At 41.1% G+C, this 121,896-nt stretch overlaps 1 protein-coding gene across 4 annotated transcripts; it reads left to right on the top strand.

Annotated features, from left to right (window-relative positions):
• The first annotated feature begins 4,226 nt into the window (after positions 1-4,226).
• fam168a (family with sequence similarity 168 member A) lies at positions 4,227-110,023 on the top strand. 4 transcript variants are annotated; one of them, XM_048532270.2, is made up of 8 exons: positions 4,227-4,340; positions 44,962-45,049; positions 64,776-64,856; positions 69,199-69,324; positions 82,254-82,396; positions 86,104-86,278; positions 88,219-88,349; positions 104,267-110,023. In XM_048532270.2, exons 2-7 carry the CDS (start codon positions 44,980-44,982, stop codon positions 88,329-88,331), a joined length of 708 nt encoding a protein of 235 aa, XP_048388227.1. In that variant the 5' UTR covers positions 4,227-4,340; positions 44,962-44,979; the 3' UTR covers positions 88,332-88,349; positions 104,267-110,023. The 4 variants fall into 4 exon arrangements, with proteins under 4 accessions (XP_048388227.1, XP_048388226.1, XP_048388230.1 ...); XM_048532269.2 differs by having other exon boundaries at positions 86,101-86,278; XM_048532273.2 differs by lacking the exon at positions 69,199-69,324.
• Positions 110,024-121,896: the final 11,873 nt, after the last annotated feature.

The following is a 121,896-nucleotide window of genomic DNA, read 5'->3' as shown; positions in this document are numbered from 1 at the left end:
GCAGCAGCTTGTGGTTATAGACTTCCATATTAGCAAGGACAGAAGGTTGGCAGACTGGTAGAAAACAAAAGAATGCATAAATGGATCTTTTTCAGATTGGTATGTGAGGAGTGGAGTCTCACAGGGATCTGTGCTAGGCACTCAATTTTTAATAATTTATCTCAATGATGTGGATGAGAGGATCTAAGGCATAGTGGCTAAGTTTACATAGGACAAAGAGATAGATAAGAAATTATGTTGTAAAAGTGACAAACAAAGATGTGGACCAATACAGATAGATTTTAGCCCATTCAGATGCAATTTAATGTGGGGAAATGTCATTGTTCATTGACAGGTACTTAAATGGAGAACTGCAGAACTCTGAGGTACAGAGAGAAATATGTGCCGTGCTGTAAAACTGACAAAAGTTAGTATGCAGGTACAGCAAGTAATCAAGAAAGCCACTATTGGAATGGTATCCATAGAAGAGTAGTTCTGAACTGAACATAACGTCCTTACCTTTGCATAGGGTATCAGCGAGATCGCAGCTCAAATACTGTGAGCAGCTTTGGTTTCCTTTTTAAGGAAATATGCAAATGCAACAGAGAGGGTTTATTAGATTGGTTTTTTGAATTAATGGATTGTTTTATCAGGAAACATTGGTCAGGCTAGGCTTGTTTCCACTGGAGTTTGGATTTGACTGAAGTGTATAAGATCCTGACAAGGCCTTTGTTGTGCAGTAGTAACATTCCAACGTCTGAGCCAGGAGACCTGGATTCAAGTCCCACCTGCTGCGGGGTAGTTAATAACATCTCTGAACAGGTTAATTTTTTAAAAAAATCATGACACAGTGGACACAGAAAGGATTGTTCCTCTTGAGGTGAGTCCAGAACTAAGGCATGCTTTTAGGAAAGAAATAGAACATAGAACATAGAACAGTACAGCACAGAACAGGCCCTTCAGCCCACAAGGTTGACTCATTTCTCTCAGATAACAAGGTGTACAGCTGGATGAACACAGCAGGCCAAGCAGCATCAGAGGAAAGAAAGAACAGGAAAATTGATGTTTCAGGTCTGGACCCCTCTTCAGAAATTGGGGAGGGGAAGGGGACGCTGAAATAAATAGAGAGTGGGGGGGGAGACGATGATGGAAGGTGGATAAAGGAGCAGATAGGTGGAGAGAAGTCGGGCAGGTCAAGGAGGTGGGGATGGAGCCAATGAAGGTGAGTGTGGGTGGGGAGTTAGGATGGAAGTTGATCAGTTGAGGGAAGACAGACAGGTCAAGGAGGCGGGGATGAGGCTAGTAGGTAGGAGGTGGGGTTGGGGTTGGCCAGTGAGGTGGGAGGAGCGGAAAAGTGGGAGAAAAGACGGACAGGTCAAGGAGGCAGGGATGAGCTGGGCTGATTTTGGGATGAGGTTGGGGGTGGGGAGATTTTGAAGCTTGTGAAGTCCACATTGAGATCATTGGGCTGCAAGGTTCCCAAGAAAAATGTGAGTTGCTGTTCCCGTAGCCTTTGGGTGGCATCATTGTGGCACTAGAGGAGGCCCAGGATGGTATGTCATCCAAGAAGTGGGAGGGGGAGTTGAAGTGGTTTGCAACTGGGAGGTGCAGTCGTTTGTCACAAACCGAGCATAGGCATTTCACAAAGTGGTCTCCAAGCCTCTGCTTCGTTTCCCCAATGTAGAGGAGGCCATATCAGGAACAACAGAATACAATATACCATATTAGCAGATGCGCAGGTGGACATCTGTTTAATGTGGAAGGTTTTCTTGGGGCCTGGGATGGGGGTGAGGAGGGAGGCGTAGGGGCAGGTGTAGCACTTCCTGCAGTGGCAGAGAAAAGTGCCAGGAGTGTTTGAGCTAGTGGGGAGTGTGGAGCAAACAAGGGAGTCACAGAGACAGCGGTCCCCCCAAAAGGCAGATAAGGGTGGGGAGGGGGAAATGTCTTTGGTAGCGGGGTCCGATTTCCGATGGCAGAAGATGAAGTGTTGAATCCAGAGATTGGTGGGGTGATGCGTGAGTATGAGGGGGATTTTGTCTTTGTTGTTATTGTGGGGAGCGGTTGTGAGGGATGAGTTGGGGGAAATGTGAGACATGCGGTCGAACGCATTTTCGATCACTGTAGAGGGGAAATTACGAATCTTGAAAAACGAGGACATCTGAGATGTGTAAGTGGAATGCCTCACCTTGGGAGCAGATATGGCAGAGGCGAAGGAATTGGGAATAGGGGATGGCATTCTTGCAGGAAGGTGGGTGAGAGGCGTATTCCAGTAGTTGTGGGAGCCGGTCGGCCTGAAATAGATATTGGTTTCCAGGTGATTGCCAGAGATGGAAACAGAAAGGTCCAGGAAGGAGAGAGAGATATCAGTGCTGGTCCAGGTGAACTTAAGGTTGGGGTGGAAAGTGTTAGTAAAGTGAATGAACTGTTCGAGCTCCTCATGGGAGCATGAGGCTGCGCTGATACAGTCATCAATATAACGGAGGAAGAGGTGGGAGACGGGGCCAGCTGCGGAAGATGGACTTTTCCATGTGTCCTACAAAGAGGAAGGCATAACTTGGATCCATGCGGGTACCCATGGCCACTCCCTTTGTATGAAGGAAGTGGGAGGAGTTGAAGGAGAAGTTGTTAAGGGTGGGGATGAGTTCGGCTAAGCAGATAAGGGTGTCAGTGGAGGGGGACTGGTCAGGCTTGCGGGAGAGGAAGAAGTAGAGAGTCTTTAGGCCATCTGCATGGGGACTCCTCTGATGCTGCCTGGCCTGCTGTGTTCATGAAGCTCTACACCTTGTTATCTCAGATTCTCCAACATCAGCAGTTCTTACTATCTCACTTCTCTCAATAAGATTTGCACTGCTCTGTTTTAAAAGTTAACAGAGGCAGAAGTAGGTAGATAACATTTCTGCCACTCAAATGCCAGGCAATACCATTTCCAATAAGAGACAATCTAACCACAACCTCTTGACATTCAAAGGCATTACTCTCTCTGACTCCTCCTCTATAAACACCATTGAACAGAAACTTAAGTGGACTTGTCATATAAATAAGTGGCTGCAACAGCAGGCCATTGGCTAGAAGTAATGCAGTGAGGAATGTCCTGATTCCTCAAAGCCTGCCCACCATCTACAAAGCATAAGTCTAGATTACAGTGGAATATTCCCTATTTGCCTGGATGATTGTAGCTCCAATGACATCCTTCACACCACTCAGGATAAAGTGGCCTGTTTGACTGGCAACTCATCCACTCCCTACACCATTGGCACTGAGTAGCATACTACATACAGTACATAGTGTACGGGAAATTTGCCAAAGATCCTTAGCGAGTTCCAAAATGGCAACTACTTCCAACTAGAAAAAGACAAGGATAGCAGCTATACGGGAACACCACCACAGCAAGTCCCCCTCAAAACCACTGAAATATATTAGATAACAAGGTGTAGAGCTGGATGAGCACAGCAGGCCAAGCAACATCAGAGGAGCTGGAAAGCTGACGTTTCTGACAGACCTTATTGAGAGAAACGTCAGCTTTCCTGCTCTTCTGATGCTGCTTGGCCTGCTGTGTTCATCCAGTTCTACACTTTGTTATCTCTGATTCTCCAGCATCTGCAGTTCCTACTATCACTGAAATATATTGCTATTCGTTCCCTTGTCATTGGGATGAAATCGTGGAATTCCCTCCCTTACAGTATTGAGTCAACCGACTGCAGCCGTTCAAGAGGGCCGCTCACCACCACCCACTCAAAGGCAACTAGGGACAGGCAATAAATGTAGGTGCAGCCAGTGATGCCCCTGTCCCAAAACAGAATAAAATCTTACTCACGGGAATCAAAGCTTATCGGGCGAAGGTGAGAATGTGGAATTCGCACCAGCCACGATCTTACTGAATGGTGCAGGAGAACCTGGTGAGCCGAAGGGCCTACTTCAGTTACTGAATCGTGAATTCTGTCTCTACCTGAATACCTACAAAGATTATCCGAAAGGTTTAAAACCGCGGAGTGGCACTCGGAACACAAAGACGATTTTGAGGAAGTTGCCGGGATGTTTAGCGAGAAGCCCAGACAGCAAGTAGCCACATCCTTATCGGACACAACTCCAAAAAGTGAAACCCCCGGAGAGTGTAACGCTCAATCTGTTCACAGTGACTGACAGTTGGAGCTGAGGGGGCGGGGCGTAGCGTAATACGGACTGCGTCATGGCGAGTGGCAAGAGGCTGGGAGCGTGTCGGGCGTGGCGTCATGCCGTTGTCCCCGCCCCTCTCAGCCAGTTGGGTTCGGTTTGTGAAGGAGCCTGAGCGGAACGGAGAGGGAGAGCAATATACACAACAGGCAGGCAGGCAGGGAGGGAGGTGCTCGGTCCGGTACTTACTGGTAAGCAGCACCTTTTATCCCCCTATATACATGTACACACACCAGCTTCAGCACACCTTTATGTTTAAGCATTAAGCTGAAAAGTGTATGTTCATTATGAGGGTTAGGGAGGGGACATGGAGTAGAGGCAGAAATAAAAAGAGGTTTTCTCTTAAGATGGACGTTTTTTTTGTGAGTGAAATCTGCGGCTTGATTGCGGCAGGGCTGATTCCCTCCCCTCCAACTTTAACTAATGAACTATTGGTGGCGGTTGTGGGGGAGGGAAGAGCTGCGGAGATTTATTTGTTTGGGGGAGATGGTGGATTGTTTCTGTGTGGAAGGGAAAAATAGTAATCATAAAAATGGAGGTTTGGCGTTGACTGACTTTTGCTGCTTGGCTTCCCTTGCTCATTGACTCCTATTCCCAGATAAGATGAAGAGTTTTTACTCTCTCTCACCTCAGGAATGCAATGAGGCGCGGAAATAACCGCGATTTAGGAAATAAATTGAAATTTTCAATTTTCATGTTGGAGTCCAATTTTTATGTTTTAATAAAAAAATGTTCGTTTAAACGCATTTCAACTTTTTAAGTTTTTAAAATGTTCTTTCCCTAACACTGCCACTCAGTTCAGGCAGCAGTAATTTCTTTCTCCATTCCGTGCCTTTTCTCCAATCTGTGGCAGGTCCAACTGGAAGGGATAGTTGTTCCTTTTTTTTGTTTTATTTTAAAATGGACGTTGTTAGTTTACTTACAGACGCATGGTTGCATCTAATTGAACTAAAAGCGTCCACCAGTTCAGTGTCGATGAATGACCGTTGATGTATCCAGTCGTTCATTTGGGATTGCTTTCTTAGTCCTCAGTCCTCTTAAAAAAAACTAAAAATGCGAAAATGGTCGCGATCGTTCTGCTGAGACGGAGCTGCAGACGCATAGCCATTTTTTAAAAACTGGTCATATGGTGCGATTTTTAAAATCGGTTTGTACGTGCAGTATAAAATCGTGTGTTTTGAATTTCGAAAAGGTGCTCGCACTTTTAAAATCCTTATTTGTGTTGTGTGGAAGCATGATACGAATGCTCAAAATGGACGGGTTATGGCTGCTGCTTGTAAGAGCTGAAAGGCATTAAAATCATTTTTTTTGGATGAAGGCAACTACATTTCAATGCGTCTGCTATTCGGCGCATTTGGTCTTCCCCCGCTAATTTGTCCCTTTTTGAATATTTAGGATAGGCTTTCATAAACTCACGGGGCAGTTTGCATTGATCTTTCGATTGTCTCTTGAGCCTAAAAATTCCTTCAGTTTTTTTTTCCTTATTCTCTGATGCAAGTGCGTTAACTCTCACGTCAATCCGGATTTTTTTTTGTGTATGTATTTGCATTGAACTGTCAGAAGTTTACCCCGGTTTCTTTTGAGCGGATCCTAGGTCGCTTCAAAAGGAGGAAAATAGTTTGGAATTTTATTTTTAGTTAGAAGGTTTCCAGAAGAGTTCTTGCGCTATAGTGTTGATGTGCTGTCAATCCACAAAGAAAACTATCACCAACTTTATGTTGTGTACAGTATCGCATCTGGGCTTGGCATGTTTGTATTAATTTTTTTTGGGCTTGTGATGTATTTTTCTATGACAAGGCTTCAATAAATGTGTTCACTTGATTCAGTATTTGGGTAATTGGCCAAAATGGTATTTTGTTGATCATGCGTAAAACCGTTTGCTTCATCAAATTAATTTTTTTGCTGCTGGCACTTTTCTTGAATCAAGTTTTAGATTGTATGCAATTTGGAAAAAAAATCTTACTTTCAGCTATTTTGTTTTTAGTCAGCTAGCCTAAATTTGTGCATATCTCTATTAAATATAGAAATCCCAGTAAGAAAATGTAGGTTGCTAGTTCTCAGTCGCTTGCCAGTTTTTTATGATCATTTGATGAGGCATACCCTCTAGAACAGACTAGCTGCTTTCAGGTTAAACCTCACAACCAGCATTCTGAGAGGTATTCACTGTTACAGCATACTAGCTGTAGCAGTAGATACTGCCCATTTTCTCTACTCTTCACCTAACTGATGCAATTTGTATATATGTCAATCTGTAATTTGTCAGAAATTACATTTCCCTTAATCATTTTACATTGAGTTGGCACACAAGAATGCATGTTAGTGAAATATGTGGTAGATTCAAATTTCTTTGCAACGTCAGATTCATTTTTAGACCAAATAGATTTTTACATTTATTGCAGGACTATCTGGGACAATTGAACATGTTGGAAACCTGCCTTATGAATCTAGCACCTTAGCACCACAGGTCTGACAACAATCTAGTTGGTGTTATTTGTAGCACTGGTCTTTAATTGCAAAAGTTGGATTTTGTTTCTTGGCTTGTCCAGGCTCTCTCTCTCTGGCATGGATCTTTCAATTACATGGTTGCAATTTCGTATCAAGAATGGGAGTGTTGAGTTGAATGTCAAGTTTGTGACCTGGAAATGATCTGAACTAGATTTATTGAGAACTGTCGATGTTGTGATTGGTTATGCTGAAATTGGTTAAATGTAATATTGCACCTAATTCTGTGGGCGTGTATGCCTTTCTTTTTTTTTAAACCCTCAATTATGTACATAGGTTTGAAGTCCAAATGCCATTCTAAACTGATCAATATGTAGGAAGATTATTTAAGGACTATAAATCACCAGACTACTTTGCGATTAGAGTATAAGTTAGCATTAGTGTCTGCTTTCATAAATTATGCAAGGTATGTGCAGATTGGTGAAGTTGAATTTGTGTGCTGTGCACACAGCATTATGTAAGCAAACAATTAAATGAGTGACATAACTACTGTGGGTAACAATAATTTCATCTCATTTTATTAAAATGAGAAATTTTAAAATTCACATTTAAATATTTGTGATCTTGCAATAATCCGATGTTGCATAATGAAAGTGCACCTTTGAATTAACTGTCACCCCCACCACCATTCTTCAACCCAAAATTGGCTGACTTGGCTTGGTTTGATGGTGCTGCCCCTGTACGACTTGGTATAGGCCATGTAGCCGAGTTACTGAAGTGAACATAACTCCAATTTACTTATGTAGTGGAGAATATCTCTGTATGCAAAATAAAACAAAAGAACTGCAACAGTTTGAGATCTGAAATGCACAAAAACAGAACCTACTGGAGAAACTCAGCAAGTCTGACAGCTTCTTGGGAGAAATCAAAATTAATGTTTAGAGTCCAGTGTTAACTCTGTTTTCCTACCAGATACTGCTGGGCCAAGTGATTTCTCCAGTTTCCACACAAATTTCTCCAGTAATTTCTCTGTGTTATGGCTCTACACAGTTCTTCTTCAGTGTGTATGCAAATACATGTGAATTGGTGGGCTGATGCTCAGCCACATTAAATTTTATGCAAAGTATTTTGTAACAGTATGCCATATTGTGTGTCGTTATGTTCAACTTGTATTAAAGTGCTGATTGTAAAACTTTTACTTCACCTTTTGTACTCAACCGAGACATGATTGCTAAGATGAGATGTTTTGTTTCAGTATTTTTGGGATGTTTGCTGTCTGATTTAATCTACTCCTTGAACTGAAGGAAGAAAGTGACATAGATTTGAGAAAATAGTTGCATTCTGTAATTCAAGAAGCTCTAAATCAAATAAGCCTAGATTAATGCTTTGGATTCCTTTTGTAATACCCTGCCAGGGAAGCTGCTTTCATTATTTTATATGTGGATCAAACACTACTATTAAAGTTAGATTTTAACATAAAATCCAAGTTTTTCTGTTGGCCAATGAATACATCCAAATGTGTAAGTTTGGGATTGTGTTTCGTGATTTGTGCTGAGTTAACTGTTCCAGGTTAAGGAAGTCATTGCAGCAGACTCTGCATGCCTTTGGCTTGGGAGCAAAGGAGAAATACTCGACAAATTCTTATTTCTGATTTGTTGGAAATTTTAAGTCAGTAGTTATTGTAAATCAAATGACCCATAATAACTATGTACAGAATATAACTTTTTCAGTTATAAAACTGAGAGTGTGCTGATGCAATTAGTTTTGAAAGAAATAGAATAGAAATATTGAAAGGAAATAAGACTTCTTATCTTCTGATCAGTTATTCTTTTGCTAAGACAAACATAAGCAACATAATTATGTCATTTGTAAAAGATAAGTGAATTCTCAAGTGCCAAATACTGAGTGTTACTTAACTGTTGGAATGACAAAAAGGTGCCTTGAGACTTAGGATGACCCTGTCCTCATTTAATGTTAGAACTGCTTCCTTCCATTCTTGTTTATCCATTTGTAACTGGATTATTATGGGCAAAAATTTCTATTCATACCTCTTCGTTGTTCAGTGATATTCCCCGAAGATTGGTCCTTAGCTTTGTTTTCCTCATTTACATGTTATCGTGTGGCAAAGTTGTCTGAAGACACGCGTTCAGCTTTCACAAATGCTGGCAAACCTACCTCTGCCTCTTTTCGCTAACCCACTGACTTTGTGGTTATGTTTCCTGATGCTTGTTATGTGAGCTGCAGTTTTCTCTGGCTAAATTTTGGAATGACTGAAATCATAATCTTCTCTCCTGCCAGAAGTCCTGTATCTTCTTCATGAAATTCAGCCTCTTCTTCCACAGTGTCTAGAATTCTACCAATTTATATTTTCAAACTTGGCGTTCTATTCAAACCTGAACTCAACCTCCATATCCCCAATCACTAACTGAAACCTTTATCTACATGCCTCAGCTCATCTGTTGTTAAAATCCTTGTTCAAAACTTTTACGTCCTACAGACTCCAGCTTAGTGTTCCCCTATGTAGCTTCCCCATCTTTGCCCTTCATAAGTTTAAGCTTATTCTCCATATCTGTGCCACACCAAGATCTGCTTGCCTATTACCTCTGGTCTTTGTTGATCTACATTGACACGGTCCTCTAATGCTGCTGTCTATCAGACACCCTGTGCTCTGAATCCACTCTCCTCTTAACCTATTTCAGACCTCTGGGCAATCATTCCCTTCATGCCACACTGGTGGTTCTTTTATTGATGTCTAGAATATTCCAGCATTCTCTGCAAATTTTTTTTGTTTTCCTATTCCTACTTAATGTCCAAGATTCAAGTAAAAGGTTAAACACTTCAGTTAAAAGCTAAAATATGTGTTTTTTAAAATTACAATACTGAATATACAAAACTGAACAGTTGTGGAATTTAATCGTTGAAGCAGCCAAAAAGGGTCACTAGATATACTCCATGTTGATAATTTTTCTCACTAAAGATGCTGCCAGTCCTGTAGAGTTTCTTTAGCACATTCTTTTTGTTTCAGATTTCCAGGATCTGCAGTTTTTTATTTAGTTTTTGTTTTATTAAATGAAGCTTATTAGAGTGCCGAAATAGCTTCTATGCTGCATAAGCAATCCTGTTATGAAATAAATGTGCCTTGACCCCTCACATGTTCTGCGGTGTTCTCTGTCATCTTCTGTTTTATCAATGTAAACATTTATGGACTGTCAATGGTTTCTACATTTATATAGAAGAGCTTGATCCTACTACCAATATGTGACCATGTGCACTTCCAACAGGGGTGAATAGGTTGTGATGAGGAAATATTGAACCATGACAGTGTGTTTTACTCCTCTTCCTTTCAACTCTGGGAGACTGAAGTCAATTTTTACACCCTTGTCTGAACTAGTTTGCCAGGGGATTGAATGTTAAATTGGGAGGCAACCATAATTCCAAAGACTAAAGGCCAGACATCATCATTGGTAGATTGGAGCAAGTTGCAAATGGAAAGCAATACCAAAAATTGTGAAATAGCACAATTTGATTTTTATAACGATTGATTCTTTCAACAACAGCAGTGTGATTTGGGATATGAGGTTTGCAGTACATTTGAGTAAATAAAGCTATTCACATATTAGGTTTAATTTCAGGAGACATGGAATCTGAGTCAGGATGGAATACTAAATCTGAATAAAGCTTAGCAAGACTAGGTTAGCTGGATTGGTCGTGTTAAATTGTCCCATATTCTCTGGCGGTATGTAGGCTAGATGGATTAGCCATGGTAAATGTGAAACTATGGGGGTGGGTTTGGCAGGTGAAATCCTGGGTGGGATGCTTTTCAGAGCGTTGATGAGGATTCAGATGGCCTCTTTCTGCACTGTCAGGATTCTGTGACAACAGTTGGAGTACTGCATGCCCATGCTGCAATTGCAGTCACAGATTGATGAGACAACTGATGTTGCCTGGAATGAAGAAAACACTAAGGTGATAAGATTTTTAAAATGGGAGCTTTGCAATCAATAGAAAGGGATTGGTTGATTCCATGTTTTTCAAAATATGGACAGATGGGAAAGAATGGATAACAGCAGACAGTTTGGCCTGCTGTGTTCATCCAGCTCCACACTTTGTTACCTTGGATTCTCCAGCATCTGCAGTTCCCATTATCTCTGATTACAGTAAACTAGTGCCTGCCTGTGCTTGGCCCATTTCCCTCCAAACATTTCTTATTCATGTACTTATCCAAATGTCTTTTAAATGTTGTAACTGTACCTGCATCCATAGCCTTCTCTAGTAGTTGATTTCACACACAAACCACACTGTGTTTAAAGAAAAAGTTGCCCATCATGTTCTTTTTGAATCTTTCTTCTCTGAGCTTTAAAAATACACCCCCTAGGAAAAGACCCGTGTCATTCATCTTCTCTATGCTACTCATGATTTCATAAATCTTAAAATGGTCAACCCTTAAACATCCTGCACTCCAGTGAAAACGTCCCAGTATTTTCAGTCTATTTTAAAATCTCAACCCCTTCAGTCTTGGTAACATCCTGCTAAATATTTCCGCAACCCCCTGCAGTTTAATAATATCCTTCCCATAATAGGGCAACCAGAATTGCACACAGTACTCCAGAAGAGGCTTCATCAATGTCCTGTACATTCTCAACATGACATTCCCAAACACTTAAATACCTTCTTAATCACCATGTCTACCTGTGACACAAATTTCAAAGACTTATGTACCTGAACCACTAGGGTGTTCTTTTCTACAACACTACCAGGCCTTACTGTTAATTGCAGACGTCCCGTCCTTGTTTGTATTATCAAAATGCAATACCTTGCATTTATCCAAATTTAACTCCATCTGTCATTCCTCAGCCCATTGACCCAATTGATCAAGAACTCTTTGTAATCTTAGATAACCTGCTTCACTGTCCAGCTTACCACCTATTTTATTCCAGGAAGTTATCCTGACTTTGAATCTCCATTAGCAAATTGTAAAAAGTTATTTAAAATTTAATTTGACTTGTAGTGCCTCCACCCACAAATACAGAAGTGGATTCAAACCGAGCAGCAATTTGTTGTCCCTTGCGCCCCTCTCTGTTGCATTTTGACAGATTAGGGTTTGCACCTCAAGGGAAATTAACGATTCAACCCTTTTGTGAAAGGTGACTAACAGGATATTACCCAGCCCTCAGCCTTCGAAAATTGTGAGATATATATGATGAAACAGTGACAGGTTTGAGAGATTATGTACGTGTTTTAGGATGCAGCTGCATGCCCCCTGTTTTGTCATGATAATGTGAACCTGCAGCCTTTATTGGTGCCTTTCACTTTACAAAAGTTTTGAAGTATCATGTTGATCAGTGCTGTTTTTGACAGGCTATAGTAGTAATGCTATTTGTGTGAGGTTGGAGATAATTACTTTTATACTTTGTCTATGGAGTTCAAACATACTCCATCAAAGCAACTCCAGTGCAAAATCTTAAACTCACATTATTAATAGACCAGAATGTATATGACTAGATTCCATTGACAGGATAGTGCATGTTTATTATTATGTAAACAGTGTATTGGGGTATGAGACATTGTTGTTTTGATATGTAATGTTAACATTGGGCTATCCTTGCCTGAGGCACAAGTTGAGAGACTGCCAACGTTGTGATGATAACAAGCTGTAGAGCTGGGTGAACACAGCAGGCCAAGCAGCATCATAGGAGCAAGAAAGCTGATGTTTCGGGCCTAGACCCTTCATTCGTGCAATTTCTGTAGAGTTAGAAAGAACAGGAGCGTAGAGCAAAGTATGTGTTGTAGTTAGTATAGATATAGCAAAATTGAAATGGGGGTGGTGCAGTTATTGTGGTGAAAGAGACTATTGATTAAGAAAAAGAAATCATTGGATTTGTTAGAAAAGCAATCGTAAAATCTGCACTAGCTGAAACAAAAACAGGTACATGAATAGAAAATGTTTAGAGGGATATGGTTCAAATGCAGGTAATCAGGACTAGGTCAGTTTAGGAAACTTGGTTGGCGTGGATGAGTTGGACCGAAGCGTCTGTTTCTGTGGTGTATGATTTTGTCGATAATTAAACTTCAGTATTGAGAAGTATGCCATATCATTGAACATTTTATAATTCACATCAAAATGGTGAAAACAGTGTCTATAACAATTCCACAGAAAAGACGATCAGACTTGAAAGAAAATGTTTTATTAGCTATATTGTATGGCCTATGTCTTTCAAGATATTTGTGAATCAGTTAGACAGAACCTTCACTTTGTTCTGAAAATAGCCAAATGAAGCGAACAGTCATCTATGTAACCACTGGTGTATCAAAATAAAGATAGCAATTGTTGCCTGTCACCATCTATAACTTAATTTCAATGAATTGGAATTGTTGAATTCTTCAATCTAATCTTTTTTTAATCCCAATCTACAACACGGAATTAGTCCTGGGCAAGTAACTGGGAAGAACGTGCAAAATCTCTTAGATATTGCAGCCTTGTAACAGAAAAGAAAGTGCTTGCAAAGCATTGTTGCTTATTTGTGGAAAGTTTTCATCTGCGCATGGTTTTTGTCTGAAGTTAAAACTCAGGCAGATGGTAACTTTAAACCAATTCAGCTAGCTGTAATTTCCTGTCTTTGAATAGTAGGAGCTAATTAAGAGGAATAATGGTATATATTTCAAATCTGAAGTGAGTCCAAGATGCTAAATGGAAAAGTGCCGCATGTATCTCAACTTTTGTAGAGAAATGATGGATTATTTGGTGAAGGATATGCATCCAAAATTGCCGCTACCTGTTTAAATTAATATCAATATGGGGAATAATGTTATTTCTCGCATTTTCTGGCCTCTTGTCCTATCACAGGCATTTGTTTGTTCAGCTATGTGTAAACATGAATTCCCTCCTTAAAACTATACATCTTTGTGTTTCCTTTCTCTTTCAAAATTCTTTTAAAATTGATCTCATTAACCATGTTGTAGATTGCTCCATTCTAAGATCTTGTGCCTTTTGTTTCTTAATTCTTATTGATTTCACCAATTGTTTTTGTGAAATATGGTTTATTATTGTAAATGTTAATATTAAGGCATAATACAAACAAAAGTTGAGGTAATGAAATAGAAATTTTGTTTGTGACCAATTCTGTGAAATAGTTCATGTGCTTGAGTGGCACTCATGGATTTCTTATTACAGTGTAAGAATTCACAACACCATAAAAGGAAAGCTGTTATGAACATGTCTGCTTTTGGGCTTATAATCAAAGCAGCATTAAGGTTCGAAAATGTCAATTTCATTTTGATTGCAGAATAGTAGAAAGAATATAGATCACTGTTCACCCTTTATAGGTATCAACCTCAGCTTGTAGCAATTGATCCTGGAGACTGGTGGGTAGGAGAGCATTTCTTTAATTTAAGCAGGTAGTCTAGAGTGACACTTCAGTGCAATGCTGATTGCACTTGGAGATTCTAGCTTTCACAGAGGCAACAATTATCCATCATCTGTCACTAAAAATTGATTATTTGGTCATACTTCACATATCTGTAGATGAGAGATTGTGTGTCATGAGGGATAAATGTTGAATAGGACATACAGAAACATACTGAGCCTTGTTCTAATAAATCATTTCTACAGTAATTGTTTTGACACATCAACCTGTTATGGATTTGTGGCTGTTGTGAAGCTTGTGAATGAAAATACCTGTGTGTGTGGGCGTGTTATATACATATGTGCTGAAATTTGAAATTAATGTTTTAAATGTAACTTTTAGCTAAATTTGTTTAACAAGCTTTATGTAATGATCAGATAAACTAAGTTTATTGAGAGCATCTGGTTATTCTGGTAATTTTTAATCCATAAAATTGGCATATTTTAATATATCTAGGCATGTAGAAACCAGTGGAATGTTACTGGACTAGCTCTTAATGTACTTTTTTATTTAACTATATGGCTACTTTTCTGTTAAATCATGTACTTATTACCATCTGAATTGAGTCCCACCTCCATTATTCATTGTAATTTGGCCAGATAGTGGGGAGGCACAGGCACTCTCTGTTTCATAATTAGTCATGTGGTCAAAGATCCTTCTTCAATCTGTTTAAAAGAAATGTTAAAAGAATGTTTTTTTCCCAATATGTTCCCTTTTAAGAACATGGAACAGTACGGCACAGTACAGGCCCTTTGGCCTTTGTGTCAGCCTATTATCCTACTTTAAGATCAAACTACCCTGCATACCTGACATTATACTATTGTCCATGTGTCTATCCAAGACTCAGATACAGTAGGGACATTCAAGTGACCCCACTACCACTGCTGGCAGTGCATTCCAAGCACTCACCACTCTATGTAAAGAACTTACCTCTGACAATTCCCCTATATCATCTTGCAATCATTTTGAAACTATGCCTCCTCGTCATAGTCATTTCCGCCCTGGGAAAACGTCTCTGGCTATCCACTCTTATCTATTCCTCTCATCGTCTTGTACACGGGTGGGGAAAATCAAGAACAAGGAAACAATTTTAACTGGAGCTAAATTCATTAGTACAGCCAGGAAGCATTTTCTTCAAAGGTAGACAAGTAGGAATCTGGAAATGACAGCAGAAGGAATGTTTGGGCAATTAGAATTTACCAGGCAGTTATTTGAAGCAAACAGATCAAGGGAATTGGAGCAGTCTCAGTAATGCACAGTTGGGATGCTAATCAAGCATAATATCATTGACTGAGTTAGAGTTAGATTGAGACTGGTCTGCTTCTAAGTTTTTGGTAGTCTTTTGACGGTGTCACACTTCTATTTTTGAATGGAATGTGGATTGTACCTTGATTATGGGAAATGGAAGAATAATAGATCTATCTTAGGAAACATCTGAGAGAAAGGTGGGGTGGAGAAATTGAGAGGGAGGGTTGATTGTGTGCAATAACTGAGATGTGAGTAGTTTGAAGGAGGAATGATGTAACTATGGAAGATAATTGGGAATGCCTCTGCACAGTTGCAGCAGTGGGAGCCTCATGCTGGGACAGAGAGCAGGAAACCAGTCTTGAAACTGTGTTATAATTTATGCAGCTTTGTGTAGCTCATACACATTTTTTTGCCTCCATTTTAGAAGGTTACATAGTCTCAGGAGGTGAAATGAGAGAACACACAGCAATAGGCCTTGGTACAGGCATCACACAGAGCTTGTCAAACATATCTGTCTTTATAAAGGCCTAGCAGGATGTTGACATTTGAACACTGATTTATAATTCAGCATTTCTTTTTGCTTAATAAGTGCCTAGGCAGATTAAAAAAAAAGAGTTGAAACGTAGCCTTTTGTACATAGAGAATAATTTTGAACTTTGAGATAACAATTTGGTTTTAAGCTACAGTATATTTTGTATATAGCCTATTTTTAAATTCACTGTACTTCATACAACTTAGAAGCAATAGTAAAGCAAAAATTTGAAGATTAGCCATTTTGGTCTGGAAAGGATAATGGAATCTGGTGGTTCTTCCATGGGTTCAAATGCAGAGATGAATAAATAAATCCCTTGTATTTATATAACCTTCTTTGAATACTAAGGCAGTGAATGTGCTAATGACCATGTAAATTTTTTTGGCAGTGTAGACAATAGGGGAAGCCTGGCAGTCAATTTGCACAAACAAGGATCAGAAAAGCAACTAATAATCTGTTTATAACATTAGTTGAGGATAAATATTTGGTATGTTAATAGAAGAATTCCACAGCTTTTCAGGTAATTCAGTGGAATTTCTTTAGGTTCACATGAGAGGCAGACAGCTCCTGGGTTTGCTGCTTCATCTGAAAGTTGCCACTTACAGTGGTACAGCATACAACCACAATTTGTATTTGAATAGCATCTTTAATTTTATAAGACCGACTCGGTGAGGAGTAAAATGGAAATCTCATGGGAGACAGGCCAAAGGATAGGTTTTCTAAACAGGCTCTGTAGTCTGGTAGATCCCATTCTTAATACCCGTGAATGGTTGCAGAGCTGTAATAAGCTACATCATGTTTTCTCTGGTCTGGCAGCATCTGTGGAGGAGAAAACAGAGTTAACGTTTTGGGCCCGGTGACCCTTCCTCAGAATTGGAAGTTCTCCAGTTCTGAGGAAGGGTCACTAAACCCGAAACGTTAACTCTGTTTTCTCCTCCACAGATGCTGCCAGACCTGCTAGCATTTCCAGCAACTTTGTTTTTCTTCCTGATTTACAGCATCCACAGTTCTTTTGGTTTTTAATCATGTTTCCTCTACAATGTTCTTCTTGTTAGGTTGGAGGTTGGCTGCCCCAGTTGTATATGATCTTGGCTCAGTGGTTAGCTCTGCTGCCTCACAGCACCAGGGTCACGGGTTTGATTCCACACTCTGGTGACTGTCTGTGTGGAGTTTGCACGTTCTCCCCCTGTCTGCATGGGTTTCCTCCAGGTGCTCCTGTTTCTGCCCACAGCCCAAAGATGTGCAGGGTAGGTGGATTGGCTGAATTGCCCATTGTGTCCAGGGATGCTTAGGTTAGGTTACTGCTTAGGGTTTGACATGGGAAATGCAGGGGTAGGGGAATGGGAATGGGCGGGATGCTCTTCAGAGGGGAGGTGTGGACTTGTTGGGCTGAATGGCCTGTTTCCACACTGTAGGGACTCTATGAACTATGAACATACAAAGTGTGTTATCATGAGTGCATTAAAGCAATATATTACACCAAACCACAGGCGATACAGTGGGTGTCCAAAAATATGATCAGGAGCAGGTTTCGAGGTTTTATGCAACATTTTAAAGGAGGCGGAGAAGTTTGTGGGTGGGGCTGTCTGTAATTTCATAGTATGGGGCTAGGCAACTGAGAGCAAGCCTCCTGATGGTGGAGTGAATAAGATTTTCCCCCTTGCCCCATACTCTCAGAATGCATTCCCTTTCAATAGTTGCATTCCATGTAAAATCCTGAACCAATCTAATGTGCAGACAGTATGCCTGCATTGGTCTCAGCAAGTGCAGCCATTTAAAAAAAATCTATCAACCTCTATTTCAACTGGGATGTGACTCTTCTAGTTGTAGCATCAGCTGGGGTTATAACAGTTGACATAGGCAGTCTTAATGTGAGTGGTATATGTGGTTGAAAACTCATCCTGAGTTCATTCAGTGAAACTGAGATTAGGAACAATCTGGTTCAGTCTTCGACATCTGAGAGAGGTGAAACCTTTGGCTATTGAGTGACATTTGTGATGGAGTTGCTGAAGTGCCTTGTCTTCATAGTATTTGATTGGAGGAAATTTCTGCTTGTCCAGTACTGATTCGGGCAAGAACCAGCAGAGACAGTCAAAAGAGATGGTGGTGAGGTAGATCCAAATGTTGTCGATTATGTATGGAAGCTAACATGTTACTTTCTTATTGTGCTGGAGTATCAACCAAGAATATGTGCTTAATTCTTCAGTGTGAAGTTTTGAGCTTCTGACTTTTTGCCTGAAATGAAAGTGAGCCAAGGCTAACTGAATATTTAATTCAAGCCAGAACTGCATAGTGCATTGTTCAGGCTGCACTTTGAGCTGAATGCAATATTCAAAGCACAACATCCGTGGTGCAGAAGAAGGCTGTGAGATTGATTCCATAATGTCAGAATCTAATGAAGTGTTAGAAAAATCAAAGCTGATTTGGTCTTAATAGAAACATTTAAAAGATATCAGTAGAATAGAAATCCAGAATGGCCATAGTCATAGAGCCGTACAAAATGGAAACAGACCCTTTGTTCCAACTCTTCTTTGCTGACCACATTCATAAACTAAACTCATCCCACTGGCCTATGTCCTTTCAAACCTTTCCTATTCACGCATTTATCCAAGTCTCTTTAAATGTTGCAACTGAAGTTGCATCCACCACCTCTTCTGGCAATTCATTCCACATGTGAGCCATTCTGTTTTCAAAAAAAAAATTGCACTTCATGTCCTTTTTAAAACTTTCTCCTCTTAGCTTAAAAATGTGTCCCCTAGTTTTGAAAGAGAAAAGGGCTTTGCTATTCACCTTCTCCGTGCCCTTCATGATTTTAGAAACCTCAATAAGGTCACCCTTCAACCTCCTGAACTCCATTTGGAAAGACGTCCCAACCTATCCAGCTTGTTTTTATAACTTTTTTATAATGCATTTCCAGCAAAATCCTGAAATCCTTTCTGAACCCTCTCCAATTTAATGACATTCTTCCTATAGCAGGGCAACCAGAACTGTACACAATACTCCAGAATAGGCCTTCCCAACATTCTGTACTGTTCCAATGCCTAGACTCAAATGTCTGAGCAATGCAGGCAAGTGTGTTAACCACCCTGTTTGCATGTGATGCAAATTTCACAGAATTATGTACTTCAACCCCTAGTTCTTTGTTCTGCAACACTACCCAGGGCCTTACTATTAATTGTATAAGTCCAGGCCCTTTTTCAAAACCAAAATGCAAAACCTTGCACTTTTCCAAATTAAACTTCATCTGCCACTCCTAAGCCCATTGACCCAATCAATCAAGATCTCTTGGTAAATTTACATAACCATCTTCACTGTACCCTATTACACCAATTTTGGTATCATGCGCAGACATACTAACCATGTCTCCTGAATTCTCATCCAAGTCATTCTCAACGCAATTGTGTTGAGCTACAAATGGAGGATAAGATTATTTGGATGCAAATTAGAAAATGAAGTTTCGGATTAATGTCTTAAAACATTTGCCTGAAATTATCTATTTGTGGAATCATTTGAAGAGCAGGTTTGATGCTGTTGTGATACTGTACGAATGAGTTCTAGTTATTCTTTATAAATTAAGTGTTGTGAAGTGCTCCCATTCACAACAGAAATCCCATTCACTCCTGTGATAGACAGTTGGTAATCATCTTTCATGTTCTCCTAAAATGAGACAAAAAAAGTCATGGGTGGGTGGGGTCAGGGCTCACATAGCCCGGGAAGGCTTTTAGTTTTGCTCATTTAAGGGAGGGTTTATGCTTCGGACAAGAGGCTTCCTCTTAAAAATCAAAAGGAGCAGATTGTTTCTTTCTTCGGGACTGGAGAGAGACAGCATCTCAGAACTGCACTGTTTTGCTGAATTATACCTTTTTTGTCAAAGGCAGTGTTCATGAGATGTTCATTTTAACTATATTGTAAGAATGAATTGTTTTGATTAAAGCCTAGTGGTGGACCAACTGAATCTCAACTGAAACACATCATCTTATACTTGCCCTAAATGTGTTTGGGTCTTGGCCAACTCCTTGCAATACCTTGGAGGATAATATTGAGTTAATGGCACAGTTCTAAAGAGTGCACTTTTGGAGGGCCGTTACAGATTTTTGTTATGCCCCAATGTATTGCAAGGTCATCCGTCAGCCTCTGATGCTCTAGGGAAAATACCCCCAGCCTATTCGGCCTCTCTCTAGCTCAAACCCTCCAAGCCTGGCAACATCCTTTATAAATCTTTTCTAAATCCTTTCAAGTTTCACAGCATCCTTCCTGTAGCAGGGAGACCAGAATTGCATATGTTATTACCATAATGCCCTAAATGACACCCTGTACAGCTGCAACATGACCTCCTAACTGTTATATTTAATGCACTGACCATTAAGGCAAGCATACCAAATGCCACCTTCACTATCCTATTTAGCTGTGACTCCACTTCAAGAAGCTATGAACTTGCATTGCAAGGTCTCTGTTCAGCAATTTTGCCGCAGGACCTTGATATTTAGTGTATAAACCCTGCCCTGATTTGCCTTTCCAAAATGCAGCACCTCACATTTGTCTAAATTAAACTCCATCTGCCAATCCTCGGCCCATCTGATCAAGATTCTGTTGTGTTTTGTACTCTGTTGTACTTCTTCGCTGCCTGCTACACCTCAGTTTTGGTATCACCTGCAAACTTACCAAGCATACCTCCTCTTTTCACATCCAAATCATTTACATAAATGACAGATGCTTGTGGCATACTGCTGGTCACCACCGATGTCTGGCTCACTAGCCTGTAGTTCCCTGGCTTTTCTGTGGCACCATGTTAGCCAACCTCCACTCTTTTGATACCTCGCCTGTGGCTAACGATGTTATAAATATCTCAGCCAGGGGCCCAGCAATCTTTTTCCCTAGCTTTCCTCGAGTTCTAGGGTACACCTGATCATGTTCCAGAGATTTGTCCACCTTTGTGTTTTAAGATGCCCAGCACCTCCACCTCTGTAATGTGTACAATTTTCAAGATGTTGCCGTTTATCTTCCCATGTTCTCTGTCTTCCATGTTATCCACAGTAAACACTGCAAAATAATTGTTTAGTATCTTACCCCCGCTCCATCTGCAGTTCCATACATAGGTGGCCCTGCTGATCTTTAAGGGGCCCTATTCTTCCACTAGTTACCCTTTTATTCTTAATGTATTTGTAGAATCCCTTTGGATTCTCCTTAACCATATTTTCCAAAGCTGCCTCATGACTCCTTTTTGCCTTCCTGATTTTCAACTTAAGTATACTCCGATAGCTTTTATACTCTTTTAGGGAATCACTTGATTTCTGTTGTCTGTACCTGACATGTGTTTCCTCTGTATTCTAGGTGAAAACCTCAATTTTCTAGTCATCTAGCATTCCCTACGCCTACCAGCCTTGTCCTTCACCCTAACAGGAACATACTGTCTCTGGGCTATCGTTATCTTAGTTTTGAAGCCTTCCCATTTTCCAGCAGTCCCTTTACCTGTGAATATCTGCCGCAACAACCACCAAATCAATTTTTGAACGTTCTTTTCTAATACTATCAAAATTGGCCGCCTTCTAATTTGAACTTTATATCCAGAGTACCTTTCTCTGTCACTATTTTAAAACCAGTAGAATTATGGTCACTGGCTCCAAAGTCCTACTGACACCTCCGTCACTTGCCCAGCCTTATTTCCCAAATCTAGGTCAAGTTTCGCACCTTCTCTAGTAGGTACATCTGCGTTTTCTTGTATGCACTTAACAAATTCCTCTCCATCTAAGCCCTTAACTCTATGGCAGTCTCAGTCTATGTTTAGGAAGTTAAAATCCCCTACCATAACCACCCTATTATTCTTACGGGTAGCAGATCTCAATTTCCTAACTATTGGTGGGGCCTGTATTATAACCCCACTAAGGTGATCATTCCTGTCTTATTTCTTATATTCCAATGTTCCCTGGATTCTGTTAAGGTGCCAATGGATTGGTTACATGCCAGGGTTACACCCTTATTCAAAAAAGGAGATAGGCAAAAGTGGGAAACTAGACCAGTTAGTTTGACATCTGTAGTGGGGAATTTGCTGCAGTCAGTCATAAAGGAGGAGATAACTGAACACCTGGAGAAACCAAAGCTCAATTCACCAGTGTTTGCACAGTTTCATGAAGGGCAAGTTGTGCTTGACAAACTTGCTGGAGTTCTTTGAGGATGTAACTAACAAAGTGGAGAATGGGGATCCAATGGATCCGGTATCTACACTTCTCAAAGGCATTTGACAATGCCTCAACTACAATCTATAAATGATCTGCAAGCAGGAACAGTGTGCAATATGGCAAAATTCGATTAAGTTAAATTCAGTGAGAAAGGAGGCTGTGATGAGAAAAAGTTTACAGGTGGATATAGATAAACTAGGAGAATGTGCCAGAACTGGAGGGATGAAGTTTAATGCGGGTAAGTGTGAGGTCATCCACTTTGGCTGGGAAAATAAAGGGGCAAATTATTTAAATGGAAAGCAGATTTGAAGTGCCTCAGGATAGAGGGATCTGGGTGTCCTTGTCTATGAATTGCATGTAGGTGCAATGTATAATAAAGGCAAATTGAATCTTGGCATTTATTGCAAAAGCACTGGATTATAATATTATTATAGAAATGTTACAATTATTTAAAACATTAGTGAGACCATGCCTGGAGCACTGTGACCCATTTTTGGTCTCCTTACTTGAAGGACATGGTGGCACTGGGGGCAGTTCAGAGGAGATTCATCAGATTGATTCCAGGGATGAAAGGGCTGTCATATGAGAAGCGGTTGAGTAACTTGGGCTTGTACTCGCTGGTGTTCAGAAGAATAAGGGGCATCTGATTGAGATATGTAAGATGTTAACGGGGATTGATAAGGTGGATGTTGAACAGATGGTTCCCCTTGTTGAACAGTCAAGAACAAGTGATCACAGCTATAGAGTGAGAGGGTAGTTTAATATTGAGACGAGGAGAAACAACTTCTCTCAGGTCATTGTGAATCTTTGAAACTCATGGCTGTAGAATGCAGTGGAGGCAGAATCAATGATCAGATTCAAGTTTCTGATGAAAAGTTGACTGGAAGCTCTGGGGACCAGACAGGAAAGTGGAATTGAGACCAGAATAAGATCAGCCATGATCATGTTAAATGGTGGAGTAGGCTCAAAGAGCTGAATCTCCTATTCCTACTCCTAATTTCTGCCCTATGAGTACCATAGGGGTCAGTGGTGAGACCTGGATCCTTTATATAAATGATTTGGATGAAGGGATCAACGGTATGGTAGACAAGCTTGCTGATGATCCAAGTTACATAGGAAAGTAAGTTATGAAGAGGACTAGGGAGCTGACAGAGATACATATAGGTTAAGTGAGTGGGGAAAGATCTGGCAAATGGAGTACAGCGTGCAAAAATGTGAAATTGTTGATTTCTGGCAGAAAGAGTAAAAAGCATACCTAAATGGTGCGAGGTTGCAGAGCTCTGAGATGCAGAGAGATCTGGGTGTTTTATTGCATTAATCACAGAACAGTAGTATCGTGGTACAGAAAGGAGCCAGGAAAGCGCTCAGTATTTTGGTTTATTGCGATGGGAATTGAATGCAAGAGGTTTATGCTTCAGTTATATGGTGCATTGTTGAGACTGTCAAGAGTCGTGTTGCTGTAATTAATGGAGGGATGGTCATGTGTTGGAAGCGGTTCAGAGAAGATTTACTAGACTAATGCCTCGAATGAGCAAGTTGCCTTATGAGGAAATGCTAGTCAGGCTAGGCCTATATCCTCTGGGGTTTAGAGTCAGATGAGTTAGTTGAAACGTAATATCTTGAAGAGACTCGACCGGAGGATGTTGAAAGATGTTTCCTCTTGTAGGGGAATCTAGAGCTCAGGGTCATGGTTTAAGATTAAGGGTGTGCATATTTAAAACAGAACTGAGGAAGCATTTTTTTTCTGTAAGGGTTGAGAGTCTGGAATTCCCTTCCTCAAAAGGCAATCGATGGAGAATCTTTAGTTTTAATGCAGTCCCATTGATAGATCCTTGATTATCAAAGGATGAAAGGTTATCAAGGATATGCAGGAGTATAGACTTGAAGTTTAAATCAGTTCAGCCATGATCTTAAATGGTGGAGCAGGATCCGAAGACGAGTGGCTTATTTTGCTCCTTACTCCCCTTCAAAGCGTGGGAATCTCTTGCCCAAGGCTGTCCGAATTGGAGGAGAAGCCTCTGAGAGAGTTGCAAAAACTTGAGCATTACAGCTAACCATCTATTCAAAAACCGTCAAGCTCCCCAGGAGCAGATGGAGCATTACATTGTTTGGTCACCTCAGTACCAACAGCTCTGAGTGGAAGAATGTCTCCCTCCTTGAGGTATGCCAAAGGAGACAAGTATAGTTGCATTAATGAGATGTTTCATGAATGTATGAAGCAGATTAAAGTTAAAAGGGTATACTGAAAGAAATAAATGAAGTAAGCGTCAAGAAAGCATGAATGGACTGTAAGCACTTTGTTGACTGGTTAGGCCAAAGGGCCTTTTTTTCCTATATATTCTGTATAACTGAAATTTTAAAGATTGAGATCAGAAAGAATTGTTACGCAAGGGCATAAAGGAATGTAGACCAAAGATGGTTAGATGGAATTTCACTATTAAAAAAACTCTGCACTTTCTGATCACCTGATTTCCCAAAACCGTTTCCATTTAATGCACAGGCGAGGATAATATTTTTGGTAGTGAATGTGTGAAATTCTTACTGCAGAGATCTGGTGAAACTTTTTTAAAATATATCCAAGGCTAAGGTAGTCAGATTTCGAATCAGTAAGGAAATCAAAGGCTGTTGAACAAAGCAAGGAAATGGAATTGTTCTGAAGAAGAGTCATTTGGGACTCAAAACGTTAACTGTTTCTCTCCACAGCTTCTGCCAGATCTGCTGAGCTCGTGTAGCATTCTGTTTGTTTCATATTTCCAGTCTGTGCAATATTTTGCTTTTATTTAAAGTTTGGCCATGATCTCCTTCAATGGCAGAGTGGACTTGATGGTTTGAATGACCTACTTCTGCTCTGGGCTCCTATGGATTTTTTTTTAGCCTTCTACAGCCAAACTTTCTGAAGTGCAGTCACTGTTACAAAGGTGGAAACTTGCAGCTATTTTTGCATGCACACGCTCAAAACAGCAATGTGGTAATCTCTCTGTGATGTTGATTGAACGACAAATATTAGCCAGCCACTCCCTCACTCTTCAAAATTGTGCTAAGTGTCTTTTATATCTGTCTGAGAGAACAGATGAGCTCTTGACTTAATCTCTTATTTGAAAGATTGTTTTATTGTTGTCACATTTACCTAAGTATAGTGAAAAGCTTTGCTCTGTGTGCAGCGCTGGCAGATCGTAACGTATTTGGATAGGTCAAGACATACAAGGCTATGGTTGCACAGGAGGTGCACAAAAGCAAGATAAACATTAGATTTGCAATTGGCAGGGTCCATTCAGTAGTCTGACAGTTCAGTGAGTATTCCCTCAGTACAGCACTGGAGTGTCAGCCTGTGTTTTTGTTCTGACGTCTTACAGTGGAATTTGAACTTGGTTACTAACTGCTTTCTTCTGATTGTAACTGTTTCTTTACAAATCACTGCCACATTTAAAATTGCCTCTAAAAATCTGCTGTAATTGCACCTCTATGCTGGTGGTGATGCTGAGTTGGGGAACAGCTCCTGACTCTTTCTCACATTACTGTATGCTTTTCTACTTATTATAAATCTCAAGTATTATATTAATATGAAACAGACTGTTTGACCTTAAAATGGAAATTTAGTATACATATTCAGAGCTTAATGACCTATGTAAAAGAATATCTGTGATGATATGACTCATCTTTCTTTATTTTGAAAAGTATTTGTAATTTTGTTAGGAATTAATTCAAATAATTTTGGAAAGTATTGCAAACCTTGGCCCCCGTTGAAATCCTTGTTTTAATGTAAACTGGATACTATTCAGAAAGGATGATGAAGCCTTTGAGAGGGTATAGTGGAGGTACATTAGAATGGTACTGGTATGAAAAACTTCAGTATGTGAAGAGACCAGAGTAGCTGGAGTTATCCCTAGAGGAGAGAATATTAATAAGCTTGATAGTGGTTCAAGATTACGAAGGGGTTTTGATAGAGTAAATAGGGGCAAACTGTTTATGCTTGGAGAAGAGTTAGAAACCAGAGGCACAAGGGGTTGGGGGCTGGCGTGGATAAAAGATTTGAATTAAGATCTGAAATGCACTGACTGTAAGGGACGTGGAAATTGATTCAGTAACTTTGCAAACTACTTAATGGAAAAAATGAATCTCCTTGTTTCGGGGACCGCGTGAGGGAGTGGGACTAATAGGGTCAAGCATGTGGCCCCTAGCTGAAAGATCCACTCCGTAATTCTGATTGTGTTCAGTTCTGTTTTATGCAAGCTATTGAATGGGTATTGTAAGCTATATTGTATGTAGAATCATAGTGGTTTAACGCACATTAAAAGGCCCTACATTCCATCAAGAGTCTGTGCTGGTCCAAAAAAAATCGAACTTCAGATGCCATTTAACCAGTACTTGGCCCATAGCTTAGTATGCCATGGCATTGCAGTGTACATCTAACTACCTATTAAATGTTTCCAGGGTTTCGGCCTATACTACCTTAATATTTACTATGTCATGGTGTAGCATTGTTTCCATTAATTTATACCTAGCTTGGTTCAATGATACCATTAGAAAAAAATGACAATTTCATATGGCATTATGCTAGTAAGGCAAGTTTTTAATTTTATTTCTTGTCTGAGTTAACTGGTATGAATAAGGTGACAAGGAGGTTCTAGATTGGCTGATTGGAGCAATAAAATTCAGCCTAATTGCACATTTCTTATCACACTGGTCACCGTAGCTAAAATACCCTCATTTCCTAAGAACTTTGTTTATTTCGGACTTTACATGTGGGGAATGCCAGCTGTCCCAGCATTGGCACCTTGAAGGAAGAAGAGCTGGGTAGGTGGTGGAGTGGGAGACCTGATAGTTTTAGACCTTTGCTTTGAAGAATGTGTGCTTAAAGCAGGGAATATCTATTTTTGAATTAGTGTACATTAGAAAGAAAATCTGTGTGGCTTTTCCAGTAGGTGTAGTTAAGCTTACGTTGGATAGATATCCTTGTTGGTCACTAAGCTTAAATTTTAAAGGGCTGTTTCTTAATATCCACTACAAGCATAATATGCAATTACTGCTAATCAGCATTCAACCTTTTGGCTTTACCCATTATTTGCATTTTGCAGGCATTGAAACTTTAATCTCTAGTTTGCAGCTCATAGACTTTTTGGAATTCACTTCAGAGTCTTCATTCTTTAGTTTTTATCTTTAATTTTTATCCTTGCATGATTAACCATATATCCTTTAGCTGTGCTGTGTTTTCTATATTCTGGTCTTCACGTGCAGTGGAGTACTCCTGCTTTTCAACCAAATTTCTCATCCAGCTGCTAAGCAACAACTCTTTCATGTAGCATTGCCCATCCTAATGCAGAAATCTAAAATGGTTGTGTTGTCTTCCACAGTGATGGAATAGAGGGAGAATTGGTCAATAGCTGCCATCCAACTGTTCGATACTGTCCCCAGCACAGTACATTCCCCCAGTAGTCCACCCACCTCAGCTCCTTCCCTCCCATTCATATTGAGAAATATCTATCCAAGAACATTCCATTACACCCTCTTTTTGGCTGCCCCTTCTGTTTTTGACCTCTTTCTCTCCTTTGGCTCTTCTCTTTTGACCCATATTTGACCCTTTTCTGTCTAATTCCAAATATTCCATTACCTTTTACTTTGATTATAAACTTGCACAGTGATCGACAATATTAGTGGGCATGTTCTGACTATTTTTCAAGTGCTGGTTCAAAACTGTGACATCCCTGTTCGCGCAGCACTGCTTCTATAACGGAAACAATTCTGCACTTCGGTGCATTTTGATTGTACTAAAATGTCACCACAGAATGCCCATCTAGAACTGCCTGACAGTTCTAATGTGTTGCAAGATGAATTATTGTTTAATTTCTTGCATTGAGCTTGGATGAATCATCTGAAGTGCTTTTATTTGCTTGTAATCTGAAGTGGTATGCCAACTGCTAAATGCTGTCAGATCTGACAGTAGAGTGGGAGATTGGATGAAAAAAAACAAGTTACTGGAGTTAATTCTCATGGCACATGAAAATCATAACCTTGCATTCAAATAATAAATGTCCTCCTTCAGTGTGAAGAATGTGGCCTTAGGTTTGCAACCTTCGTTTTAAAGGAATATTTGCTGTAAGATTGAGTCTAACTTGTTTGTTTTCAACTGTTTTCTTTGCCATCTTATAGCACTCAGGTCAGCTAGTCTGCGTGCTTGTTAATGGCTTGGGTATTGTAGAATAGTGGTTATATATCGAGCCTAATAATCCTGAGGCATGCTCTGCCTAAGCTTCAATGCTTTTATTCATTTGTGGGATGTTGGTGTTGCTGATTGGACTAGCATTTAGTTGATTTTGAGAAGGTAGTGGTGCATTGCTGTCCCGAACTACTGCAGTGCACGTGCTGTTGATACACATGCATGCCATTAAGGGGGAGTTCTGAAATTTTGTCCCAATAGCAGTGAAGAAATGGAAATATATTTCCAAGTCAGGATGGCGAGGTGCTTCGAGGGGAATTTGCAGGTGCTAGTGTTTCCATGCATGCGCTGCACTGGTATGAATAGAGGATTGGCTGTCTGACAGAAGGCAGAGAATGGGGATAAAATGGTATTTTCAGGATGCCAGCTAGTAACTAGTGAGGTTCTGCATGGTTCAGTGTTAAAACCACAACTATTCACCTTATCTGTTCTCAGCCTGAGCAGAGGAACTGAGGGTTTTGTTGCTAAGTTTCCAGATGACACAGTTAGAGGGACAGGTGGTATTGAGGAAGTGGGAGGGCTGCAGAAGAACTTAAGCTAGGAGAGTGGACAAAGAAATGGTGGTTGGGGGTCAGTGTGGGAAAGTGAAAGGTTATGCACTTCAGTAGGAAGAATAGAGGCGTAGACCGCTTTCTAAATGGGGACAGGCTTCAGAAATCTGAAGCACATAGGGGATTGTTCAGGATTCTGTAAAGGTTAACATGCAGGTTCAGTTGACACTTAGAAAGATAAATGCAGTGTTAGCTTTCATTTCGAGAGGACCGGAATGCAAGAGCAGTGATTGACAGTGAGGCTGTATAAGGCTGTAGTCATAACATATTTGGATTATCGTGAGCAGTTTTGAGCCCCATTTTTAAGGAAGGATGTACTGTTGTTGGACAGGGTCCAGAGGAGTGATCTGGTGGATGAAAGACTTGTGACAGTGTGGTTGATGACTCTGGGTCTACACTTGTTGGAGATTAGAGGATGGGTCGGGGGGAGAAGTCTGATTGAAACTTTCAGAAAACTGAGAGGCCTGGATTGAGTGGATGTGGAGAAGATCTTTCCACTAGTAGGAAAGACTAGGACCCTAGGCCACAGAGCCCAAAGTGAAGGGATGACTCTTTAGAACTGAGATAAGGAGGAATTTCTTCAGGGAGAAGGTGGTGATTCTGTGTGGCAGTAAATGTTACTTGCTGCCTGGATATGGCCCAGTTTGTGCTGCATTTAGACAATGACTGCTTCAGTATCTGATGAGATAAATGGTACTGAACATTGCACAATCATTGAACATCCCCACTTCTGACTTTATGATGGAGGGAAGGTCATTGAAACAAATGCAAGTAGTTGAGCCAAGAGCACTTCCATGAACTTTCTTGCTAGAGAGGAGACTGGGACAATTATTGGCTGGGTTGGATTCAGTGTCATAGAATCATTCAACAGAGAAACAGACCTTTCAGTCCAACGAGTCCATGTTGACCATAATTGCAAAATAAATTAGTCCCACCTGCCTGCACTTAGCCCATATCCCTCCAAACCTTTCCTATTCATGTACTTATCTGTAACTATACCTGCATCTGCCATTTCCTCTGGAAGTTCATTCCACATGTGAATCATCCTCTGTAGAACAATTGCCCAACATTGTCTTTTTAAAATCTTTCTCCTCTCATCTTTTTTAAAAACAAAGACACCTGCGTTCACCTTACCTCAGCTCCACATCATTTTATAAACCTCTATAAGGTCACACCTCAGCCTGCTACACTCCAGTGGAAAAAGTCCCAGCATATCCATTCTGTCCCCTTAACTCAAACCAAACATTCCTGGCAAGATACTGGTAAATCTTTATGAAACGCTGTCCAGCTTTATACTCTTCCAATAACAGGCTGACCAGAACTGGACAACGTACTCTGAAGAGGCCTCACCAATGTCCTGTACAACCTCAACATAGTATTCACAGGGCTGATAGCATTTGCAGAATTCAGTGCCTTAAGCTGCTCTTTGTTGGCTATAGTAAATCGAGTTGGCTGAAGACTGGCATCTGTGATGCTGGGAACTTTTGGAGGCTGAGACAGATCATCCAATTGGCACTTTTGGCTGAAGTTTGTTGCAGATGCTTCACCCTTGTCTTTTGCACTATGTGCTGGGCTCCCCCATCCTTGATCCCTCCAATCATCAATATAAATTTTCTTGCGTCCCTGGCCCCTCCACTACTGCCTTTGAGTATGCCCTATCCCACTGAAAGACCCAGTAGTGGTGGTAGCAAAATGATGTTAGGGAAGAAGTTGCCATGGGAGTCATAATAGTAACTGTACATCAAGAAGCCTCATGGCACCAGGTCAAACATCAGCAAGAAATCTTCCTCCTCACTACCACCTACCACCTACTACCTTTCTTGCCTGACAGTTCAGTACTCCATATTGAGCACAGTTTACAACAGTCACTGAGAATAGCATTGACACAAGAATATATTCTTCTTGAATGCTTCAGTGTCCAATGCTGTTATTTAGAAGTGTCACTATGAACTGAGCTAGCTGAGTACTGAAAGATGTATCTGCCAGACTGGGCCTGTGGCAAAGGGTGAGAGAATCAACAGGTGGGAAAGACCTACCTGACTAGTACTTCACTAGTCTACTTGTCGTAGATTGGGAGGAGTGACCATCTCTGTCCTTTTGGAGACTAAGTCCCATCTTCGTACTGAGAACACATTTCTACATGTGTATCACTATCATCATGCTCAATGACAGAGGTTCAAAATAGATTTAATAGCTCAAAACTGGATATCCATGAGGTACTGAGAATGAACAGCAACAGTGGAACTGTATAATTTACAACATGGCATAATCTTTACTCTATCATTGCTGTGAGGTTGTAGGATCATAGCACTTGGGATTAGGAGTATGCAATATTACACCCATTTTGCTGTTCATTAACACCATGGCTGATCTAGTTGTGGTCTTTACACCATCTTTCCTGCCTCCCTTCATAATCCCTCGATTCCCTTTAAAAATCCACCTTTTAACTCTGCTTTGAATAAATTCAGTGACTCAGTTTCCACTGTGTCCTTGAGAATTTCACAAACCAAGTGCCTTGGAGGCAGAAAAAAGACTCCTCTCTGTCTTAAAATCAAGACCTCTTCCTCTTAAACTGTGACCCTACTTCTATTCTTTCATACCAGGGAAAATATCTTCTGAGACTCAAACCTGTCGATTTCCCTCAGGATCTTTTATGTTTCAATAAGCTCACCTCTTATTTGTCTTAATAGCAATGGTAAAGACCCACTCTGTTCAACCTTCCTTCGTAAGATAAACTCTCCGTCCTAGGAATGAGCCAAGTAAACATTTTCTGCAGGTCGAATGTATTTATATCCCTTTTCAAATAAGTAGGTAGAAATTGTACACAGAATTGCAGATATGGTCTCATCAAAGCCCTGTACACCTGCAATACAATTTCCCAACTCTTCGATTCCATTTTCCTTTTCAGTAAGCACCAACACTTTCTTTTTCTTACAAATTGCATGCAACCTGCAAACAGATTCGTTCTGGACAACTGAGTTCTAGAGTCTCTCCATATTCAAATGCTATCATGCTTTTCTGTTTCTGCCCAAGTAGACAAGTTCACATTTTCACATATTAATATTTAATTTGCCAAATTTTTGCTATCTCCCCCAACCTGTCCATATCCCTTTGAAGGCACTCAACCTCCTTGTGACCACTAGCCTGTCTTGGTGTCACCAGCAAACTTAGATGCCCATACATTTTGTACACGCATCCAAGTCATTGATATAGATTTTGAATAATTGAGGCCTCAGCACCAATCCTTGTGGCACCCTACAAGTTACAGTCTGCCATCTGAAAAGTACCGACTACCCTTCCTAGACATAATGGTAGAATATAGGAACAATGGGGAACTCCAGACTAGCATATACAGAAAGACCACACGTATAGACCAGCAACCACCCTAACACCCATAAACAGAGCTGCATCCGGACGTTAATCAAATGAGCCACAACACACTGCAGCAATCTGGAACTGCACAAAACAGAACAGGAGTACATAAACCCTCTCTGATGAAAGGTCTAGGCCCGAAACGTCAGCTGTTGTGCTCTTGAAATGCTGCTGTGCCTGCTGTGTTCATCCAGCTCCACACTTTGTTATCGTGGATTCTCCAGCATCTGCGTTCCTATTATCACAGGAGTACATAAATGGAATTTTTAAAAGGGAATGGATATCCAAAAAGCATGATCTGCTGTTACCTCCGCGACAGACTACAACAAGGCAACACAACATGGTCAGATACACTAGTCACCCTACCATACATCAGTGATATATATTAGAGATGACCACAGGACTAAAGAGACTCTCGGGTATCAGGGTAGCCCATAAACCAGCAATCACCCTGCAACAGCTACTAATGAACATAAAGGCTGCCATAATACAACCAACAAAACTAACGTAATAATCAAAGTAGCATGTAAGGACTGTGAGAAACATAAGCCAAACTGGAAGAAAACTGACAAAAAGGGTACACGAACACCAACTAGCTAGCAAGAGACATGACCAGTTCTCACTGGTCTCAATACACATGGACAAAGAAGGACACGAATTTGACAGGGGCAACACATCGACAATAGCACAAGCCAAACACAGACATGCCAGGGAATTTCCGGCGGCCTCACATTCCAACCAGAACTCCATCAACAAGCACATTGAACTGGACCTGATATACAAACCGCTGAAAAACAGAACCAGAAGTGATGCTAATCACCCCAGCAAACCGAGGCACATAAATAACAAGTGGGACAGAACACCAACACTTTACCGGAGGTGCACTGGTGATGTTACCTAGCAGGGTGACAAAATCTCTGCAATCAAACACACAGACTTGGTGAGCAAGTGTACAACACCATCCACAACCCAAGCTACAAATCTTTTCAAAGACTTTAAGCTCCAAACCTTTGCCCTTCCCTGAAACATGTTCAGTAACTGCCTCGAGGCTCCTTTACCATGTCATTGATTAATTTTGTGCCATTGCTGATGAAGAGATCTGGAACAGCATGATCCCTAGTTGCGTGTGGAAATAATGCTCTAAGAAATTGATCCAGATGTGCACACTAAGCTTATTTTCTAGGCCCCTTTGCTGATTTGGTTCACCCAATCTGCAAGTTGATCAATATCTGCAGTGATTATTGTTGTACCTTTAAATGCTGCATTTATTTCTTCCTGTACACGTTCTTAATGTAACCATTTGGGGCTATACATTGTTCTCACAAGTGACCTCGTTTATTTCTTCTTTCTACCCAAAGTGATTTTGCATGTTGCTCTTTGAAAATGTGTCAATCTCCCAATACTGTATGTTTAACAGTTATTCTATGATCTTTTCCTGATCTAGTCAAAAATCTGATCAAAGCTCTGTAGTTTTGTGACATAAGGCTGTAAACAGTTCTTGGGAGGAGGTGGCTCAGTGAACTTAATCATCCTCAATGATGGTAGAGTGGTCAACACATGGTGGTGGTAAGCTATCTCTGATCAGAAATGCTAAGTGGATGACCCATCTATGCTACCCACTGAGATGATTCACTCTAATTGTTATTGAGCAAATGAGATACAATCACAGCAATGGGCCCAACAAAATTCTGTCTATACTGCTGACAACTTGTGTTCCAAAGCTAATTGCACATCTTGCTAAGTTTGTGCAATGCAGCCACATTTAAGCCACTTGCATTTATCTGACAAACTGGAAGATTGCCCCGGGTATGTCTTTTCCACAAAGCTACTGTCTCATCAAGTTTACACTCACTCATCAGCAAAATAGTGGGCGCTTAATCTTCAGTATCTTGGACACAGCTGTTACTTTGTTCAGGCCACCCATCTCCAAACCTCATTGCAACCTTGGTCTAAACATGGACCAGAATTTGAGTGCCAGAGGTGAGATTGATTAGTCTGTTACCATCTATGGCACCAACAAGTTTAATAAAATTAAAGTCAGCGGGCATTGGGAAATTGTCCCTCTGGCAGGAATATTACCTAGCTTGATTCCTATGACAGATGGTTGATCCCCACTCACCAGACATTGCAGCAAAGATTCATTGGGGCAGTGATAACAAGGTAATCTGTTTTAATAACTTGGTTGCATATTTCTCAGGGATAGCTCCCTCAATCATTGCTTGTCTGAGTGCAGGTGAAACCTTGGTGTGATGTTTCACCAGAAAGATTACATCTCAAATGTTGCAGCATCACTCCGAATTGGACTTATTAACCTAGATTTTCATATGATAGCCTTTAGAGCGGTGTTTCAACCCAGAAAGTTAAATCAGAGGCAAGAACATTACCAGCTGAGCCATTGACATTTCATCAGACTAGAAGGAGGGAAGTTTGATATTATTTAGAACTAGTGTAGCTCTGCAGACAATGAAACAGTACTTGTCTGCAACATGATTTGGACAATGTCCAGCTTGGGCTATTAAGTGGCTAGAAACATTTGTACCACACAGATGCAAGACAGTGAGTACCTCCAACAAGAATCTAAACAGTCCTTATTGACAGTTTAAGGGATTCTCATTGTTGAATCCTCCGGCACAGGGAGGTAATGGCTTAGTGGTAGTATCGCTGGACTGTTAATGCAGGGACCCTAGATAATGTTCTGGGGACCCAGATTCGAATCCCACCACGGCAGATGAAATTTGAATTCAGTAAAAAGAAATCTGGAATTAAAAATCTAATGATGACCACGAATCCATTGTTGATTGTCAGGAAAAACCCATCTGGTTCACTAATGTCCTTTAGGGAAGAAAACTGCCATCCTTCCCTGGTCTGGTCTACATGTGATTCCAGACCCACAGCAATGTGGTTGATTCTAAACTGCCCTCCGGGTAATTAGTGATGGGCAATGAATGCTGCCTAGTCTGTGCCGCCCTCACCCAGTGAATAAATTTTTAAAAATTCATGTTGAATGTCACCATGGCCCATAATCATAACTGGACCACCCACACACATTGTGGATGCTAGAGAAAATTGATGTTCTACAGCAAAAACTGCCTCGTAACTCCCCAGAGACTTGTGTGTAATCTAAGCTGACATAATTAAATATATCAAGTTATTGACCACATTACTTCCTTTTCTAGTCCCATGTTAGATGATTATGGCTAACAGTTTTACCCTCTCCAGTGATGACCTCTTGTTCAAATATGCTGTCATCACTTCTCTCAAAACAGCTGTCAGTCATGCATCCTTGCAAACGACGGCTCCATCTCCAATCGCTGGAAATCCTTGAATGTGCCATTTTCTCCAAAACCTGTGCCAATCTTCCATGGGACTTGAGGTTAGAATTCCTTGGATCAGGTTTCTGCTCCTCTACAGTACTGAGTTGACTCTTTTAAAAATCACAAAGGTCAACTTTTTGTCTTCCTTGTTCTCAACTTGTCAGTGACCTTTTGTAATTGCCCACACGCTGTCATTGAGTGCCTTTCCAGCATCTTCCAGCTGGGTGGTATTGCATTCAGCTGATTCTAAACAGTTACCTGTAGTGCTGGCTATTTCTGCTTCCACACCACTGCCTCTGGAATCACTCTGGCTTCTTGAGTTGTTTCTCATTTACATTTTGCCTCTTAATGCCATTACCCCCCAAAAAACCAATTTCTACATGTAAGCTGTTCACACTGAGAAAGGAGTTAGTGAAGCCAACCTGTCCAATCTCGGATAAAAGTAAATTGCTAGAGAATCTCAGTAAGTCTGGCACCATCTGTGGAGAGAGGAATGGATTAAATGTTTTGAGTCCCAAGAGCCTCCTATGGTGAGGTTATTGACTCACTTGCTGAGCTGGCTTGTTTTCGTTCAGACGTTTCACCACCGTGCTAGTTAACATCATCAGTGAGGCTTCCAATGAGGTGATGTTGTTCCACTCTGCTTCGAATTTATACTGTCTAAATAACTACTTCACTTTGGTATATTTGGGGAGGGAAGAGGTAAATGGGCATGTTACAATTTCTGCAGTTGACTGGGAAGGTATTGTGAGGGTAAAGTCATCATAGTACTATCAGACTATAGGCTGCATTCATTTGAGAGATATGACTGGTTATGGTTTAACCTGAGCATTACCTTGCCTCAGGGTGAAGGGAGATGTTGAGAAAGGTTCTTTTATGGTAATCTCAGCCAGTGTGGAAATTAAAACTTCATTATTGTTTTCACTCTGCGTTGGAAAACAACTGTCCAACCAACTGATCTTTCCAATTATTTCCCGCTTCCCTTTTATTGCCAAATAACTTACCTCTCCCTAGCAAACTGAATAACATGTTCCTTTCTTCGAAGTGATGGCACAGCCAGGCTGTGATCATTGGAGTTATATAAATAACTCCAATCATGGTGGTACACATCATGCAAGACAGTAGTCCTGATTGTGATAGAAGACTGTGCTCCCTGTTACATAATCAGGAATCAAAACTGTAGAGTGTTTTTTTGTAGTGCACCAAGCTCCTACTGTTTACGAATCTCACAGTTCATAGTAAGTTGACAATGACATGCAGAAAAGCCCGAGCATGTGATATAGCTGCAGTTGGAACTGCTCTTCTGAAGAGGAAACAAATAAGAGTTTTATCTGATCATTTGCCAGCACTGCTGACATTTCATCTTGTTCAGACCCCTCCGTCTGAGAACTTAAGCATATAGACAAAACTCTGAGAGCCAGAGGCTCCTGGAATTTGATCTGTAATTGTCATTTACAGCTCCCCTGGACAATTTTAGGTTGTGGCCTTGCTCCAGTTAGCTGGTGCCATCATGCTTTTCATTTACTTGTTGCTTTCTGTCTTGTCACTGTTTTTCCCGTTTGTTCGTTCCGGTCTTACTGTCTCAACTTTCCTTTTACATAAAAATTGAATATATACAAAGTCATGTGCGGGGCCATGGTCCTCTGTAAAGCAAAATGGATTTAAAATTTGGTATTCTTGCACTAATCCTGATAAGTACAAAGTGAATAGCTTGAATGTCATCTCTCTTTTCTCAGAAGTACTTGGGTTCTACACTACTGAGGGACTGTTTCCTTAAAATGTTAATTCTGTTTCCCTTTGAAGACTTATTTAATATTTCCAGCACCATCTGTTCTGATATTGGCCTGTCCTTTTTAGATGTAGTGAGAGAAAACGGAGTTGAGCGAAATACAGGTTTCTTTCCCTTTGCCTAAGTGGTGAAGTGTGGTCCTTCTCGAATATTGGATTTCAGAGATAGGGATTCAGGTTGTAGGGTGAGGGGCAGGTTCAGATATGCTATTTACACCTAATTCATTTTTAATCTCTTTATCTACTGCATCACAAGTGTGGCTCAGCTTTGCATCAGTTGGTAACACACCTGCCTCTGAATCAGAAGGGTGAGCATTTTAGACCTATCCCCGCTCATGAGTACAACAATTAACATCTCACTCCAGTGGTGATCCTGGTACGTGAATCGCAAGAAATGACTATCCAAGTTCAGGTAATAGGGAAGCCAAACGTAATGCTGTAAAGTCAGAGATCTACAGTGCAGATAATGTCTCTTCAACCCATCATGTCTGTGCTGGTCAACCACCCAACTATTCTAATCCCATTTTCTCGTACTTGGCCCACAGCCTTATCTGCCTTGGCATCACAAGTGCACGTTTTTGGTCTTTACCACCCTTGCAGGCAGTGAGTTCCAGGTTCCCACCAACCTTTGGTTTTTTTTTTAAAAAATTGCCTAACATCTCTAAACCATCTGACCCTTACCTTGAATCTGTGTTCCTTGATGTGGAGGTATCTGTGCCTCTTTTCATTGATCCCTCCATAAAGGGGAAAGGTTTCTTTCTGCCTGTCCAAATGTGCCCCTTATGATTTCATATATCTCAATCATGTCCCCTCTCAATCTCCTCTGCCCAAAGGAAAGCAATCCCTGTCCACCAGTCTCTGTTCACAAGTGAAACTCTCCTGCCCAGGCAACATCGTGGTAAATCTTCCTTGCACTTTCTGCAGTGCTATCACATCTGTTGTATAATGTGAATTTTGGATCATCCCTCAATACTGTAACTGTAGCCTAATCAATGTTTTATGCATTTCCAGCCTGACCACCTCTATGCCTTGACTAACAAAGGCAAGTGTACCACATGCTACCTTAATCACTTTATCTACCTGTCCTGATGCCTTATGGAATTGATAGACAAGTACACCAAGGCTCCTCTGATCCTTGCTGCTTCCCAAAGTTCAACCATTCGTTATGTATTCCCTCACCATGTTTGTCTTACTCGAGTGCATCACTTCACATTTATCTGGATTGAATTAACTTTGCTGCTGCACAACCCATCTATCCACCCTGTCTAATGCTGTTGTAGTTTAAGACTATCTTTCACAAATCACTACTAATTTTTGTATCATCCATGATCTTATGGATCATCCCTCCTGGCATTTAAGTGTCACCCAATCACCTCTGTGATTCCCTTCCTTGCCGCATTTAACAAGTTAGGATATGTTTCATCAGGCTCTCGAGATTTATCTATTACTTGCCTGCCAGACCATTTAAAACCTCTTTGTCAACGCTAATTTCTTCAGTTGTATCACAGACCTTTTCCCTGATTTCTGTACCCATATTGTATATTGAGTGAACTCTGACCGAAAGTATTCATTTAGAACCCTACTTACATCCCTGGCTCCATGTACTACTTACTACTGACTACCGTGGGCCTTAATGGCCCCTACTCTTTCCCTGGTTATCCTTTTTACCCTTAACATACCTGTAAAACAACTTGTATTTTCCTTTATTTTACCTGCCAGTATCCTTTCATATCCCCTTTAGAAGAACTCCCTATTTAAAATTCTCTTGCACATTCTATAATCCTCGAGGGCTTTTGCTGTTTTGAGCACTCTATCTGCCATAAGCCTTTGGCTTCTCTTAATCCAGTGCTGTGTAACTCTTGATATCTAGGGTTCATAGGATTTGAAGCTTACTCCACTCTTTTATTGAAAGATGTTGATCCTGTACTCTTCTTTTTTTGAATACTTCAGTTCTGCAATAGATTTACCTGGAAGTATCTGTTCCCAATCCTCTATGGCCTGATCATATCTGATCTTATTAAAGTCAGCCTTCTCTAGTTCAGAGTTTTGATTTCAGGCCCATCCTTGTCCTTTCCCTTGACAGTCTTGAATCTAATGAAGTTATAACTGCAGTCTGCAAATTGCTATCCCATTGATACTTCAACCAGTTGCCCAGTTTTGTTGCCTAGAATTAAGTCCAGGACTGCCCATCTCCTGTTGGGGCTTCTGTGAACTGGCTTCAAAAGCTCTTCTGGAAGCATTTTAAAAATTCCACTCCCTCCAGATCTTTCAGATAAAGACTACCCCACGTAATGTTGTGGCAGTTGAAATACCCTAGTATCAAGACCCTATTATTTTTACACTTGCCTGAAATTTGCCTATCTATCTGCTCTTCTGTTTCTCTCAAACTGGTACTGAATCTGTTGAACACTCCTAGCCACGAGATTACTCCCTTTTTGGTTTGGAAATTCTAACCATTTAGCTTCATCTGAGGTGACCTCTAAGATGTCACCCCTTCTACTGTTGTGATACATTCGCTGATCAAAATCGTCACAACTCTTCCTGTTTTATGTGCTGTCTTGTCTCACCTGAAGACCCTGTAACCTGGAATATTGAACTGCCAATCCTCCTCCTCCCCCCCCCCCCCCCTCTGCCCCCAACCCTCTGCCATTTCTCAGTAACAGCAATGACATCATGTCCATATGTTTTTAATTTGTGCCCTCAGCTCATTTGCCTTATCTATTTTAATGCTCAGGATCTGATGAATAACATCTAATCTTGTCGTATTCCCTTGTAACTTAACTGGCCTATAATGTTCACATGCTGTCTCTTCTAATTTCAGCCATTCATGTTCACCTGCAGAACATCCTTTCTGGATCACACAACTTGCAAAGTTAGTTTAAACTCTCCCCAAGAGCACTAGCAGATCCCAAGGGTGCTCGTTCCATTCCAGTCCAGGTGTAACTCCTTTTCCTTGTACACATCTCACTGCCCCCAAAAACTGTCAGTGTCCACAAAATCTAACATCCTTTATTTCAAAGAAAATGGAGTATAAAAATAAGAAAGTCTTGCTAAAAGTATATAAGGCATGAGGAAGACCAGAGCTGGAATACTGTGAACTGGAGTGCGTAATCTTCGTCTAAGAGATCACCCGTTTAACACAGATAATGGTTATTTTTTTCCTCTGAGGCTAGTAAATCTACGAAATTCTGTATTGCAGAGGGCTGCCAAGACTGATTGGTTAGATTTTAAGTTGCTATCTTGGTTACAGATTTTTACAGGAATCAAAGGGTTATGCGGAAAAGACAGGACATTGGAGTTGAGGATTTTCAGATCAGCCATGATGCCATTGCATGTTGGAGCAGATCCAATAGGCCAAATCACCTACTTCTCCTCTGACATCTTGTGTTTGATGATATTCTGCCGCACATGATGAAAATGGCAGAGGAAGGTCCTTTGTGGAGATTTGCAGATGAAAATGAAGACCAGGGGAACCCTGTCATTGTTCTTGAAGAGGAAGTGATGCAGGCAGACATATGGGAAATAGTTAAGGACCCCCTCAACTATGGTGGCGGGAGATTTCTTGGTGAGACAAGGGGTGACGTGTTGGAGGCATACCTGAGCAGATGCAACAGAGATGGAGAAACTGGGAAAATGGAATGGAATCCTTACAAGAAACGGAGTGCATTCTTTAACAAGTTGAAAGAAAGAAGTGCTTGCCTGACATCCAATGTCAGGTGGATAGAAATGGCCTACAGCTAAGTATTGGGAATACTGAAGCCATTTTTTCACCACCACCACAAATTTGCTAGCCACTGATCCCAACCTTCTGACAGCTATGTGACTAAATCAGATGTCAGTGTGATATTTGACACTCCTTGTTGAGATCTATAGTGGAATCTGTAAGATAACCAAAACTGACATTTTCAGCCTGATCAACTTACTGCTAAAGCCCTCATTGATGCTTTTGTTATTATCATGGCTTGTCTAGTCCAATGTATTCTGGGTTGGCCTTCCCTGTTCCACCTTTCTTAAACTTGGACTAAACGTTTTCTGCTTGTGTCTGAGCTCTCACCAAGTCCTATTCATCTGCCACTCGTGCAGTTGCTAACTTATGTTGTCTCAAAGTTCAGCAGTGCCTCAAGTTTTCAAATTCTCATCCTTGCTTTTGAATACCTCATTGACCCCACTTCGTAGTTTTGAAATAACAAATGGGTTTGCAGGTAAAATTGACAAATTTAAAATGTCAGTGATTGCCAAGAAGAGCAATGTCTTACAGAAATGACCAACTTAATCAAAAATATGATGTTCAATAGAGACGAAAGAAGCAAAATGGTATTTCACAAGGGTGCAGTCACAATGCTGGGATTGTACTACAAACCTCCCAACTGCTGATGGGCGGTCGGGGAAGAGATATCTAGTCAGATTCTAGAAAGATGTGAAAATAACGGGGTTGATGTGGTGGTGATTTTAACTTCTCCATATTGGCTGGGATTCCCTTAGTGCTGGGGGTTTGGATGGGAACCAGTTTGTTAGTACTGTCCAAGAGGGATTTTTGAAACTGTGTGTGGATAGTGCAATGAGGGAAAGGACCATATTGGACCTGGTATTGAGAAATGAGCCTAGCCAGGTGGATTAAAGTTACAATGGGAGGGCATTTTTGGGAATAGTGATCATAATCATGTAAGTTTTCAGATACTTATTGATAAGGACAAGATTGGACCTTGAATAAAGGTTTTAAATTGGGGGAAGGCCAACTATAACCGAATTGGGCAAGAATTGGAGAATATGGATTGGGAGCAGCTGTTTGAGGGTGAATCTGCATCTTGCAGTTCAGAGACTTTTGAAGACCAGTTGATCAAAGTGCAGGATAGGAAAGGCAGAATTTGGGAACCTTCAAGGGGGAAATTGACCTTAGTCAAAAAGAGATACCATACCTAAGGTGTAGGCAATTAAAAATAGACACAGTCCTTGAAGTATATAGAGAAAGTAGGAAGGAGCCCAAATGAGGAGTTAGGATGACTAAAACGGGCCATGAAATGTCCATGGCCAGCAAGATTTAGGAGAATCCCAAGGCATGTTATACATATGGTAGGGGCAAGAAGTTAGCTATGGAAAGAGCAGGCCCACTCAGTGATAAAGAAGGGAGGTTGTGTGGAGCCAAAGGAAATGGGTGAGACATTAATGAGTACTTTACATCGGTATTCACAAAACAGAGGGACATGAGTGATGTTGAAATTAGGGAAATGTGTGTGAATACTGCTGGACAGGTCCATGTCATGCAGGAAGAAGTGTTGGATGTCTTGAAATGGTAGGCAAATTCCTGGGGCCAGATGGGATCTGTCCTACGATACAGTGGAAGGCACAGGAGGAAATAGCTAGGGTTTTAACATCTTTGCATCCTCTTTGGTCTCAAGCAAAGTTCCAGCGGCCTGGAGAATGGCCAGTTTCATTCCTTTGTTTAAGAAGGGAATCCAAGTATTTACAGGCCAGTGAGCCTGATGACAGTGCTGGGGAAGCTGTTGGAGAATATACTGAGAGACAGGGTTTATTCACATTGCGAAGCGAATGGATAGGCAGTGTGGGTTTGTGCAGGGAATGTCATGTCTCGCCAATTTGATTGAGTTTCTTGAGGTGACAAGAACAGTTGAAGGATGGGCAGTGGATGTTGTCTATGTGGACTTTAGTAAGGCATTTGATAAGATACCTCATGGCAGGCTGGTACAAAAGGTGGAATTTGGGATTTGTTGGCTAGATGGACATAGAACTGACTCAGTGATAAAAGATAGAGAGCAGTGGCAGAAGGATGGTTTTTAGTGGTGCTCTGCAGGGATCAGTGCTAAGACCTTTAGAGGATGTCAAAAGGATACAACAGGATATAATTTGCAGAGAAGTGGCAGATGGAGTTTAATCCAGACAAGTATGAGATGATGCATTTTGGAAGACAAAATTCAGGTGCAAATTATACAATAAGCAGCAGCACCCTGAGGAGCTTTGACCTACAGAGCGATCTGGGCATACCAGTCCATAGATTCCTGAGAGTGGCGACACAGACGGGTAAGGTAGTCAAGAAGTCATATGACATGCCTGCCATCATTGGCTGAGGCATTGAATATAAAAGTTGGCAAGTTATGTTACAGCTCTATAAAATTTTAGGCCTTGGAATTATTGCGTGCAGTTCTGTTCACCACACTGCCAGGGTATGTGGATGCTTTGGAGAGGGAGCAGAGAAAGTTTATCAGAATGTTGCCTGATCTGGAAGATTTTAATTATGTCGACAGGTTGGATAAACTCGGATTGCTTTCACTGGAAAGGTGGAGGCTGTCGGGCGACCTGATGGAGGTCTGCAAAATTTAGAGGTATTGATAGGGTGGATAGTTAGAGCCTTCTTCTAGGGTGGAAAGGTCAACTACAAGAGGGCATAGGTTCAACATGAGAGGGGGAGAGTTTAAGGGAAAAATGGGGGGGGAAAACTTTTGAGAGAGTGATGTGTGCCTGGATTGCACTGCCAGTGGGAGGTGGTAGAAGCAGGCGATGTAACAAGATGCACCATAAAGACCCATGGGTGGGAGGCAAAAAGAGAGATAGAAACTGCATGCGGACAGTAAGTAGCAGGTTGAAATAGGGATTAGGAACTTGTGCAGGCTTGCTTGGCTGAAGAGCATGTAACTGTCCTGTATTGTCTTTTATTATTGTGTTGTAAGACTGTTTATGGGCGGGAATTCTAGCTTGAGTCTGGATGGCTGAAGGCAGCAGTCCCACAAGTGTATAGACTTTGTTTAGTTGGTACATGTTCACTGTTATTTCTGTCAAATTAATGCATAAATGCTAGTGTTCTTCATATGTTGAAATTAATTTGTTTAGAAATTATGTATATTAAAAGAAGTATGCTGTGTTCAACCTGAGTTTTTCATACATTGCTGTGCGTGACTGAATTGAATTAGAGTCTATTTGTACTTTGAATTAGAGTCTAATATTGCCTTATGCTTCAGAATAACCCCATTGCCTACTACCCTGCTATTCTTGTAGCTCCCCAGCAGCCTGTCTCCTCCCTTGCTGTTGCTTTCTAACTCCCAATCCTTATTTGGTTGTTGTAGAGGTTTGCAGCAGAGACAATGACCCTTTGTCCCACCATGTCTGCACCGTTTAAAAGCAACCACCTAACTGTCTCTTCGCATTTTCCAGTACTTGACCATATGCATAAAGTAATTTTTATTCTGGTAACACTAAAATTTGGCTTGATGCCACGCTATACTTGAGCAGAAGATTTGTGCATACCTGTGTGATTCATATTGGACTTTCAGCTGAGCTTTTAAAGGAAAACCTAGTTTGGGCGCAGGCATCTTCCTGTGTAACCCAAAGAATGATATTGGTAATATGGAACAATCGTGTAGATCATCCCTACCAAGGATATTAGACTAATCTGCAGTGGACAAGTATGGAGCTGAACAGTCCAGATGAATTTCTGCTCATGATATAATGGGATCATCATATTTGCTCATGTAATTGAGTTTCATTTCTGGAAATAACTGCATAAGTAGGTTACATGCATATACGTTCCATACTTAAAAGGCAGGATTGTGCGTTTTTGAATGGTTAACCCATTTACTTGTTAGTGCTTTATAGCCTTTTTAAAACAAATTCCTGCATGCCTGTGTTAGTATCCAGGACGTGGCTGATTACTCTTCATAGATACAAATGGAAAACAATTTCTCCAGCACATTAATGATTGCTGTAAACAAAAGTGTATACGAATTTCTGTCAGTTGTCTAAATATTATTCTCTTTTCTCAGAGTTCCTAGTCTTCCATCATGAATCCTGTTTACAGCCCCGTTCAACCTGGGACTCCTTATGGAAATCCTAAAAACATGGCTTACACAGGTAAATCTGCTTTATTTTAGTTGATACTTCTATTTAATTGGAGGAGGCGTCAGCCTTGGACGGCATTCCATTCTGAAAGAAAAACGTTTAAACTAAATAATTAATTTTAGCTTGTGAATAAAATCTTGTAAGAGTGGAGACGAGCAATTTAGTATATGCCCTTTTACTTAGATGTATTATCAATGTTAGTTCTATTGTAGTTCCACCTTAAAAGTACTTTAAGCTGACAATTTGGTTTAGTTCTTAAATCTATTTCATATGTGCTGACTACAGAACATAGAACATTACAGCACAGTACAGGCCCTTCGGCCCTCGATGTTGTGCCGACCTGTCATACCGATCTCAAGCCCATCTAATTTACACTATTCCATCTGCGTCCATATGCTTGTCCAATAACGACCTAAATGTACCTAAAGTTGGTGAATCTACTACCGTTGCAGGCAAAGCGTTCCATTCCCTTACTACTCTGAGTAAAAAAACTACCTCTGACATCTGTCCTATATCTTTCACCCCTCAATTTAAAGCTATGCCCCCTCGTGCTCGCCGTCACCATCCTAGGAAAAAGGCTCTCCCTATCCACCCTATCTAACCCTCTGATTATTTTATATGTTTCAATTAAGTCACCTCTCAACCTTCTTCTCTCTAATGAAAACAGCTTCAAGTCCCTCAGCCTTTCCTCGTAAGACCTCCCCTCCATACCAGGCAACATCCTAGTAAATCTCCTCTGCACCCTTTCCAAAGCTTCCACATCCTTCTTATAATGGGGTGACCAGAACTGGACACAATACTCCAAGTGCGGCCGCACCAGAGTTTTGTACAGCTTCACCATAACCTCTTGGTTCTGGAACTCGATCCCTCTATTAATAAAAGCTAAAACACTGTATGCCGCCTTAACAGCCCTGTCAACCTGGGTGGCAACTTTCAAGGATCTGTGTACGTGGACACCGAGATCTCTCTGCTCATCTACACTACTAAGAATCTTATCATTAGCCCTGTACTTTGCCTTCCAATTACTCCTACCAAAGTGCATCACCTCACACTTGTCTGCATTAAACTCCATTTGCCACCTCTCAGCCCAGCTCTGCAGCTTATCTATGTCTCTCTGCAACCTACAGCATCCTCTGTCACTATCCACAACTCCACCGACCTTAGTGTCGTCTGCAAATTCACTAACCCATCCTTCTACGCCCTCATCCAGGTCATTTATAAAAATGACAAACAGCAGTGGACCTAACACCGACCCTTGCGGTACACCACTAGTAACTGGTCTCCAGGATGAACGTTTCCCATCAACCTCTGTCTTCTTTCAGCAAGCCAATTTCTGATCCAAACTGCTATATCTCCCACAATTCCATTCTTCCGGATTTTGTACAATAGCCTATTGTGGGGAACCTTATTGAACGCCTTGCTGAAATCCTACCATAGAAAGCAATCAAGGACAAACATTATATCCAACTCTTGTTGAAATCGTACAACACATCTGCCTAAAGGGATCAAAGGATATTGAAGGGCGGAGAAAAAAAAGCAGGAACAAGAGTTGGGTGATCAACCATAATCATAATTAATGACAGAGCAGGTTCAAAGGTCGGAATGGCCTACCCCTGCTCCTATTTTCTGTGTTTGTGTGATGGGGATGAGTTAAACTAAGGTATTCAAGGGGGCAGTGGATGCTTACTTTGGACATCAGATGCTTAATTTTGCACACTTATCAACTTAATTATGTAGAAAGGCAAGATAATGGCACTAATTTAAGATGCTCATTTAGAGAACCGATTCAGCATGATGGGCTGAATGGTCGTCTTCTGCACCTGGGAATCTGTATCTACCCTGTAAAGCTGCTTCAGAATAGTATTCAACATGTTTTTTGATTTTGATTTTATTGTCGCATGTACCGAAATACAGTGAAAAGCTTTGTTTATGAACAGGGCAGGCAGATCATAGCAAGCAAAGGTTATATAGATCAAGAAGACTTAGCATACAAGTGATATTGCAGGTAACATTATTTGAGGCTAGAGTCCGTTCTACAGCCTGATAATGGCTGGAGAGAAGCTGTACCTGCCTGTGCTTGTGTTCAGGTTTCTATATCTTCTGCCTGACGAAAAAGGCTATAGGCAGTCATTACCAAGGTGTGACGGGGCTTTGATATTGGCCGCCTTAATGTGGTAGTGGATAATGTAGATAGAATCCATGTTTGGAATGTTGACTTCCATGATGGTCTGGGCTGTATGTGCCACCTTCTGGGCAGAGCAGTTGCCATACCAGGCCGTTAGGCATCCGGACAGTATGCTTTCAATGGTGCATCTGTAGAAGCTGGTGAGGGACATTTTGGATATGCCACATGTTCTAAGCTACCTAAGGAAGAAGAGGTGTAATGCCTTCTTGACTGTCGTATTCACTTAGGAAGTCCAGGACAGGTTGTTGGTTATTGTCACTCTGAGGAACTTAAACACCAAAGAGCACAGACCCCAAATTATTCAATCTGTCACCGCAGGACAACTCCATCATCCCATGAACCAATCTAGTGAATCTTTGTTGTACTGCCTCCAGGATAACTGTAAAAGCAATCTTTACTTTTTTAAACTAAGATAATAGGCATTTGTACTGATTTTAAATCAAGAATTTGTGGAAAATGATGTACTTTTTTAATTTAAAAAAAAAATTGCTGGAATTCATTACTGTTATATCATAATTTATCTTATTAAAATAGTTGGGGGAATGCTAGACACATTGGCTGTGTGGATATGTCTCAGCAGTTTTGCCCAGAAAAAATATCTTGATTAGTTTTCAATTATGACTAGTTGCCTGTGTTCAGGAGCACTCAGCATAATAACTTTTTGACAGATTGCATGGCGAGTGAACATAGCTTTTTGTTGATGGACAATGCTGGAGAACCATCCAGCTTGTATCTTTTTTTTCATGGTTTATTCTGAAAGAAGGTGCCCCTTACACACAGCTTTCCCTCTTCCTTGGTTTAATTTTCCCAGATTTGCTAGGTACTGGGAAGGGCCCATTCGTCCAGAAAGTAGCAATAGACGGGAGATAGGCAGAAAACGGGTAACCACGCGCCAGTTAACTTTATATGTTGTCGTGAAGTAGTTAGAATTGATCCTTCAAGAGTTTATAATTGGGTACTTTGAAAAACTGAAGGATTCTAGTATAAATCTCCTAGGCCTGCTGACCCACAACCCAAGATTAAATGGATTGCTGCAGAGATAATGGATGCATTGGTCTTGTCTTCCAGAACAAATGACCATACTATGCCAGAAAGGAAGAAGTGAGAAAACTAGGATTTGATTTCCCATAAACCTATTTTTAGGAGAGAAAATGCTGCAAATTATTATTTCCCCATGTAACAAGACACTTCAAAAGTCAAATGATTAGGCAGAATCAACACTGCTTTCTGAAAGGGAAATTGCGGTTGACAAATCTGTTGAGTTTTTTGAGGATTTAACTACCAGCTTGGATGAAGAGATGGTTTTGGATTTTCAAAAAGGATTAAGATATCCCATAAGTGGCTGTTACATACAATTAGGATTCACAGGACTGTGTGGTAAGAAATTAGCATGATGGATTTATTTGTAGACAAGAGTTAGGAATAAGCAGGACATTTTGGCATTGGCAAGCTGCAGTTAGAATGCTGATAAGATTGCAAGTCTCAATTTCAGTGACTGGCTTAGATAAGGAACTGAGTACTGTCAAGGTAATACAAAGTTAGGTGGGAGAGTAAGCAGTGCGGAGGAGGGTGCAGAGGAATATAGTCTGGATTGATTGGATGTTTGGGCAAGTTCATCATCGGTGGACTACAACGTAGCCAAGTGTAAAGGCATTCACTTTGGGATGAAAATAAAACGGCAAAATATTTTGACAGAATGAAATGTTTGTATTCAGGGGTACCTCAATCCCCTTATTAACAAATCCTAAACTTAACATGCATATACAAAGTAGTTAGGAAGGCAACTGTCATGTTAGCCTTTGGTAGAAGAGAGGATAAACAGAGATTTCTCAGTCTTTTCACTGAGGGTGGTGGGAATCTGGAACTAGCTGTTTGAAAGGTTAGTTGAGCTAGAAATCCTGTGACATTTACGCAGTATTTAGATATTCACTTCTATTGCCACAGCCATGAGGGCTATGTGCCAAAAGCTGGAAAATGAAGCTTGGACCAGATTGGTTCTTGGGATGAGTTGATTCTTTTGAGAGAAGAGATTAAATCAAATGTACTTTTATAATTTCTGAAATTTAGAAGAGCGGGAACTGATCTAACTGAATCATAAAATACTTAGGGGATTTGACAGAGTAGATGCTGACAAAATATTGCCTCTAGCTGGCGAATCTTGATGTGTGGTCACAAGTGCAGAATGTGGGGTTGACTATTTAGGACCAAGATGGAGAAATTTCTTCACTTAATTTGTTGTGAATTTCTTGAGTTATTTTTAAAGTAATAACTGTGGAGAATCTGATTTTTTTGATGTTAAAGTACAAAATAGTCAAATACTTGAAAACTAACTTTATATTAGCAAAGTATTCAAGGGGTGGGTTGAAGTTTAAGTTTCTGTCCCATTGCACAAAAGTGAGAAGAGTGCTATGCATGTAGAACCTTCACTCCAATGTATAAAACTCTACTGATGAATTTACTTTATCTGATGGCATTCATGGGCACTTGGAATGTGTGGCTGAAGCAGATCTGTTTCCAGTATCTAAAAGTTATTTGTAGCTTGGTGTTAATGTGCTGAGAATGTAAAAAGAGTTTATAAAAAAAAAGTGAATCCAATTGACTTGTTCCTGGGGACTGAGTAATTAGCATTCCGGTGGAGAAGTGGTTACTATGGCAGTAGCTATCAGAAAAATATAGTTGATGCAAGTAAGTCCATATAAAATTGCCGAAGGCAGGGGTAACATGTTTTGAACCTTTGTGCTGAATTTTAATCATCCTTACCTTAACATACATCTTGTAGTGGCTTTAATTTTGTATAGGGGCATTCTGTGTGCATTGCGCACAGGATAAATTTAACAAGAAAAGAATCATTTATTCTGATTTTATGTTGAGAGGAGAATGCAAGACTTTTAGTTTTAGCCATGGATAAGTAGAAACATCCTTTTACACAACACAAATTAAGTTCACGTATCCAAAATGGCTTAGAAACTGCAATACAGCACCAGCAACTTTATCATTGGAAATTCATAGCCTTTGTAAGTGCAAAGGTGCTTAATACCTCAGATGTCTAACATAGCTGCAAAAATATATGCAAGGTGCTAGCATAACTATATGGATGACAGTTGGGCTTTCATAGAAGGAAGCCTGCTATGGATTAGAGTCTGCTGAAAGAAGTCTGAATGAGCCATGGATAAATTAAACAGTGGCTATTGGAAAATTTTGTATTGCAGAAAACTGGAATAGTGTGTAACTGGGTAGAATCTTTTTTGTCTTTGATTCTCCAATTTTGGAGACTAAATAATCAGCTGTAGTGCTCTGGAAATAGTCCAGGATGGATTCTTGATTAAAGGGTCCAAAGCTTACGGGAGAAAGCAGAAGGGGATGGAGTAACATATCATCCATGATCAAATGACAGAGCAGACACAATATTTTATTGGCACTTTGTTACATTCTCTGCAGTCTCAAAAACAATTTTACAATCAGTTGGTTAATTTTGAGGTCCACCCACTCTTGTAAAAGAAAGAAACAACCAATTACGCATAATTCTCACAAGCATCAATGAGACAAACTGTATGATTATTTTGCTGTTGATTTGAGGCATGAATATTGACGAAAAGATGCAAAGCTCTTCTCAGTCTTGAGAAGTGTTCTCAGTGTTCCCAAATCTTTTAATGCCCACCTGATTTAGGGAGATAGAGCCTTATTTAATATTTGATTGGAAGGTAGTGTCACTAACAGTGCATTGCTTTCTTGGTAATAAACTTAGGATCAACCTAGATTACATGTTGAAAGTTCCAAGGCAAGTGTGCTAGAAACTTACCCCAGATAACAGATTAAAATATTTGGTGGCTGGAATGTATTTGGACTTGATATCATCTTCTGTGAATCAGCTGATGCGAAAAGTAATATCCAGGAGGTCTAGAAGATTGGTGGTTCAAGGAAAAGACCAAATTAACCATATCGGTAGAATATCGAATAATCAGGTAGTTTGGATAATTGTAAGATACACGACTGAATCAAATCTTAAATTAATTGTTTGCAGCAATTTGCAGATTTTCTGAAATTGATTATATTCAAATAATATATATGTATTGCAATCAAATATTTATTTAGAATTAGACACTACAGATCCACTAAGGGAATCCACAGATCTAATGAGGAAGGGTCAGTGGACCCGAAACGCTAACACTGTTTTCTCCTTCACAGATGCTGCCAGACCTGCTGAGCCTTTCCAACAACTTTGTTTTTGTACAGATCTACAAACTCTGGTTCACAGAGGTTAGGCTTTAGAATTTTCAATTGAAAGTACTGTCTTTGGGCAATTAGTTAAACCCAAGTAAGTTTAAATTAAGATTTAGTATGAATTTAAGGAGACTGGCCTTGGGTAAATTGAGCAAATGCACCGATAAGGTCTTTAGTTAAGCAATGTTATGAGCATCGAAATCAAGGTAATGCCCAGGAAAGTTGTATACATGATGATTCCTGGCAATTATTTCATTTCTCCAATCAAAATGCAGATGTTATGTACTGATTGTATCTTTGTGAAATCCATTCTATTTAAGAGTGTAATTTGAAAGCATCTTTTTTTACAAAGGATACTGGAAAATCTTTTCTGCCTTTCAAGCACCCCACTACCTTATTCAACAAACTAGGTGCATAGTGAACTGAAATTTAGAGAATGAGATGGATTGATAGAATTTTTGTAAGGTGAAGATATGCACTGATCAAATTTGATGCAGTCAAAAATTTGCATAATCATAGATGGCCTAACTCTGTTTTTGAGAGTTACTTTGCACTGTTCACTTTGAAATAGAATTAAGTAGTTAAGTAAAAACAGTTGCTTGACAATGCAGAGATTTATGTTGCTGAAGCTATTGTCTTGCACTCATCAGGACAAGTTTGCCAATTTGAAATAATCACAGCAATTTATGCTAAAGGAAAAAAGATACTGATTGTTGGGCAAAGTGAGAGCGAAGAGCTGAGGAATGCCAACAGAAAGCAACATAGAACAATACTTGTTCTGAAGAAGGATCACCTGACCTGAAATGTTAACTCTGATTTCTCTCCACAGATGTTGCCAGACTTGCTAAGCTTTTCCAGCAATTTCAGTTTTTGTTTGATTTCCAACATCTGCAGTTCTTTCTGTTTTTATGGAACAATAAGGATTCCCTTGTTCCTGAGTAATGTTTTTAAAAAGCTCAGCATTTGAACTGAGAATGGCTTCCTGCACATGAATGAATGCTTATGGCAAGTATATATGAATCACTTTGAGTTGGACCTATTACACTAACAAATAATTTAAGATAATCAAATTCAACAATTGGGGTAGCTTTTTGTCTGTGGCACAGTGGTAGACCCCCTACCCCTCACCTGGAGGCCTGGGTTCATGGCCCAACTGCTCCAGAAGTGTGTAATAACATCTCTGAACAGGTTGAGAGAAATGTTTGAATAATGCTGTTGGTTCACAGCTTACAGTAGATGCTGTGAGAGATAATGGGAACTGCAGATGCTGGAGATTCCAAGATAATAAAATGTGAGGCTGGATGAACACAGCAGGCCAAGCAGCATCTCAGGAGCACAAAAGCTGACGTTTGGGCCCGAGTAGATGCTGTGATGTGGCTTTTGCAAGTGTGGAGTGGTTGAGCACAGCCTGTTCTCTGTCTTTTTCAAACAATTGTCACTGGCTGTGTAGCCTCCTGTGCTGTAAATGATTCTAAAGATGGATAGAGTTTGATCTTGGGTAATGAAAGGATATGTGGAACAAATAGAGAAGTGGAACTAAGACTGAAAAGTAGTCATGACTGTATTAAATGGTGGTGCAGGCTTGAGGGACTCAATAGTTTACTTCTGCTTTGGTTTCTTACGTTATTAGAGTAGGGTTAAGTGTGCGAATCAATTTAAATTCCCATATAGAGTCATAGAGCTTACAGGACGGAATCAGATCCTTCGGTCCAACTCGTCCATGCTGACCAGATATCCTAAATTAATCTAGTCCCATTTGCCAGCATTTGGTCCATATCCCTCAACCCTTCCTATTCATATACCCATCCAGGTGCCTTTTTAAATGTTATAATTGTAACAGTTTCCACTACTTCCTTTGGCAGCTCATTCCATGCACGCACCACTCCCTGAGCGTGAAAGATTTGTCCCTGAGGTCCCTTTTAAATCTTTCCCCTCTCAATTTAACCCCACACCCTCTAGTTTTGGATTTCCCACCCTGGGGGAAACACCTTATCTATTTACCATATCCATGCCCCTCGTGATTTTATAAACCTCTACAAGGCCATCCCTCAGCCTCTGATGCTTCAAGGAAAATAGCCACAGCCTATTCAGCCTCTCCCTAAAGCTCAAACCCTCCAACCCTGGCAATATCCTTGTAAATCTTTTCTGAACCGTTTCAAGTTTCACAATGTCCTCCCTATAGCAGGAAGACCAGAGTTACACGCAGTATTCCAAAAGTGGCCAAATCAAAGCGCTGTACAGCCACAGCATGACCTCCCAACTCCTATATTCAATGCTTTAACCAATAAAAAAACAAAAATACCAAATGCTTCCTTCACTGTCCATTCTACGTGGGATTCCACTTTCAAGGAATTGTGAACATGCATTCCAAGGTCTCTTTGTTCATCTACACTCCCCAGGACCTTATCGTTTACCAAGTCCTGCCTTGATTTGCCTTTTCAAAATGCAGCACTTTGCATTTATCTAAATTAAACTCCATCTGCCACTCCTCAGCCCATTGACCCATCTGATCAAAGTCCCGTTGCACTCTGAGGTAATCGTCTTCACTGTCAGCTATATCTCCAATTTTTGTGTCACCTTGAACAGCTTCTCTCCAGTGTGAGTGCGCCAGTGAATTTCTAGCTCAGATGGCTAACAGAATCCCTTCTCACAGCTCATTTTCATGGCTTTACACTGTTCTGACTGTGCTGATGCTTTCCCAGCTGCGATAGGTAATTGAATCTTTTCCCACAGTCTGTACATTTCCATGGTTTCATCTCAGTGTAATCACACTTGTGACTCCACAGGCCAGATGATTGGCTCGAGCCTTGATTATGCATAGAACACATGTACAGTTTCTCTGCATTGTTATTGCTGCTTTTCACTTCCATGTTCAAATCTGATGAAATTCAGGTTATGACAGACTGGATGAATCCATGAGAATCTGTGATTTCAGTTTCCACACACTAAATCGTCACTTCCAATACCCTAACCATTGGAAATAAAGTATATTCAAAGGACCCATTGAAGGCCAGTTAGCCTGTTAAATGAAAATTCCAGGGAGAGAGAATCCCTGTAGACATGACAATACGCATAGCTGTCTGGATGTTTGTTTATGAGCAAGAATTACAACAAGCGCTTGAGACCGTAAAGAAATGACAAAATCATATCTGATTGGCTGCTTAAACAAAATAGACTTGTGATGTCACAAGAGCAGGTTGGTAATTCATAAGTATTTTTCTCGTGTCCAAAATACTGCTTAAAAGCTTTATACAATTAATATTTCCATGACTAAATTGCTTTACTTTATAGATGTAAGGGGTCCTGGTTGGTTTCCTGTCACACAGATTTTTCTAGTCTATACGTAAGTAGAAGCAGGGACTGATATTCTGTTTAGTTAAGATTTCGTTGTGCTCAGGCCCATGATTTGCATATTCGACAAGATGTTGGAAATCCTAGCTGCTCTTGGCAGTCTAGGTGACCATGTATACAGGAAGTACCTCTGACTGGAGCAACTCAGGCTCCAGGTTTTGAGACTAAAGCACATCTGGGGACACTACAGTGTGTTCAAGAGGCTCAGAGTTTCATGGAAACCACACTTCAAGATGTGGTCACATGGTAGCTTTGGCAGGATAGGCAGAGAGGGAATAATTGTCCACTGGGAAGATAAAGACGACCTGGCAGGTAAAGAGAGAATCCCTCAAGTGAGCATTGCTGGCAAACTGCTTTTCTTGCCCTTGGAAATTAGTGTAAGTGACAGTTCCTGTTTAGAGGCCAGCCAGTGCCAAGTCTATGGTGCTGTGCGTGGTGCAGCTGTTCAGGAGGGGAGGAAGAAGTGTGGAAGAACAGTAGTGGTTAGGAATCCACTAGTGAGGAGAATGGACAGGTGCCTTTGTGGCTGTAAACATAACTTTAGGATGGTATGTTGCCTCCTGTGTTTCAGGGCCAAGGGTGGCAATGAAAAGATGAAGGGCATTCTGAATTAGAAAGGTGAACTGGCAGGGATGTGGCCCATGTTGGGCCAAATGATACAGGAAGAAAGAAAAATGAAGTATAAATGGGGGTGCGGTATAAATTACATGACTCAACATATCAGTAGAATGGGAACAATCTCTTCGTGAGGTTTGCTAATGGAACCATGACATACAGTTCAGAGGGGAGACAATTTGAGCTGGAATTAGAAGTTAAAATGAAGTAAGTGAATCTAGAAGGCGGAGTTAACGTACACAAGTTAAGGAAGAAGTGACTTCATCAAGGCTATATTAGGTGTATTTGAATATTGACAGCCTGAGGAAGAAGACATTTGAGCAGAAGGCACAAAAGTAGAAATTTCTTACAAATGAAACAAGTTGCTGGAGAAACTCAGCAGGTCTGGCAGCATTGTGGAGAGAAACCAGAGTCATTGTTTCAGGTCCAGTGACCCCCCCCCTCTTAGATAGTCGCAGGTGGGTGCATGGGAGCATGATGGTATAGCTACAGCAGAGATTTGGCAGTTCAGCATTCCTGGTTATATGGTGTTGAGATCATAGACGGGCATAGATGTGGGGAGGACGTTATTGATCAAGGAATGAATTATAGCAGTGAGGAGGGATGATATCTTGGAAGGATTGTCAAGTGAAACCTCTCAATGAAAAGTAAAATACTGTAGATGCTGGAAATCAGAATTTAAATCAAAGTTCTTGATAAACTCAGCAAGTCTGGCAGCATCTGAAGAAAGAGAAATAACGTTAATAGTTTGAGTCTGATGTGACTTCTTCAAAGGTCCTCAATCAAATTGAACCATATATAAACTTGTAAAACAGAAGTACAAACAGGCTATAGATCCCCAAGTGATGAGGGAGACTTGGGATCAAAGATGTAATCAAATTTCAGAGTAGCGTAAGAAAATAAAGCAGCAATAGTAGGGGATTTTAACTACCCAAACATTAACTGGGATGGCTTTGGTATGCAAGTTAGGGAGAGAGCTGATTGCTTAAATTGCTGCCTGGTGATCATATTTTTTAGCTATTACATACAGTGGTAATGTCCCTACCCTAGTCTGAGGGGCCCGGCTTAAAGCCCAACCAGCTCCAGAAATACATAATATCATCTCGGAGACAGGTTGATTAGGAGAATGGGTTAATAAAAAACTATATTTTAAAAAACGCAACAAGGGAGGGGTAAGCACTGGACTTAATCTTCAGAGACAAACCTGGGCAGGTGGAACCCATGTGATTATGGGAGCACTTTGGAAATAGTGATATAACTCAGTTAAATTTAGGATAGTTATGAGAAAAATGGGGCCATAAATAAAGGCTGTCAACTGCGGAAAAGCTAATATTACTAAGATAAAATGTGATTTGACTCAGTGGCCTGGATGTAGCTACTTGCAGATAAAACCATCTAAACATTGAGAAACATTCATGGAAAAACTACCAAGAGTATAGATCAGATACATATCCTGAAAGACAAGGGGTGAGACCAAGACCAGAGAACTCTGGATGTTAAGGATAAAGGGGTATGGATAAAGGATAAGGATATGGGGTAGGTGATGGCATAGTGGTGTTATCACTAGACTATTAATTCAGAAACCCAGCTAATGTTCTGGTTTGGGTTCGAATCCCATCACTGGAGGTGGTGGCATTTGAAATCAATATTTTTTAAAAAGGTCTGAAATTAAGAATCAGTTGATCACCATGAAATCATTGTCGACTGTAGGAAAAATGCATAAGGTTCATTAATGTTTTTCAGGGGAGGAAATCTGTCACCCTCACCTGATCTGGCCTACATGTGACTCCAGACCCACAGTAATGCGGTTAACTCTCAGTTGCCTTCTGAAATTGCCTAACAAGCCACTCAGTTGTACCAATCACTCCAAAGCCTCAGTAATGAAACCAGATCGATCATTTGGTATTGACCTAGGCACCAGAAAAGACAGTGTCAGAAACAGCCCTTTTGACTGTGCACAGTCCTCCTCACTAACCTCTAGGGGCTAGTGCAAAAATTGGGAGAGCTGTCTCACAGACTAGTTAAGCAGCAGCCTGACATAGTCATACTCTGAATCATACCTTACAGATAAAGTCCCGTACACCACCATCACCATCCCTGGATATGTCCTGTCCCATTAGCAGGACAGACCCAGCAGAGGTAGTGGCACTGTGGGATGCAGTCATGAGAGTGTTGCTCTAGGAGTCCTCAGCATTGACTCTGGACCCCATGAAGTCTTGTGGCTTCAGGTTAAACACAGGCAAGGAAACCTGCTGCTGCTTACCACGTACTGTCCTCCCTCAGCTGACGAATCAGTACTGTTCTATGTTGAATAACACTTGGGGAAGCACTGAGGCTGGTAATTGCACAAAATGTACTCTGGGTGGGGGCTTTCAGTGTCCACCACCAAGAGTGGCTCGATAGTAGCAGTACTGATTGAGCTGGTTGGGTCCTAAAGGACATAACTGCTAGAAGAGTCTGCGGCAGATGGGGAGAGAGCCAACAAGAATGGAAAAACATACTTGACCTCTTCTTTACCAGTCTGCCATCAGCAGTTACATCTGTCCATGATGGTATTGGTAAGAGTGATCATCGCACAGTCCTTGTGGAGATAGTCCTGTCTTCACATTGAGAGTAATTGCCATCATGTTGTGTGGTGCTACCACCATGCTAAATGGGACAGACTTTGCACAGATCTAGCACCTCAAGACTGGGCATCCATGAGGTGCTATGGGCCATCAATAGAAGCAGAACTGTACTCCAGCACAATCTGTAACCTCGTGGCTGGGGATATCCCCCACTCAACCATTGCCATCAAGCTAGAGAATCAACCCTGGTTCAATGGGGAGTGCAGGATGGCATGCCAGGCTTACCACCAGACATACCTGAAGATGAGGAATCAACCTGGTGAAACCACCAAACAGGACTACTTGCATAACGAAATGTGAGGCTGGACGAACACAGCAGGCCCAGCAGCATCTCAGGAACACAAAAGCTGACGTTTCGGGCCTAGACCCTTCATCAGAGAGGCGGATGGGGTGAGGGTTCTGGAATAAATAGGGAGAGAGGGGGAGGCGGACCGAAGATGGAGAGAAAAGATGATCGGTGGAGAGGAGAGTATAGGTGGGGAGGTAGGGAGGGGATAGGTCAGTCCAGGGAAGACGGACACGTCAAGGAGGTGGGATGAGGTTAGTAGGTAGGAGATGGAGGTGCGGCTTGGGGTGGGAGGAAGGGATTGGTGAGAGGAAGAACAGGAGGCAGAGACAGGTTGGACTGGTTTTGGAATGCAGTGGGTGGAGGGGAAGAGCTGGGCTGGTTGTGTGGTGCAGTGGAGGGAGGGGATGAACTGGGCTGGTTTTGGGATGTGGTGGGGGAAGGGGAGATTTTGAAGCTGGTGAAGTCCACATTGATACCATTGGGCTGCAGGGTTCCCAAGCGGAATATGAGTTGCTGTTCCTGCCCACGCTACACCACCCACGCCCTCCACCAGAGGAGCTCGAACAGTTTATCCACTTCACCAACACCTTCCACCCCAACCTTCAGTTCACCTGGGCCATCTCCAGCACATCCCTCACCTTCCTGGATCTCTCAGTCTCCATCTCAGGCAACCAGCTTGTAACTAATGTCCATTTCAAGCCCACTGACTCCTACAGCTACCTAGAATACACCTCCTCCCACCCACCCTCCTGCAAAAATTCCATCCCCTATTCCCAATTCCTCCGCCGCATCTGCTCCCACGATGAGGCATTCCACTCCCGCACATCCCAGATGTCCAAGTTCTTCAAGGACCGCAACTTTCCCCCCCACAGTGGTCGAGAACGCCCTTGACCGCATCTCCCGCATTTCCCGCAACACATCCCTCACACCCCGCCCCCGCCACAACCGCCCAAAGAGGATCCCCCTCGTTCTCACACACCACCCCACCAACCTCCGGATACAACGCATCATCCTCCGACACTTCCGCCATCTACAATCCGACCCCACCACACAAGACATTTTTCCATCCCCACCCCTGTCTGCTTTCCGGAGAGACCACTCTCTCCGTGACTCCCTTGTTCGCTCCACACTGCCCTGCAACCCCACCACACCCAGCACCTTCCCCTGCAACCGCAGGAAATGCTACACTTGCCCCCGCACCTCCTCCCTCACCCCTATCCCAGGCCCCAAGATGACATTCCACATTAAGCAGAGGTTCACCTGCACATCTGCCAATGTGGTATACTGCATCCACTGTACCCGGTGTGGCCTCCTCTACATTGGGGAAACCAAGCGGAGGCTTGGGGACCGCTTTGCAGAACACCTGTGCTCATTTCGCAATACACAACTGCACCTCCCAGTCGCAAACCATTTCCACTCCCCCTCCCATTCTTTAGATGACATGTCCATCATGGGCCTCCTGCAGTGCCACAATGATGCCACCCGAAGGTTGCAGGAACAGCAACTCATATTCCGCTTGGGAACCCTGCAGCCCAATGGTATCAATGTGGACTTCACCAGCTTCAAAATCTCCCTTTCCCCCACTGCATCCCAAAACCAGCCCAGCTCTTCCCCTCCACCCACTGCATCCCAAAACCAGTCCAACCTGTCTCTGCCTCCCTAACCTGTTCTTCCTCTGACCCATCCCTTCCTCCCACCCCAAGCCGCACCTCCATCTCCTACCTACTAACCTCATCCCACCTCCTTGACCAGTCCATCTTCCCTGGACTGAGCTATCCCCTCCCCACCTCCCCACCTATACTCTCCTCTCCTCCTATCTTCTTTTCTCCATCTTCGGTCCGCCTTCCCCTCTCTCGCTATTTATTCCAGAATCCTCACCCCATCCCCCTCTCTGATGAAGGGTCTAGGCCTGAAACGTCAGCTTTTGTGCTCCTGAGATGCTGCTGGGCCTGCTGTGTTCGTCCAGCCTCACATTTCGTTACCTTGGATTCTCCAGCATCTGCAGTTCCCATTATCACAGGACTACTTGCTTGCCAAGCAGCAAAAGCAGCATGTGACAGACAGAGCTAAGTGATCCTACAACCAACGGATCAGATCTAAGCTCTGCAATCCTGCCACGTCCAGTCACGAACGGTGGTAGACAATTAAACACCTCATTGAAGGAGGTAGCTCCACAAAAATTCCTATCCTCGATGATGGAAGAGTCCAGCATATCAGTGCAAAAGATAAGGCTGAAGCATTTGCTGAAATCTTCACTGGAAGTGTCAAGTGGATGATTCATCTCTGCCTCTTCTACTGGTCCCCAGCGTTACAGATATTAGTCTTCAGCAAATTCGATTCACTCCACGTGATATCAAGAAACGGTTGATGACACTGGATGCTGCCCTGACATCATTCTGGCAATAGTACAAAAGACTTCTACTCGAGAACTTGCCACTCCCCTAGCCAAGCAGTTCCAGTACAGTTACAACACTGTTATCTACCCGGCAGTGTGGAAAATTGCCTGAACATATCCTGTGTACACAAAGCAGGACAGATCCAACCTGTTCAATTACTGCCCCGTCAGTCCACTGTAAATCATCAGTGAAGCGATAGAAGGTGTTATCAACCAGTACCTGCTCAGTGACTGTGCTCCTGAGATGCTGCTTGGCCTGCTGTGTTCATCCAGCCTCACATTTTATTATCTTGGAATTCTCCAGCATCTGCAGTTCCCATTATCTCTGCTCAGTGACACCCAGTTTGGGTTCTGTCAGGGCCACTGAGCTCCTGACCACATTACAGCTTTGGTTCAAACGTGGACAAAAGAGCTGAATTCCAGAGTTGAGGTGTGAGTGAAAGCCGTGACAGCAAGGCTGCATTTGACAGAGTGTGGCATCAAGGAGCCCCAGTGAAACTGGAATCAATGGGTATCGGGGGCAAACGCTCCGGTGGTTGGAGTCATACCTGACACGTAGCAAGATTGTCATGGTTGTTGGAGGTCAGTCATTCTCAGCTCCTAGACATCTCTGTAGGAATTCGTCAGGCTGTTGGCCTCGGCCCAGCCATCTTCAGCTGCTTCATTAGTGATCTTTCCTCCATCATAATGTCAGAAGTGGGGATGTTTGCACAATGTTCGGCACCTTCTTGACTCCTCAGATACTGCATCAGTCCATGTCAAGACCTTGTTGCATTTGAAGGATATCCAGGCTTGGGCTGACAAGTGGCAAGTGACATTCGTGCCTCTCACGTGCCAGGCTGTGTCCATCACCAATTTAAAAACAATCGAACCACCACCTTGATATTCAAGGTGTTACCATCACTGAATCCTTCATTATCAACATCCTGGGGGCTATCATTGACCAGAAATCAACTGGACTCACTACATAAACAGAGTAGCTGCAAGAGCAGGTCAGAAGTTAGGAATACTGCAGCGAGTAACTCCCCTCCTAACTCCTCAAAGCCTGTCCACCATTTACAAGTCAAAAGTGTGATGGAATATTGCCCACTTGCCAGGATGAGCACAGCCTCAATGACATTTGACATCATCCAGGACAAAGCAGCCCGCTTGATTGGCACTGCATCCACAAGCATCCACTCCCTGCACCACCGCTTAGTAGCAGCAGTGTCTATTGCCTAAATACGCACTGCAGAAATTCACCGAAGATCCTCAGACAGCCTCTTCTAAATCCACGACCGTTTCCATCTAGAAGGACAAGGGCAGCAGATATATTGGAACACAACCACCTCCAAATTCCCCTCGAAGCCACTCACCATCCTGACTTGGTAATGTATCGCTGTTTCATCACTTAGTTGGGTCAAAATGCTGGAATTTCCTCCCTATGCAGGTGGATTGCAGCTGTTCAAGAAGGCAACTCACCACCTTCTCAAGGGCTAATGTGGATGGGCAAGAAATGCTGGCCCAACCGGTGATGCCCACATCCCACAAAAGAACAGAAAAAAAGAGAAACGCATGGCAGATACTGAGGGCTCAATTCAGCAGAGACCCTAGAGACTATGAAAATGCAGGGAGGCATTTGAAAAGAAAATTAGGTAAGGAAAGCATGTGCATGAGAAAGCATTGGCAGGATAGGAGGACTGTGAAATATTAAAAGGAAGTGATAAAAAGAGCAGGTATACAAGTGGGTTTAGCAGCTTTAAAAGTGGATGAATCTGCAAGCTCGCATGACACAGTCTCAGACCAAGGGAAGCAAGAGTTACAATACTAAGGGCCCTGGCAATAATTCTCTAATCCTTTCTAGTTCAAGGTGATGTGCCAGAGGATTGCTTACTTGGCCGCATAATATTTTTTAAAACAAAAGGAGGAAGGTTTCGACCAGAAAATTACATGCCAGTCAGTCTGACCTCGGTATTGCGCAATTATTAGAATTCTGTGGGACACAATATTTGTGCCCTCGGAGGGAGATGGATTAATCAGGGATAGTCAGCGTGGATCAGTTCAAGGAGGGTGTTCCAGAAGTGTTATTGAAAGCAATGCATTTGATGTTGTTTACATGGACATTAGCATTTGATAATTTCTCTAAGTCTGTCGTGAGACCGTAATTACCTGGAGTGGTGAACAGCAAGGAGGATAGCTGTAAATTGCAACAGGATATCAGTGGTTTGGTCAACCAGGCAGAGCAATGACAAATGAAGCTTGACACTGAAAGATAAGGGGTCACGCACTTGGTGTGGTCTAGCCTACACCAGGGATGAAACTGAAAGGTAGGATCCTGGAAGCTACTGAAGACCAGAGGAACCTTGTGTCCACCCACAGATCTCTCTGCATGCAGTTCTGCTCACTGTTAAAGGAAAGATGTGAATGCACAAGAGAGAACATAAGAAATAGGGCAGGAGGAGGACGTTTGGCTTGTCAAGCCTGCCCTGCTATCGAAAAATATCATGGCTGATCTGCCTCAGGCCTCAACTCTTTTTTTTCTGCCAGCACAGCATAGATATTAACCCACTGATATTTCAAAAATTTATTTACCTTGTCTTTAAGTACTTTCAGTGAACTAGCCTTCACCACTCTTGGAGTAAAAAATTCCAGGCATTCACTGCCCTCTGGGAGAAGAAATTCCCTTACATATTCAATTTTAACTGAATGTCCCTTTGTTCTTTGACTCAGCCCCTTAGTTTGAGATTTTTCTACTAGTGGAAACATCAACTTAACATGTACCCTCTCAAGACTGTTAAGTGTTTCATTAAGATCACTCCTGATTCTTGCAAAATGTAATGAATAACTGCCTAACCTGTTTACCTGTTCTTGATAAGTCACCCCTTGAATCCCCAAGAATCAGCCTAGTAAATCTCTTCGAACAGTCTCCAAAGCCAGTATATTGTTTAATTTAAATGCAGAGTGAGCAGAGGAGAGTTATCAGGTTGTGGTCTGGGATGGAAAGCCTGACTGACAAAGGATGATTCAATTGCCTGGCCTCTTTTCCTGAGCAGCGAGGGTTGGAAGGGAACCTGATACATGTATGAGATTGGGTATGGATAGGGTGGACAGGAAAACACTTTTCTATTAGTAGAGGAGTCACTAACCAAGGGGCTTAGATTTAAGCTAAGCGGTAGAAAGCTAAGATTTGAGAAATTTTCTCAGGGTGGTGGAAGTCTAGATGTCAACGCCTGAAAGGGTGGTTGAGTCAGAAACACTCATAATGTTTCCAGAATATTTAGCGGTAACCTATCAACCCCAGGTAAATGGGCCAACTGAGGGACTTTGTTTGGAGAGGTTTTTAAAGTTAAGGAAGTATTTTGTAGGGTAAATCTAGAGAGGATCTTAACACTAATGGGAGAAACCATAGCTAGGGGGCATAATTGAATCCAGTAGAAATTTAGAATAAACTAGTATTCACCTTGAAACCACTTTCTTTGTAACATGGTAGTACAATTAACAATTGAGGTAAAGTGTATGGAGGCATTCAGAGAAGCTGGGATAACACATGAGGAAGGAAATGTTGACAGTATTAAATGAAGGGTGGAAGCGGGCTCGTGGAACATAAAAACACTGGCATCAAATTATTGACCTAAATGGCCTGTTTCATGAAAGTTCATTTCCTATAAGCTGCTATAATACTAAAGGGCTGAGTTTGCATGACACTCATGAGTCACTAATTTAGCTTTTGCAGCATGTTGTTGGCCCTACTCTGAGCAAATTGTAGATGTAAATTTACTACTGGCACCTCTGGAAAATTTATGGATCCAAGAAAGTTCATGCACTTGGAAGAAATGTAGAGTTTCCACTCAATCAGAAATATTGCATGCATGCTTACGATATTGTATGGAAAGCGGATTTGTTAGAATGGCATAACTCTGCAAATTGAGAATTTTTTTTTCAAGTGGAATGTAATCTAATACATGCTTAAGTGATGCATTGTATTTGATTTTGAAAACAGTGTTCCCCTTTTGTCATTTTGTTTGTGTTACCTGTTAGTGGACATTAATCAGTTCTCCTTTCTGTTTCCTTTCCAGGTTATCCAGCAGGTTATCCGACCACTGCTCCTGCCTATACTGCTAATATGTATGCCAGTGGCAGTCCTGGATATCCTCCAGGTAGGCTTTTAAAGCTTATTTTGTTTGCGCTTAATGTTTTTTAAATTGATCTAAACAGATCATTGTGAATTATGTATCTGCATAATGGATTATAATTTCACGACTACTTACTACTTAGCGTATGCAGCTATTTTCTGTTGGACAGAAACTGGTATTTAGGTTTTTAAGTTGGATTCATTGAATAGGAAACGGATAAAGATTTTGGGATAGCAAGGAAAGTAGGAATCCTATGGTAGTAAAACTGAGGGAAGAGGGAAAGACATTTGTTTTAGTACTGAAATTGCTGTGGGTAAGATCCCTGAGCCAAAAGATACAGCAAATATCCGGGAATATTTCAAGCATTGGATTCATTTACATAAGTCTCTACCTTTCAGTTCTCAAAAGAATACAATGGAAGTTACGAAACAAGCAAACTAATATTACCTTCATCCAAAAAGTTAGATGTTTAACCATGACATCTACTTTAGATCTGGGACAACATTTCCTTCTGCTGTGTAAAATGGAATTTTGAAGGAATTGCTCACTGCATGTTTGTACTCTTTAATTTGTCTCCCTTATTAGTTTCTGCACGTTAAGTCACATTTTCCCAGTACCAGCACAGAACCTATATAGTGGCTCAAGCAAAAATGTTTAAGTAACTCTCACATGTGCTGCTGGAACCATAAGCATTAGTCTCTATTGGTTTAATTTCCCCATCTGAAGCTAAGGGCCACAGTGACCAGTTTGAAAACTATAGAAAGATCTGGGATTTAGGAGCAGTTGCCATAGGTTTCATAGGATTCAGATATCATACTGTAATCTTAACAGATTGTCATTACAAGCATATTGAATTTATTCATAAAAACAAAGTGAATGTTAGCTGAGACTCAATAGCTTTCCCAGTTGTGAGTTGCAAGGTTTTGGCTTTGAGTCCAGCTAAGTGCTAAAATCGAGGCTGACGCTGTATTGCAGTATTAAAGGAGTGCTGAATTGTCAGAGCTGCCATCTTTTGGATTAATGGTTACACTGAGACAAAATCTAACTGCAAGTACAAACGTAAAAGATCTCATTGCACTGTTCAAAGATGAACAAGGATGAGATGAGGAAAGGAGAGTTATCTCAGGTGTCTCTTGGGCAATATTATTCCTGAATAAACATATCAAAAAATCTGGTCACATTCACATTGCTGTTTGTGGGAATTTGCTGCGCACACATTGGCTTCTGCAGCCACAGTACAATAGTGATTATGCTTCAAAACCACTCCATTAGCTGTGCAGTGCTTTGAAATATTCAGTGCTTGTGATACAAATAAAATTCTTCCTTTTCTTTCAAGCTATTTGCAGTGCTTGTTGTGCTTCATTTTAGGCTCCAAGTTCTGTTTTAGAAAAAATGCTTTGTAGTGCAATAATTTATAAAAAGTTACTCACGAGAGGCCTAAGAATATATTTAATGTTTAGTTTTATTTTAAAATCCGTGTAAATATTATGGGGTATTTCTAAGGAATAATGATTAAAGCAAAGTATTTAAAATCCTTCATCGTGGTTCATTTGTTACAGATGGGAGTAATTTTAAAAACTTTTTAAAAAATTGCCTTCCCCTAGTGGTAAATAGAAAATTCCAGTGTCGTTAACTGTACGTGAAATTCCTACCTGGTTTACTGTATTCCTGATGTAAATCCAGACTTTTAATTGTGGCTCTGCGTCTGAGTTGGAATCTCCTGCAATTTAAAAAAAAATCTGTCAAATATTTGGCACCATGATAATTTATTTGAAGGTTCCCTGAAGGAGGAGGAAAACTTAAGTGCTGTGATAGATGTGATAGCAGTATTCTAGGCAAAAGGAAGTTGAGAAGACTTTTTTTTTCTTGGATCCTTGCATAACCACATTGTCTTCAGTCAGATATTTGCAAGACTGAACCATTGCTTTCATTCTCCACCCAAATCCTTTCTTTAACTACCAATTCCTATTTCATCTCTGCAGCATCACCAACTTTACATCTGTCTCAGTTCATCTACTAAATGCCTTTCTTTCCTGTAGTCGCCATATTCTAACATCCCTAACTGATCTCCCACATTTCCACGCTCTCCATAAACTTGAGATGATCCAAAACTCTGCTGCCTGTGTCTTAATCCATACCAAGACTCAATTTATCTGTCATCCCTGTGCTCACTGATGTAGTGATCCTGGTGAAGCAAAATGTCTGTTTAAAAGCAACAGTATTATTTTTTGCCTATATCTCATGAATGAATAAAAAGAAGCCAATATTTATTTAACTCCTTTAGTCCCAAGGTTGTTCATTACACCATGCCACACAAGGAGATGTTAGGTCAGAAAACCAAAAGCTTGATCAGAGGTAAGCTTCAAAAAGTGTCTTAAAGGAGAAAAATGAGTTAGGCAGAGATGTCAGGAGAGAATCTTTCCCCATACTTTCAGTTTTCAAGCCCTGGCAACATTTTTGTAAATCCCCATAGTGTGCTCTCTAGTGCAGTCCTGTCCTCCCTGTAATGCAGTGATCAGATTTGTGTATACATCTGCAGTTATGGCCTGATCAGTGTCTTATATAGTTCCAGTATTACATCCTTACAGTTGTGTTCAATATCTCATTCAGTGAAGGAAAGCACCCTGTGTACTGACTTTACCACTTTATCTACCTATATGGATGACGATGGGATTGTGTAGGGGATGGACTTAGATTAGTTCACAGGTTGGCGCAACACGGAGGGCCGAAGGGCCTGTTCTGCGCTGTATTGTTTTATGTTCTAGGTACCTGACCTGCTACCTCTAGGGACCTATGAGCATACTCTCCAAGGCTTTCATTTTCTCTACTCCTCTTAATATTCTCCGTTTTTCTTTGTGTATTGCGTGTTCTAATTGCCATCCCAAAATGGGTTACTCCCTGCTCAAGGTAGCATCATCAGAACTGTTGCAGTGGAGACACAAACTCGGAGAATGGAATGGCATCATTACAGGAAGGAGGGTGTGAGAGTTTGAGCTTTTGTGCTCCTGGGATGCTGCTTGGCCTGCTGTGTTCATCCAGCTTCACACTTTTTGTTGTCTGTGAGAGTTTATAGTTTGGTTAATGGGTTTGTATTAGATATTGGTGGGTAGCCTGTCCGAAGAAATAGAAGCCGATTTCAAGGAAGGGAGGAGTCAGATGGACCAGGTGAAGATGAGCAGGGTGGGAATTGGAAGCAAAATTAATAAATTTTTCAATTCTGAACATTGGGTAAAGCAGCACTAATAATGTTAATGTACTGGAGGAAAAAATTGTGGGAAGAGGTCAGAGTAGGATTGGAACAAAGAATATTCCGTGTCCCACAAAGAAGCAGGCATTCCTGGAGCCCATACTGGTACTCATGGGCACACCTTCGATCTGAAGAAAGTGAGGGGAGTCAGAAGTTAATCAAAATGAGGGTGAGTTTGGTCAGATGAAGAAGGGTGCTGGTGGCAACAGGGGACATTCGGGTCTTCTCTGCAGAAGAGGCAGAGAACCCTGAGACCATCCTGATAGGGAATGATCTGTAAAGGGATTGGATGCCCATGGTGAAGAGGAGGCCCTGGTGCCAGTGAACTGGAAATTCTGAAACTGACAAAAGCGTCAGAAGAATTGTGAACATATGTGGGAAGAGACGGGACAGGGGATAAAAAAAGAAATCGAGCGACACTTTGTCTCCGCAAATGCTGCCAGACCTGCTGAGTTTCTCCAGCAATTTCTGTTACTGTTTCAAATTTCTAAAATTCGCAGTTCTTTGTTTTAATGTAGCTGACCAGATGCTTCTAAATCAGTTTGCAGAACATGCTCATTTTCTTTGGTACAGCAGCATATTTTATGTGATTAACATTTTAAACATTGCTTTTCCAGTTAGTGCTTGAGGACATTAAGACTGTTCTGTAGAGATGATTCAAACCATTTTTGCCTTTACTAAAACGTTGTGTAAAGGTAAACGAAAAAACCCAAATATTTTGTGGGTATCAGATTTTAGCTTTTTAATTGGTTGCTGAATTGAATAATAAAATGAGAAACTATTTTGTTGATACCAGGAGATAATTTATATGTATATGCTGTGTACTCATCCTGTTATTGAAGAAGTAGGGAAATTTCTAGTAGGAGGTGCTCTTCTCCTACTTAAGTTGTGTTTATACTGTACCGTTCAGTAGAACTGTTTGAGAGCTTCGTGCAGTAAAAGAAGTGACTGACACAGCTGCAGGAAAAAAATAGTAGCACTACTAAACTCTTACTGATGAAAATTGTTTCCTGGGGAAGGTAATCTAAATCTTCAGTTCTGTGGGGTCATAAATCATTGCACTGTTAAAAATGTTGAGAACAGCTTGTTTTGTAACACCCTTTTCTGTCTCTGTGCAAGCTTTATTCATGATGAGGCAGAGCTGGCCACAGACATCAACTTCTGGTGCCTCTGAGGGTACTTATGATCTCCCAGTCGATGCTGGCACTGAGAGCAGAACTTTCCAAGCTTCTTCTGCATCATTCAGTAAATAAAACACATTTTTCCCTTTTATACTGTAGAACTTGATTGAACTGATTGATTTTGTGAAGTACAATGTGCAGAAGAGTCCTGGGGAATAATGGGTCAGCCATTTAAGTTTTGACTTCTGTTAAATATTTTCTGACACTGCTTCTGACAAAGCCTTGTATAAATTTGGGTTAGCAAAAGTAAGTTGTGGACGTCATCTTATGAAGATGGAGAGTCACTCTGTAGAGCATATATGAAGGTAGGGCATACTAATGATAAATTGGATGCTGAAACAAGTTAGTACAAGTAATGGATAATTGTAAAATTTATAGTTTTTTAAAAAATATTTCCAAAAAATTAAACTTGGCTGTTACAAAATAAAGGTTAGAACAAAATCCATTTTATGTTGATGAGTTCACCAAAACACGTAAATCTAGATTGTGTGCAATACTTAAGATGAGAGAGTAGTCAAATTTATAAGCTACAGTTCAAAGCTATAGAGGACAAATAATTCTGTATCCTTGCAAGCTTTCCAAGTTGAAGATCTTGCCCAACCTTAGTTAGACCATGTCTCTTCTGCACATATTAGAGATGAGTTTTTTTCACGTGGTAGACACATTATGTTTAAATGCAGTCTTAAGGATGAAAATGACTAAGAATCTCAAACTACTTTCTGTGCTGTGAAGTGCCTAACTGTAAATAGAATCATTGCTTTCTGAAGTAAACCTGGGGTAAAAAACGCAATTCAAATATTAAGTTATTCTTTACCAAACTGAATTTTGTAGTCTACGTTGAATTTTTATAATCATTGTACTGGAGATATTTATTATGTAAAATGTATCAAACCACTTTACAGATGCTACAGTACTAATTGTAGAAAAGCCTTTATACAGTTTGTTATCAGCAAACTGGTACAGTATTTGTTTACTGTTGTGCTCCAATATAATAATGAGACCGCAGCCAAATTTGCCTGTATGGCCTAAATTCCTGTTTACCAGCAATTGCAGAATTTGTTCTTTTCGCCAATGTATGAAAAAGAAGCAGCAGGAAAAGAAGGAATTGCTGGCGAATGCCAACAAAATTGTGAATTTTGAAGTAAATCACCCACCAGTTCACATTCTTGAGTCCTTCATCAAAAGAAGGGCTGCTGTCCAGTTCAATATTTGTAAACTCATTATACAGATTTCACTGCAATGTGATATTTGTAAAACAAAAATTAGGCCCAGACTAATGTGTTCTAGATTGTTTAGATATAAATTCAGATTCAATGTTAGCAGTTGGAAATAGGGACTGCATTTGTTCCAAAGCAAGATTTATGCTAATATCTTCATTACAATGCTCACCTTCACCCAAACCTGGATCTTAAATCTTCGCCTGGTAAGAGATACTTTTGTATTGTTTATCATTTTCATTGTACGTTTCCCCCTTTCCTACCCCTGTTTTCCTTAACCTGAAAAGACTCCTTTCCATTTCATTTTGAAACAGCTCCACTGAACATAGCAGTTCACAGGAATCTCCTTAATATCAGGACACATCTGAGCTGCTGATGGAGGAGCTCTCTCCTTATTATTCATGGAGAGTTTTTACAATGTGAAAACATTCGAAAAATGGAAAGCTTCCAGTTTGAAGGGTCTATTTTTCTCTTTCTTTTCAGAAAACCTAGCTGGAGAAAGCATTTTATAATGTGTCTGATCTAAATTCCATTTTCCCTAATATAATGAAAATTGGGCAGGGCCAAATATTTTAAAATGATTGTAGATTATATTTGTGGACAGGTTGTACTGTACGCATGACTTTTTCCAAAAGGCTGGCCACGTCCAATTTCTCTACGTCAAACAGGTAAGTCCTTTTTAAGAGGCAAGGCAATTTGCATTACCTAGTTAGTTGGGGTATGAATGTGCGTATGCATGCGAGAGAGTTTGGTTATTTTCAATGCAAATTAGCAGATGGACTAGATGCTGAATTATGTTCGGCCAGGGGAGTATAGTGACATTGACCCCAGTGTATAAGTTTTATGTACTGGGTGCAGTACTCTAAGTCTCACTCCAAGAGAAAAGGTTGCTTTCAAGCAGATGTACTGCAGGAAATAAGATTGGAAATATAAAGTAATGTAAAAAATAAAGTATAGGTTTATGATTTATGAGCTTGCAAGTTCTAGTGCACTTGCAAAGAAATTAACATAATTTTGACCTGGTAGTTATTGGCCAGTAGAAATGAGGAAAGCTCCTGGTGTATCTAATCTAGGGCTCTTTATTCTGATATGCAGCAACAGGACGTAGCTTAAACCTGCAGTAACCTGGTTTCTGAGATACAGGTGACAAATTTCTCTTCCCAAAACAGTAGTTTTTTTTTCTAGTTACCTATAATATCATGGTAATTTGTAATGCAGGATTTGGCAACCAGGGTTGGTTTGTCAGTCTCCATTCAATTGTTAGGTTGAACTATAAGAACAATCTTACTAGTACTAAATACCAAACTTAAATGTTTTTAATCTTAGTTCAGACTAGTAGCACTGAAGCATTTTGTGTCTGCGTGCCAAAATCATCATGCACAGCTAATAAGATCAAAACCTATTTATATGTAATGGTAACAGATTATTTTTGTGGACTTTATTGGTTTAAAAAGAAACTCAAAAGCATATCCACATAGTAGGCAAGTACAACAGTTCTTCTTGACGATAGTGTTATATTGTTCTCCCTGTCATTATTTGGAGATGGGATGAAATCCTTGAATTCAAATTGCTTCATCTGTAGAGTGATGTTTCATTTGGAGACAAGCTTATAATGTAGAGTCTCTTTTGACCCTGCTATTGTTCTCCATTCGCATTTCAATCTTTCCATATTTCCCTGGACCACAACTTCTAGCAGCGATAGTCCCTTAGTCTGCTTTCAGACATCTATTAATTGTGCTTTGTAACAAATGGCTGATTAATGTAATTTTCTTTTTTTTAATCCTGGGCTGATGGTGGGGAGAGAAATGTGGCCTCTGTTCATTGCCACATCTGACAGATGCATAACTCCTGAAGTCTGCATCTTTTGCTTTTGAAATTTAGACATTCTAATAATTTTTGTGTAAACCTTTTGACCATTTTTGCACACAGTAAGTAGTTTGAGATGTATGTCATTAAGGGTTATTGCACACCTTTATCGTGAAGATATATAACTTGAAAACTATGCTTGCATAATTAAGTGTAGAATTATCTTGCCTAAAATATACATAAAGCTTTCCCAACGTACAGATTCATAGTCAGTCAAGTGCACAGCTACTCTGTATTAAACATACCATCCCATTATTAAATTATTTCAGCCATAAAATGTTCAGTTATATAGAAGACATGCAGTACACTTTGAATGTAAGATTAAGTAGTAGCCCCACATTTTGAATTGAAATTTCCATTGGTCCAGGTAGTTAGTTATAATCTTAAACAAACTCCACTGAGTTCTAGATTGTACTTGAAACAAGCAATTCTTACAACAGCAAAATATATTACCCATACCACACTTATACCTTGACTGCACAATATGATCTGGTTCTGAGCTTGGTTTTTCATATTTATCCAGCATTTGCTGGGTTAGTAAATGCTAATTTCATGCATACACAAGTTTGATGTGCTGTATAATTTGTGTTGTGAAAATCGATGTCCTGTGGTTGAGTAGCCTTAAAAAATAGGTTTTTCTTCTTTACCTTCTAATGAGTTTCAAGAATTTGTCAAATTTGCATTATTAAAGCACATTAAATACGATCTAGAAAGTTGGGTACCTGTGAAGTTAGGGCCCAATAAATGGCGTGGCCCAATAAATGTCATGCCACTTGGAATGAAAATAAACTATAGATTTTCAATCCTACAAGTTGTAAATTTGTTCTACAGATCCAAAAAAAAATTGTTTTTTTTGCTCATGATCCTAGCTGATGATAATACTGGACAGGTCAGATTCCAACATAAGATCCGGCTTGATATACCATAGCTCCATTGAATTTTGATTGCCATGGCGGTCAGTCCCTGAACATATTCACAAGAGGCTGCCAATGTACTTTTACAAAAGAAGATAAAAATTTATTACACAAAAAACTTATTACACAAAAAACAGACTACTATACACTGTAATAACAATTTGAAATGGTTTCTCTGGAAGTACTGTAAATAAAGGTATAACTCTTTTTAAACCTCAACAACAGCTATACATGTACTTAAATCTCAGTGAAGGGTCACCGTGTTTCCATTTGGCTCATTATTCAATGGGCACAGCTGTTCTTGGTTTCTTTCTGGTAAATCTCTACCTTTACTTGATAGTTTGTCTAATGAATGTCTCTTCGTGAGACCCATAACCAAATTGCTGACTTAATTACCTTATTTCTTAATGTGGGCTCCATAAACTCTACTCCACAGACTTCCATTTCTGGGGTTTTCCTCTTGCTGACATTAACCCACACAGGATTTTTCACCTAAACTGTGTTGGGGACTGGTATGCTAACAGCAGTTTTGCTGTCATACATCTGTTCTCTCTAACAGAAACCGACACAGTGCCTATCTTTCTGAATCGTTGTTCTTTTTTAGCAGGAAATTGTTTCTGTATTTGTCTCCATCTCCCTGTGTCATAATCTCCTTGTTTCTAGGCAGCAACCCAATATTATTCTCCTTATGCTGTTTTTCTTAAGAACAAAAGATTCATGTTAGAAGCTTTTTTTCCACAAAAAAGCTGCCTTTAAATATATGGAAATATATTTCCAGATACACCAGCACTACGCTCAAAACCTAAATTAAACTCTGTGTTTCTCTCCTTAACCTACACAATATAAAAATACAAATCATACTTGGTTAGAACCCAAATTTCCAAATAATAGGAAGATATCATAAACCTTCTTCACACCTCCTTGCCACAAAGAAATGAAAAGATACCTTTAAATGACAGATTTTCCCTCCAATTTTTTTTATGCCACTATACCTACTCTATTTATCAGAGATAATGGGAACTGCAGATGCTGGAGAATCCCCCTTGTCTGCTTTCCGGAGAGACCACTTTCTCCGTGACTCCCTTGTTCGCTCCACACTGCCCTCCAACCCCACCACACCCGGCACCTTCCTCTGCAACCGCAGGAAATGCTACACTTGCACCCACACCACCTCCCTCACCCCTATCCCAGGCCCCAAGATGACTTTCCATATTAAGCAGAGGTTCACCTGCACATCTGCCAATGTGGTATACTGCATCCATTGTACCTGGTGTGGCTTGGGGACCGCTTTGCAGAAGACCTCCGCTCGGTTCGCAATAAACAACTGCGCCTCCCAGTCGCGAACCATTTCCACCCCCCCTCCCATTCTTTAGATGACATGTCCATCACGGGCCTCCTGCAGTGCCACAGTGATGCCACCCGAAGGTTGCAGGAACAGCAACTCATATTCCGCTTGGGAACCCTGCAGTCCAATGGTATCAATGTGGACTTCACCAGCTTCAAAATCTCCCCTTCCCCCACTGCATCCCAAAACCAGCCCAGTTCGTCCCCTCCCCCCACTGCACCACACAACCAGCCCAGCTCTTCCCCTCCACCCACTGCATCCCAAAACCAGCCCAACCTATCCCTGCCTCCCTAACCTGTTCTTCCTCTGACCCATCCCTTCCTCCCACCCCAAGCCGCACCTCCATCCCCTACCTACTAACCTCATCCCACCTCCTTGACCTGTCCGTCTTCCCTGGACTGACCTATCCCCTACCTATCTCCCCACCTATACTCTCCTCTCCTTTTCCCTCCGTCTTCGGTCCGCCTCCCCCTCTCTCCTTATTTATTCCAGAACCCTCACCCCATCCCCCTCTCTGATGAAGGGTCTAGGCCGGAAACGTCAGCTTTTGTGCTCCTGAGATGCTGCTGGGCCTGCTGTGTTCATCCAGCCTCACATTTTATTATCCTACTCTATTTATACCAATTTTACTTTGCCAGGAACAATATTCATCTTAATACACAAGGACTTTCCATAAGACTCATTTTCTACCTCAGTCCATTTTGATCAATGTTTGTTTTTTTCACAAACTAATACAAAGATTGCTACAGAAGGTCAGCAGGTCTAGTAGCCACTGTGGAAAGACAGCAGAGTTAATGTTTCAGGTCCAGTGACCCTTCTTCAGAACTCAAAGTTGTGGACCTGAAATGTTAAATCTGCATTCTCTCCAGAGTTATTGCTCCTGACCTGAGTTTTCCAGCAATCTGTGATGCTGATTTTTATAGCATTCAGGGTTTTTTAAAATCTTATTTGTTATGCATGAAACATATGCTATAATATTGCCTTTTCCAGCCACAGGTATGACTTTAAAACTGTATGGTTGTAGCATTATATTCTGTGGAATAATCTCAACTTGCTGGATTTTTTCAACAAAAATGAGAGGATTCTGATCTGGGCAAACAGCAGTTTGCAGGGTTGTTAGATGTGTAGAATTCAAAATGTTGTAGATACACTGCATCAACACCAACAGCCACTTGACATGGCTGTCATAATATTGTGCAGTTATTAGCGGCCTGGTAGTTAGTGCAGCTTTCAGTTTGTCAAAGGCATTTTGATATTTTTTGGTCCATTCATGTTTCTTGCCTTTCTTTAATGAACTTGTCAAAGGAGCCACTGTATGTTGAAATTTGTAATGAACATTGATAAAAATTCTCTCATGTCAATATATTTCTCAACTTCTTTCTTCGTCTCAGGCACAGAAAATGGTAAGATAGTCCTTATTTTTGCTTCTCTATATGCTCTTTGACCTTGTCCCACAGTGTGGCCCAAATAATTTGCTTTTGCTTTGGCAAGTTCACACTTAGGCAAGTTAATGACCAAATTGACACTGTAATCAATCACATAATTTGTTCAAGGGTTGTAAATGTTCATCCCAAATTTTGCTGAGTGCAACTAAATCAGTTGTGTAGATAACCAGTTGTGGAATCCTTTGATAGGCTTGATGGCTGAATATTGAAAAGTTGCTAGTATGTTTTTCATTCCAAATACCATGACTTTACCTTGATAAAGTACATTCCATGGTACAAAAGTTAATATTGCTTTGGCTGTATCAGTCAGTGGAATTTGCCATTATCTTTTTAACGTTTTTTCATAAAGAATTCTGCTCGTCCAACCATCGTAATAAAGTCTTCCAATTATGGATTGAGAAACGAGATTGCTTTTGTTACTACATTGACTTTTCGATATGTTCACAATAGATCCATCTACTTTCAACACGATCAAATTAAGTAAACTCCAGTTGCTGTGACTTATTATTCAGTGTCAACTTGGTACTTTCTCACACTTGCTACTGTATCATAGAATCATAAAATCCCTACAATGTGGAAACAGGCCCTTTGGCCCAACAAGTCCACACCGACACTCAGAGCATCCCAACCAGACCCATCCCCCTAATCTGCACATCCCTGAACACTGGGCAATTTAGCATAGCCAATCCACCTAGCCTGCATAATAAAATGTGAGGCTGGATGAGCACAGCAGGCCAAGCAGCAACTCAGGAGCACAAAAGCTGACGTTTCGGGCCTAGACCCTTCATCAGAGAGGGGGATGGGGAGAGGGAACTGGAATAAATAGGGAGAGAGGGGGAGGCGGACCGAAGATGGAGAGTAAAGAAGATAGGTGGAGAGAGGGTAGGTGGGGAGGTAGGGAGGGGATAGGTCAGTCCAGGGAAGACGGACAGGTCAAGGAGGTGGGATGAGGTTAGTAGGTAGCTGGGGGTGCGGCTTGGGGTGGGAGGAAGGGATGGGTGAGAGGAAGAACCGGTTAGGGAGGCAGAGACAGGTTGGACTGGTTTTGGGATGCAGTGGGTGGGGGGGGGAAGAGCTGGGCTGGTTGTGTGGTGCAGTGGGGGGAGGGGACGAACTGTGCTGGTTTAGGGATGCAGTGGGGGAGGGGGAGATTTTGAAACTGGTGAAGTCCACATTGATACCATATGGCTGCAGGGTTCCCAGGCGGAATATGAGTTGCTGTTCCTGCAACCTTCGGGTGGCATCATTGTGGCAGTGCAGGAGGCCCATGATGGACATGTCATCTAGAGAATGGGAGGGGGAGTGGAAATGGTTGGCGACTGGGAGGTGCAGTTGTTTGTTGCGAACTGAGCGGAGGTGTTCTGCAAAGCGGTCCCCAAGCCTCCGCTTGGTTTCCCCAATGTAGAGGAAGCTGCACCGGGTACAGTGGATGCAGTATACCACATTGGCAGATGTGCAGGTGAACCTCTGCTTAATGTGGAATGTCATCTTGGGGCCTGGGATGGGGGTGAGGGAGCAGGTGTGGGGACAGGTGTAGCATTTCCTGCGGTTGCAGGGGAAGGTGCCGGGTGTGGTGGGTTGGAGGGCAGTGTGGAGAGAACAAGGGAGTCACGGAGAGAGTGGTCTCTCTGGAAAGCTGACAGGGGAGGGGATGGAAAAATGTCTTGGGTGGTGGGGTCGGATTGTAAATGGCGCAAGTGTCGGAGGATAATGCGTTGTATCCGGAGGTTGGTAGGGTGGTGTGTGAGAACGAGGGGGATCCTCTTTGGGCGGTTGTGGCGGGGGCGGGGTGTGAGGGATGTGTTGCGGGAAATACGGGAGACGCGGTCAAGGGCGTTCTCGATCACTGTGGGGGGAAAGTTGGGGTCCTTAAAGAACTTGGACATCTGGGATGTGCGGGAGTGGAATGTCACCTCTACACCTAGCCTGCACATCTTTTGGATTGTGGGATGAAACTGGAGTGCCTGGAGGAAACCCACTAAGACATGGGGAGAATGTGCACGCTCTACACAGACAGTTGCCAGAGGGTAGAATCAAACCTGGGCCCAAGGCACTGTAAGGCAGCACTGCTAACCACTGAGCTATCATGCTACCGCATTTTACAGGTAGTACATCTCATCTCATACGTCACAAATGCCCCAAGACAGCTTTCCTGACCTATTTGTACAACTGGATTTATGAGTCTGTAACGGGTTTCTGAACTTACATTCTTCAGTTTTCTGGTAGATTGTATAATGTTCCATCTAACATTAGGTACCTCTGTATTGTCCAATTTAATTACTGGAGGGCTGAAATCTGAATTTTAAATTTCCAATTCATTCTGCAATTCTGATTTTTATTTCACTCCTTATTTCTTTAACCACTGTAAGCTACGCTTTGATTTTGGGTATCACCCGATCAGGTTATTGCTTAAGCATATTAATGACATTTATTTCTCTCCCCTCCACCCCCCCCCCCCAAAAAAAAAGCTTCTGTCAGGATACTCACTACGTTGAGTTTTTTTTTGCTTTGGTAAGGCCCAGTGAACCTTGCTTTTAATGGGTCCTCAGAGACAGCTAATCTCTTGTGTCCAACAATAAAATTCCAAAGTTTGGCCTTCTCAAAATAAACAGTCCCATCTGCTTCAGAGGTGTGTAATAACTTCTCTGAACATGTTGATTAAAAGAAATGAGTAAATTCTTTGTCAGTTGGGTGTTGACTTTTGGGTAGGGAAAGGGCCCAGAAGGAAAAGTTGTACTAAATAAAACAGACATAAGTCTGAGAGATTTTGGCTACTTAATGCAGCATTAGAATTAGGTTTTATTCCCACGGGTACTGAAGTACATCTGTACAATGTAAAGTGTGCGATGTTATCATTTCTGGTGCCACCTTAGGTATGGAGGTAGCTAGGTACAAAATCTTCAAGTACAAAGTAGAAAAATAAAGAAACAAAGTTAAATGTTCGACATGTATGGATATATTGAAACACTGGAATCTATATATCAGTTCAAAAGGACCGAATCCTGTGGATTCATAGAGCATCCCACATAGCAAGCAATTTATTCTAATCGTCAGGACATCCTGACCATAAGCTGATTAATATTTGATGCAGCTTTTCCAATGGCCCCGGCGATTGTAGACAAGTTGACCTATTTGGTTTCCAAACTATTCATTATTCTGTTGAATAGTTGCGATTCATATTTGATCAATGATCTGATTGTGCTACTTTGAATAATTTTGTTTTTAAAAAAATTGACTGACGTTCCCCCCAAGCATTTCTTAGCTGTAATTTTTCCCAAAGGCATTGCTTCTGGAAATCTGATTGAAGCATCCTTACTTGATAAAAGACACTGCCAGTCCTGGTTTTCGGTAGAAATGCTGCAAAATCATAAGATCCCGGTTAATGTTTCTTTTGAAAGTTATCTGTATTAGAGGTGCAGGTTTAATTGGGGTTTCCCTACCCCTCCAAGGAATGGCATATCTGGTAAAACTTGACCATATCTTTGTAATAGTGGCCAACAAAAATGCTTTGACATGTTAGCTTGCCGTTTCTTAATACCCAACTGATATGCCATTAGATTTTCCTGAGCTGCTCATGAAAAGGTTGTCACAATATTCACATGGAACTACCAACTGAGGTTGCTGCCCATTCCTTATTGGACGCTTTGAGGTGGTCATTTTTTCTAATTAAGTTTGTCTTTTAAATCAGAACCAATATCCGAGTGCCATTGTTTGAGTAGGATGTTTGCTATAACAGTCTCAACTCAGGAACTGTCTGTTGTATTTCTGTTAATGAAAATTGGCAAAATATGCCAACCTTATTCTCTTTACCACCTTCCTTTTGACTTGGGTTTTTAAAAATAGTGTCAGATGACTGAATTTCTAAGTCATCTTGCTATTTCGATGACTCTTCCGCTTCTTGCCTAATTTTATGGGCGTGAGATCTGGCCACTATGCAGAACAATCCAGGAAGATCCTGTGTGGGATATCATTTCCTTTTACTACTTCTGGTTGTTCCAATCCAGCTACATCCTCTTCACTTACTATTCCAGATAAGCTCTGGTTTCGTGATTTTGGTAAAGCAGTCTCAGTCTACTCTTACATCTTACCGCTCTTTAATCCGCTTCTATGTGATGAGAATGATTTGTAATCTGTTAGGATAATTCCAGTTGTCTTTTCATTAAAGAGCACCCACCCTCATCTGAAGACACGTTGTGTCATCAGTAACCGACTTCCTCCAGTCTCTCCAAATGTATTCATTGGTTTGTCCTTTGATTAAAGCAGTAAGAAAGTATCTCTCCTCTCGAAATAAAATGTTGAAGTCTTATTCTCAATAAGTAAAGAAATGTTATCTTAACTGTCCAAAGCGATTTCTCCCTTCCTTGCAGCTTCTAAGAGAATATTCTTTCCTGTAGCACTGTTACAGTTTTGTTAGCTGTTTCCTTTCCTGATGCACCCTTTTCAGAGGATTCCTCAGGTGTTCCTCATACTACAATGGGTGTCCCATTAGTTTACAGGAATTATTTTTATTATGTCTTGTTAAAGTGAAACATGTTTACGTCACTGTTAGGTTTCTGCCCTTTTATTACATCAGAATCCTCGGTTTATTCCATAGAACTAATAATTTTTAAAACCTCATTTCATATTACTCCAATTTCCTTGTGATTCCCATGTCAGATGTCATCGGTAGCCACCAATGCTGTTATTTCTCTGATGTTTCACACTTCTATTCTCACTCAAATAAGCCTTCAGGTTAATTAGAATATTATTTTAGAATTCTTCCATGAAATTAATTTATCTCATGTTCCTAATTGTTTTTCTAACTCCAGTGGTCCAAACTATTGTTCCCACAGCATCTTTTTCTTCTTGCAATGTCTGCAAATTCTTGGTTAGGTTTCTTTCCAGTAGTCTTAAAATTTAATAAGCTTCAGAGATAAGATCTTAATATAGTGAGCTTTGCTCTTTTGATCGATTCATAGTCTGTGGATTGAAAAATTTTCTGAAAAATGATCCAGACCCGAAATGTCAGTTTTCCTGCTCCTCTGATGCTGCTTAACCTGTTGTGTTCACCCAGCTCTGCACCTTGTTATCTCAGATTCTCCAGCATCAGCTGTTCCTATTATCTCTGAACTAGTTTTACTTAGCTGTGGTTTCAGTTCCTGGTCATGAGAAACTGCTAGCCTGTTCCATGATCTGTGGTGTATCTGAGTATGGATTTTCTCAACTTCACATAACCCCTTCAGGGTTTTACCAAGCAGTTGTGTTCTGGAACATTTAAACTAAACCCTTTACAATGAGACAACCCTTTTCTTACTAGTTGTAAAATACCTACATTTCTCTGGAGCTATTTTTTATACACGGAGCAGTTAAGATTTAGCCACATTGCTTTGTGTCTGAGATCATGAGTTGACCAGACCAGCTAATAATAGAAATATTCTATCCTCAAAGGCCTTTCTGTGAACCGCCAGAGTTTTTACAACAATTGATAGCTTTGTGGTCAATACTTTTTTAATACTAGATTTTTATTGTTAAGAGAACTTAAATTCCATCAATTGACACAGTGGGATTTGTATCAGTGTCCCTAGAACATTTAACTGGGTTGCTATCCAATAACATTACCACAGAGCCACCACCTTCCCTTTACACTTTCAGTAACTTGCAACACACAAATCCTCCAAGCTGATGACTGGGGTGGGGAAGAAGGTACAGTTGTTAGTGACAAAGAAAACAAATCTGAAACCTAGTTCACTGAGAAATATCACACTAGTACCCTCTAGACCATTAACGTTCGTAACGAAATGATGTGTCAGCAATTATCTGAAGTATGCTATAATTGTGTGCGACAGCATCCTTTGGAATGAGTAGAAATATTGTTGCATGCTTTCCATTAGTTAATTATGAAATGTATCCATTACTGTTATGTTTATTATTTTCAGTTTAGTGGGTGGTTGCTGTTTAAATATTGAATTTTTAGTTTTTAATTTCTGAATTCATGGTACAAATTAGAACTCTGCTACTACTTACTTGATTCTAAAGATATTTTAACAAGACAGGAATCATATGATTTGAATTTGGTAATGGTAGTTAAGATATGAACTGTTGGTGCTTTGGATATATACCAAATTTAACTTCAAAAACCGTGCCCATAATTATTTTAGAAAAACTATTTTAGAAAAGGTTTGTATTGATAACTTTCTAGTCATTTTAATTGTTTTTATCTTTTCTAGGGTACACTGGAGGAACCCCTTACAAGGTAGCACCTTCTCAGAGTAATGGTGCACCTCCCCCATATTCTCCATCTCCAAACCCTTACCAGACTGCCATGTATCCTATTAGAAGTGCCTATCCACAGCAGAATCTGTATGCCCAGGTAAATATTATACCAAATGGAAATGCAAAAATTCCAGAAGATTGAATGAACTTTCATGTTTGCATGTGAGAACAGTGACAATTTTGCTGTGCTTGATTCCATGAATGGAAATTTTTAAATGTAACTTTGTCACTTCGGTTGCAGTATCTTGTATTTACTTTGTGGGTTTTGTGTATCACCAATGCTTCAACTGCGTTTCAAGTAACACATGTCGAAGTAAATAACTGGATTTCTGTAATTGCGCAGTTCTTTATTGTGTTGTATTAACGTAATTGCAGCTCTCATCAACGTAAATATTGATGCATATGATCTCCGATTTAATTTCTCCAAAGAGAATCGATAGGGTGTACATGGACTTCCAAAAGATGTGCAGATGAGCCCATTATGTGGCACTTAGTCATTGGAATAAAAGGGACAGTGGCAGCACAGGTACAAAGTTGGTTGAGTGATAGGAAACAGTAGTGGTGAATGGTTGCATTATGGGCTGAAAGAAGTTGCACATTTCCACAATTATACAGTTCCACAGGATTGGGTATTTCAAGCTCCTGTCTTTATTGCTCTGTACTAATGATGTAGACTTGGGTATGAAGGGTTCAGTTTCAGAATTAGCACATGAGACAAAAGTGGAAATATTAACTCTTAAGGAAAATAGAGGAGAGTCTTTTGAGAAAAAAATGGACTTGACTGGAATGGATGTGGCAGGTAAAACTTAATGATGAGTCTTTTGGCTGGAAGTAAGAGTGAGTGTGTACAATTCTAAAGGAAGTGGATAAGCTGGGACCAAGGCGTATAGTTATAGAAATAATGTGGCGTACTAGGTTGTGAAAGCAATTAATAAAACATACTGGATCTTTGCCTTTACAAAGAGGGCCAGAAAGTAGTAGTGCATGGAAGCTAATCTGATTTAAGAAAATAGTTTGATCTCATCCAGAGTATTGTGTCCAATTCTGAGTCTCTCACTTCAGGAACGATGCAAAGCATTGGAATCAGAGCAGAGTTTTGTAAGAATGGTTCCAAAGGTGAGGAGCATTCATTGGAAATGCTGGCATTATTCTCTTTCCAGAATTAGAAATTAAGAAATGATGCTGTGAAAGTGTTCAGAGTCCTGAGGGAGTTGGACAGAGTAGATGGGGAGAAACCGTTTGCATTTCTGCAGGATTAGCAAACTAGAAGAACACAGACTTTAGATATTTGGAAAATGAAACAACACATGAATTTCTTTGAATGCAGTGAGTGGTTAGGAACTGAAATGCGCTGTTTAGGAGTGTGGTGGTGATAGATTCAATTGGACCTCTCAAAAGTGATGAAATTACCTGAAGAGAAGGATATTTCAAGGCTGAGTTGGAAAAAAAAAGTGGGAGCAGATCAGTTCTTTTGCAGAAATCCAGCATGGACCCAGTTCTGTTTGCTATGATTCTGTTGTATTATGAAAAGTAATGCATTAGGAAATTGGGATACTGTTTGTTCATATCAGTGTGGGATAGGATATTGTTTCAGAGATGGTAGGAACTGCAGATGCTGGAGAATCTGAGATAACAAGCTGTAGAGCTGGATGAACACAGCAGGCCAAGCAGCATCAGAGGAGCAGGAAGGCTGACGTTTTGGGCTTTGACCCTTCTTCAGAAGTGGAAGGGTCTGAAGAAGGGTCCAGGTCCGAAACGTCAGCCTTCCTGCTCCTCTGATGCTGCTTGGCCTGCTGTGTTCATCAAGTGCTACACCTTGTTATCTGGGATGGATATGTTGGCATTTTTATTGTGTAGGATTAAAGGTGAATAAGATCAACATTAGAATTGTCTAGTCAACTGATAAGTTGTTTTAGTGGAGGTGTTGGAACTGAATGGCCTTAATTTTAGATAATGTTCAGTAGTTTCAATTGACTGCTTTCAGATTGTGTGGAGTCACATTCAGAATGGCGGTGGTGAATTTAAAAACTGATTGGAGGAGAAGCTCCACACGTCACCATCCTCAATGATGGGGGAGTCCAGCATCTTCGTGCAAATGGCAAGGCTGAGGCATTGACAACAATCTTCAGCTGAAAGTGCCAAACGAATGATTCATCTCTGCATCCTTCTAAGGACATCCACCATCCCAGATTCCAGTCTATGGCCAATTCAGTTCAGTCCACATAATATCAAAAAAAAATCTGAAGGCACTGATTACTGCAAAGGTTTATGGGCCCTAGCTTATTTTGACAGTATTACCAAAGACTGCTACTGCAGAATTTGCCATGTCCTTTGTAAAGCTGTTCCAGTACAACAACAAGATCAGTGTCAACCAGCAATGTGAGAATTGTTCAAATTTGTCCTGTCCACAGAAAGCCGGAAAGGTCCAATGTGGCTAATTACCTCCCTATCTGAGTAGGAGAGTGATGGAAGGGATCAATGACAGAGCATTTAAGCAATGGTTGCTCAGCAATCACTTCCTCACTGAAAATCAGCTTGGATTCCTACAACGCTACTCAGGTTTTGACTTCATTCTAGCTTTAGTCCAAACATGGACAAAAAGGTCATGTCCCAAGGTGAGGTGAGTGTGACTGCTCTTGACATCAGGGCAGCATTTGACCAAGTATGGTAGCATGAAGCCCCAGTAATAATAGTGGAGTCATAGGAAATCATGAGAAAATGTCTCTGCTGGCTGGATTCATGCCTAACACAAAGGGAAATAATTTTGTCATTAGAGGTGAATCATCTCAGCCCCAGGACATGACTGGAAGAGTACCTCAGTGTAGGATTCTGCCCAGCTATTTTCAGCTGCTCCTCAATGACCATCCTTTCCACCGTGAGGTCAGAAGTGAGGATGTTTGCTGATGGTTGCCTCAGATTCGGGTGCCTAGTCAATGGCACCCATATTTCATGAACAAAATATCAAAAAGTATGGAAATCAAGTTGAACTGTGGGATCAAATAATTAGCTGGTGGGGTAAAAGTCTAGCACAGACGTGTTGGGCTCAGTGGTTTTCTTGGTTTTTCTTTTGTGTTCCATAGTTACCAATTTCAAGAAAAGTTATAAACAGTGATTGTTGGTTAGAACCCATTAGAAAGTTGATTCTTTGTTTGCCAACAACTGTACGGCGTCTTTCCAAATGGACAGTTGAGAGAATTTGGGCAGTATCAAAAGAAAATGTAGTCCAGTTGGATCTTGTGCTAACTCATTGATCTCATCAATGGATCTTTCTAGCTGTATTTGTGACAGTAACAAATCAAATGTAAAAGAAAAGTATAACAGACAGTGATAGGTTCATGACTCGAATCTAACAGTGAGACACGGGGGAAGCAAAAAAAAAACAAAGCGCCCTCTGTAAAAGGCTAAGTTCTCATTTGTTTGGTTTGTGTTGCTTAGATTTACAGTATCTTAAATGTTTGACAAGAGAAGCGAGGATTCAGACTTAATCAATGTACAGCAGTATAACTGCAAAAGTCACTTTTTTTCTGTTTCTGCATGTATTCAGCTAATTTTTTTTAGCAATCTTCGGTTGCAGCTTCACTGGTAATAATGGTCCTTATTGTTGTTATTGCATAGCACTGATTGCCTTTTGGCAGTAATAGGCCACTTTCTTGAGTTCTGTAGCATTTGTGGTAGAGTATTGTTGATGTTTTGATGTTTGTAATTTGAGTCTATCATTGATTTTTTTTTGTAGGTATGACATTTAGTCCTAGTCAAATATTGCTATAGGACTTCAGCTGATCTCTTGATTCTTTTTTTAAGCAGGGGGCTTATTACACACAGCCTGTGTATGCAGCCCAGCCTCACGTAATCCATCATACCACAGTGGTGCAACCTAATAGCATTCAACCTGCTATCTATCCAACTTCTGTCCCTGCTCCACGGACCAATGGGATGGCTATGGGAATGGTTGCCGGGACAACCATGGCAATGACAGCAGGTATATCATGCTTGATAGTTTTTGTGAATGTGTACATTACTATAACAGTTTATCTTTGATATGTCACTTGATGTGCAAATTTTAGTCCATCCCTTCTCTCCGAAGATGCAAGTACCACAAATAATTATACTATGGTAAGGTGCCCAACTGAGAATTGAATCATTGAGGCACTTCCATTAAAACAAAAGGCATGGGAGAGTCTTATCTGACCCAAACGTACCCCTCATATCTCTTAATCTGACAAAGGATCGTCAACCTGATAAGTTTACTTTTTCTGTCACCACAGATCTTGTCAGACCTCCTAAATTTTTCTAGCATTTTCTTTTATTTCATGGCATGCACCTTTCAATATATTTATTCTGTGTATGCTGAAGGTGGTTACTTATACATCTGCATGATTTCAGTTAACATCTAAATTTCCTCAGCTAGTTGTACTGCAGTTTCCCACTGCGGGGATTCCTGTAGCAAAGACACTTCTGAACTCCTAGGTTTGTATGTAAACACTTCAAAGATCATGTCACCCTTCGTGAACTGTTAGGTCTGTGCTGTCTCTCTGAAGGTGCAATTCATGTATTCTTTCCCATTTTCGCTTTAGCTCTGCACTTTTCTTGCCCCTTTTCACAGTGATGCAATTCCTTTTGAAAAACCTTAATTGACTCTGATCATGTTTTCAGAGATATCCTTCCATATCCTAATCATGTGGTGCAGAGAGGTATTTCCTCATGTCGTCATTGCTTCTTTTGATATTTACCTTAAATCTGGTACCATCCTTGAGTTCAAGAAAGATTGGAAAATAATGTTCTGTACCCTACACTTCCCTTCACTCTCTTTGGGAAGCATCTCATTTGTTCCTGGTACCTTATTTTAAGTACCAACAACCTATTTACATTCTCTGCCATATCAATTTTAAACCCTTCTAGTACCTTAAGAATCTCTTTCACCATGACCTGAACATAATACTTTACCATTAGAAGATAGATAAATCTAATACCACAGTATTAAACTGTGTAAGTCCCTTTTTGCTCTCTAATCATCTTTACTGCTCTTACCACCTTTTTACTATTTATCTGCTTATAGAAGATTTTTGGATTCCCTTTTATGGTTGCTGTAATACTGATGACTTATTGTGCTAACATGCTCATCTGAACTTGCACATAAACAGTCAATCATTTGGTAAAGTTACCACCTATTTTTCATTGTAATAATTTAATATTCTCCAATTGTGTACTTAAACCCCAAGCATAACAGGATGATTTGCTGATCAGCAAGTGAAAGAAAAATGTAAATGCTTGCAATTATTTAGTGTTTCATCACATTCTTCAAGTATCCCATATTTCATGTGGGACTCATTGCTTTAAAATGAGTGGTTGTTATAAAGTGGGCGCAAATTTAGACTTGATATTTCTGCCGAGCAAGAGTGCACCCAAGGGAATCAGACTGAAGGCAGAGGTGTCTGAACGTAGTAGGAGCTTTAGCTTAAGCAAAGTACTTGGCAATGGTGTTCAAGTTCCCAAAAGTTGGTTTCATCAATTGTGGTAGGAGAAAACAGGCATAACACCAGCTTAGGAGGCATAAACTGAGATTTTTTTAAAAAATGCAAGTTGAATACATCAAAAGAAAACTGTCTCTAAATTACTCATCTACTTTTAGAAGCATCTTAACAGCATTGTGAAATTTGAAAGTCATTAGGGAACATGTTTAAGGGAAATCATTTGATCCATGGTGTTCTGTAAAAAAAACTCTTCTTGTGCTCTATGGGTTGAAATAAGAATTGCTGAATATTCTTATTACCTGCTGTGATGCATCCAAAGTGAATAATATATTAAAGTAATGCAGTAACTGTTTTAAAAGGGTCACAATCTTCTTTTTCTATACAGAAACAAAGCTCTTCAAATAAAAATCTGTACTAATCTAGATTTTTATCTCCTGTGCCACTCAAGGAACTCTGCTGACCACGCCACAACACACTCAACTAGGACCACATCCTGTTTCTGTGCCAACATACAGGACTCAAGGAACACCTGCGTATAGCTATGTACCTCCACATTGGTAAATTCCCAAACCAATTCATGTAAGTAAAGCCACAGCATTAGTGAGTATTTGGACTGATATTACATAAATGTAACCTCCTCAAGTTGAGAATTGATGTTCATTGTTTAATAAGCATATATCTTAGAAAGTCATAGAGGACTGCAGCACAGAACAGAGACACTTCGGCCCATCGAGTATATGCCTGTCAAAAATATCCACCACGTCTAATTCTAATCCTATTTGGCTCATAGCCTTTTATGACATATCGTAGTAATTGTTCATCTAAACACTAAAAGTTTGAGGGTTTCTGTCTCTACCAGCCTCACTGGCACTAAGTTTTATATTCCCACAACACTGTAAAAAGATTTTTCCTTCCATTCCCTCCAAACCACCTGCCCTTATCTTAAATGTATGTCCTCTGGTCATTGATCCCTCCACCAACAGGAAATGTTCCTCCTGAGTATCCTATCTGTACTCCTCATGATCTTATACGTTTCAATCATGTCTCCCACTTAGTTAAGTCTACTCCAAGGCAAACATCCCTGGTGTATAATAAGTAAAACTCTTCGGCTCAGGCAGCATTGTGGTAAATTTTCCTCTGCACCTTCTCTAGTGCAGAAACATATCCTTTTTATTATGTGGAATCCAGAATTGCGCACATAACTCTAATTGTGGCCTAACCAGCCATTTATAGTTCTGGATGTGAGTTTACTCGCTGAGCTGGAAGGTTAGTTTTCAGACGTTTTGTCACCATTCTAGGTAACATCATCAGTGAGCCTCCGACGAAGCGCTGGTGTTATGTCCCGCTTTCTATTTATCTGGTTAGGTTTCCTTGGGTTGGTGATGTCATTTCCTGTTCTTTTTCTCAGGGGATGGTAGATTGGCTCCAAGTCAAAGTGTTTGTTGATGGAATTCCGGTTGGAATGCCATGCTTCTAGGAATTCTCGCGCACGTCTCTGTTTGGCTTGTCCTAGGATGGATGTGTTGTCCCAATCAAAGCGGTGTCCTTCCTTATCTGTATGTAAGGATACGAGTGATAGTGGGTCATGTCGTTTTGTGGCTAGTTGATGTTCATGTATTCTGGTGGTTAGCTTTCTGCCTGTTTGTCCAATGTAGTGTTTGTCACAGTTCTTGCAAGGTATTTTGTAGGTGACATTCGTTTTATTTGTTGCCTGTATAGGGTCTTTTAAGTTCATTAGCTGCTGTTTTAGTGTGTTGGTGGGTTTGTGGGCTACCCTGATGCCAAGAGGTCCGAGTAGTCTGGCAGTCATTTTGGAAATGTCTTTGATGTAGGGGAGAGTGGTTATGGTTTCTGAGCCCGTTTTGTCTGTTTGTTTGGGTTTGTTGCTGAGAAATCGGCGGACTGTGTTCAAAAGTAGTGTTTGTCACAGTTCTTTCAAGGTATTTTGTAGATGACGTTCGTTTTATTTGTTGTCTGTATAGGGTCTATTAAGTTCATTAGCTGCTGTTTTAGTGTGTTTGGACAAACTGGCAGGAAGCTAGCCACCAGGATACATGAACATCAACTAGCCACAAAACGACATGACCCACTATCACTCGTATCCTTACATACAGATAAGGAAGGACACCGCTTTGATTGGGACAACAAATCCATCCTAGGACAAGCCAAACAGAGACATGCATGAGAATTCCTAGAAGCATGGCATTCCAACCGGAATTCCATCAACAAACACATTGACTTGGAGCCAATCTACCATCCCCTGAGAAAAAGAACAGGAAATGACATCACCAACCCAAGGAAACCTAACCAGATAAATAGAAAGCGGGACATAACACCAGCGCTTCATCGGAGGCTCACTGATGATGTTACCTAGAATGGTGACGAAACGTCTGAAAACTAACCTTCCAGCTCAGCGAGCAAACTCACATCCAGAACCTCAACCTGAGCTACAAATCTTCTCAAAACTCGCTAGCCATTTATAGTTTCAGCATGGCCTCTCTGCTCTTAAACTCCCTGTCATGGCTGATAAATGTAAGTATCCTATATTCATTCTTAACCACTTTTATCTACCTGATCCCACCACCTTAAGGGACTACTGGATATGCACAGCAAGGCCCCTCTGATCCTGTTCATCATGTATTCCCTTGCTTGTTTGTCCTGCTCAAGTGCATCACCTCACTCCTGGATTGAATTCCATTTGCCACTGATCGGTCCATCTGATCAGCCTGTACATATCCTCCTCTAATCTAGGACTATTTTTCTCACTAGTTACCACTGCATCAATTTTTGTATCATTCAGGAACTTACGATCAAACCTCATAAATTCAAGTCTAAATCATTTGTGTATACCACAAACAGCAAAGGGCCCAACATTGATCCCTGTGTATTCCCACTGACCTTAGGCGCCCATTCACACACCCTCCTTGACCATCACCCTCTACTTCCTACCACTCAGCTAATTCTGGATCCAGTTAGCCAAATTTCCTTTGATTCTGTGGGCTCTTAGATTCTATATCAGTCTCCCATGCAGAACTTTATCAAAGGCTTTGCTTTAGTCCTTGTAGGCATGCCGAATGCTTTGCCTTCATCAACATGCCTGGTCACCTCTTTGAAAAATTCAGTAAAGTTGCTAAGGCATGACCTTCCTTTAGCAAAGTAATGGTGGCTGTTCTTGACGAATTCCTACCTCCATGTGTGCAGATTTATTTTGTCTTTTAGAATTGCTTCCAGTCATTTCCCCACTACTGACATTAGCCTGAATGGCTTGTAGTTTTTCGGTTTATCCCATGCTATCTTTGTGAATATTTGAAATATATTGACTGTCATTAGCACCTCTTCTGCAGCCAGAAGAAGTGAAATTATTGCTAGGCCCACTTATTTCTTCCCTTGCCTCACTCAAAACTCTGGGATACATTTCTTGCAACCCTGCCAGACTACTCAAAACCTCCCCTCTTTCTACGCTAATCTCTCAATTTACACACAAATTAGAACTGTGGTCTTTAAGGGCCCTATTCTTTTCGAATTATTATTTTACCCTTAATGTACTTATAAAATAGTGTAACTTAAAATTTTCCTTTGTTTTAGCTGCCATTATTTTTCTATGCCCTCTTTTTGCTCTCATTGTCCCTCATAAAGTTATCCGTTATGCATTCTTGGCTCCTATAGGCTTTTGTTTTGGGCACTTGGTATCTACCATAAACCTACTTTTATATCTGTACCTAATCTTGGATATCCCTTGAATATGCCTTGATGTCCAGGATTTGCTCAACTTTTTAGTGGCACCCTTTATCTTTATTTGGAAGATGTTGGAGTTATACACTCCATATTTCCTGAAGAGCCTGTACCTTGGAATATTGACCTGTCAATATTGCCCCACTCTTAACTATGTCCCATTGACAGCAATGACATTATTACCCCCACGTTCTGATTTGTGTCCTCAACTCATCTGCTATGTTCATTTGATTCTTTGTATTAAAATAAATACCATCCAATGTTGCCAAACTTCCCTGTGCCTCATGTGGCCTACAATTTCTGTGCTACACTGACTCATTTGCTGTCTCTTCTAATTTTGACCTATCATCTTTCCCTGCTAACATTCTCTATGATTCCATGCCCCCTGCTAAATTAGTTCAAACACTCTCCAACATCATTAGCAAATCTCTTCTCATGGATGCTGGTCCCATTGTGGCTCAGGTAGAACACATCTGCCTTGTACAGGTTCTACTGATGTCAACAATGGTCCCATTCTTCTATCTGTGCTTAACCTCCCATTTCTATGCTCGCTAGCATGTGGGACCAGAACTAATCCGGAAATTATCAATTGGTTTCTGTTTATTAATCCACTTTCTAGACCCTTAAATTCTGCTTGCAGGACCTCATTGCCTTTTCGTACCCATGCCATTGGTACCAATATGTATCACAGTCCAAATCTGTTTGTCCTCCTCCTTCAGAATATCCAGCAGAAGTTCTCTGATATCTCCAATCCTGGCACCATGGAAGCAACATACTGCTCTCTTTTGTGGCTGCAGAAATGCCTGTCTGTTCCCCTTTACGGTTGAATCCTGTACGTCTATAACCCTGCAGTTCTTTTTCTTCCCCTCTTGTGCTTCAGATCCACACATGATGCAATGGAGTCAGCTCCCACTGCTTTCCTCTGCACAGCCATCTTTGCCAACAGTCCCCAGAAAGGGGACAGGCCACAGGGGACCTGCGCTACCTGCCTTCCTCTAGTCTGCCTGGTGGTTACCCATATTCTTTTTGCTTGTTCAGCATTCATCTGCAGTGTAAACACCTCACTGAATGTGCTATCCGCAACATTCTCAGCACTGGGGATGCTTCACAGTGAATTCACCCACAGCTCCAGCTCCACAGTGTGCTTAGCCAGTAACTGCAGCTGGAGATATTACCGGGGACAGCTGAAACTTCCATGATTTGCCACAAAGTACAGGAGGAGCATTTTACGGGTGTGACTTCTGTCATGACTGCTTTTTTTAAAAGAACATCCTTATGAAAGAATGCTACTAACTCACTTCCCAAATGCTAATTTTATGGATGTGAGTTTGCTCGCTGAGCTGGAAGGTTTGTTTTCAGACATTTCACCGGAGGCTCACTGATGATGTTACCTAGAATGGTGATGAAACATCTGAAAACGAACCTCCCAGCTCAGGGAGCAAACTCACATCCAGTACCTCAACCTGAGCTACAAACCTTCCCAAAACTTGCTAGCACCTATGGGCGCGATACGCTAAAACTGGCCTGAAGATGGGAAACCAACGCTAATTTTATTTTTCTTCCCTCTTTGCTGACTTCTATTCCTTTATTTTGTTGGTTCTGAGTTTCACTTGTTTCTGTTTATTAGTTCATCCATTCTTTCAAACAATAAATACTTTTAAAAACATTTTGAACAAGTCAATATGCCACTTTCCTGCAATGTCACAGTTTGACTTGTTTTCGCAATCAGAAGTCCTCTGGAGCTGTAGTTGTTAAACCTGGACTCCCTTGTAAATAGCCCTCATTAGCACCCCTTGCTTTGCTGGGCCCCTGACTTTGGACCTCAGAATATTCATTTCCTGGCTCCCCTGTTCCTGATCCTCTGCTTATCCTGTTGCTGACACATCCCTCTTTCTGCTCGGTTGAGGTTGAAGTGTGGACCCTCAATCCCGAGTCTTGCTGTATCTGTTGCTAACTGTTTCTTTCTGCTCTGTTGAAGCTGAAGTATTATGTAGATGTAAAATGTGATTTTCAACTTAAATTTATCATGTATTAGCACATTTTTAGTTTTAGCAAGGCTCTGACGAACCTTTTGACTCCAGGTTTGAATGTAGGCTCTTTGTGGTCAAGTGTTTTTGCTCCTTACAACATTTCATGTAATTAATTGAGATGGCTGGGCTGTCATTTATTGCTCATCCCTAGTTGTGAGAAGACAGCGAAGAGTTAGTCACATTGTTATGGGTCTGGAGTTAGTATGCCAGACTGGGTAAGGGTGGATGGTTCCTTCCCTGACAGACACTAGCGAATCAGATGATTTTTTTTCTGACAGTTGACATCTGTTTCATGGTTGTCATTAGACTCTTAATTCCTGATTTTTAAAAAAAATTTTATTCTACCGTGGCGGGATTCGAATCCAGGCCCCCGGAAGATTGATCGAATCTGTATATTAATAGTCAAGCAATAACATCACAAGGCCATTACCTAGTATATGTAAAATGAAATGCATATCAAAACACTTGAATTTTGGAAAACCTGAAGTTGCTTCCCAGTTTGTGTGTTAAAATGTAAACCTGTCCTCCCTCATGAATAATCTAAATATGGTGGATTAATGATCTTGTCACCTGAGAGAGTTTATCCCAGTTTCTCCATTTACCCTCTAAAATGCTTTTCACCCTAAATTTGAATTTTGATTTTTATAGATCTAATTAATTACACTGTCATTTTATCTGTGAAGGCACCGCTGTTAAGGGAATATGTTTCTCAATTAAAGGTTTGCTTAGAGTAACATAAAATGAGATTTTCTTACCAGCATTAGTTATAAAACCCCTTGGGTGAATATTTGGCTTTGTGTGTGGGAAATTGTCTCTCAAACTTGGAGTTTTTTGAAGAGGTGGCAGAGATGATATGTGAAGGTAGTGTGATAGAGATTATCTATCAAGGACTGTGGTGAGGCCTTCAACAAGGATCTGCATGGTAGACTGGTTAGTAAGATTGGATCGCATGGGATCCAGGAGATCTAACCAATTGGATACAAAATTGGCTTGACATTAGGAGATAGAGGGTCATGGTAGAGGGTTGTTAATCAGACTGTGGAGGCCTTTGACAATCAGTGTGTTGCAAGGATTGGCGTTGGGCCTACTGCTGTTCATCATATATATCAACAATTCGGATGAAAATGTTGGAGACATGGTTAGTAAGTTTGCAGGTGACACCAAATCTGGTGGTATAGTGAACAGTGTACAGTCTGCGTCCAACGAGACCGTAATCAGCTGACCGATAGGTCAAGGATTGTGAAATGGAGTTTAATTTGGATCAATGCATGGTGTTGCATTTTGGTAAGATAAACTAGGGCAAGACTTGCACAGCTAACGGTCGTTCTCGGGGAGTGTTGACAAACCGAGATCAAGGGGGCAAGGACATAGTTCCTAGAAAGTGGCATCACAGGTAGACAAGGTGGTGAAGAAGGGGTTTGACACGCTTACCCTTTATTGGTCAGAGGACTGAATATTGGAGTTGGAACTTCATGTTGCAGCATTGGTGAGGCCACTTTTGGAATACTGTGTACAATTCTGGTTGCCCAGCCTTGGGAAGGATCTTATTAAGCTGGAAAGGGTGTAGAAAGGACTTGCAAAGATATTACCGAGACCGAAGGGTTCAAGTCATGAAGAGAGGCTGGATTTTTTTTTTCCTGCAGCGGAGGAGGCTGAGGAATGACTTTAGAGGTTTATAAAACCATTAGGGGCATAGATAAGGTGAATAGGTCTTTTCCCCATGTTGGGGGAGTCAAAAACTAGGGGGTACAGGTTTAACGTGAGAGGGGAAAGATTTAAAAGGGACCTGAGGGTAGCTTTTTCAGAGGGTGCGTATGTGGAGCGAATGGCCAAAGGAACGGCGGGAAGCAAGTACAGTTATAAGATTTAAAACACGTTTGAATGGATACATGAATAGGAAGCGTTTAGAGGGATATGTGTTAAACGCAGGCAAATGGGACTAGGATAATAAAATGTGAGGGTGGATGAACACAGCAGGCCCAGCAGCATCTCAGGAGCACAAAAGCTGATGTTTCGGGCCTAGACCCTTCATCAGAGGGGGGGGATGGGGTGAGGGTTCTGGAATAAATAGGGAGAGAGGGGGAGGCGGACCGAAGATGGAGAGAAAAGAAGATAGGTGGGGAGGTAGGGAGGGGATAGGTCAGTCCAGGGAAGACGGACAGGTCAAGGAGGTGGGATGAGGATAGTAGGTAGGAGATGGAGGTGCGGCTTGGGGTGGGAGGAAGGGATGGGTGAGAGGAAGAACAGGTTAGGGAGGCAGAGACAGGTTGGACTGGTTTTGGGATGCAGTGGGTGGAGGGGAAGAGCTGGGCTGGTTGTGTGGTGCAGTGGGGGGAGGGGACGAACTGGGCTGGTTTTGGGATGCGGTGATGGAAGGGGAGATTTTGAAGCTGGTGAAGTCCACACTGATACCATTGGACTGCAGGGTTCCCAAGCGGAATATGAGTTGCTGTTCCTGAAACCTTCAGGTGGCATCATTGTGGCACTGCAGGAGACCCATGATGGACATGTCATCTAAAGAATGGGAGGGGGAGTGGAAATGGTTTGCGACTGGGAGTTGCAGTTGTTTATTGCGAACTGAGCAGAGGTGTTCTGCAAAGCGGTCCCCAAGCCTCCGCTTGGTTTCCCCAATGTAGAGGAAACCACACCGGGTACAATGGATGCTGTATATCACATTGGCAGATGTGCAGGTGAACCTCTGCTTAATGTGGAAAGTCATCTTGGGGCCTGGGATAGGGGTGAGGGAGGAGGCGTGGGGGCAAGTGTAGCATTTCCTGCGGTTGCAGGGGAAGGTGCCGGGTGTGGTGGGGTTGGAGCGCAGTGTGGAGCGAACAAGGGAGTGACGGAGAGAGTGGTCTCTCCGGAAAGCAGACTAGGGTGGAGATGGAAAAATGTCTTGGGTGGTGGGGTCGGATTGTAGATGGCAGAAGTGTCGGAGGATGATGCGTTGTATCCGGAGGTTGGTGGGGTGGTGTGGGACTAGGTTAGTTTAGGAAATCTAGTTGGCATGGACAAGTTTGACCAAATTGTCTGTTTCTGTGCTTTATGTCTCTGACTGTAAATCACTAAATCTATTGATAATAGCTAACAAAATATAAATTTAACTTCAAGTGGCATTTTTCATGGAACGAAGTTACATTCTGCATTTATATATTTGTATAGAGACAGTGCTTCAACTTTTGTGAACCACCCATTTTACAGCTGAAAAATAACTTGTCTCTACCATTTTTCAACTGTGGTTTGACTGCCAGTCTACATTTATACTTTACCTGCTCCAACCTGTAGAACGTTATAGAGTTTATTTCCATTAATAAATATGGTACATGCTAATGTGTTCATTGAAACAGTACTTAGTGACAATAATGAAAGGGAAAGAAATTAAATTTATCAGTTCGGTACTGGTAATAAGCATGATGCTGTCCCAAGAACTTAATGTATTCATGTTTCACCTTCTTGTTAGTGGTAGGAGCCACCCATTGACCAGACTCTGATCATTGTACTGCCCAAGTCTGTATCAGCATCCAAGATGGAGGTTTATCCTTTGAAATGTGTTCCTTAAAAGATTGCTGAAAACTGGCTAGTAACCTTTTACTCTTTCTTGGGCTGTGGGTGTCCCTGGCTCAGTGACTGGTTGTCCATCCCTGTCTGCCTTTGAAGGTAATGGTGAGTCAACTTCTTGAACCACTGAAGTCCCAAGTGGTACACCCAAAGTGCTGTTTGAATGGGAGTTCCAGGATTTTGACCCTTAGAAATGAAGGGCAGTAGACCATTTAGTCCTTCAAGTCTGTTTTGCCACTTAGTATGATCAGGGTGAGCCCTCTTTCTCAAAGCCACATTCTTGCTCTCGCTCCATACTGTTTTGATATATTATTTGATAACAAAGACACTAGTCTCTTCCTTGAGTAGACTTAGTGATCTGACCTCTACAGCCTTCCATGATGGTGAAATCCACAAGTTGACCACCCTCCATGTGGGGAAAAGTGAGTATAAGAGCCAGGAAGAGGAGTGGCAGTTCAGCTCCTGTAGACTGCTTTGTCGTTTAATATGATCATAACTAATCTCATCTTGGCTTCATCTTCACTTTCCTGCCCCTAGCCCTTTAAGTCATTAATTAAAAATCTCTATCTCCTCAAAACTGTACAGTGCCCTAACATCATCTACTTGAGTAGAGTTCCAGATTCGTGACACTTTGAGAGAAGTAATTCCTTCTAATCTCGGTTTTAAACCTGCCACCATTTAACCTAAAACTAGGCTCATGACCTCTTAAAGACAATGTGGTGTGGAGCTGGAGGAACACAGCAGGCTAGGCAGTGTCGGAGGAGCAGGAAGGTTGAGTTTCTGGCCGGGACACCCCTTGTCAAAACCATGCTAGCTCTGTGAGAAAACACATTATTGGAGAAACTCAACAGATCTGGAAACATCTGAAGAGAAATTAGACTCAACATTGAGTCCAGTGACCCTTCATCACTCTGAGAGGTTGCATTTAGGCTTTCCAAATGTCCTCTTATTAATTCCTTAGTTCCAAATGTTTCCTCATTCACAAATAGTCTACCCTGTCATCTTTAAACTGTGACTGTGGTTTTAGACTTCCCAGCCAGGAGAAACATCCTCCTTGCATCTACTCTGGCTAACCCTGTTAGAATTTTGTATGTGTCAGTCAGAACCCCTTCAGTCTTCTAAACTCTAGAGAATACAGGCCCAGTCAAATCAATCTCTCCTCGTACAAAATTGGCTTGGGCATGGATGTTTGTGACCTGTGGTGTTTTGCAAAGATCAGTGCTGGGATCTTGGTTTGTAATTTATATAAAACAATGTAGATGAAAATGTCGGTGGTCAGAGTAGTAACTTTACAGCTGACACCAAACTTGGTGGACTTGTGGATAGGGAGAAAGCTTTTCAGAGGATACAAGATATAGATCAGTTGGAAAGCCATGTGAAGAAATGGCTAATGAAGCTTAATCTACGCAAGTATGAAATGATGCATTTTGGGAGGTCAAATGCAAGAAGAAAGTACACAGTAAATGGCAAGGCCTACAGAAGTATTGATACACAGAGATCTTGGGGTGCAAGTCCATAGCATAGCTCCCTGAAAGTGGCAACACAAGTGGATAAAGTGGTAGAAGTGTATGGCATGTTTTCCTTCATTGGTTGGGGCTTTGAGTGTAAAAGTTGGCAAGTCGTCTTGCAGCTGTGTACGACTTTAGGTCACGTTTGGAAGTACTGGAGCAATGAAGGTTTTTTTGTTAGAGAAGGTGGTAGGTGCCTGGAATGCGCTGCCAGAGGAGAGAGTAGAACCGGGTACAATAGCAACGTTTAAGGTGCATTTAGGCAGACACATGAGCAGGCAGGTAATAGAGGAATATGGACCATGTGCAGGCAGATTGGATTAATTTAGAATGACATCAAGGTCAGCATAGACTTGGTGTGGCCTTTGTAATTTATATAAATAATTTTGGATGAAAATGTAAGTGGTCTGATTAGTAACTTTGCAGCTGACACCAAAATTGGTAGAGCTGTGGATAGTGAGGAAGGTTCAGAGAAGCACCTCTCCACAGTGCTCTCTGTCCCCTGTGTATGAAGAGAGATTTGTTTGACTGGGTCTGTAATCACTAGAGTTTAGAAGAGTGAATTTTAATCTTTTTAGGAGTGGGGTGGAAGTTGATGGTGGAGATGAGATGGGATGGATCTGAGAAAAGAAATGTAAAATTCCAGCAAGGCTAGCCAGAATAGAAACAAGGAGGATGTTTCCCCTGGCAGGGGAGTCTAGAACCACAGTCATAGTTTAAGGATTACAGAGTAGGCCATTTAGAGATGAGGAAACATTTGTAATCAACTAAGGAAGAAATAATGAGACAAGTGCCTGCACTGTATTATTGTGTGTTAATAGGACAGTTCTGCCATCCCCAATGTTGGCCTAGTGAACGTTTGCTGCACTTCCTTTATGGCAACTATGCTCTGTCTTGTGTAGGGAGATCAGAACTGCGCACACTACTCCATGTGTAGTCTTAAAGTCCTTTTATAGTTGCAGTCAGACATCCCTACTTCTGAACTGAAATCCTCCTGCAATGAAAGCCAACTCACTATTTGCCTATGTAATTGCATGCTGTACCTGCCTGTTCACTTTTATTACCTGCTGAGCAATCCACTCAGACTCCTTTGTACAGCTATATTTCCCCATATATCACCACTCAATACTTGCTGTTTTTCACACTGAAATGTACAGCTTTGCATTTATCCATGCTATACTGCATCTGCCATGTGTTTGCCCTCATACTCAACTTGTGTACATCACCCCCGAAGCCTCCCTGCATTCTCTTTGCAGCATTCAATCTTACATTTGGATACCTCATACAAGTCATTGTATATATTGAGAATAACTTGGCCCAAGAACTGATTCCTGCAGTATGCCACTATTCTGTACCTGGAAAATGACCCACTTATTTCTACTCGACAACAGGAAGGAACCAGGATGCATTTATTTCAAGTAATTGTAGTATGTGGCTTGTTGATTTGGGGTGTGTGATGGTATTGGTGAATATATAGTTTCTAGAGTTCCCATGCATCTCCTGCCCTCATCCTTCTAGATAGTAGAGGTCACAAGTTTGAAAGGTGCTGTCAAAGGAGCCTTTGAGTTACTGAGCTGCATCTAAACTGTGTCAATAGTAAAGAACTGCAAACTGAGGACTCGAGATTAGTTACTCACTGCTGAATTCCCCAATCTCTGGCTTGCTCATAGCTACAGTATTTATATGCCTAATTCTGCTCACTTCTGGTCAATGTTTACCCCCACGGTATCAATTGTGGGGAAGAAAAAAAGCATTGGTAGTGCCATTGAAAGCCAAAGAGAAATGGTTACTGATTCATGATTGAGATCGTCGATGTTCTTGCACTTGTGTGGTGTAAATGTTACTTGCCACTTATCTGTCCAAGCCTGAATGATGCTCAGCTCTTGCTGCATATGGATGCAGTCATTCAATAAACAAAGTGTTGCAAATGGTGCAGATGGGGAGACGATGGCCTAATGGTATTATCGCTGGACTGTTAATCCAGAGACCCAGATAATATTCTGGGGACCAGGGTTTGAATCCTGCAGCGGATGGTGGAAATTGAATTCAATAAATAGCTGGCATTAAAAAAAAGTCTAACGATGACTATACATCCATTGCCGATTACAAACCCATCTGGTTCACTCATGTCCTGGAGAGAAGGAAATTGCCATCCTTACCTGCTCTGGCCTACATGTGATTCAGACCCACAACAATGTAGTTGTCTCTTAACTGCTCTCTGGGCAATTAGGGATGGCCAGCGACGCCCTCCTCCCGAGAATGAATAAAGGAAATCACGACAGCATCCCCATTTCTGACCTTATGATGGAGGTAGACTTTGAAAGAGTTGAAGATGGCTGAGTCCAGTTCTGTAGCATGAGTAATTGCTGTATTGATGTACCGTACTGAGATGTCAATTACAAACAATCAATCACTTTCCTTTCTGCTAAGTATGACTTTGCAGAGTTTTTCCACTGATTCCCATTGATTCTGGTTTTGCTAGGGCTACCTGATGCCACACCCAGTGAAATATAGTATTGATGTCCAGAGCAATAATCTCGCCTCAGTGATTTCTAAAGAGAGCTGGAGGAGCTCTTTCAGTGGTTTAGAAACAAATTGCAAGAAGGTGGAAAGATTTGAATAACTCTTTAAAGGAGCTTATGCCAGTGTTGTAGACTGATTGGCCTCCTATTATAATGTCCTGTAAATTGTGTGTTGCAGCACTACAGTATCAAGGAAAGATGTGCAGCACTTGAACTAATGTTTCCCAAATCATGCCAAGTAAAATACTTTGAGATTTGATTCAAAATAAATGAGGTACTCCAAGTTCCCAACAGGTTGAAAACACTCTTAAATAGTGCATACATGAAGATCGTTGCTGCTTTTCTCAAATCTGAAATGACAGGGTTTTTTCCTTTGAGTTGAAGGACTGAAATGTCTTATTTTGGAACTTGTTCTATATAAAATTTGGCAAATCACATGTTCATGGAAAAGGTATAGTTTAATTTACGGCTAGAAGCTGTATGAAGTTCTTTCACGCCTGGTTGTATTTGAGGTGAACTAAAACATCCTTAGGAGAAGCTTACTGTAGTAAGACTTTGCGTTGTCCTTAACAAAAGTTTTTGACTTTTAAACAACGTTTTAGAAATAAATGTCCTAACCCTTCTATGATAATTGATATTTTTAATAGATGAGGATGCAAGATGGGCATCAATTTCATGCTTGCGATACCTTGACCGTGTCTCCCGCAACACATCCCTCACACCCCGTCCCCAATAGCGCCCTAAGAGAATCCCCCTCGTCCTCACGTACCACCCCACCAACCTCCGGATACAACGCATCATCCTCCGACACTTCCGCCATCTACAATCCGACCCCACCACCCAAGACATCTATCCATCCCCATCCTTGTCTGACTTCCGGAGAGACCACTCTCTCCGCGACTCCCTTGTCCGCTCCCCACACCCCTCCAACCCCACCACACCCGGCACCTTCCCCTGCAACCGCAGAAAGTGCTACACTTGCCCCCACACCACCTCCCTCACCCCCATCCCAGGCCCCAAGATGACTTTCCATATTAAGCAGATGTTCACCTGCACATCTGCCAATGTGGTATACTGTATCCACTGTACCCAGTGTGGCTACCTCTACATTGGGGAAACCAAGCAGAGGCTTGGGGACCGCTTTGCAGAACACCTCCGCTCAGTTCGCAATAATCAACTGCACCTCCCAGTCGCAAACCATTTCCTCTCCCCCTCCCATTCCTTAGATGACATGTCCATCATAGGTCTCCTGCAGTGCCACAATGATGCCACCCGAAGGTTTCAGGAACAGCAACTCATATTCTGCTTGGGAACCCTGCAGCCCAATGGTATCAATGTGGACTTCACCAGCTTCAAAATCTCCCCCTCCCCCACTGCATCCCAAAACCAGCCCAGCTCGTTCGCTCCTCCCACTGCATCACTAAACCAGTCCAGCTCATTCCCGCCTCCCTAACCTGTTTTTCCTCTCGCCTATCCCCTCCCACCTCCAGCTGCACCTCCAGTCCCCACCTACCAACCTCATCCCGCCTCCTTGACCTGCCCGTTCTCCCCGGACTGACCTATCCCGTCCCCTCCTCTCCACCTATCCTCTCCTCTCTATCCATGTTCGGTCCACCTCCCCCTCTCTCCCTATTTACTTCAGAACCCTCTCCCCATGCCCCCCTCTGATGAAGGGTCTAGGCCTGAAACGTCAGCTTTTGTGCTCCTGAGATGCTGCTTGGCCTGCTGTGTTCATCCAGCCACACGCTTTGTTAACTTCATGCTTGAGGTTGTTTTACTTCATCTTACATTTTCTTTTTCCTGTCGTATAAAAATTCCCAGTTTTCCTTGGCATCAATTTATGGCAAAAGTGTAATGTGCCCCTTCTGATTGCCTCAAGCTAAAAAAAATGGTTGGCCACCACATTAACTTCATCAAACTCTACCATGCTGCCTGTTATCAGCTGCTGAAGTCTCCGTGCATGTTTCTTTAACCACTGATTTGATTATTCAATGCAGTTGTAGCTGGTCTTTCAATTTTTACTGTTCATAAACTGGAGTTCATCTAAAGTTTGATATCCATGTACTAATCTGCCTTGAATCCTGCTCACCTGTTGCTGCTGTGTTCACTAAACTACATGGGTGTTGTTTGACCAAAGTTTTTGAATTTAAAATGATTACCCTTGTTTCACCATCCCTCTATGGCCTCATCCTGACTTATCGCTAGGCTCTTCCAGCTCTAACATTCTATTTCCCCAACTCTGCTTATTTGCATAACTTCCTCCCTCATCTCACCTCTCCTGCAATGGTAGCATGTATTATGCTGCATTGATCATAATATCTGGAATTATCTCATTAACCTCTCCATTGCTTTAAGACTTTAAAACTGATTTAGTTATCCATGCTAATAATTCCGTCTTTTTCAGGCTAAGCTCCTATGAAGCAGTCTGCAATCATTGTTTGCAGATGCTATGTAAATGTTACTATTCCAACTGTAGGTTCTGTTTCTCAGTCTGATTACCTTACACTGATCCACATTAAATGACAACTGGCATTTCTACATTAGATCCCTCTGGCTGTACTTCATTTGTTGTGTCAATCTGTTTCTTGTCAGCAAATTTCGTCTTAACCAGAAGAGCTGAAAAATTGATTATCTTTAACCAACTAATTTTATGACTTTGTACTGTTTTAAGAGTGCTTTTACTGTGTTAGTTTGCTTGTTTTGTACAATATCTATATTTCTCAAAAGCAAAACGCTGCTGGAGCAAATCAACAGGTCCCGCAGCATCTTTACAGAGGAAAGCAAAATTACATTTCAAGTCCAGTGATCCTCCTTCAGAATGCTTCTAAAGGATCCCTGAACTCGAAACATTAACTCTCTTTTCTCTCCGAAGGTGCCACCAGACTTGCTGAGTGAGTAATTTCTGTTTGTTTCAGATCTCCGCATTTCTTTTGTTTTAAAATTTAAGACCAGGTCTTTACAATCTAATTACTAAATTGTAAATAAAACTTCATGAAATCACAGTTTTACTGAAAATATGTGGACAATAAAGTAAGTTACATCTGGAATAGTTTTCTCAATGTGAATGGTGATTAATTGAATTCAAAGTAATCATTTCTCATTATAGGTATGGTTTAAAGGTGTGGTTTATTTTTATCTTTCTGCAGATCTGGAGTCAGACATTGTATGCAACTACTCAAGTCTTACGTTGGTGCTTGTGCATTGAAGCCACATGGCACCGAATCTGTTTGCAAGAACAAAGTGCAAAGGTCACTTTATGCATCATTTAGTGTTTTTATTTTGTAAAAGCTGCTTTTTCTCCAAATTTCTGCCTCATTTAAGGTCTTTTCCATCATAGCTACTCAAAATTGTTTCAGACCAATGTGTTATCACTAGCAAGGCTGTGGCCAAAAAGGCCTCTTCCATGGTGAGAATACATGTCACTCTTTTTAAAAAAGAAAATTGCATGTTTCACCATTTCTATTACTGAGATCCTAAGATCCATACTGAAATTTAAATAATGAGCCCAATTTGAACATGATGCATCAAATGTCAAGGAAGGGAAATACATTCTACAGTATTAAAGAGAACAGCGACTATGTCTCTTTAATCTGATATGTTGGTGTTCTTGCACGTTCTGATCTTGCATTTTAACAACCATAAAACATCAGTTTGGACATAAGCCTTTCTAGTTACATGTAAGCGTTATCAGAATTAACACTCACCACTGAAATGGCCTTTAATCGCTTTTGTTTTTGACGATAGAATTCAGGAAAGCTTTGAGGGTTTAAAGGGATATAGAATTAATGGAGCACTCCACTCGATGCTACAGTGCAGTGAATTCTTAGGGTGACTTAATTAATTCAGCATTATTTGTTTGAGTTGTTTGGCCAGAATCTCTGTTCAGGATACAGTGATTGGTTGAGCACCATTTCTCCCCACCATCAATCCTTTACAACTATTAAATCAGCATTGTGTTCTTTTAAATACGAAATACAGGTTGCACTGTACTAGAAATGTGTTAGCATTTGCTTTCTTTATCTATCTGTCGGACCTGTCTCAAAATTTGGATTCACAAAACAAAGCTCCATGAACCTGTAAAATCTTGCTGCATTATGATAAAATTGAGCTCCTTGGAATTTTAAAATATTTAGTTTTGCAGTATCTCAAGATAATTTGGTTGTCAGTTTGTGTTATCAGCTGACATTACAATTTTTTGAAAGCAGGTAAAAATACATCATTTAAATATGTATAATTTTAAACAGTCGTAAAATTACAGAAATTCATGCAGTGTTTTACTATCCTTGTCTTAATGAAAGGACCTGGGTAGAAGAATGCTGCAGCTTTAAAACGCTGAAGGTCTTAGTCGACAGGAATTTGTGGGACAGTACCATCCACATAGAATGGGAACAGTGTGCTTAAATTTTTGAAAGGGGAGTGAATATTTGTGTCCAGCAAGATCTTTCTGTCCTGTATGGTAAAGTTTTTGGAAATGAATGTATATGACTGGAAAGCACTGACAAGGGTATGAGGTAAAGCAAATTGAGATTTAGGAAGCATATATTTTCCTTCAATTTAGAAATGGCCACATATCAGAATTCTGTTAAAATACAGAAGCTAGGTTATGTTGCACAATACATATATAAAAATAATCTATGCTACTAAACAGGTACAAAACTTTATACATGAGTATATATATAAATATATATAACACACCCATATTGTGTTTGTGGTTAGCTAAATAGACTGATTTTTGAGAAACAAACTGTATGAGACCTAGATTTTAATTAGAAATGTAATCAAATATATTAAACTCAAACAGTCTGCTCTTGCAGAAATTTTTATGTTCAGGTCACATAATTGAAAGAGAAATTTAGTGGTTAATTTCCAAAAATAATTATGGATGCATTACATGCACCTACTGCATTCTCAACCTAACAGATCTTAGTTGTATGGAGCAGCATTCTGCTAAATGTAAAGGTATGAAAGAGTATATTCTGCAATATCAAATACGTTTCCATTGCAAATGTTTTAAGATGGTCATGTGCAGATATATTTGTTTACATTTGTAGGCAGTTGGGTATATCTGCTGCATTCTCAGATGAGATATGCCTCTTCAACAAGATGGCTGCAGAAGATGGGATTTTATAGCTTCTACTTAGCAATTTTAAAGCTGGTTTAAATTATGCTCAGACATCGGATTCATTTACTTTACAGCTAAAGTTATATTTTTGAGCCACATTCTGTTTGAAAATTTGAGTTCACTAATCTATTTTTTCAAGGTTGAATTGGATTTTTAATCCAGATTGTTATTTGCCAGAACAAACATTTTTTTGGCCCATTATTTAAACTTGCCATATTGTTCAAATTTTATGTATATACCCCTTTAAAGGTTTTATGGCATGGATTAAATCAAATAGCTAATTTATTAGTGGATAACTCTTCTGTTCACTGGCTTTACTGATCATTCTCTTCAGAAAATGCACCTTGGGTTGAGTTTTCAGTTTTCCATTACTGTGTTGATACAGATTTCATTCTGGTTATTTAGACATTATACTTCACAATTTACAGAATAAAGTACAAATTGGTAGACAAGTACACATGTCCCACCAAAATGGGAAGGGGTAAGTTTTATGGTTCTTAACTTGAATGCTGTAAAACTGTTTGAGAAATAGTCCAACTCAATAGAGAGAGAGAGAGCAATGCCAAGCAGTGGATATGCAGAAATTCTGTTGTTGCAAATTGATGGGAAACAGAAATGCAGCAGTCTTAAATTGAAACTGGTGAGCTAGAAGTAGAGAATTGGCAAGTACAGATGTCTAAACATTCTCTACTATTCAACCTTGAAACTAGAAGAAATATCATTGCAGAATCCCATCATTTCAGTGATTATTATGGAAGGAAAGCAGTTCTGAACAAAGCCACTATTGATACAATTCATTGTCTTGTAGCTTTTTACAGTAAAATTTTATTTCAGCTCAATGAGAAATCATGAATATATCATCACAGCCTAATAAGACTTTTCATATTACTGCACTTAATATCAGATTTTTGCAGGGCATTAATAATAGGAGAAACACTTCAGGTTTAGTATAAAGTATACTGTGTAAAGAGGCTGTGGTATAATGGTAATTGTTTTCACATTGAATCCCCCGCTATTAGTTTGATATAAATTGAACTGGCAAATGGAAATATTAGTTGGTCCCGTTGATTGATTTATCTGGTTTCAAAGGTGTGAGAAGTTGTAACTCTTCAAGGAAGTTCCGTTTGTGTCTAGAATCACAAAATATAATCTCCCAGTTGATTGCAACAGTCTGATTTCTGACTGCCTTTCATGTTGCTGATATATTTGTAAGTGAAGTTACTTTAATTAAATTGATCTGTTAACTGGGGACAAATATTTCAGCCATATTTTATTAGGCCAGGTTCAGATTTAGCACAAATTAACTAAACATGATAAGAAAATGCATATACAATGGAACACGTAAGAAACATTCCAATACAATTTGATTTTACTTGATGGAACTTTATCTTTTTGGTCAATAGTCTCATTGAAATTCCCTTTATGTAGGTATACATTGCCAAGTTTTCTTCTGTTTGTAAATCTATTTGATTTCTTCACATCTGAGGAGAAATATATGGTTTGCTTTTTCCAGCACCAGTATGCTTCTATCATTGAGTCGTCATAAGGTTTGTCACTACTTGGGGGAAAAATAGGTTAAAGTTTAGAACAAAATTACAGTGCCTGACTTTCTCAAATACCTGTGATGCTGCTACATAGGGAGCATTGGAATAGATTTAGGAGCTTGAGTGCTTTACTCTACAGCAAACCTTTGTTTTTTAAAACTTACCTTACAACAATTAACTCAAGACTGGATACCAGAACTAAAATGTATGTTATCAGCACTAATTACCTTGACGGCCACAAAAATTCATCTTACTCTTCAAAAACTAACAATTGGTGATATGCTTTATATGGGAATGATTGAAACTGATTAAATACTAGCCTTTCACGACTGCTAAAAATAAATATAACTGGTTGATTTTAGGCAACATTATTGCTGGTCAGCAGGACGCTTCACTCAAAGATTCACTATTTATCAGATCAATATTTTGTCAAAAAGCTGCCTAGATGTGTTGCTGTTGTCCACAGATAAGCTGATCATCTCATCAGTGACAACCTCATCACAGGTCACAAACTTTTGGTTCTGATTTTGATAAAAGTCTGCACTCTCATTCCTATTTCCTCCATGACTGTTAAATCAGATTTTTAAAATTAAATATAAAATGCTTACTTAGCTGTCGCAAATGTGTAAGGTAGCCACTACAACATAAAATTGTGTCCAAAAAAAATGTTGGCACTACGCTTGGTGTGACAGTGAAACCTGGCAGATCACAATTCTTTCAGATTGTTACAGCAGGTAACAGTGATGCTTGTGGTGCAGTGGTAGTGCCCCAACCTCTGTGCCAGAATGCTGGAGTTCAAGTCCCACCTACTTCAGAGATGTGAAATAACACCTCTGAACAGGTTGATTAGAAAATATAACTTTGCCTTTATTGCACTCTCAGCTTACGTTCTGTACAAATGTGGATTTCCTTTGATTTTGCAAAAAAGAACAAAATATCTTGTTTGTCTACTAAATGGAATTAACAAATATGTATTGTAAGTGTTCCTAACAACTTTCCTGCTAAATTGGTCTTATTGGGCAGACTTGTTTTGCAAGTATTTGATATACTGCAGAGTATGTTAACAGTTGAACCTACACCAATGTTGCTATTCATGTATATTTTCCTTTTTGTTCCCACTTACAAGCTCATGAGCTAAATCAGATTTCTAAATTTTTAAACTTTTGCCACAAATTTGAAAAGAAAAATTTATGCCCAAATTTCAACACGTTTGCATTTTAATTGGACTGAGACTTTTCTTAGAATAATCATGCAAATTTTTAAAATTGGCATGATGTTTCAAATACTTAAGAATTAACATTGGAAACTTAAATTCAGTTGAACTGTGGAAGTTATAAGCTGTTCTTTTAATGTTAAATGGCTAATTGGATGTTGCTAGATGACTAGTGTATTTAAGATTAGCTCTATTGTTCTGGACTGCTAAGCTCATAACCAGTGTGCAACTATATGCCACAAGGGGGAAAAAAGCATACCAAGTACCCAGGATACTTGTTCAACATAACCAGGTTTACCAGTTCAGTTATGATTATGCAAGACCTTTTAACAGATTTTTGTACATCTTTGCTAGATTAAAAAGTACTGTAATGCAAGACTTGAACAATGCATATTAATAGTTGTACTGGCCCAATTCAATGTCATAAGTACTTCAGAATATCAGATTTGAATAGGAGAAATTAAACAGTGTGTACGAGTGTTGCTCCTGTATTTTAAAGAAAGATAACCTAGGAAACCTTTGCAGTTCAGATATGTAATTTAAGCGCTTTTTACCATAAGTGTTATTTAAGTTGTTTAATGATTGATGTTTATTATTCTTAATAGAAAAAAAACTTTATGGTTTAACTGAAGTTGGATGCTTCTTTGAGCTACAGGGAGCATTTCAGAACACAAGTCTGTGGGCTTTCCTTTTACTGTATTTCAATTACAGTTTTGAACTTCCTTATTTTGAATTCTATTGGAACACTAATAAAGCAAGAAGAGAATTATGGAAATGTCATTGTCTTCCAAGCATAGTTCATAGAACGCAAGTGTTTTAATAAAGCAGATTAGAAGTTACTTATGGAACCTGAAAGACCCACAGTTTACACTTGTGACTATGAAGTGTAATTCTGTTTTTTATTTTGTTTTTTGGAAAAGATCAGTTAGTGATCTAAGTGACAGAATTAAGCCAAGAGTTTGTAATTGTATATTTACTGTAAGATGTAGAACATTCAATAACAATTAAAATGTTTACACAAAAATTGATTTCTTTTGGTGTTTAATGAATTGGGTAGAGTGGCAAATAATTGATCTAATTTAAAATCTAAACATTTTTGGGGCTCTGCCTCATTTTTTCTTAACCTCGTGCAGATCTGAAACTGTTAAATGTTTTAAAACCTCTTAATCAAAGAGCATAGAGGTTCTGCCTGTGAGAATGAATGGCAGTCAACCTCTCAAAATGTAAGAGGAGTCAGGAAAAAAGTCTTAAACTTTGAATTCGTAAAGAGATACTACTTAATTCCTTATCCAAAGTAGTTCTGGAAATGAAGTATTTGCTTAATGTCACCTGCAATAAGTTAACACAAACTATTTGAATGTTACAGTATTTATTTTGTAATGCATGCCTCTCAAAATTTACCAAAATGAAAAGCAAAGTGCTTAATCTTACAAGTGCTTTGGAATTGTTTGCCTGAGAGGCTTGGCTCACTTCTTCCATGCACTTTCATTACAGAATGAAATGTTAGAGATGGGGCCATTCAGCACATTATGCCTGTGCAATATGTCAAAAGAGCAAATAATCACTCATACTCTTGTTCTTTCCCCAGAGCCCTGTACTTCTGTATTTGTTTGAATCATAACAACAGAAACAGAATTAATCTACTTCCTCTCCTTTTGGGCAATACATTGCAGATCATGCAACTTGCTATGCAAAGCAAACAAGTTTCCTTATGTTAGCTTTTGTAAATCACCATTAATCTGTTTCATATTGATATTTTTCCTCTAGGAATAGATTATACCCTCTCAAAACAATTCATAAATTGAAAATGTCTTTTTTTTTAAAAAATATAATTTGTCCAGCTCACTACTGCTGTAACCAAATGACCTGTCTCCATGTAAATGAACTCCCTCATTCCTGGATAACAAAGTGTGAAGCTGGATGAACACAGCAGGCCAAGCAGCATCTCAGGACCATAAAAGCTGACGCCTCCTGGTACTGTTCTAGCAAATCTCTTTTGCATCCTTTACAAGACCTTAATTCCCCAAGTGAGATTCCCAAAATTGAAAACAATACATCAGTGGAAGCCTGATCAGTCTTTATAAGATCTACTAAACGTTTTTGCTTTTGTACTCAATTCCACCATCAATGAAGCCAAGAATCGCATGTTTTAAAAATTTTTCAATTTGTCCTGCTTTTCTCAAATATTAATGTATATATGCTACTGACCTCTTCCTGTAAACTGGTAAAATTGTAACCTATAGTTCATATTGACCTGCCTCACTCAGCTGGCCAGCTGGTTTGTAATGTAAAGAGATGCCAACAGTGTAGCTTCAGTTCCTGCACTGGCCGAGGTTACTGTGAAGAACTTGCCCTCTGAACCACAGTCCTTGCCTAGGATGACCCTCAGGTTAAACCACACCAGTTGTCTGTCCCTCTCCCTCTTCTCTCCCTCCCCCTCTCCCTCTCCCTCCTGCAGTAACGAGAGCAATCCTATACAGCCTGGTAAGACTATGATGATTTTTGCTTTATTGCCACCCTCATCTTCCTCCCAAAGTGTAACCTTCACACTTCTCTGAAATACATGTTACAGCTATTTTGCTTACCTAGAAGCATAAGAAATAGGCAATTTTCCCCATCAAGCCCACCCTGCCATTCTGTAAGGCCGTGGCTGACTTACGTCAACTCCAAGATAACAAAGTGTGGAGCTGGATGAACACAGCAGGCCAAGCAGGATCTTAGGAGCATAAAAGCTGACGTTTCGGGCCTAGACCCTTCATCAGAAAAGGGGGATGGGGAGAGGATTCTGAAATAAATAGGGAGAGGGGGGAGGCAGACCAAAGACGGATGGAGGAGAAGATGGGTGGAGAGGAGAGTATGGGTGGGGAGGTAGGGAGTGGATAGGTCAGTCCGGGGAGGGTGGACAGGTCAAGGAGGTGGGATGAGGTTAGTAGGTAGGAAATGGAGGTGCGACTTGAGGTGGGAGGAGGGGATAGGTGAGAGGGAGAACAGGCTAGGCAGGCGGGGACAAGCTGGGCTGGGTTTTGGGATGCAGTGGGGGGAGGGGAGATTTTGAAGCTGGTGAAATCCACATTGATACCATGGGCTGCAGGGTTCCCAAGCGGGATATGAGTTGATGCTCCTGCAACCTACAGGTGGCATCATTGTGGCACTGCAGGAGGTCGTCTAAGGAATGGGAGGGGGTGTTGAAATGGTTCGCGACTGGGAGGTGCAGTTGTTTGTTGCAAGCCGAGTGTAGGTGTTCTGCAAAGCGGTCCCCAAGCTTCTGCTTGGTTTACCTAATGTAGAGGAAGCCACATTGGGTACAGCGGATGCAGTATACCACATTGGCGGATGTGCAGATGAACATCTGCTTGATGTGGACTGTCATCTTGGGGCCTGGGATGGGGGTAAGGGAGGAGGTGTGGGGGCAGGTGTAGCACTTCCTGCGGTTGCAGGGGAAAGTGGCGGGGTTGGAGGGGAGTGTGGAGCGGACAAGGGAGTCGCGGAGAGAGTAGTCTCTCCGGAAGGCAGACAAGGGTGGGGTTGGAAAAACGTCTTTAGTGCTGGGGTCGGATTGTAGATGGCTGAAGTGTTGGAGAGTAATGCGTTGTATCTGTAGGTTGGTCGGGTGTTATGTGAGGACTAGGGGGAATTGTCTTTTGGCGGTTATTGCGGGCACAGGGTGTGAGGGATAAGGTGTGGGAAATGCGGGAGACACAGTTGAAGATGTTCTCGACCACTGCGGGGGGGTGGATGTTGCGGTCCTTGAAGAATGAGGACATCTGGGATGTGCGGAAGTGGAATGCCTCATCCTGGGAGCAGAAATGGCAGAGGTGAAGGAATTGGGAATATGGAATGGAATTTTTGCAGGAAGGTGGGTGGGAGCAGGTATATTCCAGGTAACTGTGGGAGTTGGTGGGCTTGAAATGGAAGTTGGTTTGTAGGTGGTTGCCTGAGATGGAGACAGAGGTCCAGGAAGGTGAGGGATGTGCTGGAGATGGCCCAGGTGAACTGAAGGTTGGGGTGGAAGGTGTTGGTGAAGTGGATGAACCGTTTGAGCTCCTCTGGGGAGCAAGAGGCGGCGCCGATACAGTCATCAATGTAACGGAGGAAGAGGTGGGGTTTAGGGCCAGTGTAGGTGCGAAAGAGGGACTGTTCCACATAACCTACAAAGAGGCAGGCATAGCTTGGGCCCATGCGTGTACCCATGGCCACCCCCTTTGTAGGAAGTGGGAAAAATCGAAAGAGAAGTTGAGGGTGAGGACGAATTCGGCTAGGTGGATGAGGGTGTTGGTGGAGGGGGACTGGTCGGGCCTGCGGGACAGGAAGAAGCGGAGGGCCTGTAGGCCATCTGCATGGGGAATGCAGGTGTATAGGGTCTGGATGTCCATGGTGAAAATGAGGTGTTGGGGGCCGGGGAATTGGAAGTTCTGGAGGACGTGGAGGGCCTGGGTGGTGTCGCGGATGTAGGTAGGGAGTTCCTGGACCAAAGGGGAGAAAATGGAGTCCAGATAGGTGGAGATGAGTTCGGTGGGGCAGCAGCAGGTGGAGACAATAGGTCAACCAGAGCAGGCAGCTTTGTGGATTTTGGGAAGGAGATAGAAGCGGGCGGTGCGAGGTTGGGAAACAATGATGTTGGTGGCTGTCACCTGAGGCGATGAGGTCATGGTTTGGGAGATGACGGTTTGGTGCTCGGGAGTGGGGTCATGATCAAGGGGGCAGTAGGTGGTGTCGGAAAGTTGGCGTCTGGCCTCAGCAATGTAAAAGTCAGTGCGCCATACTACAACTGCGCCTCCCTTGTCTGCGGGTTTGATGGTGAGGTTGGGATTGGAGCGGAGGGCTGCCCATTCTGCAGGGGAGAGGTTGGAGTGGGTGAGAGGGGTGGAGAGGTTGAGGCGGTTGATGTGTCGACGGGAGTTGGAGATGAAGTGGTCGAGCGAGGGTAGGAGGCCTGGGAGTGGTGTCCAGGAGGAGGACTTGTGTTGGAGGTGGGTGAAGGGGTCAGTGGAGGAAGGGCTAGGCTCACAGCTAAAGAAGTAAGGGTGGAGGCGGAGGTGGCAGTAAAACTGTTCAGTCCAGACATGACTGGTATTACGTCAACTCCACTTCTCTGCCAGCTGTTGAGCCCTCAACTGCCCAATATTTCAAAATCTATCTATCCCCTCTTTAAATACTTGGTGATATATGCTCATCTGTTTTAAATTAGTGACTCCTTATTCTGTAAGACCCCTAGTTTGAGATTCTCCTACTAATGGAAACATTTTCTCAACATCATCTATCCTATCAAGAAATCTCAGAATCTTGCGTGACCAATTAGATCCCCCCCCCCAACTCTAATGAAAAAAGTTCTAATCTGTTCAGCTGTTCATGATAAGTCAACTCCTTCATCTCAGGAAACAACCTAGTCAATCTCTTATGGAACTTCTTCCAGTGTCAGTAGTTTATCTTAAATCCTGGGGACTAAAACTGTGCAGTATGCAGGTTAAGCCCCACCAACACAGTGTGCAATTACGATAAGACTTTGCTATTTTTAAAGTCCAATCCCCCAAACATAAAGAGCAAAATCCCAATTGCCGCCCTTAGTTTGGTTCACTGTCCTTAAGGAAGGAAATCTGCCATCCCTGGTCTGGTTACATGCGATTCCAGGCCTACAGCAATGTGAATGACTGTCAGTTGCCCTACAAAACAGCCTAGCAAGCCATTCAGTTGTACCAATTGCTGCGAAGTCTCCGAAGTGAAACTAGACGGATCACATGACATTGACCTAGGCACCAGAAAAGACCAATGGTAGAAACAGCATTGTTGACCCTGCAAAGTCGTCCTCACTAACATTAGGGAGCTAGTGCCAAAATTGGGAGAGTGCCTCACAGACTAGTCAGGCTGTTGTTTGACAGCCATACTCATGGAATCATTCCTTATAGACAGTGTCTCTGGCACCGCCATCACTGTCCCTGGATATGTCCTGGTCCACCAGCAGGACAGATCAGAGGTGGCTGCACAGAGGTATACAGTTGGGAGGGAGTTGCTCTGGGAGTCCTCAATGCTGACTCTGGATCCCAAGAAGTCTCATGACTTCAGGTTAAACATTGGGCAAGGAAACCTATTGATTACTATGTGCTGTCCTCCCTCAGTTGATGAATCAGTCCTCCTTCATGTTGAACACCACTTAGAGGAAGCACTGAGGATAGCAAGGGCACAAAATGTACTCTGGGTGGGGTCTTTCAGTGCCCACTACCAAAGTGACTTGGCATCAGTACTACTGATTGAGCTGGTCAGGTCCTAAAGGACATAGCAGCTCGACTGGATCTGTGGCAGTTGGTGTGGGAACCAACAAGAGGACAGACAAACTTGACTTCGTCTTTGCCAATCTGCTAGCTGCAGATGCATCTGTCCATGTCAGTATTGGTATGAGTGACCATCACACAGTCCTTGTAGAGCTGAAGTCCCACCTTCACATTGAAAATAACCTCCGTTGTGCTGTGTGACTCTATACTGTACTAAATAGGATTGACTTCGAACAGATCTAGCAACTCAAGATTGGGCGTCCAGAAGATGCTCTGGGACAACAATAGCAATGGAATTGTACTCCACAGTCAAACTTCATGGCTTGGCATAGCCCCCAATCAACCATTACAATCAAGCTAGGGGATCAACCCTAGTTCAATGGGGAGCGTAGAAGGGTGTACCTGAAGATGAGGGGTCAATCTGGTGAAGCCACCTAACAGGACTTCTTGCATAAGCAGCAAGTGATGGAGCTAAGTGATCCCACAACCAAAGGATCTGACCTAAGCTCTGCAGTTTCAGTCGTGAATGATTAAACAACTTACTGGAGGAGGCAGCTCCACAAATATCCCCATCCTCAATGATGGAAGAGCTCAGCATATGAGTGCAAAAGATCAGGCTAAAACTTTTACAACAGTCGTGAGGTGGAAGTGCCGAGTGGATGATCCATCTCTGCCTCCTCCAGTAGTCCACAGCGTTACAGATACTAGTCTTCATTGAATTATATCACTGTGATATCAAGAAACAGTTGGAAACACTGGATACTGCAAAGGCTATGGGTCCTGACAACATTCTGGCTATAATACTGAAGACTTGTGCTCCAGAACTTGATGTTCCCCTCACCAAGCTGTACCAGTATGGTTAAAACACTGGCATCTACCCACAATGTGGAAAACTGCCTGAGTATATCCTGTGTGTGAAAAGCAGGACAAATCCAACCCAGCCAATTGCTGCCCCATCAGTCTACCGTTAATCATCAGTAAAGTGATGGAAGGTGTCATCAATTGTGCTATCCAGCACCACCTCCTCATCAATAACCAGCACAGTTCCCAAGACCACTATGCTCCTGACCTTGTTACAGCCTTTGTTCAAACATGGACAAAAGAGCTGAATTCCAGAGGTGAATGTAACAGCCCTTGACATCAAAGCTGTTTTCAACTGAATGTGGCATCAAAGAGCCCCAGCAAAACTGGAATTAATGGGGAAAATTCTCCAGAGTTATATCTAATACACAGGAAGATGGTTGTGTTTATTGGAGGTCAGTCCTTTCAATTCCAGGGCATCTCTGCAGGAGTTTTCAGTGTATTGTCCTTGGTCCAACCATCTTCAGCTGCCTCATCAATAACCTTCCCTTCATCATAAGGTCAGAAGTGGGGATTTTCGCCGATGATTGTGCAATGCTCAGCACCATTTGTGACTCCTCAGACACTGAAGCAATCAGTGTCCAAATGCAACAAGATCTGGACAGTATCCAGGCTTGGGCTGACAAATGGCAAGTGACATTCACGCCGCGCAAATGCCAGGTTATGATCACCGGTAGACAATCTAGCCACTGCCACACGACATTCAACGGTGTTACCATCACTGAATCCCCCATTATCAACACTCTGGGAGTTATCATTGATCAGAACTCAACTGGACTCACCACATAAATGTAGTGGCCACAAGAGCAGGTCAGAGGATAGGAATACTGCAGCGAGTAACTCACCTCCTGACTCCTGAATGCCTATCCACAATCTACAAGGCATCAATCAGGAGCATGATGCACTTGTCCCAACAACACTTGAAGCTTGACACCATTCAGGAGAAAGCAGCCCATTTGATTGGCACTGCATCCACAAACATTCACTCTCCTCCACCAATGCTTAGCAGCAGCAGCCTGTACTATCCACAAGATGCACTGCAGAAGTTCACCAGAGAGCCTCAGACAGACCTTCCAAATCCATGACCACTTCCATCTAGAAGGACAAGGGCAGCATGTACATGGGAATGCCACCACCTTCAAGTTTCTCCGCAAGCCACTCTCCATCCTGACTTGGAAATATATTGTCATTCCTTTCCTGTCGCTGGGTCCATATCTTAGAATTCCCTCCCCAAAGGCATTGTGGGTTAACCTACAGCTAGTCGACTGCGACAGTTTAAGAAGGCAGCTCGCTACCACCTTCTCGAGGGCAACCAGGGATGGGCAATAAATGCTGATCTGCCAGCAATGCCCACATCCCACAAAATGAATACATTTTAGTAAAGCTTGTCCAAATCTCTCAGAAGCTTCCCTGCATCCTCATCACAGCTCTCTCTCCCACCCAACTTTGTTTCATCTGCAAACTTGGTGATATTTAGTTATCTCATCTAAATCATACATATACATTGTGAATAGCTGGGGTTCCAGCACTGTACCCCAGTCGTCACCATGTGCCATCTGGGGAACAAAACCTGTTTATTCCTGCTGTTTGCTTTTTGTTTGCCTAACCAGTTTTCTGTCACTCTCAATACACAATCCCTAGTCCCATGTGCTTTAATTTCACGTCAATCTCTTATGAGAGACTGTCAAGTCTTCTGAAAGTCTAATAAACCACATCAAGTAGCTCTCCTTCAACTCTGAGTTACATCCTTGAAGAATTCTAATGGATTGGTCAAACATGGTTTCCCTTGCATAAATTTATGCTAATTGTCTGATTCTGCCACTATTTTCCAAACGCTCTGTTATTAAATCTTTTAAAATAGACTTTAGCATGTTCGCCACTACCAGCATCAAGTTGACTGGTCTGTAATTCTTGGTTTTCTCTCTACTGCCCTTCTTGGGAACTGTTTGAGTTTGTACAGTCTTCAAAGATGACCACCAATGCAACCACTCTTTCCAGGGCCACTTCCTTAAGTACACTGGAGTGTAGGTTATCAGGCCCTGGGGATTTATCGGCATTCAATCTCATCAATTTCCCTACATCATTCTCCTACTAATGATATTCTTCAGCTCCTCTGCCTCACTAAACCCTGTGTTCCCCAACATTTCATTGTTATTTGCGTCGTCCTATGAGAACATAGAGTCAAAGAATGGATTTAGTTGGTCAGCCATTTCTGCTTCCCATTATAAATTCCCCTTTTCCTGAGTGTAAGGAGCCTTCAGATGTCTTTATCAATCTTTTTCTTTTTGCATCCTGTATAAACTTAGCTTTTACATTTCCCAGCTTCTTCTGCTCTTGCTTGTTTCCCTTCCTAAATCAATCCTGTTGTCCTCCTTTGCTTTATTCTAAACAGTTACGTTTCTCAAGTCTCTTGTTTCTTTTCTGGTCAATTTGTATGCCTCTTCTTTAGATCTAATACAACTGCAAACTTTTTAGTGAACCAGCCTGTGTGGGATCAGGAGTGGGCTTGTTGATCAAATATTGTGGATAATCAACACATATGCATAACTTCAGAAAACCCTGACCAAGCAAGGTTTGAGACATCAACATCCCTCAGTAAAACATCTGCACACTTCCTAAAGCCAATAAAATGCTCAGTAAATAATAGAAACATAATGCAGCGGATATACATTGCTATACTTCATTTACAGTGTAAATAGACTGATATTGGGGTAGATCGAGGTAGTTGAGGTATATAATTTTTGCCGGTTTACCAAGAGTGCCAGTTGATAAAGTGCTGGCTAAAACAAAGTTTGCTGTATCTCTGATCTCACTTGTAAGCCATTGTTTGGTGATCTGTCCCATTTTACCTTTGTGCCCGACAGGAATGAATAATTGTTGCAGTTTACCTGTGCCCTCCTTGGACACCGTCGTCCCTTTAAGTAATATTCCCAATCTATCGTAGCTAACTTGTGCCTCTTGCCATTATTGTTTCCTTTATTTAGATTCAGGACTCTAGTCTCAGCAACAACAATGTCACTATCAGCCTTGATAAAGAATTCTATCATACAGTTGCTCATGCCTTACTGGCCTTGCGCAATTAGATTTCCAATTATGCCTTTCTCATTACAGAGTACCCAGTCTAGGATGGTGTGTTCTCTAGTTGATTCCTGAGTGTATTGGTGCAGAAAAACAATCGCAGATGCACTCGAAGAATTTCTCCTCTGATATTGTCACTAATTTGATTTGTTCAATCTATATGCAAATTAGTCATCCATAATTACAAATGTTCCTTTAGTGCATGCGTCTGTAACTTCCTGATTAATGCTATTTTCAACATCACCCCTACAGTTTAGACATTTGGGGGTGTGGTGTCTAGTTGGACCTCCACAAATATATTCTACGTCCCTTGGCATTTCTCAATTCTACTCCTACAGATTCCACATCATTGGAACTAATAGCCTTCCTCACGATTCTGTTAATTTCCTCTTAAACCAGCAATGCAACTTCACCACCTTTTCTTTTTTGTCTGTTGTTCCTAAATAATGAATACTCCTCGATGTTCAGTTTCCATTCCTGATTATCCTGCAGCTACATCTGTCTGATCTTGTCTGTATGCTTGTTTTATTTATTTGTGAAAGTAATTCATCCACTTTATTGTGAATGTTAGTGGAGGGAGTGGATGTGATGCCAAACAAGCGGGCTATTTTGTCATGATGGAGCAGCACAATCCAGACAAGTGGGTTGTATTCCAGCTCATTCCCAATTTCTGCTTTGTGGATATGGACACGTTTTGGGCAGTCAGGAGGTGAGTTACTTGCTGCATAATTCCTATCCTCTAACGTGCTGTTGTAGCCATTGTATTTATAGTTATACTGTGGGATGTCGATGATCAAATCCTGGGGATTAATCAACTTTCAATCCCATTAATTTCTCCAGTGCAACCTTCTTACTGATTCTAATTTCCTTCAACTCCTCATTCTTCCTAGTCAGTCTGATCTCTTAATTCTGAGATTTGTTTCCCATTGGAAACAGATGCAGAGTAATCATCTAATCTCTTGCTGTCTCATTATTTCCTACGGTAAACTTCCTGACCATGCCTGTAATTAACACTTAGATATTTAGCTAGGCATTTTCTTCTTATGTACCTTTTATAAGCCTTCTACAGCTCATTGTTTTTGTTTGCCAGATTGCATTTGCATTTTATTCCTTTCCTCATTAATTCTTTGGTCTTCCTTTGCTGTATTTTTTAAAAACTTTCCAATCGTCAGATTTACTACTATATGTGGAAATTTTATAAGTCTTAAGCTTTTCTGCAATACTTAGTCATACAGTGTGGAAACAGACCCTTTGGAAGGATATAAATGGATCAACGAGTTCCATGGCTGAAAGACTTCAGTTATATGGGGTAATTAGAGATGTTAGGACTATCTTCAGAAAAGCCAGTAAGAGATTCTGGTAGACATTTTCAAAGTCATTAGTAGTCTGGACAGAGTGGGAGAAACTGTCCCCACTTGTAAATAATTCAAAAAGCAGAGGACACAGTTTTAGTGTTTTGTAGAAGAAACAAATATGAGATGGTTAATGACTGGCTGCGTAAAAACGTCTTTAGTGTGTGGAATGCACTGGCTTGTGGAAGTGGGCTCAGTTGAGGCATTCATGAGGGCATTGGGTGATTTAAATACTGTAGAAACAATTTGTGGAGGTGGTGGGAAAATGCCGGAGATTGGTACTAGACTGAAATGGTTAGACACAAAAAAAATGCAGATACTAGAATCGAAGGTAGATAAATAGGAAGCTGGAAGAACACAGCAAACCAGGCAGCAACCGGAGGACAGGAAAAGTCAACAGTTTGAGCCCTGAAGAAGAGTAATACCCAAAATGCTGACAACTTCTCTCCAGGTGCTGCTTGGCTTGGTGTGTTCTTTCAGCCTCCTGTTTGTCTAACTAGGTTGAAATGCTCAGACGTGATGGGCTGAATGGCTTTTTGTGCTATAATAAACCTGTGATCAACTTCTGAAGCCTGCATTCTCTTCTGGACTGACTATTCCAATGCTGTCCTGACAAACTCATCATCTGCCCTTCATAAGCTTCAACTTGTCTAAAATTGCTGCTGCTGTCCTAAGTGCACTTAGGCAAAACTTTACACAAACACCAGGTCTCTCATAATGTTTTAATCCAACAAATGCATATTGATTTGTAATCATTAGGAATATAAGGACTATTACAACCAATTTACACAAAGCAGTCTCCTATTATAATAATGTGATACTCGGCAGGTATTGTTATGATGTTAATTGGGGCAAAATTTGTGTAATACGAAGTATAAATTTTATCTGGCCGGCATGTCCCTTCAGCTATGAAAGAAAGAACTTATGAAATGTTCTGTACCCAGGACCTCCCAAACAGCATAATTAATATACCTACACCAAATGGACTGTAATGGTTCAAGGCAGCAGCTCATCACTTTCTCAAGGCCACCTAGGGTTGGGCAATAAATGCTGCCAGTGATACATCCTGTCAGTAAAAAATGCAGAAAATTAAATCATTTTCGAAGTATGGCCACTGTTTTAAGGAAACATGGCAGCCACTTTTACACAAGACCAATGGAACCTGATTGCCTGTTTTAGTGATATTGAGTGACGTATTAGATGACATCGCCAGCAATTTTCTGCTCTTCGATAGTGTGACAGGATATTGTGCGTCCACTCGAGGCAGTGGGCGGGGCTTCCTTTCAGTATATTTAGCTAAGATAATGCACCATTGTTTTATTAGTGCACCAAAACCTCCA

The sequence above is a fragment of the Stegostoma tigrinum genome, chromosome 6 (assembly GCF_030684315.1).
Source record: "Stegostoma tigrinum isolate sSteTig4 chromosome 6, sSteTig4.hap1, whole genome shotgun sequence".
Classification (NCBI taxonomy): Eukaryota; Metazoa; Chordata; class Chondrichthyes; order Orectolobiformes; family Stegostomatidae; genus Stegostoma; species Stegostoma tigrinum.
Note: the sequence above shows the minus strand (reverse complement) of the source record. Positions and strands in the feature narration are given on the sequence as shown.

Coding starts and splice junctions, on each gene's coding strand:
- fam168a (XM_048532269.2), top strand. CDS start 44,980: ATGAATCCTGTTTACAGCCCCGTTCAACCTGGGACTCCTTATGGAAAT. Junction 69,325..82,253: donor AGCTTCTTCTGCATCATTCA/GTAAATAAAACA, acceptor TATCTTTTCTAG/GGTACACTGGAGGAACCCCT. Junction 82,397..86,100: donor AGCAGAATCTGTATGCCCAG/GTAAATATTATA, acceptor TCTTTTTTTAAG/CAGGGGGCTTATTACACACA.